The 113,708-nt window shown below is 35.7% G+C and overlaps 2 protein-coding genes across 2 annotated transcripts; one reads left to right on the top strand and one right to left on the bottom strand.

The window, feature by feature from the left end:
- Positions 1-4,619: 4,619 nt before the first annotated feature.
- CWC27 (CWC27 spliceosome associated cyclophilin) lies at positions 4,620-99,399 on the bottom strand. Its single transcript, XM_079330503.1, has 14 exons — positions 99,217-99,399; positions 98,393-98,489; positions 97,728-97,840; positions 96,428-96,571; positions 95,615-95,713; positions 95,354-95,457; positions 94,310-94,379; positions 91,766-91,845; positions 89,521-89,554; positions 84,925-85,100; positions 33,858-33,955; positions 24,220-24,329; positions 21,572-21,675; positions 4,620-5,032 (listed from the first exon to the last, which is right to left on the bottom strand). Exons 1-14 carry the CDS (start codon positions 99,256-99,258, stop codon positions 4,870-4,872), a joined length of 1,434 nt encoding a protein of 477 aa, XP_079186629.1. The 5' UTR covers positions 99,259-99,399; the 3' UTR covers positions 4,620-4,869.
- Positions 99,400-99,574: 175 nt separating this feature from the next.
- On the top strand, positions 99,575-107,993 carry SREK1IP1 (SREK1 interacting protein 1). The gene is made up of 5 exons (XM_079330513.1): positions 99,575-99,682; positions 102,093-102,140; positions 103,663-103,803; positions 105,832-105,910; positions 107,390-107,993. Exons 1-5 carry the CDS (start codon positions 99,670-99,672, stop codon positions 107,577-107,579), a joined length of 471 nt encoding a protein of 156 aa, XP_079186639.1. The 5' UTR covers positions 99,575-99,669; the 3' UTR covers positions 107,580-107,993.
- Positions 107,994-113,708: the final 5,715 nt, after the last annotated feature.

A 113,708-nucleotide genomic window follows, 5' to 3' on the forward strand; every position in this document is an offset into this window, starting at 1 on the left:
AGGGTCCTTGTGTTTTTTTTAAAAAAGTGCTTTCAGAGTGGAAGATTATTAGTAGCAAACAATTTTGGTTTTAAAAAAGGCCTTAATACTTTTTTTCCCAAAAAAGTAGCTTTCAGGATTTTGTACTGTTTTGGAGTAATACCAGACAACAATTGTAGTTTACAATGAGCAGATCTTCATTCTGTGTCCAGATTTGGTACAATGCTATTTTGGTATGTGTTTCAGGAATAATAATTTAAAAAAAAGTTTAAATATAAATTTAAAATCTACTCTCTGAAGTTCATGGCTTCATGTTTTTGTAGTATGTACTGGATCTACATAGGCATATAATAAAATAAAATGCAGCTCCAGCTTTTGTATGTGACTTGACTGGCAGTTTACAGATTTTTCCAGCTCAGCACCAGGAAGCCAGGAGACATACAGAGGAGAGGACAATGGGGCAGAGGCTAGATATAAATGCAAAAGCTATCAGAAAGTTGAGGAGGGGGAGGACATAAATTCTTTCTCTGGCCCTTCATAATGGAGGCTGACAGGGAAGGCATGATGATGAGAGAAGTGGGGATGAAATCTGTGGAGGCAGAAACCAATTCTTACGTGTCTGTGTGAGATTCACAAGAAAGACCTGCACAAGTGTGCAGAAGCTTTTTAAACATACTCTTCTAATCTGTGACTTATAGATGAAACTTGTGAGCAGATTCTTAAAAAATCAAAATAAGTGAAAAATCAAATGGAAAACCCCATCCGTGATGGATACTGAAGTGAAATCCTGCCAAGAAAAAATACTGTGAAAATGAATCCAGAGGACTATTTTGTTGTGACAGCAGCTGATGTGCACAGGCCTCTGGCAGGCTGAGTGCCACTTGCCTTGGGTGCCTTGCAGACCAGAACTTACTCACCAGAGAGCCCCTCTGTGGGTACAAGGTATCTGTCAGATTGCATGAGGAATCTGTGACTATCAAGTTGGAACGTGGCACATCTGCCCAGGATAACCCAAAGGGAATCACCTTATGGCACTTGACTGCGAAGTAGCAAACTTCTGGCGCTTGCTATGCTAGTAGAGCAGGAATGTGCTATCAAGGGATGATCAGATACATTAAAAAACTTTTCAGTTTACATTCTCTATGCTGTACGTATGTCATCAGGAACTTTATAAATATAGCCACTATATGATCAGATCATTCTTCATTACAGTGAAAGATGTAAGCAAACACTACATCTTTTACTGAGAATACACAGGTAAGAAGTCCCCATATCTTCTAACAGCCCAAGTATGTCATCATTTAAGTAATGACAGATGCAGATGTCCCTGCCAGAATGAGGCAGAGTCTGGAGCTATCCTTTCTGTCTGAAGCTAGTTTTTATGTTGCCAAAACATAATTGTGTCTTTTGCAAACTTGATGTCCTCTAGACGAAAGCAGACAGCATTGCTGTGTAGTTATTTTAACCATTATAGTTCAGACACTCTTCTGCTGGGGAAAGGAGACAGCATGGGAAAAATCTCTTCCCAAACCTGCTCAGGCTGGAAGCCAGCAGCTCAGGGAAAGCTACGTAATGTGGCATTGCAGACTACACCCCTAGCAGCCTCGGCATAGTGGCTATTTGACAGAAATAAACCAGGCTCTGTTGTACTTCAGGGTTTTTTTAGCTCCAAAGTAAAAAGGGCACATTGTACTCGCTATTGGCATCACTGACAGCCCTCAAGAGGGAAGCCTTCAAGCTCTTCTCGAGGATCTTGCTATTACCAGATGTGGCCTAGAAGGACCTTATCTACTAAAAATCCAGCTGGTTTGGAAATGAAATTGTTGATTTTATTAACATAATGGTATCTGCAAGGACGAAAAGCTCTTCCCTCACCCCTTCTTTTTAGTTAGGAAAGCCACATTCCCTCTTAGAAAATTAACAGCTCCAATAATGCTTAGAATAAAAGAAAGACAGGGATGACTGGAGGGACAATGTCACACAACATTTGTCAACACTGGCCCACTGTGTTGGTAGCAAAGCTGATGTATTGAATTTGCTGGTTAGCTGCCACTAAATATTGGTAGGCCTTTGGTAGATCTAATTTTGAGATAGATTTTAAACACTGACTCGTCTACAGGAATTACTACAAATCAGCATTGTGGTTTGCATCTTCGAGTTGTGCAATCTGTGCTCATAATCAGCATTTTTAGGAAACAGAACTTCACAAGCAGCTGTTAAGACACTGTTTTTGTATTGGTAGTGCATAGACAAATGTTCCTAGCTGTATGTTACAACTATGTAGAGATTATGCTCATGTTTATACGACAGGTGAGGTGGTGGCCATAAGGGTGGAACATGGGACATGCTTAATAAAGATTTAAGAAAATATAATCAGTCAAAAATCGCATTACCATAGAACAAATTCTTTCTTCAGCCACAAAACCAATTGTTTCTTCAGTTTTCAGCCACTAACCTAGCTCGATATGACTGTTTCACAGAGAGGGAGACACCTGCCCACAGTGTATTCCCCACTCAATTTTCAGTATGGACAAATAAAAGGTGTAACTCTGAGCACACACATTGCGCAGTCTATAAAGAACACTGAATGCTATACCACTCAACACTTCAACTAATAACAGCAATGGCAGATGATAACCGAAATAGGTTTGAGTTAAAATGATTCTGCTAACCTGGTTATATGGGAAACAGGCAGGATTGTTACTGGCAGATTGGGAGTTACCTGTGACACTGCAAACTACTTGTTTCAGACTTCCCCACAGACTTCCTTTTGTGAGGTTCTTACTCTTTGGTGTTGACTTTACCTGAGAATGTACTTTGGACCATAAGCTTTTCTTAACTTTGCTCCAAACATCTCCTCAATGAAATACAGAACTACTTCTGCTCCAGTGAAATGAATAAAATTTAGACAACTTAGCCCATTTCTAAGTGACTATCAGTTGACTAGCTGTTTATGGCAGGCTTACCAAGAAAATGTCAACACAGTTAGTCTCTTGTTCTTGTCAGGCTACCACTCCTGTGTATGCAAGGTCCAGACTTTTCAAACCTCTTCCAACTGAACAGAGTCCTAATCCCCAAGTTAAGTTTCCTCTTTGGGCTTCTCTAGCACTTAAAACAGGGAATCATCTAACACAGCTTACTCAGAGCTGTTGCAGGTAGTTGGCAAAAATATTCAGCTTAGAAGAGAGCTAGTCAACTTATCCATTTATTGACTCGTGCATCCTACTTTAGTTTTATGAAAAATACGTAATTTGAGCATTTTTTAATTCCGGGGCAGTAACAGCCCTGGAATTGATGCTCAAGGTTATTTTCAGATCTAGCCCTCACTTTTCCCCATGTTCACAACAGACCCTTTCCTCCCTCCCATCTCCTCCAGAATGGGGGTTTGATATGCTCATTTTTTATAATGTCTGATTTAAAATTTTCTTCATAAAGCAATGAATAGAGGTAACAGCATGTGACATCAAACGTTCTCCACTTTGCCAGCAGGAGCCCAACAGAAATGACTTAATGATTTAAAAGCTTTGATTCACTAGTTTGTGAATGGCAATGTTAAGGAATGTAACCCCTCTTAACTTCTTTACACCATGGCACAGCATAATTCACTCAGTCTAAGAGGAGGATAATGACAGCTTTATACAGGATCTCACTTCACACCTCCAAGTTTTCTCCTTATCTCAAAGGTTGCGCTGTGCATTAAAGCAATAGTCTGTATTAATCTAACCTCTGGCATTTGGGCCATATTAACCCACCAATGCAGGTTTATGTATCTCACACCTCAAACCCTATCAAGAAATTTGGCAGTGGCAGCTTGATAAGGACACCATACCTTATGAACTTGTTCTAAAAACAACATCAGCAAAAGCACTGCTCTGGTGGCACTTTCTAATGACCTTGTTCACTCTTCTTTAACTATTGGCCATTTGGGTAGCTCATGTTCCTTGCCAGCAGAACTGCTGTAAAGAAGAAGCAATGAAAATTCCTGTTTATCTGTAAAAATATTAACACCCAGGGTTGTAAAATATGAGGGAAACCTATAAACTGGGAGCTTGAGCTGTTTAATTTTAGATGCTAGAATACCTGTTAAAAGCACTTGTTTTTAATGAGACTGACCACATTTTCCTTTGTTTCTCTACTGGACTGATTAACCAACCAATCTTTATTAAGTGCTACTTTACAGTGAAAATTCACCAAAGGGATCTTTCTGGTATTGCAACTCATGGTTCAAGCAACCATTACAGCATGTCCAGATTATTTTTTTTTATTCATGTGGTATGGATAGTGAACACATCTAAAACCCTAGCTTCCCAAGATGGGATCTGTACTGGAATGTGGATTTCAAAAGATTCTCAGAATAAACTTGGCCTGTTTCAAGAAAGCTGTAACCATTCTAAAAAGTATTTAATCATCTGAATTCTGCATCAGGGTGGCTCAGGCAGGCAAAGTTTACATGTCTTTTAAAGAACAATGAAAATAATTAAAATTACAGTTTCATAAAATCTGTAATCCTGCAGATGGGGTTTCCATTTCCATCTTCTAACCTAACACTCACTTAGACAAATTCTCATTCATTATGTTGAAAATTTTTGAATTACATATTTTGATTAAAGATTCTACTGGAATTAAAGCATAGACAAAAATCAAGTCAGCTGTTTTATTAAATACATCATTCTAAAAATCTTTAGAGAGGTTGGATAACAAATGCACTGAGAGCACTTGACCACAAAACTTAAGAAACAAGTGACAGCCCTGCTTCAAAACTGCACAACAGGTTCTTGAGAGATTCCTTTTCACACTTGTCCAGTGGTATTTTTAGGATCAGCTTACAAAAGAGCCAGTGCTTTATTGCAGTCACTTTCCAAAGCAGCACTGGCTAACTTTACACTCCTTTTATCTCCTTTCCTTTTTTTCTCTCATTATCTTCTTGCTTTCTTCTCTTCTCCTCTTAGTTACAGGATTCCGTGGATCATAGATCTCAAAAGTGTCTTCATCCTGCATGCTTGCATCTTTCACCTTTCTGCTTCTGTCTTCAAACTGAAGGACATGTGACATCCTACAACAAACAAAAAAACAACAACTCCAACTCAGTGAAAGAATGGAAGCTACAATTTCTAATTAAGATATGCATGGCAAGATTTCTAATCTATTTCTGGGCATAGTTAAAAATAACAAGGTTTTTTCCTTGGTGTTTTTTTTTTTTTTTTTAAAGACCCTTATATTATAAGGTGATCATTCTGTAAAGACTCTTTTTGAAAAATACAGCTAAATACAGATACAGTTTTCTCTGGATTTTATTTCACATACTAAGCTCTCTTTTCTTGTCTTTTTTTATTTAGCATATCTTCCAAAATGTATGGCAAGTTTTTCCCAGGAACAGGGAATGCTTCTCAAGTTTTCCTATTAGTCATTTTAGACACCTTTCACCAGGGTGGAGGGTTTTACAAAAGTGGGGAAGAGTTTACGTGGAAAATACTTGAAGTAGGTACACAGAAGATCAAAAGAGGAGTACTTCATGTTTTGCTGCTCCACATTAACTTGGTTCAGATTGTGCTTTTTAATTCTCTGAATACCAGACTAAACAAATGCCATGTCCAATTCAATGTTTTTCCTACAGTTCATTAGAAGTTTCCCCCCACCATCATTAGATATTTCCTAATTTCAGCAAATTTCCAGTAGTCTGAAAACATCACCATTACACAGCGTTGAAGTGGTGCATGTGAACCTCAGGAGGTTCAACAAGGCCAAATACTAGATCTTACACCTGAGCCACTGCTGATACCAACACATGCTGGAAGAAGAAGTGATTGAAGCAGCTCTGCCAAAAGGAACTTATGGGTGCTGGTGGGTGAGAGGTTGGACATGCCCCAGCCATGGCACTGCCAGCCCAGAGAGCCAAACGTGTGCTGGGTGCATCCAGAGCAGAGTGGGCAGCAGGGCCAGGGGGATTCTGCCCCTCTGCTCTTCTGAGACCCCACCTGCAGTGCTGCACCAGCTCTGGGCTCCCAGCACAGGAAGGACATGGACCTGCTGGAGGGAGGAGGCCACCAAGATGATCAGAGGGATGGAGAACCTCTCCTGTGAGAACAGGCTGAAGGTTGGGACACAGCCTGGAGAAGAGAAGGCTCTCAGGAGATCTTATTGCACACTTTTAGTACACAACAGGACTTACTAGGACAGATGGTGGCAGATCCTTTAGCAGGGCCTATTATTATAGGACAAAGGGTAAAGGTTTTAAACCAAAAGAGCACAGATTCAGATGAGGTAAGAAAGACATTTTTTTAAGATGAGGGTGGTGAAAGACTTGAACAAGCTGCCCAGAGATGTGGCAAATTACTTTTTCAGGGCAAACTCATATATCTAGGCAAAAACCACACTTTACTTTTGGATTCGGTGTGATGAATTTCAAAAACATCTTTGACTTCCATGGGACAACTTAAGAACTATAAGTATATCAATCTTTATAGCACATCTTTGTTAACAGTCTTTGTGACAGAAAATCCAGGAAAAATTAGCAAGTTTCTAAAGGAAAAGTTTGTGGCCAATGAAATACTGCTTTATTGGTCTCTTGCAACATGTAAGACATTCTGAACTAAACAGTTTTCAAAGAGCTTTAGTGCAAATCTCCATACATAAAGAAAGGGAGGGAAAACCAGCTCAGTTACTGCAGATTACAGTATAGTACTATTAAATAAACCAGAAAAAAAAAATCAAATATATAGACCATACATGATCTACTTGAATGCTTTAGAAAATTCCTAAAATAAAATTGAGACTTTTCATCACAACTGATTCTTGACATATGTATTTCATAAATACTTAAAGAGTTGTTTCCAGTGTAAAAAAACTTAGGTAGTTTATAACCCTGTCCACACTACTAACACCCAAACTTTTTTTTTTTTTCAGTCATCTCTACAATTCAGAATAACATAATGTACCATCAGAGTGACTCATGGTTGCATATTTGTAGTTTAATTATAAAAACATTGTCTCACAGTGGAGGGACTGAAGTAATTTATTTTAGCTAACATGCTTTCTGCATTTGTCATATTCTTCTCAACTTATTAAAGATGAGTACACATATCAAATCCCTCTGTCCTAGTTCTGAATAAAGTACAGGCCTAAGAGATGGAGTCATTCCTTGGTGCATGGTTTTAAAGGGTGTTTATAGGAGTGTAAGTAGAAGTGTAGTCACACTTAGTCCTTTCATCAGCTCAGGTTTTCCAAAAATACGACAGCACAGGACATAATCTGCAGGATACAACTAATAGGAATTAAAATTAAATACATCTCTAATCCTTGGGGAGGCCATAGAGTGCCCCAAGCAGTTTGCAAATTAGATGCAGTAGATTCAGACTAAGCAATATTTACTTCTCCCCAAGAGCTGAAAGAAGTCATAGTCTCTGACTCTTATTCATAACTTTCCACTAAGACATTCCCAGCTGTGATTAAAAATAAGCCAATATTAAGAAACTTTTTGATATTCCCAGAATCAATTTTAGATGCAGCATCTTAGAGGTAAAGCAAAATAAACACAGACTGCAGTGGAGATTTTAAGAAATATTTTCCTTCTGTGAACTTAAGCTTATTTTAGCAAATCACACATCTTCCTAGGTAGATCTGTTCTGCATCTATATGAATGGTGAATCACAGTGAATACTGCTTTTCAAAAGTAAATAAATTTGGCTTTTTTATTATTTTTTATAAAGAACATAGGAAGCATTTAATAATTATTTCTGTATTAAACATTTGAATTTAAACTAATCTTACTCAGGTTCCTCCAACTGAAGTTTGCATTTGCATAGGTTTCCAAGTGCAGAGTTAGGGTGTAGTTCCACAAATACAAATTTCATAAGACTTTTCCTTGCTCAATTTATAGCTCTCTTCCCTTCTGCATGCTCCTGGGTTCAATGAGGAGCTGGCTGTCTAGCCATTTTCCTGCAGTCACTGTGCTGAAAGCAGTAACTTCATCTCTGCATCTCTGGCCTTCAGGAACCCACTAACTTGTGCTTATCAGATTGTTGACAGCTAATTTTATATAAGAGAGATATTTAATTTTGAAGTCCACTTTTTGTTCAAATTTTAAAGGATGAGAGGTAGTCAGTTCTAGCAAGCAAAACTCAAAAGAAAACAAATCCTCAATTTTGCAGCTTAAGTTTTTTTGCTAAAAAATTGTAAAATAAAATAGCTTGCCAAAACTGATGACTCTGGGTTTGAAGTACCTAGTTGTGCAAGTTGTTGTCTTTCCTTAATAGAAGACATAAATACAACATTATTTTCTTAACAGAAATCAATGAGCAATCTTTGCATGGATTTATTGCTGCCAAGGTTGATTTTTACCCTGACCAGATAACAGCATCCTACAGGTTGACCATGGTCCTGTCCATGTAATGGGAGAGATGCTGCTCTGCTTTTGTTTCCTTTCATGTTACTAAAGAACACTCATTAGCTGGCTCTCTATTGTATTCCAAAATTGGAATATCTTGAAACATTAGACTGAAATACATGAATTAATTTAAGGAAGTTTCAGAGACAGCACAGGATTTCAAAGGTACGTAGATACTCTTATGGCCTGGTGATATTCTCAGGTCAGCAAACAGATCAGGCTCTTTTGAACTACTCTATTCAGAGGTATTGTAAGAAAAGATATGATATACTGTAATCCCTCTGCTTTTGAGTTGTGTGAGCCATGCAGTGGATCTAAACCATATGCCAGCTGCTGACAAGTGGTAGTCATGTTAAGTGTAGCATAAAGAGAAGCCCTGCAGTCCAACAGTTTTGGCCTTTACAGAAACCCCTTTGGAGAAACTGAAGTGGCAATCAGAGAACAGAGTACTTTTGAATCTTTCAAGAGAAAGGAAGCATTATGCTTTTGCTCTACTGATGAAGCAGAAACCTCCAAGTACACTCATGCATCAGTGATTCTTTATACTAACTGAAATGAAAGTGCAAAGTTGTATAGCCCAAGAACACGCTTGTTTTTCAAACTCATTTAGCTGTTGTCTGCTACCACCTGCCTGCTTGCCCCCTTCAACTTTACTTGCACAGCTGGCCCTATAGAGCAAACCTCCTGGTGCCTGAAGTGAAACCTGGGACATTATCTTGCACTCAACTACATCAGCATTTTAAACAGGAAATCATCAACAAGTGTGAGCAAAAGGAACATCCTGCCAACTCTGCTTTCGGGGTAGCAGCTTCTGGCAGAGTAGCAGTAAATTCTTAAGCAGTTTTAGACAGGTGCCTGCACTTTGGAGGTACCTGCATAAAACACTACAATTGGTGCCATACTCCTTTTTTTTTGCACTAAATGCATTCAAAATAAATAAAGCAATTAAATCATGTTGCTACAAAGTGTTGAGTATCATAATTATGGCTGTGTTTTATGATAGTTATTCGTTCTTTCCATCAGGTTGCTTAAAATGAACATAGAAGGACTAAGTATCTGTGTTAAGAAATTCAGTGCTGCCTCTTTCTAAAAAAAATTGGACCAATGTGGGCCATAACTACTAGCAGTACTGTTTGTTTCTGAACTGAACAATGACTGCAAGTAACAGGCTTCCTATTTTTCTCAATTTCACAATGCATCCCATATTTAAAACAAAAACAATGATAGGTACTCAAACACTACTGCTTTCTGTAAATTATAGACTACTTGATGCTCATTTTCCTTCAAATACAGTAAATCTTGAAGTGTAAGCATCAACCATTAACATAGGAAACATTCTAGCACTTTCCTTCCATCATCTTCAAGATACCTATGCAATGGACAGAAAAGTAACTCAAGTGAACAGATGAGAAAACAGATGAGAATCCACAGATCAAAGCAAAGGAGATCTCTCTCCCAAAGAAAAAAAATTAAGCTACTCTGGAAGAATGAACTCGCTGACACTCTCCACTCCCAGTAGAGTAGTGGGTGGCACAGGAAGAAGAGAGACATTTGAGAAACACTGAGAAACAGTTAAGAGACTACAAAAAAAGAAAAATTGAGGAAAGACTAAAAACATATAAGAATGAGAAACAAAGAGAGAAACTTATCAAAATGCAAATCAAGTGAAGAAAATTGTCAAATGACAATTAAAAGTAAGCATAAATTTTGAATCAAGGCAAGAGAACAAGAGTACAAACAAGGCAAAAAGAATGTCAAGGCTATAAAACAAAGGGAATTTTGAAGGAGGAAATACATTACTAACATCTAGTCATTTTCCAGCTTTTTTTTGTTTTTTTTTAATTGAGATGCTACAAGCAAAATGAGCCTCTTGGATCAGGCTGCTGTCATTATTCCTTGCATAAATGTGTCCAAGAGCTTTACAAATAATTTCGTAAACACAATGCAGCAGGAGAGGAAGTATGTTTGTGTCTTTAATGAAATCTGCTATCCACTAGCACTAAGTGCTCTGTGTAATACAACTCTTGTAAGCAATGTCGTAGCTTCTGTTTGCCCTGTCTCACCATCCAGATTTGTGTTCCTTCTTGTGTAAAATAACCCATTATCCCTCTTTTCATGCACAGGAGTCTTGTAATCCAAGTTTCTCTCCCTTACAGATCATTAAAAGACAAACATTTTTTTGCCAAGTACTTGAAGTAGATTTTACTTCTTACAGCAATGAGGGTTGATATCCTAAGTAGCATGATAGACTCATCTCAAAGATGGATTCACCTCTCTAATTATTGCAGCTACTTCTGTCTAAAAAAAGATGTTTCAGAAAACAATTTCCTTGGGTATTGTTTCTCTCATTGATTCATACTACTAGAGCTGTGCTAACTTATCTACAAAAGCCTGTACCCCTCTGTAGCACTTAAATACCTCTGTAGGTATTTAAACCTTACACCATATCACACATTTCCACCACACCTAGCTTGCCAAACCAGGTATGATTTCACTTTAACTACATTTATAATCAGAGAACCATAGAAACACTGAAGTTAGGAAGGATCTTACGGATCAACAAATTTGACTGTTGATGCAGCACTGCCAAGCCCACTGAACAATGTCCTGAAGTGCCACATCTACATGCCTGGTGACTCAGCCACTTCCCTGGGTAACCTGTTCCTATGCCTTACAACCTTTGTGGTGAAAAGAATTTTCCCCAATATCCAATCTAAACCTCCCCTGGCATAACTTAAGGCTGCATGCTCTTGTCCTATCACTTGGTAACTGGGAAAAGAGATTGGCTCACACAATACTTTCTAGTAATAATTTCTGGCCATACGTTTCTGCTGTGATTGTTACCACTAAGATATTTCACTCTTTTTTTCAGTACTTGTTTTCATCATTCCACATTCCTTGTTTCTCTTTCCTCATCTCCCCTTCTAGTGATGGGATATCTCATCCCTTTTTTTAATGCTTTCATAACACCCTGTATTTTTTATGTTTATTGACATTTTAAAAGAAAAATAAAGTTTGCTATTCAGAGCTAGCAAAATCCAAATAATTAATTTTTCCACAGAAATTTTAAATGTTAAAAAAACGCTTAGAAAAGTAGTGAGAAAATAGTTATAAATACAGCTATGCACCATATTGCTGTCCACTTCAAACATTAAGTAATCACATCAGATACTTACTACATCAATAATAATACTCAAAAGCAATATTTTTTCAATCAGCGCTAATGATTATGATACAGATTTTACACAAAAAATTAAATTTTACTATTGTTATAAACACTACACGCTCTGCACTCTCCTGAGGTTAACTGCAAGACCCAAAAATCTATTAGCTTACAATATTTCATCTTTCAGCTGTTTGTGCTGGTTTTGGAAGAGGCAGAGTTAATTTTCTTCGCAGTGGCTGATGTGGGGCTGTGCTTTGGATTTATGCTGAACATAGGGTTGATAATATTGTGATGTTTTTGTTTGTTTTTTTTTTTATTATTGCTGGGCAAGGCTCACACAGAGCCAAGGTGTTTCCTGCTTCTCATACTGCCAGGTTTGTGAGGAAACTGAGGGTGCTTGGGAGGCTGAGAGCAGACACAGCCAGGACAGCGGACCCCAGCTGACCAAAGAGATATTCCAGACCTTGTGACATCAAGCTCAGTATACAAAGTGGAGGGAAGAGGAGGCAAGGGAGATATCTGGAGTGATGATGTTTGTCTTCCCAAGTTACTGACTTGTAGGATGGGGCCCTGATCTCCTGGAGATGGCTGAACACCTACTTGCCCAGGGAAAGTGGGGAATTAATTCCTTGTCTCACTCTGCTGGTGTGTGGGGCTTTTGCTCTCCCTGCTAAATTGAGTGTATCTCAACCCATGAGTTTTTCAGGTTTTACCCTTCTGATTCTCTCTTTGACCCTGCTGGTGGGGCAGTGAGCGAGCAGCTGTGTGGGACTTGGCTGGTGGCTGGGTTAAACCACAACAACAATGGAGGTATTACTGCTGCTCCTAAACAAAGCAAAAATGTTCCCAGTGTTAAGCAAGTAAAATTGATGAAACATTATACAAACTCAGCCTGTACACTCCTGTTAACTTTAACGAGTCCTTTGAATTTGTATATTACAGATACTGGAGGACTCTAAATTTGCTTAATCTCTTCAAAAAACCCAGAAAGTTCTGGGTTCTTTACAGACCAAGGAATTAATTGTTTATATTTTCTTTTTTTGTTGGCCTACAGCATAAAATGATGAGAACAGAAATTTCTAAAAATAATACTTTCTGAGATAGTTTATTTGAATGTAATATGCTTAGTTTCACCACAAAATAATCACTGCCAAAATTATAAAAAGAAAACGAGTAGTTTCACTAAACATGGGACGTCCAGCTTAAAAAGAACTCCAAAGATACCAGTTTTTGCAAAGCTAACAAAGTAACCTAATCTTGGTGAAGGTTAATGTAGTATTGGATCCTTGGATAGTTCAAGATAGTACCAAAAATCTTTTTCCTCTTGAAAGAACATTTAATTTTAAGTAACCTATCAGAAGGGGAAATCACCTTAACCATGAAAAAGCTCACCTTATTCAATGATTATCTGTGGGAAAATGTGATGAGTTCTCATAGTATCAAGAGAATTATGTAAAACTATGATGACTCACTTTTTCAAGCAATAAATATTTTTCTATATAAAACTCAGTTATCCTATCTTGCTTCTGTTATATAGCAATTAGTATATATAGCATATTTACACCAAATCCTTGACCTCTTCACAAAAATGTTAAGTAGTTTGATGCAAGAAGTGCATGGGTGCTTTAAATAGACATCTGCTCCTGGTAGAGTAGATCAGTATGGAAGACTAAAATGCAAATTCCAGATGTTGTTCCAGACACCACACCAGTACAGAAAAACTCTATACAGCATTTACACAAGGACATGGGAGCCACCATACCAGAATAGACCAGTGATCCATCCAGTCTAGCATCCTGTCTCTGGCAACAGCTTGTACAACATCTGATACTCTGAAGTCAGCTAGCAAATCACCTCCCCAAGTTAACACAAGCAGTCAGGCATTAACACAGGCATTATTGTATCACCACAGCACAGAGTTGAAGTGAAAAGAGAGCATTTCTAGCACAAAAATATTCAGATTTTCAAAACACTCAGATTTCTCTGGACACCCTCCCTTTTCTTTTACGCCTTCCTCTCTCATTCTGAATATATCCAAATCTTTACTTCTTAAATATGTCATTCAATGAGATGAAGCTGGGGTGCTTGAAAAGGTGTGTAAATATGTGGGAAACTGAAGCCAAGCTAATAAAGATTTAGAAGATTATTTCTTCATTCCTTACTAGATTTTCTGGCAATAAAAAAAGTCAGATTTCAGATAGTATATCTAACACTAGATATCCCTTGACTAAAGCATGGATCATCTCTGAATTTAAGTCACAGTAGTCAAAGCTCAGATATAGAAGAATTAACAAAAAATAAACAAGCAAAAAGCCCCACTTGAAATGCTCTGAGTTTCTCAGACATGCTGAACAGCTAGAGGCAATCACTATACAACGTCAGCAGAAGAACAATTTGTTAATATGAATTACTGACTGAAGCAGTGGGGTTGGGGTTGGTATTTACAGATCAAGCAAGGTCTGACCATATTCTAGCAGTACAGGGGTGAAGGTGGAAACAAAACTGGAGAAAAAAGGAGAAAGATTTACAGCAGAAGGCTTTTTTTCTTTCTTCCTTAAAAGGTTAGTGGCAGTACTAAAACCCAAACAAATGCTTATTTTTTTTGCCAAACAGAAAAGAAACCTCTAGTTCCAATGTGTTTCTAATACAGACCTCTGGCATTCATTTATCCTTTGTAACAATCAAGTATGTATTTTGTCAACTTTTAAAAAATGTAGTTGAGTAAATCAATGGCCTTAGCAGGAGAGACCTAATATAGAGCCAGTTTTTCCAGACTAGTGAAGGAACGCTGGCTCAAGTCTGGATAGGAGGAGGGGAGCAAACATGGCTTTAATCCATCTTTGTGCCTCACTGGCATAAATTACAGCAGCACTTTTTCTGTCATTCCCCAAGCTAGCATCAGCATTTAAAACAGACTGCAGTTTAGTTTTCAGGGGTTTACTGTGTTTGTCACAGTTAAGCTTCTGCAACTGAAGCTGCAAAGACTGGTGTTAATCTTGAGGAAGCCATATTTCATAACTCTAAATTTGAGGTTTCATAGGAAAGAAAAATCTGCATTTTATAAAATGTATATAAAACAAGGTTTAAAAAATAAATATAACCAATATTTTTAGGAGTCTATCCTGAAGAACTTCATCCTGCAAATTTCAATGGTATATGCTGCAATAAATAAGAAATCCTGGAAATAAAATGGAATACATTATCAAACGTTAATTACTAACTAGATTAAATACTAACAATGTGCATTGTGATTTAGTTCTTAACAGAAATTAAATACTGTAATATAAAAACAGTCTGGCTAACTTCAGCATTTACCTGATCCTGAAATTGCTATTTCAATTAAAAAAGACCCAAGCCCAAACCAATTCCAGCCTATACTCTACACCAGACATTGAAAAGTGATGCTGTTTTAAGACCCAAAACTGTCTCTGTTACAAAACCTTTTACTGTGAAAACACAAGGTAAGTATAATACTGTGTGTTTCCAATCCTAATTGTGCCACATTTTTCATGAAACCAATCATAAATATTCTGAAAGACTTCCTTGTATTATGAATAGAAGCATTTCTAAAGACAGAGGACATAACTATTGACGCTGGATAGAGAATACCTTCATTCAATATACAGATTTATTTTTTGTTTGTTCTGGAGTAAAATAAAACTATCTACAAACTGGGTAAAAAGTCACAATTATTGTCCTGGCAAAAAGATCTTAGCATTAGCACCCAATATTCCCACAATATTTAAGTAATCTCAATGATAATTTTCCAAAATTCAGAATTGGGAACAGATTACAGTATCTGATTTATATAAACTAAGCTTCACTTTAAATGGTTACCACTGAACTTCCATGAGTTTTTTGCCCATGGAAACAATAAATTAATAAGAATAGATCTACTACTTTCAATTTCTGCTGAAATCAGGTGATCTGATTTTAGCATTTTTTCATCTGATCTGATGTAAAGCATCACTGTTGAAATAAAAATATTTTATGACCAAGAAGATGTGTTTAAGAGCTTTCTAAGACATATGAGATGTTAAACAGTGCATTAAATCCTCATTATACTACATGAGGTTTTTTTACAAATAATTTAGAGGACAATAACTTCAACACTAGTAATTACACAACATGGACATGAAACTATCCATTAAGCAAGACATGAAATACCGTTCTGCTTAAAATAGAAGACCATTACTATCAAACAGTTTCCAAAAACTTTTTGTGCAAATTGGAAGGTATTTCCAGGTATTGACTTTTTCACTTTGATTTTAAAAAGTCTATTTTTCCTACACCTCAAATTAACCAACACTTAGAATAGTTTAGACTCAACACAGGAAAGTAACCAGAAGAACTTAAGACTAAAAAACCATGTGAAAAACTACCACCTCATTCCAAATTCCCATTTTAATCATTCTTTCTTGTCCCACAGTATATCAGAAAGCTGAATGGATTTGTTATTTCAAATAAAAAGGAAGACTAAGTTTCAGAGTCTAGACATACTTCCAAAAAAACTTACGTGACTTATTTACATTTGTCGCTTAGTTACAGCTGTGACAGCACTCCACAGGGAAGGAAAAAGCTGATCTCTTCTAGAGATTAAGAAGCTTTATGTTTCACATGTGACACCTTACATTCCACCCAGGAAACTCTGCAGTGGTTCAATTATGAAACACCGGCATCATGTGCAATCAATTAAATGAACTGTGTAGCATGCTGGCAGTCTCAGTCAAATTCTGAAAGGCTGCAGAGTGCATTACTGAGAGCAGATAAAGGCCAGTGATGAGATCTGAATCCTGAAGAAGAAATCCTAAACTTCTAGCCAGGTGCAGAATGAAGGAAAAATTATTGGGCTTCACTGTAACACAAACTCTAAAATCAACCAGGGGTCTACTTGCAGCCCTGAGTTGTGAACTGGTAAGATTAATAACAGACCAAATCCTTCTGCTGAGGATGATACCGATTTTGGCTGACTCCCTGGTGGCAGCAATTTTTATGCACTTCAAGTAATCATGTTCATTTGGTAAGGAACAACTTTCATGTGTTAATATTTCAATTTCTACACTGAATATTGAAGGTCCAACAGGATGCTGCCCACACCCCTAGGCAACATGTTCTAGTGCCTCTACCTCCTGAGTAAAAAATTTCTTCATAGCATCTAATTTAAATCTCTCCTCTTTTAATTTAAAATCATCATCCCTCATCCTGTCCCTATCCACCCAAGTAAAAAGTCATTCTCCCTCTTTCTTTTAATCACCCTTTAATTATTGAAGTATCTACCACAATAAAGTCTCTCCAGAGCCTTCTCTTTGGTAACCCAAACAACCCAGCTCTTCCAGCCTTTTCTTTCAGGAGAAATAATCCAGGCCACAATTACTTTTGTGTTCCTTCTCTTGACCAGCTCAAAAAAATCCATGTCCTGGGAGCCCAGAGCTGGTGCAGCACTGCAGGTGGGGTCTCAGCAGAGCAGAGGGGCAGAATCCCCCTGGCCCTGCTGCCCACTCTGCTCTGGATGCACCCAGCACACGTTTGGCTCTCTGGGCTGGCAGTGCCATGGCTGGGTCATGTCCAGCCTCTCACCCACCAGCACCCCCAAGTCCTTCTGGGCAGGGCTGCTCTCAGTCTGTGCTCTTGTCTGGGTTTACCCTGGCCCAGATGCATCACCCTGGTCTGGTTGTGCTTTATGATGAACCCACTTCTCAAGTTTGTCCTGGTTCCCTGGATGGCATCCCATCTTTCTGTAGTATCCCCTGCACCTGCAAATGTTCTGAGGGTCACTCAGTCCCACTGCCTCTGTCATTGATAAAGACACTGAAGAGCATCAGTCCGAAGAAGTGAACAAATGGGCATGTCTTTTCAATCAACCAAAAAAATAACCCATCATTATTTCCTAACCTATGTGTCTTCCATGTCTTATAAAGTTCTGTAAACTTGACTGGTTTTGTGTGTACGTATTGTATTCGAGTGGTATGGAGTGATGATGAAAAGCTGTCATAGCACTAGATAAACTTCAGTATGCTAATAAATCTTGCATTTTCAGGAAGCCTCTACTTGTTTCAAAAGATTAGAGAGAGAAGAGTGTAAGTCCAGAATTTTGGTCAAGGACATGACATGTATTCATTCTTATAGTAGAGACTCCTTTCACACAAACCAGTATTCCACATAGGAAAGCGTAGGCATACTTCTTACATTGCACAAGCATGTATGGTTCCTAAAAATTCAGCTGGAGAGCTCTGTTTTTAAGAGTAGACAGCCATAGTTTAATGTCAAAGTGAAAAGTTTAATGTGGTAATGGTTGGTTAGTTCATTTCCACTTATGACTATACTGGAGAAGAATATAATTAGAGAACGTATGTATAATATGAAGTTTTGAATGTTTATTGGAATATTTAGAATTAATGTGATTTTGGCAAACTGGACTAGCAGTATGAAAAATGGGATACAATTTTAAAACTGCAATGGCTTAATTTCAGTAAGAATGATCAACAGTATGGGTACAGGACAGAACTAAGTTAGGCAACCATTCAATGGCAAAGGATTGGAAACCAGGTATGAAAAAAACAGCAACAAAAAAACTAATCCTTCCACTCAACACAGAAGAAGACTTAGCTGAGTGCTGTATCTACTCTCAGACTTCACATTTTGAAAGAAGCACTTGGAACTCTCAGAATTACTTGATCGAAGTGTGTTTTACAGTACTAAGTATCACTCTTATCCCATTTGAAGAGGAATATTTTGCACAGATTAACTGAAACAATTTTGAATGTACTTGATTGCATCAGAATTATTTTTTCCCATTGCTGGATTCTCTCTATGAAAAATATTTTTTCGTGTTCACAGGATCTGCATCATTAGTTTCATCATCTGCAGTTGCTGTAACACCTTCTGGAATGAAATCTGTGTTTGACTACAGTTGCAACAATTTGTCATTATCATCAGAAGCCTGAAGTGTCACTACTACCTGAATAGGTATCACATTCATACAACTATATCAATCACATCAAGTCCTAAACAAAATGAGTAGCAGTAGCAGTGCTCTGAATAAGTGTAGCCTGTGCCATATTTTCTCTTTCAAATTTAGCCTATCGAGTAATCCAGCTGGCAAGTATCAAGAAGACAAACTATTTCAGCTGGGTCTTCTGTTGTGACATATTTGGTTTTCAAAATATTAGTCTCTAAGCAAATGACACTTCACTGCCATTGTCACTCACCACACCTACATTTTTAGGAAAAGCCTTCTTGGTGAAGATTTTGTAACTGAGTTCTGCCAGATAATTTCTACCTACTTCTGCAGCACTCTATACAACCTTTAGGAAAGAGAAAAATCAAGTAATGAATCTGAGTCCTTCTTACTTGGATTGTAAGCAAATAAAGAGCAACTAATGATCAAACAGTACTGAGGACATTAAAAATAATTAAGAGGAAAGCACAAGCACTAGTTCTCAATATGAAACCACAATAAAAATAATGCTTGGAAGAACTCAGATCGAGAATGCCTTTCTAAGGTACTCAGATGCTGTAAAATTATGTCCACTTACTTAATGTCACGACATCTTTATTCTTTGACTCCTTCTTTGAGCAGATACCATGTTTATTATGATATTTTGGAATTCCATAATGGAAATTGATTTTAATTGCTGCAGACAAATATAGATAATCATTATCACAGAGCAGTAGAGGTTGCAATAAAAAGTCTCAGCAATGATTCTGATATCCCACATTAAAACTTAGTCTTATGCATTTCTCTTCAGCACTCCTCACAACATTTCCTCAGATGTGTTCTTAGACAGTAAAATCTGGTAATAATTATCAAACACCATACACACTGTTTACAATAGAGTCATATTTCTTCATTTTTTATTGCATAAAAAGTAGAATGCTGCTGAAAAGTGCCCAAACGTCTGCTCTGCACCATGCCAATACAGCAGCTCAGCCAAATATGCAGAGAGAAGTTTGCCAAACAAAAGAAAACATAACAAATTGGTAATGGTTTCTATCTTGACAGAGAATGAAAATTATACCTCAATGTGTGGCCACTCATGGACGCATAAAAATGTCTCAGAGGCAATCATTTTACCTCAGATAACACACCCTGACAGTAGAGCAAAGCATACTGGCAGGTTTTCCCTTCCCATAAATACAGCAATCATGACCTACAAAATGGCCTGGAGGAGTCATGTCATTTGTGTGTATTGTATATGCATATACCATACATTAATTGTATTCCATAAGAATAAAACAAAGTAAAATTACTCTCTTTTGAGAAGTAGATTTAAATTAAGAAAGAACGAAGAATTTTAAAATGTAAAGTCACTATAGTTATCTCAAATATTCCTATAGAACACAGGTACTAAAAATATAAACACTTAATTCAAAATATGGAATTTATGAGTGCTTCAGATATTAATATCCTTCAGAAGATTTCATTGCTTTGTCAATGATGTTTATAGACAATTTGTGTAACATATATTTTACAGTTTATCTGGCCTCTAAGTAAATTATTTGAAAACAGATTATCTCATCTGTCTGTAAAGTTAACATGAACAGTTACTGAGCAGCAAAATTAATATGATATTAATTATTAGTGTATTATATAGTTTCATATAGTTTCATAAGTATTTTTCAGTGCAATTCTGAATGTAGCATTTTTTTCTGAACAAAAAATCACAACTTCATGTTATGAAATTACAGCACTTCATTCAGCAGAAATTAGAGTGGATAGCACTACTGACAATTAGATATCAGTAGTTACTCAGAAAGAAATAGGAAAGATATGTTTGAACTCTATAAAAGTATTTAAAAGACTGGTCTTATTACTGTGACAAGAAAATATTTGACATGAAGATTGAGTTCATAAAAAGTTCATAAAGAGGCAAGATAAGGGAATCTTACACTGGACATGGGAGGTTTAGGCCAGATATTTGTAAGTATGTCAAACACTGGACCAGGCTTCCTAGAGAGGAGATCAATGTACCCAACATGTCAGTGGTCAAGAGGCATTTGGACAGTGACCTTAATGCCACAGCTTTTGGACAGCCCTGAAACTGTCAGGCACTTGGACTGGATGATTGTGGTAGGCCCTTCCAACTGAAATAGTTGCTTTATAATTCTTGGAGAACTTAGAAGTACTTTGGTAGCAGAGAAGGATCTCTAAATATTAGTGAATATATAAGTGAATATATCCAAGGATCTCAAAATATATATAGTATGTTATCTCTCATCCTCAAGCGCCTGAGGTAGGAAAAGATATAATGAAGGAAGAAAACACTGTCTGAAGAAGAAACAAAATAATCTTAAGTCCTCTGAGGTAGAGAAAACACTGTTTAAAACATCTGCCACAAACTTTGTTCAAGTTTCTATTTTACTAGTCATTTTTCTGTAGCTCCGATGGCTTATGTAAACAACTATGAAAAAGCCTGTAAATAAACACAGCCTATTTTGTTAGACCAGCTGTAGTGTTTGCCTTATAAGTGGAGATGACATATCCTCACAAAACTTTTTTGCTAGAATTTTTCTTTTTTTAAGGCATTTTATGCATTTTTGCATTATGCATACTTTTATGAGCATTTAACAGCATGCAGCCTAGAGCTTCAAGTTCATACTTCAAATAACTTTGATTTTATCCCCTTGATTACCTAAGGTGGGTAGTTTGCATGAAAGATGAATATGAGACAACACAGTACACACTAATTCCTTCACTGGGAGGCATTGAGACAGTAATTTCTGCAGTGCTTAATCAACTTAATAATATTCCCTGCCTTGAGGTCACCCTACACTTCAGATGAGTCAGTCTATCTTCATCTCATCCATCATTTAAAAAATACTTACCACCCCCAACACACAGTTTTAGAAGAATTTACAACTACAGAACACTACATGTCATCTATTCTGATGCTTTATTTTTCAGAGTGCTAAACCTTTTAGTTGAAGCAGCTGCCTTCACATTTGGTGTTTTCTGCTACTCAAATTTATGCTTACCAGTGAGATTATGTTAGTACAACAGGACTTCTGTTGGTAAACAAAGAAATCTAAACAAAAAAACTCACCATCCCTCGTCATTATCTACGTCAGGCTCGGAAAGCTCATTTTCAGGAGTTTCTTCAATTGCCTGGGTTAACTTGGTTTTAAATCGGTCCAACAATGCCAGTGTCTGAAATGAAATTGTTTTAGAGAAGTTGTATATTTTTACACACTAACAGGAATATACAACATTTCTTGAAATTATTATTTTGAGAAAAAGTACAACGAGAGTGATCTTCCACATGAAATTGGAAGCAAAACTTTAGAGTGGCAAGTGAGAGCAAGAGGTGATGGTGGGATGAGAGCAGGACTACATGGAGAGCACTCATGGAGTGAGTGGGCAGGCAATGCTGAGGCAACAAGAACAAGCAGGGAGAGGCCTGTCAGGTGTGAAAAAGCACTTCTCTCACATCTAGTGGAATAAAAATGCATATTTAAGGAACAAATATCTGTAGCTACTTATAGAATAAAACAGCAGATTAAATAACACTGCTGACAATGAATCTTACTTTTTAGACCTGCAACTGTTCTCTTTTAAAGTAATCCACTGTATAAATTGCAAACCATTCAAACCTTGAAGATCCTTCTTGACACCTGAAGATCCTACCATAGTTCTTCTTTCTGATCATCCCATCTGAAATGGATATTTGATTGTATAAAAGTCGTATGCCTGAGCTTTGTGATGGTAGAGAGGGTGCTCTTCAAAAAAAGCAAAATGAATAATTTGCGCAGCCCACAGCTATTTTTTTGCTGATATTTGAGACATTCCTGAAAACGAAAGCATCAGGGAGTAAGTGCCTAACTGAATTTATGTGGCAGGCTACATTTGATTTGTAGGTGATAGGTTGGCTGTAAAACACCTCTGTATGCCTGTGTAGTTTTGTTTGGTCAAGTTTTTCAAATTTAAAAGAATAAAAACTAAACAAGAATAGAAAACAGAAATAGGAAATACCAGAAGTGTTCACTGGAATCAAATTTCCTTCTGGGAGCAATCCTAACTTGAGGAGTTTCCTGGCTTTTGAATTCTTTCAAAAACATATTTTAGCACTGCCAAGGGCAGATTTTGGAGGACTTTTTTTGCATTTGCTTTCTTTATTTTCTGTCTAATCTTCTGTTTAAGATGAGACTGAGGAAAGTTTTGAGGCTATTTGGGCCTGCAAATCATTTTAGTTCTATAGCTTTTCATACTATCGCAAACAAACACTTGCAACACCTGAGACAGCAAATCTTTGCCTAGGTCACCACAAGGAAACAAACTGACCCTTTCAATATGAAACTGTGGAAAAAATCTACATTCCTTGTGTCTTGTCTAATTTTCTCTGGTGACAGCATTCCTGTGAATAGACCTGATGACAGAAATAATTTTGAAATATAGTAGGCATTTTTGCAGTGAGTCACTAGATGCTATACTGTACCTCGAAAAACTTTATATCTGACCCTTGTAGAACAGGAGGGCTTGGATTTCCTTTATCCAGCATTTTAGGGAAACAGACCTTTTCTCACTCTTCCTTAAGAATTATTGCACTGAAAATGGAAAATGGTATTGTACTGTAGGATCAGTTACAAGGGGTGCAAGACTAGAAGAGAATCTCCACAAGTGAAATGGATTACAAAGAACTTGATTAATTGTTGTTGAATAGTTGCCAGTAGGGCTACATAAATAAAAATTAAGATCTACAAGAATATATATCCCTATCATCTCATCTTGTTTGCCAGTGACATCCAGGACAGGGCTGATATAAATTCATTAGACATGGTTTTAAGTCCCTTGATCCACACTGCCAACAGAGCTTTAGTACTCTTTGATTCAAAGATAATGGGATTTTGAACGCACAAAGTTTCCATAAACTTCTTAGTTTAGGACTAAATCAGCTTGCTGCACATATAAATGTTTGCCAAACGCTGCTTTGAAGTTACTAAGCCTCAAGTATCCAATCTCTTCTAGATTCAACATGTGAACAGGAACATCTTCGTAGCTGAAATGACATGCACTTACAAACCAATGTGTTTGATGTGCAGCACAGATTTTAGTTGATGGTGTTTCCACTTCACAGGCAGTTTCATATAATTAACCATTTCAGACTTTCCTATTTTAGAAAAAGCAAATACTTTTGTAAAGTAAATATTACTTTGCTCACATTTGCCTACTAAAGCCTACATACATCCTAACTAACTTTGAATAATAATTTTCATTGTATTTGAAACAGTTTCTCTTTTTACAGTACTTATAAAGCTCTTTCTTTCATTTCACAACAACAAAGATATTGATGAATTAAATATTTTTAAACTGTAATGTAAAATGTTAAAAACCCCAGCTAGAACAAATGCCAAATATGTAAACTTCTGTCCCAGTGCTGTCTTATGGAGAGGAAAGCAAAAGGTGAAGAAATAAACCCCCAAAAATGTAATCAAGAACACTTCTTCATGACCAGCATTTCCTTTCAGATTTTAGTAACTAAACTGGGAGCCCTTTCAAACACACATTGAAAATTCACTTACCTGTCTACCTGGGTAATCAAAATATTTATTTTTATGAATAATACCTTTCTTTAAATAGAAAATGAAATAACAGATTTTAAAACTTTGCTTTTATACAAATGAAGAGATAAACATATTCAAAAATGAACATAATTCCTTTTCTGGATTTTTGTTGCCAAGGCTATCAAACTATTACCTGATCTTCACGGGAAGCTCCTTTCTTTGGCTGCTGCTTTCGCTTGTCTTCATATTTTCTCTTCTCCTGAAGGTATTCTTCAACAACACTGTTTGGAGCAGGTTCCTCCTCTGAATAAGGAAACATATTTGGTTAAACAAATTTAGTTTGCTTTCATGATTTAATGTCTTTTTGGAGATAAAATACCAAGCACAACACTCCCATAAAACATTTCAGTTGTACTGCTTTCTCAGCAGTAGAATGATTTGCTACTTGCTGAAATGAAAAACACAACGCTGTACTGGGCAGAGAATGAGTCAAAAGATTTTTGTTTCAATTATATTTTACTATGGAGCCAGGGAAAGCAGGATAACAGAAATAAAACCTCTGATGAAAACTGTTCAAATTCCTTTAACCAGATGACCTTCATTTCTGAAGCTCTTTCTTGTAGCAGTTGAAATGTTATGTGTATTAATATTCTTCTACCATTTGTTCAAAAATAGATTAATACAATTTTTAGAAAAATTCAGTTTTCCTCTTTTGTAGGCCAAAGTAGTCACAAATCAAGTCCTTGATTCTGCATTAGGGAAAAAAACCAGTAGCATTCAAATTTTAAACAGAGTACATCTTGTCAATCAGAAAAAAACTCTTTTTTATATAACAAAGTGATCTATGGATGAGTCAAGAACTCCTCTTCTTTGTCTTTTTTTTAGCAGCATCTTCACTGTAGAGTATTCACAGTCCCATCAAATTATTAATGAATAAATAATCCATTAATAATTTAATGGGACAAAAACTGAACAACACCATACTTTCACATTATTTACTTTTTTTTGAATAGCATTAAGATATTGATTTAGTATAGTTTAAATTTATGTACACATATTTACACAATTTTTATTCCTGGTAACAAACAGAGGAATAAACCCCCTGGATGTCCATTGCAAATGATGAACAGAAAACATTTTTTGAGAAACAATTCCAAGAAATTTCAGGATATGTTAGTGAACTGTAAATCTAAACAAATTTTTGCTACCAGGTTTTTTAGATGACTGCTGACAGCTACACAGAAAAAGTTTGTGATTCCAAATAAAATTTCCCTCATAACTTATGTTTTCCATGAAGTTTATAAATACAGCACTTTGTAATAAAATGAAATAAGTTTGTAATGCTATATTTACATATAAAATATTTGTTTACATATTTCTACAAAAAAAATTATAATTTCCATTTTCTCTTAGTTTCTACATTGCATTTAAACTCTTTCTACATTGTATTTAAAGAGTACCATGGAAAATAATCAAACATATTTAACACCATTCAGAGCTGGATCTTTTTGCTGTTTTTCAGTTGATATGTCGGATACAATCATAAACAGAGTATGATAGGCACCAGCAAGATACAGACAGAAAAACTCATCTTCCAGAAGGACCAAACTAGATAAATGCATACACACACACATTTAGGGATGAATAAACAGCTGCATGAATGAAATAACATCTGCCATAAAATCTCACGCAGCATAAAATCAGATGAACTGAGGAGAACAGAAGTTCATGACAAAGCTGTCAGACATAATGACAAAGCACAGCATTTCCCCCTATTACGTCAATCTCTTCTACTAATTAAAAATCCCATTCTTAATTCAAGACCAACTCCTTGTCAAAATAATGCATTAAGTTTTTGCATAGATGCATGTATCCAAAGTGTTTACTACCTGGAAACAACACATCTTTTACTAACATTTAGCCCCTAGATTAATAGTTTGAAATACAAAACCATTCACTTCCTTATAAAAAACAACTTTTCCAAATATTACCAAAAGGTGACATTTACCTAAATGAATGCTTTGAAGGGAATTGCATTTACCCTATGATCAATATAATTGCCCACCTATGACAAGCAAAAGAACTGAGAAGAGTATTCTTCAACATGTATGAAAATGTCAGTCACAAACTGGCCACAAACCTGGAATCCACCCTATGACACACATATGCTGAATTTAAAGATGTGTTCCTTAGTCGTATCTGTGTTTTGACTAAAATTTAGTTTAATGTAGGGCAGCTCAAATACAGTCCTCATACAAAATGGGCAAAATTTCCCTAAAGTTGGGTGTTTGTGTATTTTTATCACACTCCTATGTGTGCCACTTACTGTTAATACCAATAATTTAAATTTCAGTTAAAGCCTTCTTTGAGATTACTGTTTCTTGGGTGTTTGCCTGTCAGAGGTTTTCTAATCCTCAACTTCATGCTCTCTGCCTCCTAGGAAAGCCTTTTAATAACTCAGACAGAAGATAATCAGATCCACTTGAACAAACTTCAGAGTGAGTCAACCGAAAGAGCTGTGCCCTTGTATGCACCATATTTTTGCATCTTTCATGGAAATGACTTTAAAACATGCTTGTATGTCTTAATGAAGACTTACAACCTATCACACAGCATTTAAAGCAAACAACAAAACAGGAAGGATTTTCAAGAGCCCCTAAGTCAATGGGTTATTATCATTTTAAAATTTAAAAACTCCAATGATTACAAAACCACAGAGTACTTTTTAATATAAATTATATATTCAGTTTTTGATAAGCAAGAATTATTTTAAAAAGTTACTTTGTGTCTGATGGTAATTAGCAAGCAAGGAAAAAATTCCAGAAGAGAGAGACTTGGTGGGAAGAAACCTTTTCAAATGTAAAAATAGCTTGCTGCCTACTATTTCCTATCTCCCAGTCTGCAATCCAGATTCCTTGCAAGTCTTTTATAGCTGAATTGAAAATAAGAGGAACAACAGCACTGTATGATGGACTTGACTTTCATATCAAGCTTGACAAATTTAGGTGCAGCTTGCTGATTCAGAAAAAGGAAAAGGATTGTGATGGGTATTAATCTCCTTAATCTAAGAGGATTTATTCAGACAAAACTTAATGAAAAATTACATGGATACACAGAAGTGAAATAACAATTACATTCAATTTCAGTATCACAAGATGAGGAAGATAATTTAAGTTAGAGGAATATTGCAGACTTCTTCCCTAGGAGGATCTCGCCACAAAGTGTAAATAGCATGAAGCAAAGGATTTCTTTTTTAGTTTGAACAAACTGTTGTGCATGTTCTGTTAGTAAGGAAGGTGAGGGAAAAAAAAGCAAAGCAAAATGAAACAATACAAAACAGATAACCCTCCTTATTGAAAATGCATTTCATCCTACTTTTAAAAGAATTTATAAGTACACTACTATTTATATAAGTTAGCTTGACTACCAAGAAAATCTTCATCTTACTGTGGCAAAATAATTTAACTAATTTGTTTTCTTCCAGACAGATTCTTCTATCCTGAAATTATGGCAAATGTATGCCAACATGATGGTGTAATCTAACCTAAAACTCTGGGCTTGGGACATGGTTTACAACGATAGTCTGAAACTAAAGTGAAAATTCTTGTCTTTAAATAAGAAAAGAAGAGATTGATTTAAAAAAAACATGTAAGACCTTATTTTGATCACACTTAAATAAGGAACAGTTCAAAATATGTCCATTTTTAACTAAATGGAGAAGTGGAGCAAAGGCAAAATTGATTCAAGGCCATTGAACTGAGTGGATGTTTTAGGGATAGATAATTCCAAATATGAAGCAAAGCAGAAAAGAAAGCTTGATATTTTTAAACTTAATTCCTAAAGCATCTGGTAAATTTATCAACATAACAGACACGCAAGTAAAGATGTATCAGAAGTGGTCTGTTTTCAAAATTTATATGCAATTTTATCTTCCACTTAATAAAATGAAGAAATAGGAATTCTAATTCAGGTACCTATGGTAGATCAGAACAGCATATCACTGCTTATGCTCACATTGATATTGCTCTTAAAGACTGGGCTCCATTCCTAGCACTGCAGGTAGTGTAACTTCCCCATAAAAAAAATCCACCAATTGTGGCACAGATAAGATACAATTTCACACAAATGCAGGTCTTAGAGCATGCATACAATTTTCCACAGTACAAACTTTCTTTAACAAACTTTGTACTAATTGCAGCTCTTGTAATCAGTATCTGTATAAAATTCTATAGATTTAATTTCCTTTTAAGAAAGAGATAATGAAGTTGTACATAAAAGACCTGTTGGAAAAAGAAGGGAATTTGGTTTGGCACAAGTATTAGCAGAAACATACATGAAGGGTAGAAGCAATACATACTGTGACAGAGAAAAACACATGGTGATTCTGAAGATTTAATGACACCATAAAAAAGCAAGAGCACATAGCATTGAAAAAGATAAATGGAAGACTTCCAATTTTTCCTTGATGAGATACATCCAGCATGAAAACTTTTACATACACTTAACTATTTTACAATACAAAACATTCTTGATATGCTAAATTAATTCCATTAACTATTGTAATGCAACTTTGATACGTAATCATGAGTTTATGCAGAACTGAGGTAAGATAACAAGAAGAACGTACAAAGATGCATATATAAAAAGGCATCCCAGTATATTTGGCAGGGTTTGTGTATGCTTGAAATGTGGTGGGCCCATAAATTTTCTTCAGTATCCAGAATGTATTCTTTAGTAATGCAGATGACACAATTCATATGATAAAAGACCTACTGGACAGAAATTCCAAGAAATGCATGGCATAGCTAGACTAAATACCAAAGGCGAAAAAGCCTCAAAAACTTCCTGTTAGAAGAGAAAGGAATTAGGATTAAATGTTTTGGTGAATTAAAATAAGAGGCCTAAAACACATTCCTGTATTAGTTTAGTATATTCCACTTTCAGTTCATCAACATTCAGTTTATATTATATTCTTTTGGAATTGTAAAGGTATGCAGTAGTCATTTTGAAAATCTTACTGAAACTGAAATCTTAAAAAGAGAAGTTGTTTTTGCTCCAAACCAAATAATATCCTCACAAATGATAAAATAAACCCTAATATGCCTAAATATTTCAGGAATTAAAATAGAAATCCTATCAGAAGTTACAAATACAGAACTTAGAGACACATTAGATAATTAATAACCAAGACAAATAACTAGCTTCTTCCAGAATTAAGAAAAAAAATTATTACAGCTTTAAATATTTAGCAACTGTTAAAAATTGAATAGGTTTGCTTACAGAATGGGCTTCCAGATTTGGACTGAGATTTTTCAGTTTGCTATAGTGAAAAAAGCAACAGTTCTTGAACAAACTTACTAGTTAATTTATCCAACTCAAATAATAAAATCTTACAAGTAATTCTTAGAGCATCAAAACACTTATTTGAAAGACTAGAGCAGATTTGCAACACAATCTAAGTGCAAGTTGCTAGTAAATGCTTTCTGAACTTTGGTTCAGGCACATGGTCCTAGTCTAAAACGCAGCTGATTTTCAAATGTTGGTGGATTTTGATACATGCTTAAGATTACTACTAAAATCAAAGCTGATTTGCAGCAAGGTTTTGTCTTCTTTTCTTTTGCAGACAGAGTGACAAAAGGAAAAAAGTATTCACTTCAGCAGGACATTAGGACATTAGGAAATTAAATGCAAAAAAAAAAAAAAAAAGTAAACAGTGGGAGAAAACAAAGGTTTGCAAAGATAACACATTTCAGGTGGATATTTTGATACAATGCAGGTCTACTGTATATACTCAAAAATCTTCATACTTAATGCTGCAAAGTTCCCAAACTATGAAAATTTGGATTTTGTTATTTTCAGTGTTCCAAAAGGTGCAAAACCCTATTAAAGTCTCAGACTTCAAGAAAGTATATTTTCATGTACGACAGGGCTTAAGTCTTAGAGTGCCCCTGACATTACCCAAAATTTATAATAAAACAGAAACAAAGCATAATGTTACACTGGAATCATCACCTGATTTTGAGAATTTTCTAAACATTTCAATCACTTGATTACCATGTCACCATCAAAAGCAAAGCATAAAACGCCTCAGTAGAATTCTTACCCTTGAATGTTGGTTTTTATATTAGTTGTTAGGTTTCCCTGCTTAGATAGTATTTTACGGCTTTTCTGTTTTCTCATGTATTGACAATTAAATTTCATTGCCCACAGATTATTTGTCAGTTTACAAAAATATTCTAGCAAGAAAAACAAAAATATTAGTTCCTTAACACTACTACTATTTAAAACCAATACATAATTAACTGGGCAGATGATATATGTCTGAAGGAGATTTCACTGAAGTACATTTCCAGATTTACTCTACAGAACTTTGGAAAGTGTATCTTTTTTGAATATTTGACCAAGTACTTCATAATGCTGATCTGATTCAGCACTCAAATGATAGTGTTTGATGTAATTTCTGGCATCACCACAACAAATGCCACATGAAAGAAAAATATCTTATTTAAAGTAAGGTCTTGACAGCAGTCTGGCAGTCAACAACACTATTCACAAACTAGAAGACTGGTTACAATCAAACATGTAGGAAGGGAATTATTTTTTTTCTCTGACCTCTTGAAACAATGTAAACATTGAAATTTTCACTCTCCAGTCTTTCTTAATTAATCTAATCTCCAAGTACAGAAAAATATTAGGTAAACATAATATAAACAATTTGAAAAAATGATACTAAATGTGATGCCAATACTAATAAAGATCTGTGCAACAGACTTAAAATAGACGTGTCATGCTGCCAATCCTTCCTTAGCATCCTCTCAGAATAAGACCCAATCCTGTCCAGTATGACCTAAGCCTTATTCTCATCCTTCTGTGATCTTCACTGAATTTCTCCCACTACGGCTGCAAGTTTTGGCTGAGATGTAGTGTTTATTAATCAAGCACAGAACCACATTAATGTGGTTACATAGCCTGTGAACTAACATTTTTTCCTAATGCAGCCAGCTCAAAACATAGGGAGACACAATGCAAGTGTCTGCAGTATTTGCACAGGCATACCTGATACACCAGGACACAACTCACTCCCCATCCTACAGACCCCAAGAGGACAGGCAGAGGAAAAATCTACTCTACCTACACATCAAGTTCCTGATATAAATATTTTCAAAATATGTACAATTCTTATACATAAACTAATGTGGAATAGGTAAACTATTATACATTTAGAAGACTGTCTTCCACATTAATAGCTCTACCATACTGATGAAAATTCAAGTGAATAAATGCAAAATGACTAGAGTCCTTTTAACTTTGGATCAAAATTACTTATTCAGTATAACACATCCATTAGAGTTCATGATATTTAAGATAAAGTCTATTCTATTAATGTCTATTTAGAAAATGTCTTTTCTATTATTCCTCAGTTATAAATTGTTTCACAATAAAAGTATGCTTACTCCTTTGGTTTGAGATTTCAACCCTTCCATTCCCTTCCCTACATAAATTACACATATTTTCAAGTATCTCCTAATAAACTTGTTCAAATATTGTTCTGCTAGTTTTGGGTGATTTTGTCCATTTTTATCAAATTGTTCATTATCCTTTTTGGTGGTACAATGCTTGGAACTGAGGGCAATAATACAATCCCATGTTTACAGGTACTGCATTTGTAGCAACAACCAAACAGTGACAGCCAAATCAGAGTGTAAATTCATGTTCAGTTTGTTTTCTAGTACAAACCTGAAATCTTTCACTACATTTTCATTAATCGTTTTATCCTTCACTAGTTTATTATCCTTTTAATTTTGCCTTAAATTTTAGAACAGAAAATTTTTATTTTTAACATTTTTAGTTAGGTACATCACTGACTTGTTCAATAGGTTTTCCAACCACCCATCTTTTCTCAACAGACACTAGGACAGACCTCTTCCCATCACAAAAAGGAAAGTCGAGAGCATTCGTGATTATTTTTACCATTAGCTGCAACCTGCAGATTTTCAATTGATTTATGGTCTGCTTGCTATTTATCTTAAAAAAAAAATACAAAGCCCCCAGCAATTCTGGTTTTTAAACACCCTTTCCTTGAATAAAAGGTATTCTTCCAAACTGTACCACAGTAGTAACTATTGCAGTACCTAAGTATTACTTTAGTCTGTCACTGTAAAGGTGTATTTCCTCAAATTACAAAGTCCACTGACTGGCAACAGAACAGGGATAAGTTTAAGTAATAGTGTAAGACCTGCCATACATGGCACTATTCAAGATAATTTATCATATATGTACATAAGGACTACACTTTACCCTCTGCTGTACCTCTACTCACAGTTCTTTTTTTACATGGCTAGTGACAGCATTCATTATTTTGCCAATGAGAGTTTATATTAATTCCCTGATTACTAGAATATTTTCAGAGACAGCAATTTTTAACATTTGGTGCCGGGTTTCATACACGAATTCATGATACTGTACTTTTTATTTTGTCAAAATGCTGCTGATCAAGCTCACCTGTTATTCAAGAGAGTGCAGACATTTTTCTAAAAATTATGTAGCATTTTCTATCACTCTTGTAAATTGTGTGTTATCTGATTTTTAAAAAAAAGAGTTCTATATTTCTTTCATATTTCTGTAGTATTGAGAACTGAACTAAGAATCCACTCTAAAAGTGTGTCTCACAACCTCAGATTGTTTAAAGACACTTTTTCATTTCTTTAGTTTGGCTAATAAAGGGTGTTTCATCATCCTGGACTAAAATGTGCAGCTTACATGATATCACAAACTTAGCAATTTATACAGATTTTAAAAGAAACAGAATATGAAACAGAATATAAAAACTGACAAAGAAGTGGGCAGTTGAAGATCCCATTTTGCTAAGTGTGGGAATCCTTAAAATTAGAGAGTTTTGGGAAAGCTGCAAAGAGCAGGTCTCAGAAACAGCAGAACTGCAATAAGAGCTAAGCAGCAGGCATAGATTTGTCAGCAGAAAAGTTATATGAGATATAGAAAGCAAGGACAAATAGAACAGTGGTCTGTGTATTAAAGCTTCGCTAGAATAACTTCCCAAGCTGCAGAAAAGTATATTTAGCAAGATATTATGAAGTTCTAAGCTTAATAACGGAGCACTGTGCATTGTATTTTAAGGCTTACAAGCAGGTATTCTATTTGAAATAAGCAAGTATTGTTTTAACCAAAGGTATGTGTACGTATAGTGGTTGGACACAACTACTGTCAATATACTTTTACTTTTTGAGATTGGTCAAGAAACTTTTAAAGTTTGTTGTAACATCACATTCTGGGCTGCTGCTGAGGACATGAGCTGCTTCCCATTGTCCCAACCATGTAATGAGACTGATGCTGGAAAATAAACAGCTTGAGGTGTGTTCCACAGCATCTCATTCATGATTCTGTACATAAATCCGTGCCTGGCATTAGCTAAGGCTTAAGGAAAATAAATATGGGAGTGACTTTCTGAATTTGAGTTCCATTGGTGTCTTATGATACATAAAAGTTTGAAGTCACTACCTTTGAGCTCAAAGTTAACCATCTGCATTTAAGAGCCTTTCCAAGTCAGAAAGTCAGAAAGACCCTGCAAGTGACAAAGTTACAGCATTGATCTAACAAAAGAAAACTTAGAAGGAGAAACGCTACCTGATTTGAAAACAAATGCTACCCATACAATTTCCTTACATACTGGCATCATTACATTACTACCATCCTTAGGAAAAGAAGAAAAAATCCACATTTCAACAACAGTCCACATCTATGTACATAAAACACAAAACAAAAAAACCATTTAAAACCAGAATATTAACTGGAGATCTATACAAAACCTTTTACCTTCTTTCTCTTTGGGTCTTAAAGCTCTTTCTTCTTTTTTGTGCTTTGCTTCAAGCAGCTCTCGTTTCAGCTGTCGGGCTTCCTTCCGTAGCTCCTCACTGCAAAGAGAAATATTTACAAGAATATAATCTTCTGAGATGTACAACCACTCAGAAGAAACAGAATCAAAGTTAACGGGCAGCAGACTTTTGATACAAACAAAGAGAAGGTATGGACTCACTGATGCTAAGAACATGGCTTAAAAATCACTCAGGATCTCAGAAAGTCCGTATTTTCATTAGGAGGGATAACAAAAGAACATTAGCAGACATCTTACTGTAAGACCCCATTAGAAATATGTTAAGGAAATTAACAATAAAACAAGGAATCCCCATTTGAATTTTAACATTCTAATTAGCCAAGAGAACCACAAAAAGAGAATCTGAAATGGAGGTACTGTCAAATAAATACTGCATGTGTTATAAAATTCAATTTACTCAAGTAATATATCTTAGTATTTTTCCTGGATTTTTCAGTGGGACAAGCAATGCAGTCATTCAGTGACAAAGACATGAAATATATGTAAGCATATACTATTAGATATGAAAATTAATTTCATTCTAGAAACACCTCATGCAATAATACTAGAAAGAAGAAATTAAAATTTGCAAATCATTGTGATAATATCAAATTAAATATTTGTCTTCACAGAACCACAGTTTGTAAGGGACCTCTGAAGACCAATCAGTCCAGGCTTTTTGTTCAAATGAGAGGCAAATATTGGAGGATGACAAAAGCACTGTTGAGTCAGGTTTCCAATTTCCAAAAATGAAGACTTAAAAATTTTGTCTCTGGGCAACTCCTTCTCAACCTCCCTCAATGTAAAAAAAGTTCTTCTGTAAATTGAATTTCAGTTTTATTTTCAGCTCATGCCTTTTTTGCCTCTAATAGTCACCTGTGGAAAAGAAGTGATAATTAATTAAAATTTTTCTGATGTTAGAATTTATATTTTGCAGTTTTAAATTATTTAAATTTTAAATTAGGTTCTGATTGATTTAAACTTCATCGTGATCAATGAACTGCAGAAATTATTACAATGCAGGAACATGACACACAAGCATTTCCCTGCAGTTGTTTTATGTACCTTAATTTTCATCTGTAATACCACTACTGACTATACCCTTTTCTAAGCAAAAGACTTGGAAGTGTTGAAGGATGACTATTTTTTTGAGTAGCAAAGAAGACAATCACTATAGAGTTATTCAGCTGACCACATCAGGAGGTTCTGCCCCAACACCATGGCAGAAGCTACACTAAGCAAGATTACAGCTTTTACCAAAAAACTACAGTTCTACTTTTCTATCTGAAAAGAAAATCATAGGGAAAACAAAGATAATCCAAGTATCTCCATTGCTTTTCTATAAACTGGGGATAGCACTGTAAAAAGCTGCATTACAATACTATTACATTTTACTGCAATTTTCTCATTGAAGTTGCAGAGCCAGAAGAACACATATCAAGAAAGTTGTATGTTAAAAATACTTAAGAGTGCCAAACAGTGACAGCAACACAGAGAGAGTGGCACTTGGGAATAACAGAGTCTAGAACATCAGAAGTTTCCTGTAAGGGGGGACCCACTTACCATTTTTCTTAGTTAGCTAAGCACTATTGCAGCATGAACAATGAGCTAGCTAGTGACAATTATTCAGCTCCCCCAACCCCTCTTTTTCCTCAGTCAATAGAGGATTCTGTACAGAACTCAGAAAATCTTAATTCTTACAAAGTCTAACTCCAAAATACTCTTTCAAGCCCTTTCTACAATCAGTACTAGGTCAATAAACAACTTTTGATACTTGGCTCTTTATAGACTCCACACTGTGCATATTTTTTATTTCTAGGCTCACTTTGCCAAATTAAGTTGGTGAAAAAGGCAATCCAAAAAGGCTTCTTGCTAAAGAGGAAGCTGATTGATAGGAAAGCCAAACTACTTTCATAAACCACATTCACTGGAACAGAACTAGAAATCTCTCCTGACTTTGTAAACAAAAAAATGCCAAACTGATAAGGCACAGCAAATTGAAGTAAGGGACTACAGTCTACCTGTCCCTTTCATCTTTGAAGCCTAGATCTTTGCACGCAGTAAATCTACATTCAGGTTTCACACAATATCACTAATCAATTAAGTAGTGTAATTAGTAAGTGCCTGCTATCCCTGTGAATTTTTTATTGCTATAAAAGCACAACTATCTGCCCCATCCTTATCTCCTTGATTCCACAGCTACACTGCAGACTCTCCTCTTCCACTTGCTTCCTGCTTCTTCCTCTTTTTTCAAGTTTCTGCAGCCTGGAACTGTACTTGTGCTCTCTATATGCAGAGATACTGCCAGAGCAGATGTAACCTTCCCCTGCAGAAGACTGAAAATAACCTAGCCAAAGGGTTCGTAACTCCAGAATTTCCCAATTCTACTCAGAACAATAAAATGATTTTATCTAGACAATTTACAGTGAAGTAAGTCTAAGATTCCATTTGAATTTGTGGTTCATCTGTGCCTTGGTTTGATAAGACTGTGAACAGTGAACTGATAAGACTGCAGAAGTTAAGAACTATGAGTATTTAGGTAACTTTAGCTAAAATCCAGTTACACCCTAAAGACACAATGTATGGTGAAGGCATCAGCTTTCCTAGTAAACTGCTTGAATGCACGACCAAGAAACAACTCTACATTGTTAATTAGTCATTGCTCTGGCTTCTCTTTAGCAGATTAATTCATGTTCTTCTTAAAAGAAAGAATGTTCTCCTAATATCCACTTGTGATATTAGTGGATTAGTGGATCACTTGTCTAATCCAGAAGTCCCTGCAGTATTTCCTCAGCCATTCTGAAGATAGAATTTGGAACTAGATGCACTGATGGGTTTCAGCTTCCTGCAGGTCTCTGCTGCTGGTGTACTGGGTTCCTAACTGAAAAAGGAATATAAGGGCATCACTGCACCAAGCACTTATTTCCCACAATGACTCTCAATGCATCTCTTGGTCTTTCCAAAATGTCATTCAGCAGTTGTACTAACCTGCAGCTACAATCTGCATTTTTGATTTCCAGATGAAACACATAGCATTTATCTATATTACAAGGATATTTTTATTGCATTGTGCCAATTTAGGTATTAAATTAAAATTATTTGTAATACTCTGTTCACATGCATTCTATTAATTTCTTATGAGAACTTCTAAAAGATAAAAATAAGAATGTCACTGGCTTTCAAATAAATGCTTAAATCTACCTGTACTATAGACACAGCAGAAGCTCAGCTATTACCTTAAATCAGAAAGCCAACACTTTATGAAATGGTATCACATCATTCCCTGCCTCCAGCTTTCCCAAAAGGCAATACAATCTACTACCTACAAAATCATACTAACTAGCATTAATTTCAACTTTGGTGATTTCTTTTTTTTTGAAGAGTGTACCAAACCATTCTATCTGTTTAGGAGTGAAGGAAAGCTAACTTGCCTTCATTTCTCTGTATCCTACCTATCACCAAGACTGGACTACGAAATACTAATTTTGTTCTTTGAATTCTTGCAGTTTTCCAACTTCTATTAAAACAAACACTAGTAAAGCAGACAACATTACATTTTCACCAAAGTTCTTACACTTCTAACAGTGTTAGCTAACACTGTTATCTGAAAATGTTTAGTCTTAAAAGATGGGGGAGGAAATGTTTGAGAACAGCTCTACTGAGAAGGACTGGGAGGTGCTCGTGGATGAGAACAGGGCTGCATCAAAAGCAGCATGGCCACCAGAGAGCTGGAGGTTATTTTCTGCAGTTATCTTCTTAACAACATATATTCCACACTTCAGCTTTCTAATATGTATATATTTTATTTTTCTTTTGTATTGTAGATCAGAATAACACTCAGATTACAAGAAATAAAATCAGTTGGAAATTTAGCCAAATATTTTAGATTAAATAGACAAAATTGTTTCTAAGTGCCATGTAGTGAAGGTGTTTTTTGGAAAGTAACTAATTGTCGTCTGAATTTAGAAAGCAACTTTCTTCAAAAAAGAGAAGCTCTATATTTGACTTCACTTTGGCAAAAGAAAAGAGAACTGATTACAGAAATAAACAATAATTTTTACTTCGGTGTGACCATATGATCATACTTGCTATGTAAGAGTCCAAAACTCTACATACAAATATATGGCTCTTTGTACTTGTAGGCTTCTGCATGCATGTATATAAAGCATAACTACTGGTATTTATTTAAGCATATCAAATCTCTAACAAATGAAATATATATTATACACAGACATAAATAAGAACCTACAGAGGCAGAGTATGGTATTTAACTGTGATTTAGGGAAAAAAAAATGGCTGCATATATTCAAAACTAATTCAGCCAATCCCATATGGTGATGGCAAATATCAGAAGATGCTAAAATTCATTTGATGCTGTATTTGAATCACAAAATACAGAAAACTTTGCATTCTATGCATTTCCAAATTTATCCCAACTCCAGTTCAAACTTCACTATATTTTGGAGTATCCACTACTCCCTCTCTAAACTCCCTGTAAAATCCCAGAAAGGCTCAAACTCCTTGAGGTTACCCTAGCACATAGTCATTCACTGATGCTGGTACAACTAATACTAAACAAGACCACATTCTTTCAAAACTGAAGTACTTAGATGGTGCAAAATAATACAGATAGTCTCACAGAGCATTTACTGAGGTAAGTGTAATTTTACATTGGAGGAACTATTCAGAGACTGAACAACTAAAAGATTGTGCCTTCTTTATCACTGGGCCTGGAGTTTTTCTGAAATGCAAGTTCAAACAAGAAGTAACTCAGGAAAGTGCTGTAGTAATGATAAAATTATTATTTGTGATGGCATAGCATGTTATTTTCCCTTCTCCTTTTTTACTATTAGAATTACATTGCTTATATTTTTTTTAAAGACAATTTATTCTCATTTGCTGTAGCTGTCTCCTAATTCAATAACATCAAAAGAAAATTACTAAGTGGTTATCCTTAAATGGCAACATTATTTAGGAAGTGTTCTTCCAAGTAAGCATATCTGAAAAAGGAAGACAACCAAAAACACTCTTATTAATTTTAAACCCATTTTAGAATGTTATAAGTAATAGAAGTATGTCAAGATTGTTATGCAAGTTTAATTTTTACATGAGCAGAATCCTATAACATCTTAATAAAATAAAAATGAATACTGAAGTACTTCAACTCTGCTCACGTTAATTTCATAGCAGAATTTTAATTCAGTTTAGATAAACCAAATTAAAAAAAAAAGCTATATTACAAAATTATCCTCTCATCGTGTAAGCTAAATAGCCTGGAAGGAAGTCCTGGATTCAATCCCCTCCTGTTACAGGCAGTCACATCTTTCCTCAAATGTATTAATTCCATTAAAAGCACATTTTATGTTCTCTTTCTTATATTTAGTAATGATAATTTTCAACACCCATGATTTATATGAAAAGGTCATTCTAGAACTGACAAGCAGACACCTTAGTAATATCAGAGGCAATGAGAAAGAATGTCTGTTCAGATAAAGCTTTGTTTTCTGCTAGATGCTCTTAAAATTGCGTAATATTCTGTTTGAGAGTTCCAATTCTATGTTAAAATACAAGCAGTATTTCCAAATAGAGAACCCCAATGATAAAAAAAAAAAAACACTATAAAATGTCATGTTTGCCCAACTAACTGATTTGTAGAATGTGTGGAAGAATCAAGGTGAATGTCTGCTTTACACTGTCAGTTTTGAAGCCTTTTCTGATATTCCCCCTTATGCTCCCTGGGGTATCTGTGAACATGCAATTCTTGGAATGGATAGCAAATTCCCCATTTGGCATGTACATCTAAGACTTTTCCAGGGTTCAAGAATCTTAGTTTTGTCTGGATTGCATTACTGTTCATCTCTGGTACTGCAAGAATTTTACAACCGTAAATACGAGAATAAAACTTATGGATTTGGAATACACACTTTGTCTTTTTGCCAGCCTGGTTTTGCTGTAGAAGTCAGACTTATATCTGTCTGTTTTCTGCAAATGGTGTATTGCAGCTGTATCTCAAATAAGATGATCATATAAAAATGGTGGCAGACATATTCAGCAGCCTTGACACTGGAAAACTGTAGATGAAATATTTTAATATACCTGCTGAGTCCTGTATGGCCACCTGTGCTAACAGCAAGGCTCACAGGTAATGCCATGTTTCACTTGAGGCATAGCTGGTACACCACAGTTTGCAATTAGTACTGTAACTCGTGTTTTAAAAATAAAATGTTAAAAACTTCTGCACTGAATGAATTTATGGATGAAACACCAGTATTTATATATTTTACTTCGGAAAGATTTCAGTGTTGAAATCTAAAAGGACTGGCATGTTTATTAAAGAGTACATAGGTAACTCTTACTGTCTTTTCACTACCAGAAACATGAGTGTAAACAGACACATCACATCACTAACACTTCACAGACCTGGCACTCTATTTTAATTATACATACAGGATTGTAAGCTACGTGGTACGCCAGCAGTCCCAGTATTATGCAGTGAATTCTCAAAGGCTGAAACTGATGAAGAATGTTACCCTTTTACTGGGAGAAACTCAGCAAATACCAGGGCTCATAAACTGAACATGAAGTACAAACTTGCTCAAGAAAGATACTAAAGGAGAGGCAATATATTTTATTATGGTTACTAACACAGATGTAGAAAGAAAAAAACCCACAGGTTCTAGGCACACAAGCTCTTCTTCAGCTAGTTTATTTTTCTTCCACAGTTTGCTTAATAAAAGGTATTAGCTTTCACTATAAACTTTCTTTGCTTACATTGTTCAGCCACCAGTTACACTGCCAGAAAATGCAGATGTATGCATTATATGTATAGGCGCATATATCATACAACACATATCATATATTAAAGCTGATTTTTTTGCACTATCTGGATCTTCAGTATTCACAGCAGATCCTGGAAGAGATAGGAGACTCTAAATTTTCTCAGTTTAAGATGAAAACCTAACTGCTTACCAAGAAAAGTTACCAACTGCTAAGCAAAACAAGAAAAAGTGGAGACTGACAGCATCTCTCTTCCAGACCAATGCTGTATCTATCTGGATTGCAAATATCTAGCTCAATGCTTGATAGAAGTAGGTTGGCTTTTTTCTTTTTTTAAATAACACACCACATTACAGACCAACTGTTGCAATGAAGAAGTTTTCCTCCTACTCTGTCATATCTGAATGATGGCCTGCAGGAAGAATTTTTGAATAATAAATTATTTATTATAAAAAAGTAATTTCATAATGAATATTTAACCTGGAAAAAAGCTAACTGTGGCTCAGAAAGTGCCTACAGGCAGGTTTATTTATCAATCTTTTTAGTAAATCAATTCAACATGTTTTTTCTATTAGCCACTAACAAACATCTTTGATATTCTTATTTTTATATCTAGATCATTGTTGTATATTGTTCTACTATTTTAGGGGAAGCAAACCAAATATGTAGCTTGATATGAAAGCTTAGAAGCATGGTTTCACCAGAAATGTCAAACAGGTTCTAATATCTTAGGTAAAGGTAATAAAAGCTTTAGAAGTAGCAAGGGTGTAAACCAAAAAATTCCAAAAGTATTACTTGAAATGCAAAACTCACAAAAATAGACCAAAAAGACATGCAATTATACAGTGTAACTAGCAAGTAGTAAAACAATTTTTAGAAGAATTTTGTATCTGTAAACCTAAAGCTAGGGCTGTCAGAATAGATTGTAAAAGGTCTTATGTTAGAAGGTATATTAAAAGGGCTATGATGAGTTTTGAAGAGAAAACAGTGGAAAGTTTAATGTTAAAATGATTGAATTAATTAAAACAAGAAACATAAAAGGAGCAAGAGGTCACTAGGTCATATGGGATTAAAGGGAATAATAATGTAAAATCACTGCTCATTGGATAAATGATTGATTTGTGTCAGCTTTCTAAAAAAGAAGATTCTAGAGACAGAACTCTCTAAGAACCTGATCTGATTTGGAAATAAAGATGAAACAAGAGCAGAGAAAGAGGAGTCAGAAGAGTAAATTTCAATCAACTTTCAGTGTGATACAGCTCCAGAATACATCCTCAGGAAGGAATTAAAAAATGACTGTTTCACTAACTCACCTTAAAATCAATGTTGTATCAGATGATAAACACTTTATCTCTAGAACAAAAGGGATGTCCATGGACAGTACAGTGAATATCATGACTGATTATGTTTTAAGTAACTAATCAAGCAATTAAGTAAAAATAATCTTGAGCAGTGAGTCTCTCAGTTTTCTCACTAATCCAGTAGTTTCATTCAAACATACTGGTGAAGGTGTGAATGAACAAAGTAATGGACAACAAGGTGAACAGCTTTAGATATTCAAAAAGCCTAAACAATGAAACTTGTAAAAAGAAAGAGAAAAGGATGAAAAGTGGATTGAAAATAAAGCACAGAGTGAAAAAAATTAATCAGACTAAGACAAGAACCTTTCAGCATAACTAGATTAATAATTCAATTTAAATGTTCTGAATAAATGAAGTGAGATACATTTCTATGAGATCCAAAAATCAGGAACTTAGCCAACCGCAGGCAAAACATGGTGACTTCTCATGATTTTAGCTCAGGAATGGAAAATGGAACAAACAGGTTCTCAGAAATTCTAATTAAATTATCTTACAAAATTGCAGAATATCTTGCAGAGTGAAGTCCTTCTACTCTTTACAAGGACTGTCACTAGTTTTTTTGAACAAGTTCACAAAAAAAGCATGTAAACTTTACTAGTAACAGCACAATCAAGATCTCTACCAATTGGTAGTTGTGGAAAACAATAACAGAAAATGCACATTTATTAAGGAGAATAAACCAAGAATTATTACAGTGGCTTTACAAGAGATATCCAATATAACTCCATTTAGAATACTATAAATGAAACTGAGTATCTCATGCCAAAATGGCCAACACAGCAATACAGGAAACTCTGGAAAAGATGACAAAGATTATTCTCATCATGAAAAATCACCCCTGACATGAAGATTAAGAAAAAAGGAATTATTCATTCCAGAAGAAGATGAGACAGAGGAAACATGAAAAAGTGTAGTAAAACCACAACTACTGCAAACTTTTAATATCTAGGCAAGGAGGCACTCAGTAATAACTCAGCAATTTAGAAAAGATAAAATATCTTTCACTTTTCAGATGAGACCAGAGTTTATTTGGGGTAAAAAACCTTTACATTATTAAAAGTATGTCTGACATTTACATGAAAACCAGGAACATCAATTTAGAACAATTACTGCTAAAAATGAATTTCAGAAGAAATAGAATACTCTATGTCTTAGGACCACCCAATTACAAATCAGCTTATGGGTATTGCTGATGCATTCCTTTCCCAATTCTCTGAGGCCAATGGTACTGGCCACTGGCCAGACAATTCCACTTGCAGATTCCTGCATCATCAGTGGAGGCAAAGACACTTCAGATCATATTCAGCACATGCCAAATGGAAATTTTTCTCTACAAGTCTCACTCTGACTCTCCATTTTATGAAAAGTGCAATCAGTGCTCATGATTACTAAGTACTGTGATATTTGTATCAGCACCAGAGTCTTCAAAGGAATATAATACAAGGAATGAGAGAAATAGCTTTCCATATATTCTACTAATACTGGTATACCTTAGGTTATTTAAAACACCTAACTGGACAGATAAAACTAAGAACATAATATATGTCAATTATATATCACCATTTCTTAGAAATTGGATAAAACACTTGCTCTGAGTTTTGACTGCTGTTTCCCAACATCTGATAAAAATTTTTAACAGATGGAAATGATTGCAAAGTGAACAGCACTCCCTTCATGTTGTCCATTCTGCTGATTTAATCGCAAACCCACTGAATCTGATAGTAATGAAACAATAGACTTGTTGCTGATGAGATCACCAAATGGCTTTCATAAAAACCTATCAGAAACGGTAAAATATAGTCACTACAGATATACAGAGTCATTTTCTGATCTGCCATATTACCTGTCAATACAAAATAGCAAATTCTATAATGGAAGCAATGTTAAATAAATTTTATTAGATTGAAGAGCCATACATTTGGCTAAAAATGTTTCACAGTTAGCTGGCCTAGACATTCATAGATTTTAACATTCTTCCCTTATTCAAAATGGCAACGTTATTCCTGAATGAGTCTGCTCTGCAGTCTCTATACAACAAGTATTTTAAAAACCCAAATCATGTTACAATGACTTACTACTGCAGACTACAACTGAACTCTGAGTACACAGTAGCTAGTAGTTCTGATAATATAAAAAATACTTGAAATTAAGTATATCTTGAGGTGCCTTCAGGATCAATGCTGAAATATCTGAAAAATCAGCTAAACATTCTACAGAATCTACCTAATGTATTCCTCCACAAGCAACTACATTTTTTCTTTTTTTTCATTAATACTTCTCTGAAGAGAAAATAATTTAATTTTTCCCAAATGTCAACTTTACATAAAATTGCTTTTTTGTACATAAAAATGTCATCAACTTAATGCTAGTTTAAAGAGTGTCTGCAGAATATTTCAAGTCTAGAAACAATCACTGAGCCTCACTCAAAACAAAAACCCCCTCCTTCTTCCAATAGTACTATTTGAGTCTCAAAGGATCCAACAGGGTGATTCATCCAGCCTGAGGATCCTCCCTGGCTGCCCTCTCTTTTAGGGGCTCCTCTGATCCAGATGCGAGACCAGACTGGAAAGAATTTTTCTGGCAGCAAGAAAAGAACCTAGCTGCAGCAACTGCTTTTCCCAAGTCCTCTTTTGTCACATGAAGGAGCCATATGTACAAGATGTGACAGGGCAGAGATGTAGGACACGAAGGGAAAGTCAAAAGCCAGGGTTTCCACTGTCAGAACAATCTATATCATACTTCTGATAAACTCCTGCTAGGTACAGGCTGGATGAGATGCTCTGGTACCAGCAGCATGCTCCTTGTTTCCTTCTTTCTGTTTAAGGCAGAAAACAGACATACACAGTAAACACAGCACTTCAGGGAATTACCCTCCAGAGTTGCACAACAGAATGCTATCAAAATAAGCCAAATAATATATTGTGAATTCTCTATCTTTGGAAAAATTATACAGCTCGCTCATCAGCCAAGCACAGTTAGATCAGTCTACACCTGCTTCTTTATCAGAAAACAAGCTGGTAAAAAGGACTTTTCATAAACCTCTTGTCTTAATTTTATTATATCCTCTATTTAAATAAACTGACAGAAGGAGCAGATCAGTTTACACTGGGATTTTTTGGTGAGAATGGGCCACAAGTCTTTCTGGCTGTCCAACAAAAGATCTTCATGTCAAAGTTTATTCATAAATCAGATTCTAGACATCAGAGACAGGATGTGATTAGAGATATTGGCTATAGACATTTTGCACACAAGGTGAATTACTATATAAATGAGATCTGAACGAGCCTAAAAAATATATCCAAACAAACACAGGAGAGAAATACCTTCAATGGAATTTAAGCTACAGGTGTTATTTGCTATTTTTCATATAAGAAGGACTTGAGGGCATAAAATGAAACCAGCAGATTTAAAAGAAATAGAAGAAAATATTGTCTCCACACTGCTTACAATAAATTGAGGAATGTTATAACACAAGAGAGCAAACAGATCAGAAGCATGGACAGGTTCAAAGCAGCTAGGTCTCGTCACAGAAGAAAAATATACCACAGAACATTAAACAGAAAAGGCCAAATGAACTTTCTGACTAAATAAGCCTTGAACTTCACATTGTTGGGAAAAGGCAAAGTTGTCCAGTAGTATGTTAGCACTTTGCTGGTTCTGTCCACCATCAGAGGCAGGACATTTGGCTAAACAGATATTTGATCTAATTTGGCATAATTTATTCTTAAATCAGTTATGATTTCTAAAACCTGATATTTATTATCTTTCTTAGTAGGACACAAGTGTGGAGTGCAATCTCCCACACTGGAGAGTTCCATGTCTGAAGGTACATAAATGTATTTATTTTTAAAATTAATTTTAAATTATTTTAGGAATTAAATATTACTCATGAAAAAGCATTCTTCACAGAAAATGGTCTGTCATTTTCTGTTTCTGAATGGAGAAAAACTAAGTTTTTTCTAAGCTCCAAGAAAGATCATCCACCTATTTTATGTAACTGGAAAACTTGATATAACTTCAAAAGCAACAACTGTGAGATATGCAACAGTAAAACAAAAAGGAAAAGCTTTCTAATTTTATGTAAAGCACCAATGGTAAAACAAAGAAGAAGATTAATAACCAATAGATAGATTTGATATACTATCAAAATCTGACTCAGCTTTTATGACCTGTGTGAACTTTCTCCATGCTGAACACTTAATGCACAACCATCATGCCACATCTGATATAAGAGTTATCTGAAGAGTTATTTATGTATTTCAGTGCTTAGTATATTCTGTACATTAGCTTTTAAATTCCAACTATATGAATCACAAAAACCAGCAAAAAATTAGTATCACAGTAAGACTACTACGAAAGAATTAATACATTTATAGTGATGGTTTAACAACTATTATAATTGTTATAATGTTATAATTTTTTATAATTATAAAATAAATAATAGTTATAACAATTATTATAACCTATGAACTCTGTGAATAAGTCCGTTATCTCAGAGTCCTACAAGCACCATCTCAGCTCTGTTTTACAGAGGAATATTTGAACTGATCTGTCTCATACTCTGTGATGGATTTCACATTCTTATGAAATAGTTTCATCTCTAATCTCTTCCCATTACTCATTCCCTGCTCATGTAAAAAAACGAATGGCTCCAAAATGCCTCTTACATTATCATCAAACATCTGTACATCAATTAAGCATGGACTACATGTGAGCCAGAAAAAACATTTTGATACCTCTTTAAACTGAATGAAAAGAATTTCTAAACTGAGTTAAAGCACATCTCAAAAATGAAATCAAGTAGCAAAATGTTTTATTGTTTCAATAGATCTGAAACTGGACCTGAATCATTATGTTGCAATAAAAGTCCACTTCAGATGAACATCTCACCATCAGGTGTGATTGAAAAGATTTGCAATTGACTAATAATGAACATTATTTGTGAACATTATTTAAGGATATTCAACAGGATGTTTTATTCTAGCAGCCACAGCAAATTAGAGACAACAGATTGGCATATACAACCATGTTAATTATTTATATTGTAAGTGCAGTATCAAATCAAACTCGATCCACACACTGCTTTATATGTAAACAGTTCTACTGCATTATTACAAGTATAGAGTAATGTATTATAACTAATAAAATGAAAAATAAATAAACAAACAAAACAAAATCAACAATAAAAAACACCAAAACCCAAGACCAAGCCAAACAAAAAACAAACAAAAAAACCAAATGGACATATCCATTAATTACATAGGCTTAAAATGTTAAGGTTGAAAGATTTTGAAACAACTACCTCTAAGTATATGAGGAAAACTAACCTTATATTTGAGCATTTTTAAGACAGGTGCTACTTAGCATGCATTTTATCCCTTGTATAACTGATTCAATCAGGAAATACCCTGCAAGTTTCATATTTTTAGGCTTTGGTCAATTAAGTTTTTGTCCTTACTAGTTGAATTCATTATAAAAAAGTTGACTAAATTTTATATTTAAGCTGAAATTGGTAACATTTTCAATGTTCATATCAAAGAACAGTTTGATTTTCGTAATGTCACCACTGACATTAATTTGATCAGTAGAGGCCCATAGAGGTCATTTATCTGTCACATATAAACATACTGTCACATAAGTAATATTTTTAATGTGCATATATGGTACTTGATTTAATAAACATGCAAGTGCTTCATTATTACTTAAATAATATACTACATAGTATAACTCATATACTATAACCATGAAGTGTTTTACACTCTATGAAGTAATGCAAATTATTCTTGGTATAGAAAAATTCCATTAAACAGACAAGAAAACCAGCTGTAACACACAGAAATATTTCTATGACCTCCTGAAGACAAGTGTTCATTTTGGTTAAGGAACAAAAAGTTAGTAACTAGTTAATCTCTGCTTTGGGAACAGAACAGGCATGTGGCATCATAACAAAACTTGCAACATGGGTTTTAAGTAAGTACAGAAACATTAAGGGCAAACACTGTTTTGTGAAAAATTCTTAGAATTTACAGGAGTCTATTTGTCCCAAACTCTCAGCACTAAATAGTGTGTTACCTTTAAGCTGGTTAGAATTTAGGATCATAGAGTGCAGCTAAAAATACTCAAGTCTACCAATAAACCAATAAAACTCAGTGCTTAAAAAGTCACGTAGACAGTTAAAACAATAATGATATCTGCACTTAAAAATCAAAGGATGCCCCCTTCTTTTAAATTTTCTTACTAAAATTACTGGTAAAGAACTTTTATTGACAATCAATAAGAAAAATAATATTATAAAGAAAAAGAAAAAAGATCATACCAAGAAGTAGTTTTTCTACAACAACATACAGAAAAAAGTTTGTCAATATTCTTTTCATCTTTGGTGTAATTTCTTCACTGCACCTGTTAATCACTGCTAAAATAATAAAGAACACTGGACACAGATAATGGGTCCCATGATCCTCAATGTTATTTTTCCTTATTAAAAAACTTCCTTTCTATCATGAAGTCTATGGATAACAGCATAAAAATAATACATCTACAGTAATTCAGGGGGTTCTACTTTAAAATTTATAGCATGTTAATACATAGAGAATATATAGTACAGTATATTATATAGTACAATACAGAGAGTATTAGTTACTTCTCTTTTATCATTATCAGCATTTTGGGATCTGGTTTTCAGTCAGTAAAATCCTGTCTCTGTTTTTACTGAACCACTAAAGATAATTACTAAATATTCTCAAATGTTTCATACAAAACACACCCTCGTGTCACTTAAGTTACCATAAATCAAGTTTTTTGTGAGAGTCCATCTGATTTTTACAATTTAAATATAAAAATACTTGGAAAAATGCCTGCAAACTAAAATTAGTAATTGATCTTCATTCAAGCCAGCAGTGTCACATTTTATTCTAAAAATTGTACTATATAATTTTATGTCTGTAATATCTTTATAAATAGGTTACAGCTATGTGCTTAAAAGTTAATATTCTAAAGGGTTAAATGCATACAAAAGTAAGACTAAATTGAGGGATGGCAGACATGTCACTTGAAGAAAACAACATAATGGATGTAAGAAATTCTTAAAGTGTTAACAGACTATTGAGATGAGGTTTATCCTTCAGGTCAGCAAGTAAGTATTAGATTGTATTTTAGCACAGTTTGTTGCTTTTCTTAATAAAAAGAAAAACTTGAGACACGTGGCATACGGCCTCAGTTAGGAGGCTGCAAAAGGAGAGCAGGGGATTCAGCACATATTTTATTAACTCAATTTTCTTTTCAGCTTTGCAGTTCACCTTTAAAATAAAAGCCTGGATTCTGCTGAAAACAGCAAAATTTGTGGAAAATCCACAGGGAGACTCCAAATCCTTGGGATTTGTGGATTTTCTGTTTGAACAGATTTTTATTGTTCCTGTTGATTGCCCCAACACTCACTTTCAGGCACCAGGCAGCTTGAGTTATGTTATCTGTGGGCATTTAAACAGTACCAGCAGGTAGCTAAATTTTCCAAACTCATTTTTCCTAAAAGGTAGAATGCCAAATAACTGGAGAGACATGAAAATGTTAAAAGAATGATCTGATCAGTTTTGTTAATTTAACTTGGTTTAATAATTGCCACTGACTTGTTAGATATATTAAGTTATAAAAATATTTTTATATGGACTGACACCTCTATTTTCATTCTTTTTGTTATTGCCTGATCAAATACTATAGGAAAAATGGCTCTGTCTGGGCTAAATGCCCAGAACATTTGAAGCATCTCATACTGAAACAATAGTAGTCTTTGTTGAACACCATCTGCTAAGAGATTTTTTTTTTTAATCATTGTGCGTCTGCTAATACAGATGCACTGCACTTCCACAAAAGTGGAATTACATTTAAGCTCAGACTAAATACTACTCATGTAAAAAGTGTTTCATTTCACATAATGACTGAGCTGCAGTTGTATTGACGCAACACACACAAGATAAGCATGTTATATGTAACCAGATTATTCAGAAATATTTGCTCTTGCAATTTTTGCACAGTCATCGTTCATTCAGTGTCATAAATCTTACCTTTCAGTGATCATTTGTGTTGTGAATTTGTTGGTATTTCTCATAACTCTGTGTTTCCTCACTAGGTATTATGGGTGAACTGACTTGGCTAAATTACAAATCAGACATTAAACAATGTATTATTAAAAATCTGGAGACACTGAATAATTGTTATCTGCAGTAAGACAACAGAAAAGCGTTAGCAGACTTAACAAAATTAAAATATGGGCAGAAATGAACTCTATCTTGAAAAGTGTAAGGAAAAAAATCTAAGGAAGATAGTTAAAAGTGCAGTTAGTCAATAGAAAGAACCAAGTAGTAGCATGAAACCCACAGACAATGCAAACAAAACTAATCAAAGACAGAACTGCGGCTATAATCACAGTTCTCTTTAAAAATTTTGTGAATTAATATTCTGGTCATACCACTCCTAGCTGAAGTTCCACTGCAAAAATGATATGACAAACGTTAAACTAATTTTTGGAACAGCTAAAAAGGGACAGTTCAAAATTTGTATCAAATGATTTTTAAAGCTGGATGAACAAAATGCAGAAGATCTATTAGGCTACTTAGTTTATCTGGTTCTTCTTTTCTATGAGACATGTACCACTTTTCGGTACTTTTAGTATAAATATCTGAAACAATCATTTCCTTATGTTTCATAATTTGGAAAATATTTCTGATATCCTGTTCAAATATTTTGATTCTCCCTTCCTTTCAGCATCTTGTAACTTTTCCGGTTTTGTTCTCTGAAAACTCCCATAAGAAATATGCCACCGTACATCCTCAGACATGAGCAGACACAAAAGCTTTAGAAATGACCTTGTGTCCACTGACCAGTTATAACTGTATATACACTCAGGTAGCCACAAAGATAAAATAAAGCATATTAATAAATAAAGCTTCTCAAGGCAATTGATCCTACAGCACCATGTCAATTCAACTTTAAGATTTTTGGTAAGCCAAGCCAGAAGGCACTTGGTTAAGACTATACACAGTTGTATTTCTAAACTGAATGGAATTCAAGAAGTAACAGAAGTAGTGTGGATACTTTAGAACCAGAGTTTTTGTTTACTACTCAAAATGCATTAAAAAATTAAAATGGATAACTGGCTTCTTTTAAAGCTTCCTTATCCTTTAGTAGGTACAGCAAAAAAAGTAATTTGTAAAGAAAAAGCAAGACAGCTATTTTCATGATCTTACAAATCAATTAATATTTCTAGTGAACAAAACCAGAAATTTCATAATCCACATTTCTACAGTTTTTGGGGGTTGTGGCAATTGGAAGACAAATCCAGTACCAAAGCAGAATTACATATCTTTTAAGTCTGGTATTCTGTGAGTAGCTGATTAATATTTCATATAAATGCCTTCCAATACATATTCCCAAGTGAGTTTTACTATTTAGATGATCACACCCTTAAAATTCTGACTTCTAAGACAAGGCTGCTGTTCATATTTCACATAACTTAGGTGAAGAAAACAGTTAGTGTACATTGTACTATGAAGTAATAATGTATTAATAAATAGACTACATGCCTATAAATGTTTCTTCAGCAAAACAGTATAAATAATTTTAAGTGCCCTGCATAAAATAATCTCCCTCGCATAATTATTCTCAGAAATGACCATGCAGTCATGAACCATTGCACATTTTGTTTAAAATAAGTCTTACAAGAACAAAACATGGAAAGAAAAGATAAATAATGATTTCTACTACTGACATATATTGCAGAACATTTCACAATTAGTAAAACCAAACTCAGTTAAACAAAGCTTTAATAGCAAAGCAAGTAATACATGAAAAAACTTTCTGGTAATTCATTACTTTCCAAAGAATTTCCCTACTTTAGAATCTTTCTCAACATGGGATTTAACAACAGCCAGTACCTTTTTTAGTGATCCACTGAAGTGATTACTATCCACGAAAGCATTAACAGGAAATCATCAAGTTAAGATCTGGCAAGCACTATTTTTTTATTTTTTAAACTGTGTATATAACACAGGCCCTTAAAAATCAGCAAAATTTATTGGATTTTGGTAGGCATAACATGATCAAAGTGTTCCTTAAACCATGAAAACATGGAACTATTAATTACACGTTCAGACAATTTTTAGCATACATTCCATTTAAAAATTGCACATAAAGAAAAATTGCAAACAAAGAAAAATTGAACTCTACATTTGTTTGGAAGCTGCTGTGCTCATGTGCTTATGTCTCAAAGCTACATGAATATATCATCCATGCAGGTTGCCTCCACCTGCTCACAGGGGTTTTTTAAAAGCTTGTTGACAGCTTCTTTTGCAGGACTTCTTTCCTCAAAAATCTACTTTTTTCCTGATAATGAAACCTGCACTAGGCTGGCAGCTAGTCAGCTGTTTCAAGCACTTTTTCTTGTAGGTACTTAACATAACTGTGTAGTTTGGATGCAGGAAAAGAACTACCCTTTTTCCCTTCACAAGAATAACATTGATTTGTCTAGTCCTTAACAGCTTCTCTTCTGCAAGAATCCACCAAACTCTGCTGTTCCAGTGTTACCAGATAAGAAAAACACCAACCAGATGACTTCTGACATTAAAACTTAAGACTAAAAAATATATGAAAAATTAAACATCCAATAAAATCCAGTACTAGTATTTATTTTAGGTACAAAAGTCCTTGATACTTGGTTATTCATCATAATGAGACATTAATGTGTTTGACATCAGTTTTGGCTCATGGATCACGAGTGTTCCAGTAGATATTCTCAAAACAGTTTTTCCTGCCTTTCTACCAGTTATTTTTCTTTTCAGACTGCTCTACCATCTTATTTTTCCTTTTAACAATTTGCCCTTACATAAATTATTGCCAAATACTGTCTTTTGTATATTAATGTTACCATTCTTGTAAAAGATTAAGCACTTGATACAAAGAATACAGCAACCTTCAAATTACGTATTATTGCAAATTTTTGATCTGGTGTAAGGAAAAATAGAGAATTTTTTATTTAACATTTCTGACTGGTACATGAGATACTGAAAAGCCATACTGTGCATACTTCTATCAATACCTTTACTAAAACTATTTAAAAAGTTAAATAGAAGGGTTAATTAATTTTTTCCACAACTAGTTTAAAGTATGCAAAAGATTCAAATCAGCAGCATCAGAAGTGAGTCCTACTAAAGTACAGCGATGCCTTTCACTTTCCAGGCTTCACATTGGCCCTTCCTACCCATCCCTGACACTACACAGATATGTCAGAACCTTATGACAAATAAGAGCTTACTATAGACAAGTAAAAAGACTTCAGGCAACTGTCTTTCACGCATCTGCTGAGGTGTAGAAGGGTACATTCTTAATATATATTTATACATGCATGTATTTATACATACTTTTATGTATGTATACATTTATACATACATAATAGTCTAGTTTTGTCCATAAATAATTCCCAGCTCCTTCCCCATACACTCTTTTACTTTCTGTTTTCCTGCCCCTTTTGTCTGGATTGAAATTCTGTGATAAAATCCAGATAGAAACGAAAACTTCATCCTCAAATAGAAACGAAAACTTCATCCTCAAAAGCCTCCTGTGTTACTCATCCTCTATCATAATACCCACAAACCTCCAACTGATACCATGCACAGGCAGATATGAGCCTACAGCCCCTTCTGTCCTCTTATTTTCCCACTGTCTTTTCCTACTTCCACTTAACAAAAGAGTTTACAAGAAGAGCAGAACTACATTAATTTTTAAAGACAACCTTGAGATTTTGTACTCTGTATTTGCACATTGCATCTATACTCCCAACTCCAAATTTCTGATTGTCTATGGCAAAGACTGTATCCTTTCCATGCTTACACAGGGTCCAGCCTGAAATGGCATAAATACAGTTACATAGGGTGGTATTGATACCCTCAATGACAATAATCCTCACAACTATCAAGAATGATGGAGAATAAATTACTTATCTTTTTTAAAAAAAAACTTTGCTGAGTCCTTCAAGACAAACAGGAATATTAAGCATAATTTAAAAAATAATTGTCAAGAGACCATCTTCCAAACAGGCAACACCATCAATTAGCAACAAAGAAAGAACAGCCATTTACAATTTTTACATCCTTATGAATAAAAAGACTTTTTTATGCAGAGTAGATTATGTAAATGGAAAAACCAACTTTGCAGTTCAAATGCACATCATGAAAGAACATTTCAGGGACCAAATTCAGTGCAGTGTCTACGTCATATTTTAGAAATAATATTGGAACAATAACTGAATAGAGGTCATGGTGTTAGATGGAATGAAGCTACTTCTGGGATAACTGGCAATCTTGCATTCCATGCTAGTGCAAAACCAACTGGTTTATGAAGGTAAGGAATGGCTTTAGGAGTTCTTTAGGAGAAAAAATTAACCTGGTTAAGGGGGAAAAAAACGTGATTTTGAAAAAATCTGCACAGCACACTACTTAACATTATTTTTATGAATGAAGATACGACATTTTAGAGATTGGTAAATACATACAGAATATGTTTAAGTTGAAGCAGGAGTAGGGACGCACTTGCTATGTTGGGAAATGCAGCAATAATTCTGTTTGTGAAATTATCAGTTGCAATAGTTAGCTAACAGCTTGACATCTCATCAGACAGGCTAGCAGCCAGGAGAATAAAAAGAACATATACGTTCTCTCATATATACCCAAAACCTGCTAAGGTGTACATATTAAGTGATGGGCTGAGGAAATAAAGGACAAAAGTAATAACTCATTAAAAAGTACTTATTAACTGAGTAGTTTTTAGTATTAAAGAGGCACAGATTTCATAAAGTATTTTGAGATCATTGCTATGAATTTTTACTCATGCTTCAGCTCTTTCTTTGGGTGGGTTTTGTATTGTTTTAATTTTGGGTGGGTATAGGTATCACATAGTTGCTCTTGAAAAGTTCCAAATTCATGATACCACTTGAAGATGGGTTTTACTACTTGGTGTCTTATCTGTTTTGAATTCAAACACTAAAACTTTGACTAAGTTAAACTGGTATTACATATTTAATATTTTTGGGTATAGAAACAATGAAAGAAATAACTTGCTCTTCTGTTGTTCCTGTAATTGGAAACTTCTGGCTTGTCCATGTTCTTTTTCATGACTGTTAGGTTAACTTAATATCATGCAGCTTTTTCATGCTATTTTTCAGTATAGATAAGCAAGGATTATACGCAAAGAACTTCAAGTCAATAACCTAAAAACCAGCAAGCTGAGCTTTATAAAAATGCTGGTCTGGAAATGTGTGCAAAACATGTTACAAAATAGTGAATGTTAACTGCCTCAAGACATTGCTCACTCAGACTCTCTCTTCAGACAGTGTTAGCAGTCTTTTTCTGACCACACCTGTCCCACAGGAGTCTCCAGCAGAGTAGTGATGTTATGTTTCAGTCTCAATTCATGAAAAGAAAAAAGCACCCTTTCATCTGCTTGGGGGGCATATGAAATACATTTCCAGCACACATAGTGAGTTTTCATTAAAATGCATCCTTTTCCTCTAACTTCATTTCCTTAAGATACCTCCAAACTCTTTCTCTCATCTCCATTCTGTGCTACATGTTTATGTATTTCGTAAGAAGTTCTAAGACCTGGACAGTATTTTGTCTGTCTCTAGTTTCAGTCTTAACAAGCCTCTCCTATTACCACACAACCCAGAGCCCAGCCTTTAGAATTCAATGAGTCAGCAGCTTTTACCTTCCACTAAAATGTTTGCAGAGCATGCTATGTCGCCACCAAAAGGTAAAATGTATTCACTGCATGCAGAAACAACTATCAAAATTTACAAAAAAGGCAAATAGAGCCATTACCTACATCCATTTAAGCTCATTAAATATTTAAAAGCAATTTTGTGAATCTTGTTCTAAGTTTTAGAACTCACATTAACTACTACAGCTGAACTGTCACAATTTTTTTATTTGCTGCCAGTGTATAAGCTAGTGATAAACCATGAACAGCTGTGTAACTTCTCATTACATGCGGTCAAGGATTTGCACTGAAATATTCATGATTAATCCACAACAATTTTTAACAACAACAAAATAAGTAATTGTTAAAGTATTTTATGTATATGAAAACATTTGGATCAAAAACTAAAGAAGGAATTGTTACTTGATTTCAGAGAGAAGGTTGAGGAAAAAACATTATGAAGATGGTTATATTAAACTTTTATCCATACACAGAGAGGGATAAAAAATATTAAACAGTGCCATAACACATTAAGATCCCAGCTTTTTAATTTCAGGTAACTCTCTACCACTTTTCCAAGATCATGATTACATATTAATGTAAAAAGTCAGTACACTATAAAAAAGAGTGGATCAACAGTGAATGAGATAATGAAAGTAGTATGGTTCAATGTCCTAGTGGAAAATATGGAAGGCCAAGACATGTGAACTCACATACTGAAGCAGTCCTCAGAAACATAGAAAAAGATACCAGAATGGCACAAAAGATCCCTGTTTAGAAGCATCCATATAAGCTGGATTTTAGGAAAGTGCACTGCCATCTGAAAGAAATGAGGCACAAAACTAGCAAAACTAGAAATGTATTGCTGGAACAGTTCTGTTTGACCAAGACTATTGCTAGTACCTTGAAGTTCAGTGTTTAGTAATTCAGTTGGAAAGTTTAATATTTAGTAATTCAGTAGGAAAAAAACCATACATACACACACACACACACACACACACACACACACACGAAGGTATTTTGCTGCTGGAAAACATATTTGTATGTGGAGTAATTAAGAGACACAATGGAAGTACCATTACTTGGAACAATTTGTTCTCAACACGATTTTAGAGAATATGAAAGAGTATAATCCCTCTTTGACAGACAAAATATATTACTTCTGTATTTAGACGACATGAATTTACTGCAATGTCCTCATTTCTAATAGGACTAATGCCATATTCCAAGCATTGAGTGATATGACACTAATTGTTATAATTGCCTAACTGATATAATTGACATTACTGAAACCTACAGGATCAATACACACGGAGTGCTGAAAACTCTAGGAGGCAATCAGTGACTAGAATTCTACAGTGTAGAGTAAAAGAATGTCAGGAAAGCGAAATTATTTTAAAATACTTTCAAAGCTGAAGAGCTCTCCAGGCCTGCAGACCAGTCTGAAAACTAAAAAATCTAAATGTTCTAAAAACAGAATATTTAGAAATGTTGTCTACAAAACAACCCCCCCAAAAGTACAATATAATTATCTGTTAACAAGGCACTGAGAGAAAAATCAGAAATTATAGTGGAAATTCTGATAAAAATAGTTTAAGGAGTACATGACATAATTGATACTGCATCCAACATAAAGTATATCAGACTTCATTATGAGATGAAGATTAGTTGGTTTTTAAATTGAGAATGACTGCCTAGAAACCACTGATTGCAAACAAAAGTAAAAGAGAAAATAAGAGCAAACTGGCTCACAAGCATATGAAAATAATTTGAGCTAGTTCTCCAGCACTGATAAAATTTATAGAAAACTGTAGAATTATTACAAAATTGAGAATATTAGAATGCAAGGTAATTGTGATTGCATTTGAAAATCCTTAAAGATGTAAGTTAGTTGGCCCAAATCACAATTCTGCAACACATAATAGGGACAACACTGGTAGGAACCCAGACTAGCTCACTGGGAAACTGAATGCAGCAACTTGAATTGAATAACATTACAAACAATGAGGGATACAAACACATAAATAAAAAAATACTTCTCTGTGTTTGGCAAAAACTAAAATTATACTACACAAAAATGGTGCACAATTTTTCAGTCCATCAGTGGTAAAAGAAATTGTTAGAATTCATCGAAGGGAATAATAAATATATTTTAATCTGTCAACTTCTATTTAAATTTCCCAAAGGGTTAGTGAGTGACTCTCTGTCTCCTCATCTTTTGATTTATCCTAAGAAAATTGGAAGACTGAGAATATGGCAAACTTTGCAAAGTGATTTAGGATTACCCAGAAGTTGTACTGGCCTTGGTATCAACAAATTACAAAATACAAGGAAAAAAATGAGAAGGGAAAAAAAGGGTATTTTGCAAAAAGTGATAAATTTTCAATTATTAAAGACATGTATGGAAAAGAGTTAACAAGTGCAACTACACAGGCAGCACAGAAGACAACCAAAAAACTGCCCAGTTACTGAATACTTTGTATAAAAGAATCATAGAATCATGGAATGCACTAAGGGCTTGAAATGACCTTTAATCATCTAGTCCCAAGCACTCCTGCCATGGAAAGGGCCAACTCCCACAAGACCCACTAGACCAGGCTGCTCAAGGCCTTGACCAGCCTGGCCTTGAACACTGTGGAGGTTGGGGCACCCACAACCTCCCTGGGCAACCTGTGCCAGTGTCTCACAAACCTCACACTCTCCTAATACCTAACCTAAATTTTGCCTCTTGTGGTTTGTACCCATTACTCCTTGTGCTATCATGATAAAAAACCCCTCAGGGTTCCCTGCAGGCTCTTTTGGATAGTGGAAAGTTGCTATGAGGTCCCCACACAACCTTCTCTTCTCCAGGGTCAACAGCTACAACTTTCCCAGCCTGTCTTCACAGGGAAGGTGTTTCACTCCTCTTATCAGCTTCACAGCCTCCTCTGGTCTCACTCTGGCAGTCCCTTGTCCTTCCTTTGCTGGGGACTCCAGGCCTGGGTGCAGCACTCCAGCTGGGGTCTCATCAGAGCAGTGCAGAGGGGCAGAATCCCTCCTTCACCTGCTGCTGCATTGCTTTGGATGCAGCCCAGGACACAGCTGGCTTTCTGGGCTGTGAGCACACACTGCTGCCTAATGTTCAATCTTCCATGAGCCATCACCTCCAGTCTTTCACAGCAGGGCTGCTCTCAATCACTTCTCTGGCCAAGCTGTTGCTGTGTCTGGGATTGCCATGACCCAGCTGTAGGACCTTGCACTTTGTTGACCCCATGAGGTTTGCACTGGCCCAGTTCTCAAGCCTGCCCAGGTCCCTCTGGATGCCATCCCTTCCCTCCAGCGTGTTGACTGCTCCACACAGCCTGGTGCTGCCTGGGAACTTGCTGAGGGTGCCCTTGATCCCACTGTCCTTGTCCCTGGCAAAGGTGTTGGGCAGTATGGGCCCCAGCACTGGCCCCTGAGGGACACCACTCGTCCCTGGCTCCACATGGACCATGAGCCCTTGACCACAGCTCTCTGTGGCCAGACATCCAGCCAGTTCTTTATCCACCCAGTGGTCCATCCCCCAAATCCATGTCTCCCCAGTTTAGAGACAAGGTCCTGTGGGGCAGTGTCAAACACTTTGAGTAAGTCCAGTAGAGGATGTCAGTAGCTCTGCCCTGTCCACTGATGCTGTCACCCCAGACAGAACATCACCAGCTTTGTCAGGCATCATTTGCCATTACTTGGCTGTTATCAATCACCCCCTTTGTTTCCATATGACTTAGATGAGTTCCCAAGAGAATCTGCTCCATGATCTTGCCTGGCACAGGAGTGAAACTGACTGGTCTATACTTCCTTGGGTCTTCCACTTCTCCTTTTTAAATAAACCTGTCCTTCCAAGAAAAAACAATTAAGAAGACAGACAGTTTAAATGTACAAATGAGATACGAGGAAATAACACTTAGACATGAGGACTAACATTAAGAGAGAAAAGCAAAAAGACAGTTGCTGGTAGCAAACCGGGTACAAATGTTTCAGAAGGTATACACACTCATTAAAAGAGACTGCCAAAAGAAGTGTCTTCCTCACATTTTCTTTTCTTCATACCACGATACTCACTTCATCAAAGCATTTTCTGGAATTGAGCACAACTTCTGCCTTCAAAAACTTGGATTACTGGACTTAGGAAAAGGGTAAGTGGGAGAAACCATGTTATAATGAAGGTCATACTAGATGATCTAATAGGTCCAAAAATCCATGCTTTTTTCCATTACTAGTTTACATGATGGGAAAAAGGAAACATTCACGTTTCCATATCTTTAGCCAAAATAAACATACCTCCTTGCCAAGCATTCAAAAATCTATAGTACCCAAAGTTAACTAAGATTTATAAAACAGAACCCAGGCTTTTTTATAAAAAGAAATGAGAAAATCATAGATATCTGATGAAAGTTTCCATCACATACCATCTCTTTGGACAATCATTACTATGAAGGTGACAGAATCAAGCAGGATGTACTAATTTACATAGGGAGAGCATGGTTTGCTCTAACATTGTTATTTTCGATATTTATCTATGAGAAATTCAAAAGGAAAATATGGCGAAAATTATTTGAATTTCCAAAGCTTGAATGCTATTAGACTATTTAAGCTCAAGTATTCAGACAAATTTAATAAACACCATAGTTACTTGAGTTAATGTTAGAAACATGCAACCTACAAGGAAAAACTCTCTTCCCAGTCTCTTTCAGCTTCTGCATAATCTATGAAGGTTCAAATGGTTACAACTTATTCCTGACCTACACATTTTATAAACTGTTTTTTAAAAAACCCATACAATCTTTTTAATAAACAGATAAAACTCCTTCTATACCCTTGTGCACAAATCTGGCATACTTGATGGAAGAAGTATTCCTGTGTGTAATCATACCTCTGAGACAAACAGGACTGCTGGACATCTCTGAAAGTACAAGGTGCCTCAATACATTGGATCTATTAAGGATGAGCTTGCCTGACCTAAGGTCTCTGTACTCTGCTGTACAACACAGCTACAAAAACTCAGTTTACCTAGACTAACAGAAAAAAACCCCAAAACAGACCCTTTCATTAAGAGAAAGTATACATGGGCTGAAATCCTTCTTGATTAAGCATAAGAGGTTTTGCACCTCCTTTCAATCATATGTTTAGATCAATTGAGACAGATCAGGAAGTACCACAGGTTATCCTAAGAAAACAGCATTTAACACGACCAGCTCATACATGAATGTCCAATACTTCCCTTGACAGAAGACCAATCTGTAGTATAAAGTTTAGTTGCCTGATATTTTTTGCTTCCTTTTGAAAGCCAATCTGTCATACAAAAATCTGTAAGGTATCAAATTATGAAGCACTATAGCATATATATAGACAAGTGAAAAATATGGAGGCATTTAAGGTAAAAATAGATGGAATTTCTAAACTGTTATTTAATTCAATGCAGTTTTAATTTATGTCCCTGAAGTTATTTGCAAATCTTAATCTCAGTCAAATTCTGGAACCACTAAATCCACAATCTGAATGATTTTGCTATTGTAATTTATTGCATTTTCAAAACAGCATTTATTGATATTGATTCAATTGTTTATAATCACAAACATGTGGAGTTTCTCCTTGGATATTTTTTAAAAGCTAAGAGCTAAGAGAGATGAAGTTAAAGACTATGGCAATGCAGTGCAAATTGTCATAAACCATGGTTTTTGACACCAAGAGGCTCAAGTATTCTACTCCACTAAAAAAGGCAAAAACCCATCAAAAAGCAGAGTGGAGTCTGCTCTGAGAACCACAGCATGATCTCAAATAGCAATCACTGTACAACTATAGTTATTGACCTTTCTTAGTAACAGTATAAAAAAAAAAAACACCCTCCTGAGGAAGCGGATGCCTAACTACCTCTGGAAGAAGCAGAAGTTCTCACTGAGAGTTTGCATGCCTAATCCTGTGTGTCACTGCTGCTGAGCTCCTGTTCTCCACTTGCTTCCCATGGAGCTCAAAGCTTAACTTGGCAGCTCTGAAAGTTCTCACTGTAAATGGTTCAAACTGTTTACCATCACATCCTCCCACACACATGCAAAAAACCACAATGTCAAAAGTCATAGATATTTTTTTTTTAAAAACGAACATCATGGAATCCATCAGTCTTAAGAGAGCCATGACAAAAATGCCATTTTAGTGATGGGTTGGCAAAAAGTTTATGTAACCCTAGACTCTTCCATGGAGAGTAAGTTAGAGGGCATTGTATGGTTCATTTCACATTATGGAATTTTTTTCCTGTTTTATATAGTAAGAAGCACTTAAAGCCTGAAAAGAGCATTGGGTGCACATTAATTCTACCTTGGCATATTTTGTATCAGTATGAAATGAATCAGGTTTTAAAATTCTTGCTATAAAAAAAAAAAAAAGTTTGGAAATCAAAACACTGGAAATATTTAGAATTTGTGGTAGCATACATTTAAAATCTCAAATCAGTTCAAGCAATGGATAATAACTTATCACCAACTGGAGAGGACACAAGAAACAAAGGAAAAAAAAAACCAAACCAACCTACATTGGAACAATGGTCAATATGACATCAAAGTAGATCAGACAGAAAAATTTAATCAAAAAGAGAAAAACTGGGAGAGAAATACAACAGAAAAACAAGATCTTGCAGTGGCAAATTACTACAGGAATACATATCGCACAGAAAAGAATGCACAACTTTAAAGTAACCGGTAATTTCTCTAGCTTTCTTTCAAAAACTTTCAGGAAGAGAGGCAAATCAGCTTAAGAAAAGTTGTTCTTTTTCAGTTTATGTCAAAGAAGTTTAACTGAACCAAACAACGTAAGCAGAAATATTACCACTAAAGCCATCAAGAACACAGAAGAAGAGAAAGAATCTGATCATGTATTTAAATTCATCATGTAAATTCCCAAGGAAATAGTAGGAAGAAATTTGCTGTTCTGCATTAGGCTATTCTCCTCGCTATTGAGAGAATGGTACTAGTGAAAGAAGTGGTAAAACATTGACTGTACAAGAGTGACTAATGCACTTTTTCATTCATATTGAGATAGAAAATTGTTATTTGCTGCATGCTGGAAAAGAATATAAGGAGCCAGATTCTTACAAATATACACCTCAAATTCTAAAGGCAACAAGGACATAATTTTTTAAATAACTGACATATATTATTCACACATACACTTTCCTTCCACTGAGACACTGAGGTCTCTTGCCTTTCTTGGGACACACTACTGTACCTTACTACTAAAAGACTGGCAGGCATACAGGGAGAGAAAACTGCACACATGATTGTAAGTCTGGGGTTCCTATACAAAAAAAAAAAGGATTTTCTTTTCCAGGGTCAGTGCTGCAATAGTACCAGTTCTATATAAATAACTTCATATGAATATAAATATAAAATATTTATATTAATAATATAATTTTTATATATTGTAAAAATATAATCTTTTTTTCAAATAATATTTTCTACCATAACATCTCAACAGCCCACATTTCTCATTCAACATTAATTAAAAAGTCTACCTGTAACTAATAAATGAAAAAATTTAATGGAAAGGAAAAGATAAAAAATAAGAAAAAACTGAATGTGTTACAATACATTTAGACAGCTGGAAACTAACACTGATGTTCTACAGAAACCATCTGAGATTTAGCAGCATGCAAAGATGAAGTCCTCATAAACAGCCCAGCTGTTTTAATAGTTGGCTGACACTGAAAGCAAAAGGCATTGCACTACTGTTCCTTCCTAAATTGCTCTTCCTTCATCAACCATGACATCTAGCTTAGGCAGCCATATTTCTAATGGCTTTTGCTCCTTTAACTTTCTTACAGGAAAGTGAAATAAATCAGTTCTTCTCTGATGATGGCTGCACAGGTGTGCATGGTCAGTAGCAAAAATGCAAAAGCAGGAGCTGGGCTTACAGGGGAAAGAGAGGAATAGAAAACAGATTGGTAAATTAATTATGAAGACGTGCTGATGATTACTTGGAACTACTAAACAAATTTTAATTTTGGTAAGTAATCTGGTCACCTCTCTATTTTTCAGGTTTGTAGGTCATGTTTTAAATATTCATAATCACTAAGCTAGTTTATGGCATTTGCTGGGTTTGGTAACTGTTCTGCTTCTGTCTATCCACATTGAGAGAACACACTGTTTAGCACAGAGCCTGAAGACTCAGGGAAAAACAACCCCGTGATTATTACTTCATGCAATGACTTTGTGCTACTAGGAAGTCCCTGTAATTGGACACCTTGTACATCTTCATTTTAATGGTGAAAAAGGTTTCTTTTTAAAAAATTCTTCTATTTTCTCCTTCATTAAATACAGATGACCATTCCTGTCAATAGTATCACTGAATCATAGAATATCTTGAGTTGGAAAGAATCCACAAGGATTATCAAAGTCCCAACTCCCAACTGTAATTTTTGGTTGCATGGGACAGCCAAAAATTACACCACGTGCCCAAGAGTATTATCCAAGCACTTCTTGAACAACAGAATACCTATTTTCCTTAATTGCAGATTCCTAAGAATGCAAGAATAAGATTTTTTTTTCACTCTTTATATCAACGCTACCATTAAATATATATTTCTTGGCTAATCTATGGAAAAAGGACAGACCATAGAAAAAGACCTTAAGACATGAAATACATTGTTGTACTGTGAGATACAAAATATGTCTAGTACAGAATGGTATGACACCAGATATTTTGTCCTAGAGAGGAATGGAGCCTGTGGTGTAGAGAGCATGCATTATTTAACAAGCTTAAAAGGACAGACCCTGCCCTTCTAGATGATATGAAGAATCTCAGCTGATATGCTGATATGTTTTCACAACTCTATATCCTGTCATCTGTCAATGTAAGAACTTGCAGATTTGTGGAAAACAAGTTAGAACACCCATAACTGCAGTTTTTGAGAGATTCTCTGGGCAGATAATAGAATTCTAGAATTGTTTAGGTTGCAGTAAACCTTAAAGATCATTGAGTTCAACTGTTAACCCAGCAAATGCCAAGTTCAACACTAATACCATGTCTCCAAGCACCACATCTACATATATATTAACAGTATCTTCAGGAAGAATGGCTCCACTACATCTCTGGGCAGCCTGATCCAGTGCTAGCCAACTGTATTGGAGAAGGAATTTTTTCTAATTACCAGTCTAAACCACTCCTGGTGCAACTTCAGGCTGTTTGCTCATGTTCTATTCTGGTTACGTGGGAGAAAAGACTGCTATCCATCTCACAACCTCCTTTCAGGTGGTTGTAGAGAGCAATAAAGTCTCCCCTGAGCTACCTTTTCTCCAGGCTAAAAACCCGTTACCTCAGCTGCTCCACACAGGGCTGTGCTCCTTCAGACTGGGGATAGATGTGTGTTCCACACTTAGAGAGACAGCTTAGTGGCAGACATGGCAGTGTTAGCTTTACAGTTTGATCCATGGCTCTTAAAGGTCTTTCCCAACCTAAAAAACTTTATGATTCTATCAAGTGCATCCTCAGTAAGCTTGCACACCAAGCTGGATCATGGCTGAGGCCAGTGGTGTGAGGTTCAACAGGGCCAGTGCTGGGTCCTGCCCTTGGGTCACAACAACCCCAGGCAGTGCCACAGGCTGGGACAAAGAGGCTGGAAAGGACCTGGGGGTGCTGGTGGCAGCAGCTGAACATGAGCCAGGGTGTGCCCAGGTTTTTTTCAGAAAATGAAATAATAAATTAATATGGCTCAAATAAGTTTCAAGGAGCTTTACTTAAGCCAGAAAAAATAATTTTTACTACTAGAGTCAGATTAACTACAAAAAAATGACTTGAACCTTCAGGTACAACTCTTATTATTTAATAAAATAAATAACCACATTTTAAGACTGGTTCCTGATAGTCTGGTAATACTGGTAAATTATTCAGAATATTTGGAACCATGGAAGCTCTGAACTACTTTCATCTGCAAGTGCTCTAAAACAGATAATTTCATACGACTTACACAGATAACAATTTGCATTGTTTAGGTCTGAGTGAAATGGACAGCCTCACAAACTTGATTAACATACAAAATCATCACTGGAGACAGAAAAAAAAAGAAATAAAATGACATTTCCCATAGTATCTTCTTCAAATACATATGAATCGTAGAAATATCTCTAGAAATGACACTAAAATCTTATTTCCTTTCTCTTTTCCCACTGTGCTGTTGTGCATCACTGTATTTATGGGCAAGACATGTAGAAATGGCACTTAGGGACACTATTTAGTCATGGACTTGGAAGTGTCAGACTTATGTTTGGATTTACTAATCTCAATGGTCTTTCCAAACTCAGTAATTCTGTAATGATAAATTAACAGCTTCAACATTTGTTACAAAATTTCTAAAAGTGCAGAATGCTATAAAGTTCAATTCTTTCTGAGAATTCAAAACTTCTGTACACACTAAAATATTTCAAGAATGACATTTTAATGACAGAACATTTTACATCCAAGGTATTCTGGAGCATGCATTTGTATAACATTATATGAATCACAAATAACACTTGTCACAAACGCATTTAAATAAAGCTGAGTATCTTTTGGAGTAGGCTAGTAGAGCCTGATCAAACAACTATGGCACAAACACTAACCTACAGCTAGCCCGAATGTAAGAAATACTCAAAGATCAGAAGGTATGAAATATGAACATAATAAACATACTATTTAGCCTTTTAGGATACAAATTTCAGTAAGAGGACTGGAAATACATTTATTGAATAGACATCACACAACTCCTTGTAAGTATTAGATAATGCCTTTGATGTTTTAGTATCAAAAAAGTTACATGAAAGTAGGGAGAGACAGAAATAGAACCTCATGATTTGTAATTGTTTCAAGAATTACCAAAACAGTACAAACAAGTAAGGTTTATTCCTACTTCCCAGTAGATACTAGTGGACAAATTGGTTAGCAAGTGAGAATTTCGCTGAGCAATACATGAGGTTTAATACAGCTTTTCCCACCCCGAGTCCTTAGGGCTTTTTGTACTGTCATAGTTTATCAGCAAGTTATTTCCATGAACAGGAGACAACATTGTCACTTAATCTTCGCAGGCATTCTTGCTGATCCTCTAGCCAGAGGGTCTAATGTTACTAGAACAATAGCCACCATTCAAAACCATCCTTTTCTGCCAACAGCCTGCAACTATCATTTCATCAGTCAATGAAAAAAAAAAACCAACAATGAGCCTAAAGGTTACTGGGCAGTACATTTGTGGAGGAAATGCTTGAATGAAAACAGACACCCATTAATGCATTTTTCCCTCACCAATATTCTACCACCTTACTGATGACACAGTTTTGAAAAGATCTGCTTAATCCTTTAAACTTACCATCAGAAAATATACAACTACAACTCTAAACCCTTGCTATAACCTTATAATAATACATCTGCCATGGACAGACTGCAGATAAAATTTTGCAGATGCCAAATAAAAGTGTTTTTATGCCTTTGAACAAGTTAAGCTATTTAATATTGTCTGTCCACTGCAAGTTTCACAGGAGAAACTTCTAACCATACAAACTACAGACAGGATTTGAGGGACAGCCCCTAAAACTGATCTGGAGAATAATATAGATTATTTGATTAAAAAAATTGTCTCTGATTAAGGATGGGAATATTCAGATAATTTTTGTTAAAGATTTGCCAAACAAAAATCAGTTTATAACAGATAATAACTCTTCAAAAGTATCACTGAATTTTGATTATTACAAAAAGCAAGATAAATACTGGTTTTTTGGTAGGCATAAGTATTTAAGTATTTAAGAGGCTTACATTCAGTTATACAGGAAGGATATATGACAGTTACTAAACTAGGGTCTTCATAATGCCCTAAAATCTGTTTACATTCTAGCAGCTACAGCTCTTTTTCTCTGAGCAGAGGTGTTATTAATAAAATCCAACAGCTTCAATTAAAACGATTGATTTCACTGGATCATGCACTTGTTTTTTAAAACAAAAATTAGTTTCTAATCCAATTTTTAAGCTTTTAAACAAATTGAAGATTATTGTAAAATTGAATTCAATTACTTTTTCCACTGAAAACAATTATTGTGAAGATACCCTCACTATGAAATAGAAGGGATACCATGAGATAAAAAATACAGCTATTTTAAGTAGATGAAGGTTTATTTTTCATTTAAGCACTTATACTTTTAGATGAGAAAAACATACTTAGGTGATGAAAGGCAACTTTATCTTCAAACACATAATGCTGATAAACAATTTCACATTTTAGATGGTTGAAGTGATCTGGTTTATTTTGGCCATTTTAACAAAATGGCTAGTTTCAGATAACTTATTTTGTAATCAAAATAGTCAGCAATATGAACATACCTAAGAAATAGTCTGGTAACCTTTTGTCTTAGGCTACCGTGAATGAACACTAAATTGCTCAGTGTTGAACTGTAAGAAAAAACCGTGTACAGTATCTATGAAATAATCTGAAACCTCCATTGTATTTTCATTACAAAAATGACATATTTCCTCAGACCACTACAAAGTAGATTGCAATTCATATCCCAGTAAGTCTTGAAGAAGCTGTGATTTTGAGTGTTTCACAGATAACAGCCATTACAAATGAAAAAATTAAAAATAAAATTTCTAAATTGCAGCTCAGAATAAACTGACATTAAGTCCATCCTCTTTTTCTGGAAATTACTATGTAAGTGCTGACCTTAATTCAACCAACAGCTGTTTTTTCTCCATTTTGTGTTCTAGTCACTGAAACAGCCACAGAACTTACTTGTTTGAGAATGCCATCTTATAGGAGAAAAATATATTCACAGAATTATCTTGAACCCTATCTTCTACCACAGCAAAAGTGGCAGAAATGCTTAATCTACAGTGAATTACAGTAAGCATCTACCATAATGCCATTTCTGTACAATGACAAGCTATACATAAAGTCACTACTATTTCTTGAAGAAAAATTTGGGAAATAATGAAACATGAACACTGTACCAGGTTAGTATTTAATCCACGGGCATTCAGAAATACTCTGCATCCCATATGCAACCAACAATTTCCAAAGCAGATGCTGCGATCTCAAAATCAATATCCAAATGTTAATTCAATAACAAAAATCCTACCAACTTATAATTTCTCTGAAAAAAGTGATTCCTGTGCTGCAAGATGTCATGAGAAAAGCCCCAGTAAGAATGACTTTGAGATCTCCTGGATAAAATACTGGGCATGACCCAGCAGTGTGCGATTGCAGCCCAAACAATCAACCATATCCTGGGCTGCATCCAGAGCAGAGTGGGCAGCAGGGCCAGGAAGGGGATTCTGCCCCTCTGCTCTGCTGAGACCCCACCTGCAGTGCTGCACCAGCTCTGGGCTCCCAGCACAGGAAGGACATGGACCTGCTCAGGTGAGTCCAGAAGAGACCTACGAAAATGATCCAATGACAAAAGGCTTGAAGAGTTGAAGTTATTCAGCCTAGAGAAAAGAAACCTCTGGGGATAACCTTACTGTGGCCTTTCAGTACCTAAAGAGCTCTATATGAAAGGTGGAGAGAGTCTTTTTACAGCAGGAGGTGCTGGGACAGGGATAATGAATTTCAACGAAGAGTGTAGATTCAAACTAGACATTTTTTACAATGGGTGTGGTGAAGCTCTGAAAGAGATTGGCCAAAAAGAGGGTGGATATCCCACCCCTGGGGTTCATTCAAGGTCAAGCTGGTCAGGGCTCTGAGCAAAATAATATGGTGGAATATATCCCTGGCCACTACAGGAGTGTTAGATTAGGTGACTTTAAAAAGTCCTTTCCAACATCTTCTATAATTTTATGATTCTCTGGTATCATAACTTTCAGCAAGATTATTCCTATTTAATAAAGAATGTTACAAGAGATATATCAGTTAAGTAAACTTATTCAAATTATTTAAACAAATTTAGCAACTTGCTTATTATACAATGTACAAAATAGACAAAAGCAAATTCTACTGCCCAAGACACTTAAATGTACTTTCAAAATTCAGGTACAGTATCAACATATATGGAAAGTATTTTCCTGATTTATTTCAATACTAAACTACTTAACTAGCTGAAAAGGACACTGGAGTTAAAAGATAGTTTATATGTATAAAAAGCACCAACAAAATTACTTGTAACTAATAATACACTGAAAATTCTGTCTCATCAGATATAATTAGATTATAAAAGGCAGCACAATCACAAGCACTTGAGACTGCCAAGTCTCCAAACTCTATGACATGAAAGGGAGAGAAAATTCGCATGCAGGTGTACATACAGATATCTAGACATATTTCACTGGATTCATATTAATTTTACACTTATATTTTAAAAAACACAACAAATTCCAACTTTCAGAAGAATGAAGTTACAAAGGATTTTTCATTACAAAAGAGTAACCTACAAATTAATACATTCTTTAAAAAAATCTATGAGTTCTTAACTAAGCATTGCCTTGCAGGAAAAGGACCACAGACTTGATTTTCCAGTTATCTGCACCATTCTCATTTTGAGAAGCTCACGTCATGAGCTGAAAAGTGACAATCTGGATTTAACAGGCATGACAGGTTGCCAAACTAAGATTACCTCTAACAATGCTTCACAGTGCACCAGACTCTATCCTGCTGACCTTTCCACACGTGGTTCAGAGACCACTGGATTAGAGCTGTTAACAAATCACAGGTGCAGCCAATTAACCAAGAAATGACGTAACAATGACTTCCAGTCTTAAGCATGAGGCTTGTTCAGCAAATAATGCTTTTCCATCAATAAGCTCAGTATGGCTGCTTATCAGCCAAACTTAAGAACTTCAAAAGGTCTGTACTGCTGATACACTTCTCATTAAAAAGCGATTTTATTATTAAATTATCCAGCTGTGACTATGGTATGCTTTGCTGTTCTCTAACTTGGGAAGTTGTCAAACAATGTGCATTAACCTTTTACTGAGAGGATCATAGATTTTCAGGTGCACAATGAGCCAAAATGAGAACTAATAGAAATGGTGGTAAGAATTACATTGTTGTGTTTATTGGAGGTTTTTGCTTGGTTGTTTGTTTTGTAATAGTGAGCTAATTCCGTTGCTTGGTTGGTTTTGCTAATCACCTACCCACTCCACTTCTCCCAGCTGAGTAAGTTTTGGTAAATTCCACATTCTGGAGGTTTATAGACACTATGGAGATACAGCTGGGTGCAGCCTAGATTTTGCAGGACTCAATAAACGACACTGACTCAGCACACCACCATGTGGTCCAAAACAGTCAACTCCATTGCTCTAAGAACACGTGCAAGAACACACAGGGTGTCTCTACATGTTATCTGATAGGCTGGGCATGATTTTAAGACTTTCATTCTACACTGAAGTAACATTGTTTATGTTTACACAACTTCTGTTTATGTTTATACAACTTCTAAAACAGTTCTCTTTGCAGGCAGTTAAGCCCCATTTCTTCAGCAATGCAAAAAATCCACTAAAAGTCAGACTGACTTCTCATTAACTTCTCCAGCAATGTCTTTCTTTTGTAATATCCCTTAGCTAGAAAAGATGGGCAAGAATAATACAGGATTACAGCACTCTACATTATTTTCTCCTCCTCACTTTTATGGCCCCCACCTGTCTGATGCCCCAAAGCATTCCCTAATTTACTGAAAAGTGAAGGGGCAGTGCCACTCATCTCAGAGCTCTGAGACCCAGAAGAACTAGGAAACATGCCAGGCTACAGATGAAAATAGCAAAACTGTAAAACAAAAATTCACTTGCTATAACCAGCTCCATGAAATTGTGTATTTTGAACTGCTTATCCCACTGCCATTAATAGTGCTACCTGTATTACCAGAGTTATCTCCTCATCCAGAGGCTGTAATATCCTAATAACCCCTCAGAGTAATAGCCATTCTGCAGTGTTTCCCAAGCCTTTTATACATTCTTGGTAAAAAAGGCAGTCTCTACAGAAACTAGCAATATCTGGTCCAGTTATTAGTAAAAGTATTTTGGGTTTAAGACAACAGTAATCTCCAGCAAATAAGGAGAAACTATATGAATTCACCAAATCAGTTTTCTGTTGGGTGCTCTTTCATAGACACACATATTTTACATAGACACATACACTACTAAAATATAAAAAACCCCCACATTACTTTCTAATAAAATTTTTACTTATAAAGATGCCATGAACACATGATAGTTGGTTTGATACTTTGATTTTACCAGTATCTTGAATTTATACTCAAGGACCAGGAAAATACAAAGAATAAACAACTGTATGGAGTAAAGGGTGATGCTGGGTATTCGTACTTTGCTGCCTAAGGCCTGAATAAAAAAATTGCGTAATACAGGAATAAAAAAAAAAAGTTTTAACTTGGCCTCAGATGTTATTTCACAATGTAAAATATTTTTACATTGAAAACTGATTGTTAAACAACCATTGTCCATTTATTTATGACAACAGACACAGATAAGAAAGATGTACATTCCTTTTTGAGCACATACGAAAACCTCCCTACATTATTATTGTTTTATGCTAGGGATTAAAAAAAAAAAAAAACAAAACAAAAAAGGAAAACTACTTATAATGTAGAGAAGGAAAAAAAATAAAAAAAGATTAAATAACTCTCTCTGTTCATATATCAGAGAAAACCAGACATGGTATCTGGGAATAACATATTTTTCTGTCTTCTTGAATTACCCCAAAACAGAAAGAAAAGCAACTAAAAATAAGCATCAGAGAAAAGAGAAAGCAATATGTCATGCAGTTTGCTTCCAAGTGTTTTCTAGAAGCTACTTAAAGAGATTTTTTTTTTTGAGCCATGAGGAACACTGGTTGTGAATAAAATGGGAGGAAAAAATCTAGAGAACCAGGGGGTGAAAGAAGGGGAAACAGTAGTGTTATATCATTCTTTACAATGAGAAAATACAACTCAGATAATTATAAACCTGAGACTGATAGTGTTCTTGAGCAAAAATAACAGAACCATGAGGCATGAAAAAATTATTTCTACTACTTGTGGGCTTAAAGAAAAGATACACAGCATAATATTTGATGAAGTTGACACAACAAAAGCGGGGGAAAACTGTTGAATGCCACAAAAGAAGGCTAATGCTCAATTTACTTGATGCACTGAAGTCCAAGCGGGATTTGGTACAATTTGCAAATGAAGATATGCTAACAGAAGTCTAGCAGACGAGTGAAAGAGGGCGCAAGAGGAGCCAAAAGGCAGACTGAAAAGCAATAGCATTTTATTTACCTAATAAGAAAAAAGCAATTACCAAAGAAAATTTTTGTGGGGTAGATTCTCTACATTAAAATGGGATTTTTTTCAATCAAAAGATAAGAATGAGATAAAAGAATTTAGAAGTCTTGTATGCTCTATTAGATACATCACTGGGTGAAATGATCCTAGCAGCTTTTTCTGCCTTATCCTTTCATGGTTCAGGCTTTTTGGATATTTTCCACTTTCATTAGATAAACAGCTTCTTCTCATTAGAAGCAGATATACCCTTATAAGGATTCAAGTTTGGTTTCCTTTATTCATGTCAACATAGATTTTATTCAACCCCTCCAACCTTACCCATTCTGTGATTTAGCTCAGAAAGTTCTGTCATTTATTTTATTTCACTATTATCAACTACTATTAACTAATAATAATCAGAAATGTAACACAATAAGTTTTTAGGCAATAACTGAACTCCCTTCTTATTTACAAACCATTATTCATTATAAATATTCTACAACCAGAATTTGGTAACCAACATCACTTGTTCTACACTATATTAAAAGTACTTATTACCTGCTTGGCTCTGTAGAAAGGCATGTAAAAACAATAAAAATATTGAATTGTAATATGGATTAACTGTCTACAGAGTTAAACAGCAGACGTGATGTTTAAAGAAACTGTTTGAACATACTCCAGCAATCCTTCAGTGCAGTACCACTTTAAGAAATACTGCTCATAGTTACAGAAAATGTGTTCTACAATAGAAAGAAAACTCTTCAAAAGTCTCTTCCCATGCTACTCAACTCTGCTGGTACAAAGAAAGGAAATGGAGCATGAACATTTAGCAATTAAAAAGTACACGGCTATACCACTGCTAAATCCATCTTGTTATGTTACAAGAAAAAAAAAAAAAATCACATGTGCAGCTAAACAATTGAGAACGCTCCAGCTCTTTGAAATGGTATCTTACCCACTGTACAGTGCTAACAATTCACTGTATAACAAGGATTACACGTTCTCACCTTCCATTACACTAACTGCATTTTCACGGGTCATATATGCATCCTTTTTTCCAGGTGACTAGACAAATGCACACACAAACTTCACCTACAAATACACCGAGTCTTGCCAAGTAGCAGCAGGATGAAATATACCACAGTAACAATCCTGTCTTTGTCCCAGCCTAACACTCTACCTATTAACATGCTTTGATGCTTAGCCAAGAAAAATCTCAGTGCTGGGATTCTGGTTTTGTGCCCAAACAATCTGGGCTTGTGTTTAATATAGTATAGTCTGCTTTTAAGTTACTGCCAATCATTAACTCTACAAAGAGTATGTCTGGGATTATTTTGTCTTTACAATGAATGTTATTAAGGTAAAGAAGGCAGAAAAGTCCAAATTATTTTGAAAAGAGTAAGTGGAACGTGCAATCCTTAGCACTAAGAAAGTAGTTTTATTCCAAACACAAATGTATTTCTAAAAACAGTTCAGAAATATCTTTGTTTTCTGTGTGTCAATAATATGTGTCCAAAATACTGAATTTCTTGAACAAAATATAAAAATGCAAATTGAAAGAAACCCATTAGATTCTTAAACTTGAAGATAACTTAAGAACTCATTTTTACCAAAGGAAAAATATGTAATTGTTTTCAGTTTCTTAAACAATTTCAGAGAGACTATCATCAGCCAAAAAATAATTTAGGAATATATTAAAGAAAAATTATTAAAATATGAAACATTACACTTAGATAAACAAAATATTATTGCTATCCTTACTAAAAAATAGACTGAAGTGAGTGATCCCTCATGCACTGAGAAAAAGAAGTATGTAAAGCAAATATTAATTAAATGTACTTTTAAAGCATCAGGGCTATGACATTAGTGGAGAAGATATGAAAAAAACCAGTAACAAAATCACCTGATAAAACATATAAAGATTAAAACAAGAGTAAATGTCATTCAAGGTAGTAGTCCCAGCAAGAGGCTGCTCCCATTCCATCGTCAGACTGTTATCTTTTATACAGTATGTTGTGGACAGAAAGTCATGCCCACCTTCCACAGCACTAAAACTTGCTTAGAAGTCTCTTGTGTATGACAGCTTACTTCTGGCTTTGATTTTCTAGCTGACATTTTAAAATCTAATTTACTGAGGTTGTGTAAGCAATCTATTTCATAGAGAACTCCACAAGCAACTATAATGCTCTAATTGTATAAAAATTGGCAAGAAAACCAGGCCAAGTGGACAAGAACAGAAGATGACAATCTCTTGAGACAGTCTCAAAAAAAGTAAGTCACTCACTCAATCCGAAGGGTGAGGATTTTTTTCTGCTGTTTTTGCCAAAATATTCCTTTTCTGCTTTATCCTCATACCAAAAATGATTGTCAAATGCCAGGCCAAAGGAACTTCACTGGTTGTCAGGCTTATTTATAAATTCTTGTTTACATTAATAATTTCACTGCAATCATTGAGTCATGTAAACATTTGCAGAAGCGAGCAATTTCCATATGACTAGATAAATGGCAATTAACAAATTTGTAATTTAATTTCAAATCCTTACTGAATTTATATGCTATGACAACTCACTCAAAGACAAAATACACATGAACCAATGTAGAATCCTATCAAAATAAAGATGTGACATGTAGGTAAGCATGACTTATGTACATATGGACATATGTACAACCTGTGGGTGATTGTGTATGATGTGATTACTAAATTAGAGGATCAAAACCAAGCCAAAACTCTGAAAATATTTCCCTTCTTTCAGACACCTGAAATACATAAAACTAAGTCTCTTCCTTTTTTCTCTTTATATCTACAGTGAATTTGTGCATGTGTGTGATTTTGTAGTTTAATGTTTGCCATAGTCAAGATCAATCAAGGCACCATAAAAGTATCTAACATTCTTTTTCTGGAGATCTAGTGTATAAAGACATCTTCACAGAGAACAAACTCCCAAACAGAAGCAAAGAGAAAGTTCACTTCATAATTTACAAATATGTGGAAGTTCAAATGTTTATACTTTCTGAGAGGCAGAAGAACTGCTACTATATTAACATATTCAATCAAACTGGGTTTTAAAAGAAAACATAAAAATAGGTTCATTTTTCAGGTTACTCTAATTCCCACTATTTTTTCTACCCAGCCAATGAATTCCCACCAGTTAGTGTCTGTGCTTCTTAAAATCACAGGTGAAAAAAAAACATTTTCTGGTAGCTTGAGCTTACGCATATCTGCACATCATCACTGTGGCAATAAAACACAAGACATAATCTCTTGGATAAAACTAATTTAAATGTACTTAGAATTCAGGAGAGTCCCATCAGCAAATGACTGGAGGCACGTGACATTTTGCCTATTTTATTTCTGACATAAACTCCAAACTCCTTCAAAGGTAGCGCCCACTTGTGCTCTGAGCACAAGCGGAGTTTGAAATGTGAGGCAAGGACTGTCAGAGCACCTGCAACTACAGTGTAAAACATGGAAAATGTACTGATCTTGACAACTGTCCAGTGCTTTCTGTGTTCTTATGTTGTAAAATCAATTCATAAATAATGGAATAATTTCATTACTTCCTCACAGATAATAATCCAAACACTACCTCTTTACTGGGGCTCAGTCCTGTCCAGATTTCCATAAAGTCCTTCTCTAGTGAAAGTGCACTGTCCAGATACACACTGAAAATACTGAGGTAGGTACTACCTGCATTACCTCCTACAACTTTGTCAGGTCTTGACAGCCAAGCCTGCATGCTTGAACTAATACCTTCTCAAGAATTTACATTATGAACAAGAAAAACTGCCTAATTCAGCTAGAGTTATTGATGTACTGTAGCTAAGGCAAATGACTAACCTTATGAAATTCTGCTTGGAAACAGTTCAATCAAGATACAGAAAAACAAAAAGACTAAAAATACTGCCATACTGTTCTGTATATGTATCAGCACATTTCATATGCCTTGTACTTCTCCAAGGAGCTTTCCAAAGGACAATTCAAACCAAGAGTGAAAGAACAGAAACAGAAATCTATTAATCACTGAAGAACAAGTAGAATATTTAGAACAGTCCTAAATATTTTTAGTGTGATAAAGGTCATTGAAAGAATTTAAGAGAAACATTTCAATACCCTGAAATAGGACAAGTAGCAAAGATTTACTTACTTGCTCTCTTGAAATTCATCATTATAGAAGCTTTTGCCCTTTTACAGAAATATTGGTTAGAATTTTATTCAATATTATTTAAAATTATTTCAGTATGTGATTAAATAGCCACTTTTGCATAAAAATGAAATTTATACCTCTAATATATAAATTTTTAAAAACTGTTTAAAGCTTTGGACACTTATTTTAGTATTAAAATTGCCTAATTCAAATTAAGTTAAAATTAAACAACACAAACTGTTTTGCCAGTTTACTACTAATGATGGATCCTAGTTTTAAAATAATATCCATACAAATGGAGCATAACAAACAGAGAGTGAACAAGGATTTCTGACATACAGAATTAATGACTTTTAATAAAATAAAACTATTTACAATTTTCCCATGAAACAAAATCATTAGCCTTAACAACAGATACAGAACCATGGAATGGTTTGGGTTGGAAGAAGATTCAAGAGGGAGAATCTTAGAATAGTTTGGGTTGGAAGGGATGGTTAAAAGTTATTGTCTCCAAGCCCCTACAACGTGCAAGGACATCTTCAACTAGATCAGGCTGCTCAGAACTCAGTCCTGCCAGACCTTAAACAAACTGCATGGGTGGAGCATCCACCACCTCTCTCCCCGGGCAACCAGTTTACCATTTCATCATCCTCATTGTAAAAAACATCCTTGTTATATCTAATTTAAATTAACTCTTTCTTTTTTGGTTAAAACTATCGTCTCTTATTGCAAAAGACCCTGCTGAAAAGCTTATCACCATCTATCATTCAGGTTTTACCTCCCTTGCCCCACTGGCCATACTTATTTTGAAGCAGCCAGCTGGTTTCCTAGGCTGAAAATGCATGTTTCCAGCTCATGTAAAGCTTATTGTCAACAACATCCCCAAGTTTTGTCCTCAGGGCTGCCCTCAATCCTGCTTAGGATTGCTCTGACCCAGGTGCAGCACCTTGCACTTGGCAGTGTTAAACTTCAGAGTAGAATTTCAGTTTGAGAAAAAATTGAAAGAGGGGAAATTTAGGTTTCAGAGTAGCATATAAATTTTAACACAACATTATCGGGGAATTTCTTAGTAGAACTGAGCATAAGTTCCTGACTGGCTGCTAACTTGGCTAATTTTAGAGTCAATCAAAAAAACCCGAAAAATGTGCTTCCCAGTACGTACATGTAAGGAAGTCTCAAAAAAACCAGCAACACAAAACAGGCCAAAAGATCATCTTCAAGAATTAGGCTACAAAGTTATTGCTTAAAGTAACTGTCAGAGGCACATAACCACAGAGGAGAAATGTACCTATTCACTCCAGGGAAATCCATTAGTAGTGAATTGCACAAACTGTCACAGTAGCAAAATCTCTTATCAGAACTGCTAGGAAACTTGGGGCTTGCTGAACAAAACAAAAGCTGAAGACCTAATCGCAAAAATCTAGGAGCCAGAAACCAGAAAAAAATGACAAACTAATTCTCAGAGAGTGGTGATTGAAAATAATCAATCTTGGAAAGCCCAAGCAACGTAAGTAATACCACTTAATACTTGTAAGAAAAGCTAACGTGGTCAATCTGCGAATGAAGATGGAGGTGGAAGGAAAAGAAAAGAAAAAAAAGTTGCTGCTCTCTGTATACAGCACTATTAAGGCTAATAAGGGATTAATGATGAAAGAGCTTTAAACAATGTTGAAAAATTGGAGATGGAAAAGAACCCAAGCCATAAAGTAATTTGAACACTTGAAAAAATTTCTTACTGTGAAGGCCTGGAAAGAACTTAACGTGTACAGCTTACTGAAAGGACTCAATTAGAATATAAGTAGTAGAAGTAAGAGAAAATACAGCCTGCTAAGTTAACTTCAGAAAAAGGAACAGCAAAAAAAAATTCACTGGCTACAAGCTGAACCCAGACAAGTCAAAATGTAAAACTGGAAGAGGTACTGATAGGAATCATGTACCTAAGCACTGGAATAGCGTAAACTCACTGACTAAATATGGAGCAAACTACACTCTCTTGATATCCACAAAAATTATGTTTGAATGCCTTTCCTGTTCAGCCAAACATTGAGTTCAATACAAGGGTAACTGGCAGTAAATTATGGCATGAAATACAAGTATATCTAATTGTCTCCTTTGGCATAAAATACTATTCAGAGAATACCTGAATTTGCTGTATGAAAATAGCAGCAGCTCTCTAGGTACAGGGAAGTTTGAAGTCAGTTGCAAAAAAGAGTTTCTATTCAGAATCTCAAAAGCCTGTCTTATTAACAGACAATGTATATTTTCTGGTGATAAACTGAAAAACTAGGAGACAAACTTCATTGTCGGACAAAGTCTGATAGTAAGTACACTTATTTTAAGGAAAGGCTAGTAGGATTAGAAGTACAGCTATTAAATTTTAAATAGTAGTTTTGAGAAGAAATATATGTGTTTATATAGAAACAGATAAAACTTAACATTCCAAAGTAAATAAGAAGCTCTAAATATATAGTATTAGCATCATATTGCTATACTTATTGACAGCCAACATTAACAGAAAAGTAGCTTGCTGAATACAAGATGAGATACTAGATTAAACTTAAATAAATAGAAACATATAAATACACACTTTTACTACTTTTCACTGTATTGCTTGCATTACAAGCACAAGGTAACAAGTGCAAAATAAATGCATTTAAAACAATATTTGCACATAAGTTATTAATTTACAAAAGTATCAAATTTATCATTTGTAACAATGGCAGATTGTTATAGAGAGAAAATTTTTGATTTAAAGACCTTCCTTAAGAAACATTTCCATGTGATCATGGAAAATTACCTTTGGCTTTTCCACACTACAGCACTATATGAGTACTTTATAAAAGCAAACTTGCATGCTCAGTGTGGCAATGTTTATTCATGTTGATGCCAAGAAAATGTTGAGGTGTCTTGATGGTACTCATTTTTTACTGTCTGGTCTGGATTAGACTTAGCATCAACTTGAAACCCTGCCTAGCATTATTAATTATTTTTATTACAATTGTGCCTAGATGACAGAAGGACTGTGGGCTTGTAAGTTATTTGTTCTAATTATTTCATGTTGTCCTTCAAGAAAAAACTAAGTCTGAGAAATTACGTATTAAAAATTGTTAGTTTCTGTTTTGAGGATGAAGGAAGTAATTACTCATACATGCACGGAAAATATGTAAAGCTTCACACATGATTTATTTTACCCATGACAAGGAAACTGATATAAGAGAAAACAGGAATGCAAAGGAGTGGCAGTTGAGCTACTATTAAACAGAAGTAAATAGTAGTAGTTAACTATTACTATTCATTGCCTTAGGATAGTAATAGTTTGTAAACCAAAATAAATGTCATTACTTAGTTCAACTGCAAATTATAGGATTACTAAGAGAAAATATACAAGAGGAAACATTGAATTAAATTCAATGCTAACTACTCAAAAAGTCAGCTTCTCTTCCTCAATAGTTTAGCTATTTCAAGCACTTATTTCATATTGCTATTTAATACTATATCCACCACAAGGATGCAACTGAACTTATACAGTGAAAACCTGAACACCCTACTGCATTTCACTCCACAATGCATGTCTGGCAACTGAGAGGCACCAAAAATTTTTGAACCTAGTAAGCAGAAATGCGTAGCATCCGAGCTCCACCTACAGGATGGAAAGAAATGTGTAAGAAAGCTTTTAATCATGAGACTATAAGAGGACTGTTTATTCTGAAGCTTTCGGGTGGTCGTCTCAAGCCACTAGCCATTTTACAAACTCCATGTGATGCTGAGAAATTTTATTACTTATGCAATGATGGCAAACACTTCTTTTATCTCTAAATATTTGTATATGTAAAACAGCTGCTTTACAGTGTGAAGCTTAGGTTTAAGCTTCTAATAAAAAACCCAGACCCACAGAATTTCTCTAACAACTTGCCAGAATGACTGGAAAACTCTTTTTCCTCAAGTTTTCTTATTTAATACAAAGTTGTCAAGTGTATAAAGCTATTTCAAAAATATACAGCAGTTAAAATGCATACCAAAATGATTAAAATTAACTTCACCATTTCAGCACTTCATGTATGGTTGCATTTAGAAGTGGTATTGAACCTCAGTACCATGAATTTGAGAAGATGTCTACTGCTTCCACACTGCTTCTCTAAAATAGAAATGCAACCTTCAGACCTCACAAATGCATTTGGATTAAGAGGAACTGGACCGATACAAATGAATACAGTCTTGCAATAAAAGTAATGCATGTTAAAAGACAGTACTCTGAAACAAATATTGTTAGAACGTCAATTATTCTACCAGCATATTTAAGTATCTGATGAGAAGAAATTTTGATCAATATCAGAAGTTTCTTCTTCCTGATACATTAAGAGACATTACTCTCAAGCTATGGATGGTCCATCCAACTTTTTCTTTGGTATTTTCACCTCCCATGTCTCTGCCTCTGATCAACACAAGCTTAGACTACAGTGGGTGGTGAACCCCGATGAGTATATTATTAAACATCTCCAGTACACTGAGAAAATAGTCATATTTCAGACAATGAAATTTGATATTGTTTATCTTACTTTATCTAAACAGACCTCAACTGTAAAAACACATTATTTATAACAAACAATACCATGCATTTGATTTTCATGCCAGAGGATAGCAGACAACTATTTGAAAACAGAAAGTCTAGAAATTTATGTTACTTGTGATACTAAGCAGTATCTCCCAAGGCTATGGCTCCTAACTGCTAAAAATGCATGCAATAAAATCCTCTTCCGAGTTAAGATAACCCGTCTGGCTTTAATACTATTACTACTGTCATGCTGAAAGAGCAGAATAACCACAAGCAGAGCACACTGACCGACCACATGCAGAGCCAGCAGCTTACAGACTGACTACACAAATGTCTCTTAAAATAAGCTATAACATGATGCAAGCTTGGGCATCATCCCAAGTATCCTTTAGCTTTGTGTTCTCTTCATGCTATGAACTTGCTCTTACACCTTAAGACAATTTTCTTTCCAGAAGCCATTCTAATAAGACCCCAGGGACAATTACACTGATTCGTAGACAGGTAGTTGGACAGACAGGTAGGTGGTAAATACCTACAAATTCCAAAGCCCTTTGCAGCTGTAAAGATGTTATTTGGCTGCCATATACTTCAAGGTTCTTTTTCAGAGAGAGCTTTTCTTAGAGACCTTCCAAATTTCTAAATCCTTGCCTCCACTACTGGATATGGCTATTTAATGCTAAACTGTAATTGTTCATAGTCTCCCCAACCAAGAACAATTCACTGACTCATTTGGACTTGTGCTGAACACAGAGTTGTTAACAGGGAGAGCCAAAGCTTTTTCTGCTTTTTGTACTACCACTCAAGCAGGAGAAATGAAGTCCTGGGAGGCTAGCAGGAGACTCAATTGGCAAAAGAGTTATTTCAAGGCATGTGACATCATGCTCAGTATGAAAAGTGGGAGGAAGAAGGAAGAAACGGGACATTTGCATTGACAAAGTTTGTCTTCCCAAGTCACTGTTACATGTGATAGGGTCCTACTATCCTGGAGATGGCTGAACACCTGCCGCCCATGGGAAGCAGGGAATTAATTCCTTGTTTTGTTTTACCTGCGCAGTTTCTGCTTTCCCTAATAAACAGTCTTTACCTCAACTGAGTTCTCAGTCTTTTACCCTTCTAGATTCTCTCCCAGATCCTGTTAGTGTGGCAGTCAGTGAGTGGCTGTGTGGGGTTTGGTGGCAGGCTGGGATTGAATGACAACACATGACTCCACAAAGAGATCAGATTTATGTATGGGTCCAAAAGAAATTGAATCAGTTTACAGATCTGACCACACAGATCTTGTTGACTACACGAAATCTGACAAATCATGGAAGTTAGTTACCTAGCCTCTAATCAGAAGTATGACAGGAAAAACTAATGCTCGCTTGAGAAAGAACTGACTGGAACCAGTCAGTTGAGCAGATTTGCTCAAATTGCAAAGGCTTCTGTACTGTACCTGGTGTGACTCTTAGATTCAAATCAATACTGAAGATGTAGAAAAGGACACTGAATTTCCTCTTAAATCCCTTGAATATTTTAGTTTCTAAAGCTCTTCAAACCTATTAAATTGGTTAATACAAATTGATTTCTTGGCAATACTTTTGTCACTGGATTTTTCACTACTCCAAAAAGGCAGCCAAACAGCAACATTTACAGCTGGTGTATTTTAATGTACCAGAAGATTATCCAAAGTAATTCAAGTGTTCCTATCCCTCTCAAATTGTGGACTGATTCTAAACTCAGAGTTAAAATATGGAATGGTAGAAACTTAACAATCTTAACAAGCTTCAAAATTTTATCAAATTCTTCCAGTAAAAACAGTTATATTGATATGTATCAAGTTGCAAACATCAGGGTGTAAGCTCTCTTTATACTAACAAGTTTTGTTTAACAATTAAGATAATGACTGAACACTCACCATTACTGACAAAACCCTTTTTTCACTAAAACATATGGCTGGTTTTATTTTTAGCAATTATATACAGTCATATAAAATCATAAAAACCTGCAAGAGGTGGAAGTCAGATACCTGAATTTCTGAGGACTGATAACAACTAATCCTGTTTCAGTTATTTCATCTGTTTTCTAACCTATGTTTCAATGTTTTATCTCAAAGTCTATTATTATAACAAATTTATCCTCACGTTTTGATCCAAAACCTTTACTTTGCAGGGATGTATCTCAGGGACACAATAAGGTACTCTTTTGTCACAAAGACAAAATCTAGAGTGTTCTAGATTCTTACATGTCAGCATTGTGCCTTGGCCATCACCTACAATATTTCACCAGCAATGACTGAAAAAACCTGAAAAAAAAGCCTAACTGAAAGGAAACCAGTTAAAAGAATCAGGAAAACAAGGAAAATTAACAGAGAAAGAAACTGCAGCAGGAAAAGAAACCAGAATGTTTCCTTTCAAAGGAAACTGTCATGGGAGAGAATCCAAAACAGCCACTACATAGGCAGAATTCAGTATGGGCAAAGCCTGAATAATTTAATTAGGCAGCTCCCATGACAGCCATGTAGAGTTCAGAGCATAACATCTGAATTAGCTTTCTGATGTTTCCTTCACCAACTTTTCTCCAAGCAAGTTTTTCATCTACATTTAACCCTTCAGATGAAAAGTCTTAATTCTTCAGTAACTTCTGGAATCTATATTTACTGAAATACTGGATAATAATTCCTACTAAGTTTGACATCAGACTCATGACTCATCACTTGCACACATGATGGGTGTTTTAATAATATAAATATTATCCTCAAATTCACACTGCAAGAACTGTCAAAACACAAGGTTCAAAGAAAGCAAATTAACTTACTGAAAACTGAGTGCCAATCAGTACACACCACAGACTGCAGAATATTCTGAGTTGGAAGGATGTTCACAAACACTGGCACAGCTAAATTACATGACAGGAATACATGCCTTTATGTCTGTACAGAAAAGCTCATGTATCTGCTACAGCACTGGAAAGCTGGTACACTGCAAGGATGAGTTAAACCAGACCACTCCTTTCTGTGAGTCTCAGTGGCAGACAACTACTACGTGTTAACACAGATAAGGAAGCTGCAAAACTCAATCTAGCAACTGAGAAGAAGGACAAGGCAAAGGCTGACAAATACATATAAATACATTTTATTTCTAACTCACAGGGAAAAATAGAACTCCCACACAAGTTATCAAAAAATCTTAAAACTGTAAGCACTCTAAAGAAAAACACCTACCAAACAACACAATCCTTACCTGCGACTAGTTGTTTTCCTTTCTGTCTTGGTTTCTTCGTCTTGAAGTTGCTGTTTATTATTTTCATTTGTATCAATTTTCAATTTCTTGGCAATGCGTTCCTTTATTTGGAATTTCTCATTAGCAGCAGCTTCATCTTCTGCACTATCAGCATCTGCATCATGTTCCTCTTCATCCTTTATTGATTTAAAATGATGAAGCTACTTTAGATATTTTCAGTACAGAATGACAAATATGGAATTCTTTTTCTTAATAATACAATCTCTTCCAAGAAAAAAGCAAGCCTTAGAAACAAATATATCCCTACTTGCTTCAGAGGTAACAAAAATATAGAAATACAATAGTTTCTTTTTCATACACAAATTACTCATCTGTATGGTTAAAGAAACTAACACAGTCTATTCTAGACTATTAACTCTTACAGGTCTATAAATGACATCACAGCAGTGTGATATTACCTGTACCATTGCTCATGAATCCAAACTTTGATTGAGACAATACACTAAACTTTTCCTTCAATTTCCACTGACAGAAAAACTGAACTTTCTACCACATGGCTATAGCTATACCATACAGTCATGATGGGATGGAAGAGGTTACCCCATCAGGCAACAGAATTTACAAATACTAAACTGATCATAACATGATGTGAAAATCTGTGGAATTCATCATTGCAGCTTGCCACAGAGGTCCAAGGAGAGGCCTCAGGCCTCCGTGCCTAGCACAGGTAGGAAAAAAGGGATAAACCACCTTGGATCAAAGACATTTGAAGGGAGAAACAATTGGAGAAAGAACAAGTGGCCTGACTAGACCAAGGGATCTAAGTTTGACTACTTCCTCTGTGGAAGAAGGAAATCTGTATGAATCTCAGTTGAAGAATGACATATTGAAGATTATGTGGTACATCTTTATACATTCACTTTGGTGTGATGCTCATCAGGAGAAGGAAAGTTTAAGATGCCACATGATTCTAATTTTAGCCAAAGAAAAGACAGTTAAAACTAGTAATCCAGAAGACTTTATTGTATCCAGGGGACTGCCAGAATGTAAGCACTTGTGAAGGAAGAATATACACACATCCTGGGTGTGATGCACAGGCAGGAGAAGACCACATATGAAGACCATATTCATAAACATAGAGGAGGAGAGGATAAAAAAGTAAAAGCAACAAGAGGCAAAATTTGGGAATAGAAGAGAAAAATCAAGAGTTGGATTTCAGAAGTTGTAGTGGAGTCACTATTCAAGAATCTTCAGACTACCATGCTTAGATTTGAGATTTAGACAAAACAAGACCAGCCAAAAACAACAAATAAATTTCTGAATATTCAGCATAGTAAAACACTGAATATTTTCAGCCAATGAAAAGACTGAAGGGTTATTGGGGGAGTTTTGTCTGTCCTTTTTCAATAGCGGAAGAGAAAACTGGGACAGGACCAGCATTTCCCTAATTTACCAGAATGGTATTGTTTGACAGAGGAGATAATGAAACTTTCTAGAAGATTTACTTACATGATAAATTGTCAGAGAGAACGGTGACTACAGACTTCAATGGCAGGGGGAGGTCAAAAAAAAAACAAGTGACAGAACTGTGCTTGAAGTCTTTAAGAGTCAAGGATAAAGACAGAGTCCAGAGATTTGACTAGGGCTTAGGTAAAAGCATTTCACTGAAACACAAGTAACTGGACAGGAGAACTTCTGAAATAAAAATAAGACAACTCTAGACAAATAACAATTCCTAAGTAGTAAGCTAGTTAAAAATTACAGATATCTGAGTAACAGGAGAGGAGTTAAAATTGGAGGGACAAAATGGTTCAACTTGTCTCACTTGGTTAAAACCCCTACTTCCAAACCATTCAATAGCCTCAGTTTGCACAGTATTTCATAATTTTTCTTCTAGAAAAACACCATGAAAATAGGATATACCCTTCTTCCTCAACAGCTTTCCCTCCTGCAGCTCTACTCCTTTCTCCTGCTTATTCTCCTTTTTCAGTCCCTCTGTCTCTCCTTAAGTCCACCTGATCTCAACAAACAGATTTAACAATAGATTCAATAATCCATATTGAACTGCATGGCACCTCAAAAGGGAAGTGGCTGCTCTGTTGGCTGATGGTTGTTCCCCATGTGACACATAAATGCAAAACTGCCTGCCTGAAAGTTATACTGCTTCTTGCTGCTGTTATTAGCTGGGTAGAGTTGCCATATTCTTCTCTTTCATATGAAAATACAAATGTAATGACACATTTTGTGACAGAATGACTAGTGGCTACTGTATGTAATATGATTCTCCCATTTAAGAAGATTACTTGTCACCTGACAAATAAGGTGAGGGAAAGAAATTGTGCAGAAAAGAAACATCACTTGTGGGAAAAAGCTTTATACATTAATACATTTCTTATAATGTTTCCATTAACAACTTGGGCACAAAAAGAACCTTAACAAATAGCTACGAGGTATTGCTAATACAAAGGCTCTCTCAGAGAATTAAATGCACAAATTTGAGGCTGGCAGTAAGAGAAATGGGATGGTATTTAATAGCATGAACAGCTAGGCCAGGTGCTTAGGGAATACTGAAGTTTCTCTTACATGCTATGGGTTTGTAGGTTGGGGGAAGTAGGGAGATCTGGAAGAACTATTTGGTCCCAGCTATGGCTATAAAACTACCAACATGTGGCAGCTGCATAAATGCAAAAGTGATGTGTTAACTAAAATAACTCCAAGAGAGATGATAAAATACTACTACCACTTTACAAGACCCAGGTAACTGCCTGAAGTGCTAGATCTTAGCTAAAATCTTAAATGTAATGAAATCTAAAAAGAACACCATTCCAGGAAAAAAAGAGCAAAAGCCTTCATATTTCCAACTTTGGCTTCATTACGCATATTTATGTACATTTTTATTCTTCAACCTAATACACCCATGTTCCATACTCCCCAAATCCAGTTTGCTTAAGAAAGGGTGTTGGGGGTTGAGTGTTTTTTCTATTACTGTGTCAATTGAAAGAATTTTTCCCATTATCATGCCAATGGTGTCAATTGCCGCGGCTCCTGGAGGGGCCTCTGAGGCTTCCGGGAGGGCACTCGTGTTTCTGGCGAGCCGGGAGGACGGACGCCCGGGGATCGTTCAGCCACGTGGCCGAGCACAGCAGAGCCAGACCCTCTGCGATCACCTGCCCTGCATCTGCCCCGTTCCAGCCTCCTGCCTCTGCGGACACAGCTGATCCCCCGGACACACACGGTGAGCGAGGAGCCGCCGCTCCAGCCCGTTCCCGCCCGGGACCGGCGTGGCCGCTGCTGCCCCTCCCCCCTCCCTCCTGCCTCCGTTCCCGCCTGCCCTTCGGCAAATCCGGGCTCTGGACTAAGCACAGAGACAGCGTGCTTGCATCTAAAGGAACTGACACCGAGTTATCTATTTCGTTCTGTTAGCAATTTTAACAACTGCTGTTGTTTTCTGCTTGTACAGTTAGATATATTAGTATAAGAGCTGCTATTCCCACCCCCTTATCTCTGCCTCAGAGTCCTTGATTCAAACAATTATAATACTTGGGGGGGAGTGGAACCAAAGTCTCTATTCCAAAGGGAAACTTCTGCCCTTACTGGCAGACACCTGTCCCTTCAAACTGGGACAAAGGGATATTTGAATATCTGAAGAATTACCAATTAAACCACATTCTCCAAACAGTTCTGACACTAAAATGCTTCTGAACAGCAGGAAATTACAAAGAAGAAGAGCAAAAAAGCCTGAATTCATACTATGCCTTGTGAAAAAAGGAACAGGATATAAGCAGATGGTTTTTTAGGCACACGAATGGGACAGACCTTTACTTCCTTTACTTTCACTGTGTCAAGACACAGTGTAGTTAATACCTGTGCATGATGGACAGACACAGAAAACAATACTCTCCAGGATTCAATTAGGTGAATGGGACATTACAGTCCTAGTCATATATTACATCCTTTTCTCAACAGCAATTCAAAGGGGAGCTCCCATAATCTATAGCTGGAGACAGAGATACTTCAGCTAACAAGCTTATGCATACCTGTACCATGTATGACCATTTTCTTGAACTTAAATTGCCTCCATGTTTAGTTGAATGTTACTGCTTGGCTGTTCAAATTTCTTGTCTTTCAGAGGTGACAGTTTTCACCACTACAATTTCACTGCCACAATTTAATAATTCACTGAGTTTTTGTTCTCCAGAAGAAATCATTTAAACAGGACTCTTGACTCACATGCAGACTTACCCTCAAACGTTGCAATTATATAATTATTCAAGACAAACTTGATTTTAACGATGTTTTTAGAACAGTTTCAGGGTTTGTCACCCTGTGGTACACAATCCATATCCCATACTCCTATATAAATAATCTACTAACTGAAATACAATACAAACAGTTTCTACAAAAGGCAGCAAGAAGTATGCTAATTCTACCTTGCTGTGAATAGCCAAACCTCAGAGCTTGGAGAGACCTTCATGCTTTTGCCAGAAATCTGACTTGAGTTAGTTCTTAAAGATCTTTAAAGCAACATTTGTTTCTCCAAGAAAATCTAATCTGCACACAGTAAAAACCAAAGACTTATTCATAAAAAATACTTGCCTCACTCAAATCCTTTTCTTCATTTGCCACTTCACTAAAAGAAAAAAAAAAACCAAATAACTGCTTAGAAATGCTAGAGGAGCTTCAAAATAATATTTAAAACTCAACATTTCTTAAATAAAAAAATTGTTAGCCACCTGAAATGGAAGTAAACTTATTCCTTTATATCACCCTTGCATAGATCGTAAAAGTATCATTTTCTATCATTTGACAATCACAATCTTTTAAATTAGAAATGCTTAAAAACAATGGCTTTCATCCAATAGAGAAATCCTAACTGTATCTTGAACTATTCAAGAAAACACTAACTGGTTAAAACCACCAAAACTTAGTTGAGATATTTTGATCTCGTTTATCAAACAATTAGCAGCATTTCATTGCAACTAGTTTATATTTTGGAAGATGCATTTTACTGATACTTAAGCTTAACACAGAGATTTAAATTTGTTATACAGCTACAGTTTGGTGAATTAAAAAAAGAAATCTATTTGAATATACTCAGGCTAAGACACTCATGGTTAATTTTCACAGACTAATAATAAGGGCACTGAAACCTTTTTTAGCTGGCATTCTGAAAAAAAAAAAAGTTTGTTAGATAAAAACAAAGGAATATAAAAGAAATCTCAAAAATCAAGGCTTTGAAGTGTGTTCTAAGCAAACAATAAGTAATCAAGATCATTAAAGAAACTCTACATGTGTTGCAATCAATGACATTAATATAATAAAATTCTTCACATGGGTTTGGGAAATTGCTGGTATCAATACAGATGAGGGGGGTGAATGGTATGAGAGCAGCCCAGCAAGGAGGACCTGGGTGTGCTAGTGGATGGAAAGCTGGATATGAGTTGATAATGTACACTTGAAGCCCAGAAAGACAATTGTGCCCTGGGCATCCAAAACAGCATGGCCAGCAGGGTCAGAGAGGGGATTCTGCCCCTCTGCTCTGTTCTGGTGAGACCCCACCCGCAGTGCTACATCCAGCTCTGGGGTCACAGCACAGAAATAACAGAAAACTGATGAAGGGACTGCAGAGGAGAGCCCTGAAGATAATCCCCTCTCCAACGGGGAAAGGCACTATTGTTCAGCCTGGAAAAGACTCCAGGCACACCTTACTGCATGCAGATTTTCCATACTAAACATGGGTCTGTAAGATGGGGACGGACTCTTCAGTAGGGCCTGTTGTGAAAGGGGCAATGGGTTTGAAGCTGAAGAGGGTAAATTCAGACTAGACATAAGGAAGGAATTTTTCATGATGTGGGTGGTGAGACACTGGAGCAGCTTGCCCAGAGAGGTGGTAAATGCTCCACCTCTGGAAACATCCAAGGCCAGGTTGAATGGGGCTCTGCTCAACCTGATCTAGATTGTATGCTCTGTCCTGCTCATGGCAGGGGTGTTGGATGTGATAAATTTTAATGGTTCCTTCCAAACCAACTAGTCTAGAATTCTAAGGGGACTTAACATATTTTCATGGAATATTCTCACCTTAAAACTCAACTGTGGTTAAAATCAGAATTTATAAAGTACTAAAAAGAAACAAAGAAGCATACAGATTTATGATTAACCTAATTTTTTGTGTGTTCTTTAAATTTGGGGAAAAAAAAGATATTTTCAAGCATAAGCATGGTTAGAGGGTTAGGAACAGCAAACCTCTAGAATCATCTCAGCAAAGAATATCTCCATCATGAAGAAAATTTAAGTAACTTTAAAAGTTTAGGCTATGAAAGAGATAATCTAAGAAAGGATTGTGGTAAAGAGAGGTATGAAAGGGACTGTCTGCTCACTGTATCTTCTGAATGAGAGCTAGAGTTTATGAAATGCCACTACTAACATCCAGGTTCAGAACAAAAAGTGGAGATACTTCTTGTAGGGACAGGACAGTGTGAATGGAAACAATGTTAATAGACACTTAACATATATTTTGAGTAGAGCTCTGTTAAAGGTTACTAAATAGATGAGCCACATGAAACTGGCAGTCCTCTGAGGTGAAAATTGATGGAGGCTGGGAGAATAGTCAGATAATAATCAGATTTGCACTGATTTTATTCTTTACTGGGCATCCACTGATGGCCAGTGGTGGTGACAGCTTAGTGAATTAGAGAAATATTTGGTCTGATCTAGAACTGGCACTCTGAAATTTTTAAAGAGTAATGTGAATTAACATTTCTTAAATGAGTAAACATGATGATAATTGGGTGCAACATATTGAAAATAGATCTGTTTTAGAAATTGGAAATCACATACTAACCTTTTGACAGCAGGAACAGAGCTTAGATGTGGATCATCCTTCAGGAGATCATGACTACTTTTACTTTTTCCCTTCATGCTCTGTTAAAAAAAAAAAAAAGTATTATTCATCTTCATTTTTAAAGATGCTAGATAGTGAAAAGGATTATGGTATGAAAAATATAACTAAAATATAGTTTTAGCCTACCCAGTAAACATAAAAACTTTTAAGAACAGAGAGACAGAGAAAGTGTTCCAGAAAGAGAAACATCAAACTGACTCCACAGCTTTATTTTCACAATAGAAATGCACTTGGTTTTCAAGGACAGAGAGAGGAGAAAAAAAATACTGTTTAGTTATGTACAATAATTACATATCATAAAGATGGCAGATCTAGCACATACACACTAGAGTGAATGAAGGGGTAAGAACTTGACTTTCCAGTATGACACATGACAAACTGAAAGAACCACCATGTACAAAACAGTATGTATTAGCTGGAAGAACACTAATTAGATCCTAGGAAAAAAAAGAAGAAACTAATAAACTGCAATATATCAATCTGGAATACATCATTCAGGAATCATCTACTAACACAAGGAGTAAAATTAACCTGGTAACACATAAGGTTTTCAGGCAGAAAGACAGCAGTTAGAAAGCTCTCTACATGCTAACCTGATGAAAAGTATACTCAATTTTCAGAGAAAAATCAGACTGAAAAACTCTACTACAGGAACAGTCTGTATTTGTGACCTGTATTGGGAATGTCTCCATTACAGATGCATTGTCTAACGCTCTTGGGAAGACATGTGGACAAAATCTTACTCATTTATATGCAACTACAATTTTTTTATTATGTAGAAAACAAAGACTAATGCATTCAGCAAGATGAAAAGATAATTCCTTCATTAAGGAAGGAGTAGTGTGTTTGGAGTGGTGGTGGGGCTGTGTATCACAGTGCTCTACACAAGTACTGACAATAAGCAGTCTGGACACTGAAAGCTATGGCTTAAACACTGAACAACAATTAAGGGGGGGCCCTACAGCCAGACCCCAACTGTGACCGTGCCAACAGCCTTCATGGCCTTGAGGGGTTTTACCCAGAGCTTCTCTGCCATTCTTAAACAAGTAAGACTAATGCATCTGGCAACCAAAAAAAGCTCACAGGACTGTAAGTCTGTAGGTGTCAAAGTATCTCAGTAATAACTTTGACCTTCCATTTTTCTTATTAAAAACAGAAAATGGAAGTTAGTGCTGATATTCATGTACTTCAGCTTACTCAGATTAAGATAACATCCAGAACTACACTACAGAACTACACTAATAGAGATCTCTTATGAACAAATGATGATGTTTCAAAAAGAAAATTGTAATTTTTTTCAAAGCATGAAGGCAAATTCTTCACAGAGTCGGTATGGCTACTTATCTAGCTACAGACAGTCCAGAATTTAGTCAAGACAAATAGGCAAAAGACATTTTGAGGCTGAGTTGAAAGAGAGCATGAAAACACTGAAACTAGGCTTATCATGAAAGAGGCATTCTATTTAGATAATTTTAATCTGAAAACAAGTATTTGGCATGAAAAGAAAGAAGTCCAAGCAACTGAGTTACATGCAGTACTATGAGCTAGATATAATTGCAAGAACAAAACAGTACTAAGACAAATAAGCAAAGTTTGTCTGACTGGTAAGCTGGAAAAAAAGAAAGAAAAATAGTTAAAGCTGCTGTTGTAATAAATCTCTACTATCATTTTGACTGATAATATTGTCCATCATTATTTACTGTTTTTCTTCTGTATTTTATCTAACTTCTGAGGACTAACAACCATTTTTTCACTTATGTAATACAGGATGCAGGACCATGTAATCTGATCACTAACTGAAGCAGTGAGGTACTGTAGAAAGCCTAGGAGACTAGTGAAACAACTTGGTCAGTAGTAGACATTAAATCAGCAATTGATTTAAGGAATTTGTAAACTTATGTTATTTAAGTGCCAAGTCAGGGAAGGAAATGTTAGATTAAAGGAAATGTTAGATTAAAGATTACCTGTGCAATCCTAGTTCTGTTCACTATAATGAGCTATTAAATTATGATAATAGACTATTTTCTCCAAAATAACCACACTTCATTTTGCTCACAGGTGGATGGATATATGTAAGAAAATGGAGCTAAGCACGCACTGGAAATGTAAAACATCATCTTCAGAATTCAACTGTTTTGCTATATAATCGCACTCCATAAAATAAAGGCCTTGAAAAGAATAAAGTACTACCACTTCCATTTTAAGCAGCAGACACATATATATATATACTATGAAACTTTACGTTCATGGAAATGTAAAAATTCCATGCAGTAAGTGAAGGCACCTTCAAAATCAAGAAAGCTAAAAACTTCTCTGTTTTTACAAAATGCTGTAACAGTAGAATCCTAAAAACTGAAGCAAATTCAAGTATTATTGTTCAAAATGCAAATGTAAGAAGAAGACTAAAAACTTTAAAGCTTTCCACAAATATTCAGAAAAGCTAATTAGGTTGAAAATTAAAAAAAGGATAATTTGGTACAATACCTGACTAACTCTACTGACTTCCTCCTCTTCTTCTTCAGCTTCTTCCCCAAAGGAAAGTAAGTTAAAGTTTCTTTGAGAGAAAAAAGAAAATTTCTAGTAAGATTTTAAATACTATTTTAGTAACATTCTCTTAACTTTAAATATATTATGTTTATGTTGTACATGATCTTTTAAAACTTTTTGTCCTGCTAAATGTACCAATTCCAAACAACTACCACATTCTGCTTGGCAAAAAATCATAAATATTCAGAAAAGCATGTTCTATTATACTCCTGAGAGAAAAAAAGAATAGCACAGTATCAGTTAAGACACAATTTAAAAAACCCTGTCTTGACTAACTTTCCCAGATTCTCGAATGCTGACAGTTCTGTTGCATTTTCTTTCTCAAAAGAGCAGCATTCAAGACATAAGATTTTCAATATATGACAGCTCAGAAAGATATCAAATGTGTACACATTCACAGAACGCAATTGAAAGAAATTATGATCTATAATTTATTTTTCAAGAGTTAGCTCTTCTGTTGCTAATTGTTAATTGTTGTTCCACTGTTGGAACCAGTCAGTTGCAACATGTTCTATTTTTATGCAACAGAACTGACAGCACACCCACTTTAGAGTTTCTATTACTTTACACAGCATGTTTGTGACTATGAATTTTCATTCACAGCAACTAAAATTTCCTATGTCAAAATGCCTGCCTCTTGCTAAGTACTTCAGTGGGGGAGAAATGGTATCTGATAAAATAGGTTCAAAAAATCCCAAACAACTGAGCTGCCAGCAGGTTTTAACTAAAGTGTCATCTCCACCAGATGACTGCACATTGCAGCACATGGGAAATCCTTTGTTATTTTCAACACTATCACCATGCATGAAACAGTTACAGGTCATTAGACGCACAGTAACATTTCAGACAGAGAAACTAGATTTACATGATCCTCCTGGGAAACAAGGTAGTGATTCAAAGGTAGAAATGGAAATAAAAACCTGCCAAGCTACAAATTCAAGCGCAAGAAAATTAATCACTATTTATGTTGCATATATTTACTTTGTGCCTTTTACTTTGGACTTTTTAGTTTCTTCTTCTGGTTTGTCCTTCTTCAGTTTTCTGTTTGGCCTTGGGACAATGTCATCAAAAGGATTAAATAAAACCTGTTAAAAAAACCCCAGTATTTTAGACATATATTTAGCAAATATTTTGTAATTAAGTGATTCAATATTTTAAAACAATACATAAAATGACAAATTTTCTGAATGCTAAGTATGAAAGAATTTTAAACTGTCACATTTTAAAACAGAACGTACTCACCTCGCTACTTCTTATTTTGTGTGGACTGAGCGGTCTCTCTTCCTTGTCAACTTCCACTTCAGCCAGGCGCAACATGTTATATATCGTATCCCCTGTAACCTGGCAAATTTACAAAGAAAGGTTTGAAAGCTCTTGACTGTAATCTGCATTATTTACTCTGCAAAATACAAGGCAATTATTATGTAAAATTTTTTGGAAGTACAAGTAATATAGGAAATATTGTAAGCATGTAAGACTTTTAAAAGACAGCAAGTACAATGTACAAAATTATGGGTCTTTAAATTTAATGGCAAAAGTTGAAGGAATACAGGTAGTTTTGAAAATGTATGCAGAGGAAGATGTCGAAGTCTTACTGTGAGCTATGAAACAGGAAAACAAAAACACTGCAATGAAAAATTTGCTTTATTTTCTTTTAAGTAAATCATCAGAGCGGGAAATTCATCTCATGTTTTTCACCTTTCTGATCCTTCTTGGGTAATTAGAATCTCATTAATTCTAAACAGAATTTTCTGACATGCCATTAGTATTAGACAGCTGATAAAAAAGCCATAATAATACCAACACAATTACTTAAAGGCAGCACAAATGAAAATATAATTTAGAAGAAAAACAACAGCAAAACAGGTAATAACACTGACAACCCACAGAAACATTTCCACTAGATATAAGAAACATAGAGAATGGAGAGAGCCTAGAAAGCACTGAAATGAATTTCAAATGCAGACAACAACAGCAAATACTAAACCGGCCTGCAGGGAAACTTCTAGTAGCTTCTGTCAGAGTTAAACTGGGATTTCAGTTCCTGTAACAGACCTTTCCAAAGATTGTGTGCTTGTTGTTAAGTTCATCTGCACGACCCAATGTGAAGAAGAACTGACTGCCGTTATCATGGGGTCCAGCATTTGCCATGGCAACAAGTCCTCTTCGGTTAAATCGCAGTCGTGAGTGGAACTCATCCTGGTAAAAGCAGGACAGAAAAGAGAAAGACTTCAGTATAAAACTGGTTTTTCACCCCTTTAGCTGCAACATGATAGGAGATAGGAATGATATTCTTTACATTAGTGTGCACAGAAAAAAATGTTGCTAATTTTCTTTTGAATTCAGACAATAATAAACCCCAAGCAGTTTGAAACTCAATGACAAAATTATGTTTAAAAGCTCCTACTTTGAGCAGCAAAAATTATTTTTAGTCAGTATTTCTAATCCCTAATGCCCACAAAGAGAGAACAAATGAACAATCTTCAAACCAAGCCATACACAAAGAACAAACACCAAACAAAAAAATACAAAATAACAAAAAGACAAATTACTAATAAAAAAACCTCAAAGTTCATGTTGTTTTTTATCTTTTTCCAGTCATTGCCTAAAAACTGTTTTTAATTATTTTTATTTGCATTCCTTTTCCTCCCAATATTAAGAAAATTAAAAAAAAATTAAAAGTAACTGAATTTCGTACATTTCCTGAAAAATATTTGATAATCACTGTATTTATGTGAAAAGTTAATTTAAATCCTAATTCATGTAAAGTTACTGAAAGCATACTGGTAGAATAATGCACAAAATCCAGAGGAAAAGCATTCCCTGGAATTAGGAAGACACAACAGGACTCTTTTCAAAGCAAGGAGAAACTGATGAACACCAGTGTACATCACGATGCTAAACACTGCAATACTGAGATACCACTACTTTGAAGCAGCAATGCTACTACAATATTGATAATTTTTATTTTCATCTCTGCTCAGGTATTACTCACTCCCACAAACAGGATTGTGCTAGATGTAAAAGTTCTAGCAGCATGAAGATGGAAGGCCCAGCTTCAGCCACAAATCAGAGGTGCCTGCCCCACCTGAAATAAAACAGTCAGGCAGAACAGAACACAGCTGTTCTTCACTCAGCATCTGAGTGAGCCCCCCAGGTTTACCATTATACCAGAGCAGCTAGCCCTAAGAACTCTCAGTTTAGAAGGGCACATTCAAACATACAGAATCAGCACATGAAGACAACTACTGGAAATATATGCATTTCATACAAGATTTGACTTTTCAGAACTTGGTAGGAAGAACAATGGAGAGAGAATAACAAACAAATTAATCTGTAAGAGATACATACACACCTTGAAAGGAGCTCCATAGACTGACTCTCCTCCTGATCCAGTACCAGTGGGGTCACCCCCTTGCACAATAAAGCCTGGCACTACTCTGTGAAATATTGTGTTATTGTAATACTCTAAAAAAAAAAAAAAAAAAAATAGGAAAAATATGAAAAAAGAGTAAGATATTAAATATATATAAGTGGTCCCAAACTGAAACTTTCACATAGATCATGCGGTGATATCCAGAGACTGAAATTCCAGAAAGCAAATTCTATAACTAAATTCCACTGTTGGCTTCTATTTGATTCCCTTCTGATCTCCACAGACTTGTGAAATCACACCCTGTGATGTCACATGTTTCTTTTGCAAAAAATCCTGCCCAATACAGACAAGATAACCTTGATGAATTATAGTCCTTTCAGCTTTTAAGTTTTATTACTGGAATGACATTATTAAAATACACCAGTTTTAAAGAACTAGAAATACTATCCTGCATGAGATGTCACACACAGCATTAGCAACATCCATATAGAGATGAGATGATGTCTAAGTGTTAATGAATAACTTCTAAAAAAATTAAACTTATTGACCTACTAAAGACATAATTATAACCTCTATTTTACAGAAAGGACACAAAGATCGCGTATGAATTAATTTCCACAATTCCCATCCCATTCAGTCATTACCTTCCATACATAGCTGGATGAAATTTCTGCATGCTTTTGGTGCTTCTTTTGACCATAGTTCTATATCTATCTCTCCTGCTGTAGTTCTCAGCAAAACCTATAAACATACAGATAAATGCAGCCTCAGTTTTATTGTAACTTAGTCACTGATCAGAGAATATAACTGCCTAAAAAAATAAATCTGAATTTGTTATATTTTGTAAGAGTGGTATGCATTTAAGCATGTCAGGTAGCTGCTGGTAATTCTAACATTTCCAGAACTTGAGATACAGCTCTGAATCAATACATATAATAAAGATGTACAATATAGCTGACATAACATAACATGACATAACATGACATAACATGACATAATTTATACTTTACAGAAACTTAAGATACCCTTTCTCATTTCCATAACTAAACAACGTGGCGAAAAAAGAAGCCATAAATATCCAAAGGTATCGCTCTTAAAAGGAACATCGCCACATTAAATGAGAGATCATAACCACATTAAGGACGTAAGATATAATCGGGAATACAGGAAATTAAATTAAACGCTCCTAGGACTGTTCTGTGTTATGACTCTACACATCACGCCTCGTGCTTTGACTCCGGCAGCGGCAAAGAAGTAACTTTAACCAATCCAGTCCACCACAGAAACAAAGACCTCCTCACCCTCAAACACCATCACCACTACCACCATCACCATCATCACCACTATCACCACCACCACCATCATCATCATCATCACCATCACCACCTAAGTTCATGGTCCTCTCACTTGTTCCCTCCACAACCCTGCAAGAGACACTTTCTCCAGGATTTCACCCTGGCAGCCTCACCTTCCCGTTGGTGGGCGGCTCCTGGATGTAGATGTTGCTCATGGCGGGGAAAGGACCGGCCGGGCCGGCGAAGTCTCCTCAGCTGCCGACACTGGACCCCGCTTCGTCCCCGACACTTCCTACCGCCCCGAGCCGCCCGCCATCTTGGGCGCCTGTACGCAGCCCAGGAAAGGGGGGATGAAGTTGCACAAGCCGGAAGAAAGGATGAAGAAATGAGTCTTCGGCCGCAGTTTCTCCCAGATTCACTGAGAAAGGACATGTTCTGGGAAAGATCCTCAGGTTTCTCTACATATCTTTGGTCCCCCATCGTGACTCCCTCCCTAGGGGTGCTGAAGCCCCCGGCGTTTCCTTGGAGTGGTACGGTCCGGGAGTGCGCCGCGCAAAGCCTTCCGGCGGGGAGAACCGTCGCTGCGCGTGCGTGCCGGTGCGGTGCGGTGCGGAGAGAGCGGCGGGATGGCGCTGCCGGGTGAGGGGCTGGCGCCCGGGACCGCAGCGGGGCAGCGGCAGCGGCGGCCGGCTGCGCCCGGCAGCCTGGGGACGGGAACGGGCGGCGGGGCGGGGGACAGCTGGGACATTGCGCGGGGAGCACGCGCGGCCGTGCGCGGCGCTGGGAAGCGTGCGGGGGGCGGCGGGATCTGCTCGGATCCGCGCCGCCGGGGAGATGGAGATGGAGATGGAGATGGAGATGGAGCCATGCCCGTGCTGGGCAGGGGCAGCGCGGGCTCTGCGGGCGCGTCCTCTTGGGTCTGCGGGACCCTTCCCCGAACTTCTGGGCGACCCATCGCTCCTTGTCTGACGCTAGAGCTAGAGAGCGGTGGTTGTCAGACTTGGCTTTTCTCCTCCACTGTCGTTCTGGGTTAACGCTTGTGTCGCAGTCGCTTGTTCTTGTGAGACAGGGCAGGCAGAAACACCTGCGCGGTTTGGAGAGTGTTGGGTCTGTTGGCCCAACACGATCGCCATTGCTCCACGGAGTTCCTGAGAAACGGGGAGTGTTGGGTGGGATTGCAGCTGAGCAGGCCTGAGCTTTGGTGAGCTCCTTCTCTGATGAAGGAGCCTTCGTCAGCTTGTTCCCGTTCTGGAAGGAGTGTTTGGGGAAGACATGTTTGCATTGAAAGGTTTTCAGAGCTGTTCTTTTCAATCTTATGCTCCACTGAATGAATGAAGTCTTTAGTTTTCTGAGCCACTTGTTAATTGTATTGAGAATTAAGATATGGGAAGAAGAAGGAGTGGGAAAGGAAGCTTCTTGCCATTCGTTTGTTTTTAGTAATGTAAAATTTCGTCTAGTCTAAATCCCTACCTCTAACATTATTATTTAAAGCCAAGAACAATAATAAAATTTCAGTCGTGGAATTTGGTGGAAATATTTGATGACAGTATTTGCATTCTTCTCATTTGCTGGGTGTCTTCTAGAGATCCTGAGTTACAGGAGAGATTTCTGTAGTGTGCACATGACTGTGCTGGCCTTTCTTGGCTGCAGTACCAAATCTTTCTTTACCTGTGGGTCAGCTATGCAGTGGGGCTGAGGTTGACTCTGTATTTCAGCGAGTTGAGACAAAGTAGATAGCTTGGGTAATCTTGTTTTCAAGAAGTAGTGAACAAGCCAATGTTAGAGTGTTTCTCTGATGTGACATTGCAAGATACAGGTATGCTTCTGATTTTTATTTTATGACTCTTTCTCCTATGTTCCCTCCCTCCTTATCTCTCTCATGGGTGTCCTTCTAAAGATAGTCACAGAACAGGCACCTGAACGCTGCTGGCCTTGAAGGGGATATGTAATAATAAGGTTTTGGGAGCTGCAGAAAGTCGCCTGTTATAATGGAATGCATAGGTCTTTGTTGCTTGGCTTTCCATACTCTTTGAGGCATACACCTGAGTTGTCCAAGTTTCCAAGGTATTTTTTTTCAACTTGGACTTTGAAGGTTTCTGTTATTTTGAGAAGAATTTTCCAAAAATAGTACTTGTTTCAGTAAATCATGGTTTAAATTAATGGGGCCAATGTACTCCATTTCTGATAGTATATGATTGCTTAAGTTGCTGGAGTTTTTCTGCTCTATTCATTTGGGTGATAGAATGGCATCCTTTGATTTTGGGAACTCAGTTGCCACTTTCATTATCAGTGGCTTAAATTATTAAGATTGATTTATTGGGGGGGTGGGGCAAGTCCCTGGTGCTTCTCCTGAATTATCTCCCACTCTGTCCGTTTAACTTAACTGTTGTCTCACATGGGAGAACCACACACTTTCAATGCCTAAAATTTGCATGATTCAGATCCTTCTTGCTACTTAGAATCCACTTTTCTGTTACTGTCTTCACTTTCTTACACACTTGCTTTCTTGCATTCTTTGGTTTTGGTGTTATGTTGTCTGTATTCAGAATAATGTAACAATTTATTAAATTGTTTTTTATTCTTTCTTTTCAGGAGTGATTTTTTTTTTATTTGGTACTTTTAATTGCCTTGTAAAGTCAGTTCTTGTAATTAAAACATGAATGACTTCACAGTTTCCAGTGAATGCCTGTCAACATCCTCGCACTGCTAGAATTTGTATAGTGTGCTGCACATCACTGGAATGTTAGATTACTATTATTGTGTTCATACTGTAACTAAACAAGTGAAAAGGTCACAAGAAGTCAAATTAGGATTTGGCAGTAAATTATGTAAGACTAAATGATCTCTAGCAGTTTAAACTAGTCATATTGATAGTTTACTGCACAGAAAAGTAGCCTTAGAAATACAGCTTTTTAAAGAGATCTTAGTGTACTTAATACTCATTAGGGGTGATCACTTCTGTCTGTGTATTGACATTATCAAGCCACATTTGAAAGAAAGTCAAAGGTTGTCTTCTGCAACACTTAACTGGTGAAATACTCTCTTTCAGGTGGAAATAAGGATAATATCAGAGCTGGATGCAAGAAGTGTGGCTATCGTAAGTCTGTAATAAGCAATATGAAATTACAGTGCTTTCTACAGTGTATGATGTTGGTTGGAACTGCCTTTCTAGGAGAGGGGGAAAAAAGGAAATAAGTATTCTCCCTTGTTGCCCAGGCATTTGTCAGTTTAAATAACTGTATTATTTTTCTTTTATTTATTTCATGTTTATTCTGTGGTTTCTCACACTTGCCAATGCTATTTGGATTTCTCAGCAAAAAAAAATTGCTGTTATATTCTTACATACTACATTTCACTGCAATTACTTGAGAAACTTTTAATTGAAACTGCCTACTTTGATATGTACTAAGATGAGCACTTGTGCTTCTTCCTGCAAAGAGGCAGGCATTTCAGTTTAAGTTCAGTCCAATCTAATTGGACCAGAAAGAATAGTTTAAAATCTGTATAAGCTTTATATATTTCAAGAAATAGCGACCTTTATTGCTTACAAGTTCTGCAGTTGGCATTTGGCTCATTTGGATTATAGATTGTAAATGCCTGTGACTACTTTCCTGATTAATGGAGACAGGTCTTAGTGAAGATTTTAGATTTTTAATCATTGACTCTTGCTTTTAGAACCTTTGAGGAATGGACACTGTTTTTGTACTGAATTGTCTTGAGCTTTTAGCACAGTGAGTTAAGATGTTTGGGTTTTTTATGGGCGTTATGTGCTTGATAGGAAAAAAGCTTGCTTCATTCTTTCCCTTCAGGTTTTACAACAAATTTTGTCAGTGAATTGCTTTGCATATCTGTGCTTTCAAAGAACAGTGGATATAAATATATATTTAGTGCTTTGTTTCTCAATGCAACAAGTATCAGAACCTTTCTGGAAGAGAACTTGTAGTCAGATCACATGATCCATATTTATATGTTCCTAAATCTCTGTCTTCAAGGTATAGTTTGACATCATCCTTACTAAGAACATGAGCTTATTTCAATTACTTCTTGAATTACTGTGTCTCCCTAACCACATCTTCATTTTTTATAATTTCACTTTATTATTTCAATGAGTGTATTCTCCATTGCATTTCTAGTTGGTCATGATTATCAATATATAACTTAGAAAACTAAAATACTGGTCAGGCAATACTTTAGACCATATTAAGTGCTGGTTGTTAAAGATTGTCTCATAAGCAAATAGGAGTCTACAATTTCACTAGAGGGAGTTAAGCAGTGCAACATTTACTGTAGTTTTTTAAATATTTCATGCTATGTGTTCAGATAATTTCTTAAAAAAACATCTAAGATCATTAAGAAATAGAAGCTAAAGTTGAAAAAAAATCTTCAAATTAGCAGACTAGGAGAGAAGCCATAAAGCACTATTAAATGGAAGAGCATTGTACAACCTATTACAGTTCTTGGAAACTTTTCCAAAGTAAGCTTTATCCTGCCCCTTTCACAGATTCCAGCCTACCTTTTTTTGTTTCACTTCTCAAAACTGAACAATACAAAAATGTTCTTCAGTTTTTCATGTTTTTTGGTAAATTGTAATTTTTTTCCTGTATTTTTATTTTGTTCAGCTGGCCATCTGACATTTGAATGTCGAAACTTCCTCCGAGTAGATCCTCAAAGAGACATTGTTCTCGACGTTAGCAGCACTAGCAGTGAAGACAGCGAGGAAGAGGAACTACAGAGACTACAAGCCATGCGTGAAAAAAAGAGTAAGGTGTTTTTTGTGGGTTTTGGATATTGGCCTTCTGACGTGCAGGGACTCTCGTTTTATATTTTGATAACTACTTCTGGTTCTTTTAATCTGTGATTTAAAAATAGGTCTTTTACTTTATGTGTGCAGACTTCAGAGATTTGATACACTCACATTTTTATAGTATTACAATTAATTCCTTCTATAGGAAGTTATTAATGCGCCTGTTTAGAACATCTCAAAAGGGGCTCCTAAATACAACAGATTAATTGATCTTTTACTAAGAACTGCTTAGAAGAAAATGACGTGGATGTTCTGAGTTAATTTTTTGATTACAATGTGTAATTCAAACAGCTTCTAACTCATGAGAAATATGACACCTGAATTTCTCTCCAGTTTCTAAGTAGGATTCTGACTGAAACAGCTCATAACTTGGAGTTCAGTCTTTCATATTTGGAGAAGTACTGTTTTGTATTTGGAAGGTCTGAGTATCAACTTGTTGTCAGAGTGAGAATAGATGAGTTGTTTATCAGATACTTGAGTTTATTTGAATTTGGACTTCGAAGAGGTTGTTCACTTAAGTGGGAAGGCAGTTTGTTCCACCACTGTGTGTTTTAAATGAATGAACATTCTTCTCCTCCGCCTGCCTGTTTTGCATTATGTTTTGTTCTCTTGCACTCGTATGCTCTGACACTTAGGTGCTATAGAAGATGCTATTTATAAAGGGAAAGGGATCAATGAAACCCTACAGTTAGCTGTACACTTCAAAAGAAATGGATAGGCTGTTTATCAAGAGTGCTGAATTGGTACTGCAATGATACTTTCTCAGAACAAGTGTCTTTGGAAAAAATACCTACCACTTCCTATGTATTTTTGAATATAAAGGTTGGGGTTTTTCAGTCCTAAGCTGATTGAAGATGAATACTGGCAAGACAAACAGCTTTTTACTTGATCTTCTAATAGTCCTGTTTATTATATGTCCTTTTGCAAATCGTGGCTGCTACATGTATTTTTAAGGAGACATGCATCTGTCAGTTATCCAGGCAGAATTTTGCCATTTTCTTATTTTCACAAGATTTTGCATAGTTTTCTGAAGAAAATACTGTTTGTTCACCCATTCTTGTTCGCGGTTTTCCATTGCTCCAAAGGTAATTTGCTCTTTTATGTCATCCTAAAATCTTTCAAGTTCCACTCCATAACATACAGACAAATTATTTGTACTTGCTTTAGCAAAGGAATAACTACACCAGCATTCATACTTTATGGAAAGGGTCATAGGAATAAGATGAAATACTCAAGATTTGCTCTCTCTTTTAAGGACAAATTGTAAAGCCAGTATGTTTCTGTTACCTGAATGTGTATTTATGTGGTGGATTTACATTTTGGAGAGTTCAGAAGTAGTTTTTCAGCTGGTATTAAAAAATCTAAGGTCAGAAATTTCATTTATGTCATGAAAACATTGCTTGTAAGTGAAATGTTAAGTTACTATACCACACTGTAGAGCATAAGGGCAGGAGGCAGACGCAGCCAGACGAAAGGTGACTCTTCTGGCAGTCTATGTAGGCAGTACATTGACAATTAACTCAAATGTGTTTCACTGATGGCATTGCTGTTTGTGAAGCATGAAGTAGGGATGTGTGAAAGTAACTCAGGGAATCCTAACAGAATGGTTTTTATAATTTGTTCTTGTTTTCAGATTTGGACAGTAACATGTTAAATGCTAGAACTGTTAAAATACAGAGGAACAGATAGGAAAGCCTGAGTCTGATGTAAACATATAGGAAAAGGTCTTTTTGCTACATTTTACAGGCCTTCTTTCATCCTTAGTGCTTAGATCAATGTCAATACAATGTAAGTTGTATATAAAAGTCCTGCTTCTACTGCAATATATTTCTGAAATTACTATACTAACCACAATTTGGGGGAAGGAAGAGAAAGTCTTTTAACAAGAATTTTGTAGAAACTTGAACACTGCTATTGAAGCTATTTTTTAATGCTGATCTTAATTCAGACAAGTGTTTTATAAACTTTAACTTTCTACCCATAGATTTAAATGAAGAGGAAGAAAAAAAGAAACAAAAAAGAAAAAGCAAAGATAAAACAAAATTAAAAAGACCAAGGAAAAGGTAACTGTCACACACCTCTTTTAATTTCAAAACACAGTTTTGAAAGTGTGCTTTCTCTGCTTCTATTGATGCATCTTTATTTGCAAGTACATTTTCTGTTTTAGTTTTCCAGTGAGAACTGATTAATGGTAAGGTAATGGTAAAATAATGGTAAGGTAAAGGTTCTTTGATAAGTGGTGGAGTCCCAGACTTTCTGCCATGGAGTTAGGATCATACAAATCTTGCAAACTGTAGCAAACTGCAGGTCTGCAGATCAGAGAAAGGACTCCCCACAACTGTCCAACTCCAGGTAAGCTGTGATGGGAAGAGAAAAGGTCAGGAGGATTGTGGGGTTGGTCCCCAGCCTAGCCAGGGTGGAGGAGGCTTTGTGAAGTTGAGACTGTAGGGTTCTTTGTGTGCACACATGCATGTGTAAACACATCTGCATGTATTCTGAGTAACTTGCAGTTATCAAAAGGGAAACTTCTGTAATATTGGACAGGTGTTGAGTTCTAGTATACCTGCTAATGCAGAAGCCTCAAAACAGTGTTACTCAAGTTTCAGAGGAAAATGTCATTATACTCCAGTTCTGAATCTGAGTTCTGGCCTGTGGATTGAGTTGGTTTTTTGAGTTCTTTTTGTCTTTACTTTTTATTTAAAGTGAGACTATAGATGACACTGATGTTTGGTCATTAGAACAGTTGGTAAGACAATATGCCAGGAATTGCACTGGAAGGTATAAACTGTAGAATATATTTGGAGACCACAAGAATATGTCCCTCAGAAATAAAGAAACAGGATACCTGTTGTATTTGCATTTTTCCTTTTCTTTATTTACATTGTGTGACTCAAACTTCCACTTTTGAAGATAGCCTTTACACTTGAGAAGAACAGAAAACAGTCAATCTGAATGTTGGTTTTCTTTACATTCAGGTTATAGTTAAGGAAGCAACAGCACAAAACGGTCCTCTTTAGTAAATATTTAATGATTTTTATTGTCTTCATAGTTCTTTTATGTATCTAGTTACTCATCACTGCTGGTGAGAGACCAGTAGTATGAGATGCAAGAACATAAAAATTGTTTATAACTGTTTTTGCATCAGGAACATATGTCTGAAGGCATTAATTAACATTGTTATTGATCATGTGGTATTTTAAAAGCAGAAGTTCTGTCTTGTCATACTTTATTTTTTGATGGTCTGTACTCTTGGTCTTTCTTTTCTCAAAGACTGAAAACCTACACAACTTGCCTATTCCATTATTTTTAAATGTTATTTTAAATGTTAATTGTTTTTAAATTTTACTCATTTCTGGCATGAAAGCCTTATTAGGAATGTCATCATTTCAGTTAAAACATGCAGACTCAATTATCAAAGTAATGGATGCTACTAAATTCTACACCAAATTAAATTTATGATAATATAAAAATACTGACACTTTAAATTATTATTGTGCCATTTTCTTTCCTTAATTACATTTTGATCTGCGTTTTTTTACTAGGTCTTCCTCATCAAGTTCTGCAGAAGAAGATGAGCCAAAGTCAAAAAACCAAAAATCACACAAAAAAGAAAAGGAAAAGGGGAAAAAGCATAAATCTAAGAAAGGAAAGCATCATAAAAAGGAGAAAAAGAAGAGACGAAAGGAAAAAAGTTCATCATCTAACAGTTCAGACAGTTCGAGCAGTGACTGACATGCTGGTCTATTTTTGCATTTGCTTGTGCAGAGAAGATGATTTTCCTTTCATAGCAAGTTTATTTATGCTTCACAGTGCTGTTGTAAAATGGGATATATATATTTTTCTGAGAAATTTTGCATACATCAGTGCTTCAAATTATTAGATGGACCATTTATGAAAATAATCTGCTCTTCTATTTCAGGTTTATTAGTACTAAACCATGTAACTAGTTCTTCAGTCTAATTTTCAGTTCAGTTTTGATTGTGTTTGTAATCCTTTACAGTAGGATGTGGTAAATTTCAGTTTGCAAGCCTTTGTGTAGAATGGCATGGATTTAAATATGCTCAATGTCAGAATGATTACATCAGATTTGGAAATTTAAGTGAGATTTTCTATTGCGCTTTAAATAAATGTATGTTTTACACAACATTTTCTCCTTACATGCTTTAATCAGTAAGTGCAAATATGAATCAGTATTCGGATCCTAGGAGGGGAAGAATGAGCAATGAGAAGCTGAAGAAGATTGATCCCTCAAAATTACCTTTTAAAATTGATCTAGTCGAGACTGAAACATAATTACACATTCTTCTGGCAGGATCACTATAAATAAGCTTAAGATAAACAGAAGCAAACAAAATCTATCAATTTTTAAAGTCCATTTTCCTTGGGTTTTGCTGTTTTACAGTTATGGCCATCTTTGACATAGATGTAAAGGTGTGGATATCAAAGCAAGACTTCTGGTATTAAACTTTGGCTATTTCTTCATTCCTGTCAATTTTTAATAGCTTCAGTTTGCAAGAATTGCACTTTCAAAGGCTAACCCTGTCTTAACTCCTGGTGTTGTACAGGCCCCAAATAGTGATTGTATCCCTGCTACTCTACAGGCTCCAAAGCTCTTGCAACACAAAGGTGATGCCAGTAAAAACAAATGCCATTCCTGATTTTATCTGTTACAGAATGAAATGCCTACTTCTAGAAAGAAAGACAAGAATAAAGCATGTGAGTAGTGTGTGGGGTAGGCGTGCCAAATGCATAGAGTCAACAACCTTCATATGCCTTACAATAAACTCTGAAATGCAAATCAGTCTGTCAATAGGCGCCAGGAAACAAAAGCAGATACTTGGTGTTTCCTTCAGTCATCTTTCCCAGGTAGTGGAAGAAAAATGTGCACACTGGTAATCAAACTGCTAAGCTGGGAAACAAACTGTGCTGTAAAATGCACCAGTCTGGAATCCAAATTGAAAGTGAATTAAGCTCTTGTTTCACAAACAGCCAAAGAAAATACACGTTCACAGCACAAAAATTGCACCTTCAGTCTTCTCTGCAGCTTGTGAGACACCAAGGAAAATTCTCCAGTCTCTTTCACAATTTAGAGTATATTCATTTTTTCAATGTACCTAGAGTAATTGAAAACTGCTTTCAACACAATTTTGTGTAACACGTATTACTCTAATTTGAATACCTATCAGAGTAGGATGGTTGAACAGCAATTCAGCAATGTTTTTATCTTTAGATTCTGCTAAAATTATATATATTATATTATTGGTTCTTCCTAGGAACCAAGGCAGAGAACAACTCTTCGAGGTACATTCTCATGGACAAAGTGCAGCTGGTGCTGAAGGGGGTTTCCAGAGAAGGGGCTTGACCTGGGGGAGAATTGCATCACTACTTGTCCTAATTGGTGCTTTTTATCAGTTATGCTAATTTCCTAAAACCTATAGAAATGTACTCACCCCTGTGGGGAGGGTGGGCTTTTGTGGACATTTTTCCATGACTGCTCCTGAAGATCTTCAAATAGATATCCCCTTTTATATTACCTGCTTACTGAAATTATCGACTTTCACTTCCATGTTGGGCAAATAGGAAACAGTGTTACAACTACAAGCTCTACTACCATTGAAATTTGTATGAATAATACTATAAAGATTTTGTCACTCAGTAGGCTCAACTTGTGTTGTTTGCAGGACTCTTTCCTAAATATTTCCTGCAGTTTAGTCAGCTACTTCTGTTGTATTCTGAGCTCTCTTCAGTGGCATATGCTGGTTCTCGCACTTTGCAAGGGAGCATATATGATGGACTAACCAAAATCTTATTCGTAGGGCAGAACAAAAAGAAATTATTTGTGATGCAGTATTATGCAGCTCTACAGGTGGAAGGTTTTGGTTTCTTTTTTCTTTCAAAAATAAGTCATACTGGAGAACTATAACACACAATTGCAACAAGGCAATTATGGAAAGAGAAAATTGCAGCGTTTAGCTGTGAACTTGGAATGGACTCAGTAGCATTTACAGGCCTGTTCTTTAAGGATGTGAAAGCTGCTGAGGTAATGCATATTGACCTCTGTATTTGCTCAGTGCTTTTGTAGTTAGCAACAGGGAAGAATGTCATAGCTGCAGGTCCCTCTGAAAAGTATCATGAGTAATGAACCTGACATGGTGCTTGTTATCTGTTTCATGTAACAATCAGTTCTAGGAACTCCTGGGATGTATTTTTAGATCATCTTTTGCAATTCCGCATATCATCTCTCCCCAGCCAAAAAAGGACACAATCTCTGTGTATGTAAAACAATGTCAAACATCCCAAACTTTTTCACTCAACTGATGATTCAATTGTGCTCTGAACTCTCCACAGAAGAGCCAGCAGTGAAGCTGTTAAAGGGTATTTTTGACATTGCCATGTCTTGGGCAGCCAACCTGTCCTACCTTGTGGAAATTACCACACATCACAGACTCTCTCTGGCAAACACTCAGATGCAAATCACAATAATAATAAGGATGAATAGAGAAAAATATGTCAAAATGCTTCTGTATACAAATGCCAGAACATTTACACTGTTCACAAAAAATTCTAGTATAATAATTTATGAAGATGAATTTTGGTGATAAAGAAGAACATGAGCCGGTGGTAGCAGAAACAAATGAGGTACAAGGATAAAGAAACCAAAGGGATTAGAGCGAATAAAGAAGACCAGAAGAACAGGTTTATCTAGAAAAGCGATGTTATAGTTTAAATAATAGCAATAAAGGAGCAAAGTCTGGAAAAGGCTGTTTAGCAGAGTTCATTTAAACTTCAGCAAAATGTACTCAAGATGTGGTTTATTTACAGTTTTCTGTGTAAGCTAAATATCTGTCCCATGGAGAATGTATACTGTGAAGGAGTGATTAATCCTTATTTATGTGTCCTGTGTATTTTCCCAAGGCTTTAACATAGTAGAATAGCTTATAGAATATCCTGGCAGAATTTTGACCATCAGAGAATTTTAACAAAGGTTAAAGTTGAACTGTAAGAATCACATTGTATATATTATTAATTGTCCAAGAGTAGATATAGGCTGAAAATTGGCAAAAACTTTTTCATTGAAGAACTGCAGTCCCAGAAGAGCTAGAAATAACTTCTGGAAGAGGAAGCTGAGTACATATAATGGCACAAATGAAGATATGTTTGCATTAGACAGCAACAGACTGGACAAATAGAACAGGTGCTCTCTTAGACATCAGAATTCCCATTACTATTGCTACTTAATACATTGTTAAAAAATTTAAGTGAGAGAAATGCCACTCCAAGAAATTTCACACAAAAACACTAGGTAAGGGCTCAAAGTACTGAGAGATTAGATGGAGACTGATAGTTTAAAGCCAAGTGAGTTCAGGCAGAAAAATGTGTAAAATTGGCAACATTAGGCATCAGCAGATTATGCATACACTGGGAACACCCTAAGCTGAAAAAAACCAAACACCACATAAGAGAGTAGTACAACCACCAATTAAGGAGTAAAGGTATACCTCTTGAAACACGGCTGGGGCTATTTTTGTGTAACTGCTATGGGAAAATAGTTTTGGATTTGAGATGAATTATTCAGCTGCAGAACAGTTAAAAGTCATTGTTACAACTTTTGCCACACCATGATCCCCAGAAAATGTCCTGCCCACCTGTATTTAGCCTAGCTTAGTTCTTTCTGATGCAGAAAAGGATGGTTCTGCTGGTACAGGGTAAGTTTTCCTGCATGTCAGTCAGTGCCTTCAAGATCCTAGAACTCAAACAGGACCACAGACTTCCCAAAATAATGCTACAAGTCTCTTCATTGACTGGAGTCACTTATGACTAAGAATGAGCAGAAACATGTTTCTTTAGCTTCTCTTGCCTCTTGTCTATGAAGCTGGACAATAGGTAGGGTATGTCTTACAGAGGTAAAAAGGAATTTCACCATTACACAGACATAAGACCAACAGGCATTTAATGCACCACTGTATATTTATTCCTCTGATGGGACAGAAGTTGCTTACTATGTTTCTTTCTTTCTCTGATGCTAGCTTTTAAAGTTGTATTGGATATACACAGACCTATTATGTAAGTTAACATGAGATTTTGCATGGTAACTTCTCATTCTGGTTAAGTTCACATGCAACCTGCAGCACATGTTAGCATGCTGTCTACTGCAGTAAGCCTGTATTCTGATTCTGCTCTGAAAAAATTAGACTTTACAGGGTACATAGGGATTTGATTTCTTAGATTGGTATTTTTTATGACATGAAGTATTTGTGAAAAATGTGTGAAAAATATTGTGAAAAATACCAGTAGAGGGTGGCTATAAAGAATCTGGTTTTGAAAAGCTGGAGCTGCACAAAATTTTAGTAAAAAAAAAAGAGTTGGTGAAACTTGGCATATTTGATGGGAAGAGGTTTACTTGCTTCCTACCTTGCAAAAGAATTATGGTGCCTTTAACTTATAACACTTCCAAATAAAATGTTCAAAATCCAAGCTGGATTTACCAAGTGCTGCTTTCCTCAATATTCTCCCTGAATTGCTTGTTTCCATGCATTTGGGAGTTTATTGTGAAGTAGGGGATATTTCTAGGTACTTGAGAAATAAATACTGGTTCTAAATAATTTGTGTATCATTTCGTTGAGGGAACTTTCAAATGTTGATCCTACATTGCCCTATTCCACTAAACTAAAATCTAGTAATATCATTAACTTTAATCTTTTTTTTACCGACATCACATTCTGGGGCTTAAAAAGATTTCTTGTATCCTTTTGAATTGGATAAGTAAAGTAATAAGTAAAAAATAAGTAAAAGGTAAGATATGCATTCCTAAGTAAACCAATTTATGTCTTGATACCAATTCAGATACTTACCAGGATGTAGTTCATGCCACTATCTGTTAAGATAACTTCCAGTCACCCTTGAGCACCAATATTCCTTAAGTGGCCAAAAGCTTGGGAATTACAGCATGTGCCCAATTAGGATTAGTAGAAATTATAACACAAAAGTCTTCAGGTAAGATGCTAGATTGCTTAGAATTATAGAAAGGCTTCAAAATGAGCAAAAACTGTGATTTTAGTAGTCTTTAATGGAAGAAAAAGAAACACTGCTAAAGTTTCCAGAATAACAAAAGATACAAGGAAGCATATTACTGTACACTTCATTTTACTGCAATCACAAAGGGCTTTGAAGACAATGTATTCAAGTCAATTACAGAATGTGCTGAAGTTAGGGAACTCATTGTGAAATGGCTGATGTCAAGAGCTTTGTAATATTAATTAAAATGTTTATATGTTTATTAATGTATATGTGTATATATGTGTATATAATGTGTATATATATCTATATATATGCATAATTAATTAATTAATAATTAAAATGTTTATTTGTCTTACTAATGAATATTCCATTCCAATAACTGTAGTTAAAACAGAGATATGAGCTGCCATGTAACATGGCATATGAAGTTCTTTGTGATGATATGTGGGCAGGAAATGGATTAGACAAGGTCACTGCTATATCTGCCTGCCCATCTGATTCTCTGTGTGATTTAATAAAACAGAACGTTTTTAAGAAAGCTCGTGATAAATTTTTTCCCACCTTTCTTCCTCATGGTATGACTGCACATCCAGTCTTGAATTCATACACTTTTGGCATTAATGTCTGTCTTTTTCACTCACGCTGAACAAAACTAATTGGTTAATTGTAACTACTGATCAACTTTGTGGACAGTATTTTTAATAGCCATTAGACACCAGGAGTTGTTTTTCAAAGTTTTAACAGTTGCAAAACCTAGTACCTTTGGGGATGGATTCATTTAGGAATGAGTCTATTGCTTTGAGTCTTCAAATGAAAACATACCAGTGCTGCCTATTAGGGACA

The sequence above is a fragment of the Erithacus rubecula genome, assembly GCF_903797595.1.
Source record: "Erithacus rubecula genome assembly, chromosome: Z".
Classification (NCBI taxonomy): domain Eukaryota; kingdom Metazoa; phylum Chordata; class Aves; order Passeriformes; family Muscicapidae; genus Erithacus; species Erithacus rubecula.

What these genes read in the sequence shown, in the direction of transcription:
- CWC27 (XM_079330503.1), bottom strand. Translation starts at nt 99,258, where the DNA reads ATGAGCAACATCTACATCCAGGAGCCGCCCACCAACGGGAAG. An exon ending in AAGTCAGTAGAGTTAGTCAG is followed by an intron (nt 91,846 to 94,309) that starts GTATTGTACCAA and finishes TTTTTTTAACAG; the next exon opens with AGCATGAAGGGAAAAAGTAA. An exon ending in TCTGTTCCTGCTGTCAAAAG is followed by an intron (nt 89,555 to 91,765) that starts GTTAGTATGTGA and finishes TTTTTCTTTTAG; the next exon opens with TGAAGTGGCAAATGAAGAAA.
- SREK1IP1 (XM_079330513.1), top strand. An exon ending in ATGCAAGAAGTGTGGCTATC is followed by an intron (nt 102,141 to 103,662) that starts GTAAGTCTGTAA and finishes TATTTTGTTCAG; the next exon opens with CTGGCCATCTGACATTTGAA. An exon ending in AGCCATGCGTGAAAAAAAGA is followed by an intron (nt 103,804 to 105,831) that starts GTAAGGTGTTTT and finishes TTCTACCCATAG; the next exon opens with ATTTAAATGAAGAGGAAGAA.